Source organism: Crocodylus siamensis, chromosome 4, assembly GCF_052110815.1.
Source record: "Crocodylus siamensis isolate JL-2025a chromosome 4, ASM5211081v1, whole genome shotgun sequence".
Taxonomy (NCBI): domain Eukaryota; kingdom Metazoa; phylum Chordata; order Crocodylia; family Crocodylidae; genus Crocodylus; species Crocodylus siamensis.
Window position 1 is genome coordinate 155,843,318 of NC_143398.1, and position 112,074 is coordinate 155,955,391.

The window sequence follows — 112,074 nt, forward strand, 5'->3', positions numbered from 1 at the left end:
AAACCGTACCAACCTAGCCAGCACAACTCCATTGCTCTAAACCCCACCCCAGCATCCTCCGTCCCAACCTGCTGCCGGGGCGGGGCAGGGGCTTCAGGTATTCCCAAGCCCATGGGGAAGCGTCCTCTGTGCAGGCCCGAGCCAGGCGGTCTCGGGATCCGGCTGCCCCCAAACGCCAGGCTAGCGCTGCATCCCAGACCCACCGGCCTTTCCGCTTCCACGCTCCCTCTTAGCCCACTGGATGCTTGCCCACAACCAAAAAGTTCGTGATTTTGTAGTTGATCTAATCAAAGAGATCGCATCTACCCAAAGAGCCTTGTCTGGCCCTGCCTGTGGACCCACACCCACAGCGTGCAGTCGGGCCGCGGCCAGTTGTGTCTCTGTCCCTGCGTGTCCGCCCGCTCTTACTTCTCCCCACTTTTTTTGCCGGGGGGGGCTGAGTGCGCCCCGCCAGGAGCTGCGAGCGCGGCCGCGCAGGCCGAAGGGCAGGGGCGACGCAGGCGCGCTGGGGCCGGTGGGCGGGTCCGGGGCGGGGCGAGGCGAGGCGGGGCGGGCGGGGCCGGGCCCGGGCAGTCGGAGACCAGTGCGGCGGCGGCGGGAGAGGCAGCGGCAGCGGCAGCGGCAGCGGCAGCGGGCGGAGCTGCCGGGCGCGGCCAGAGGTAGGAGTGGGGCTGGGGGCAACGGGCGCAGGCCGGGACTGCCTGGCGCATGGGGAGCCGACCGGCCGGACAGGCAGGCTTAGGCCGGGACTGTCAGGGGGACAGAGTAGTGGGCGAGACATGCTGGGAGATGGACCGGGGGACAGGGCAATGGAGAGGCAGACTGACAGGGGTGGAGATTGCCCACCACGCCGGGAGCGGGGCAGGTAGACACTAGCTGGTCCTTCCCGGCGTACCGGTAGACGACCAGAGGGACAGACACTGTGCGAGACGGCTGGGTGGACAGAGCAATGGACGGGCCAACCCCAGTGGAGACGGCCTGGCATGCTAGGAGACGGACGGGCAAACAGACGCTGGGCAGGACTGACTGTCTGGCCCACCTGGAGATGGACCGGCCCCGGCCAGGATTGCCTGGCTCACCAGGAGACGGGTAGACACCAGGCAAGACTGTTGGGTGGGCAAAGAAATGGACAGACAGGCACCAGCTGAGACTGCCTGGCACACCGGGAGATGGACAGACAGGCAGACACAGATTGAGATTGCTGGGCAGACTGGGCAATGGATGCACAGAAATCTCCAGTTATTGGGACGATGTCTGAAACCGCCCAGCAGACAGAGCAGCGGACACAGGTAGACGCAGGCAGGGTCTCCTTGGTGGACAGTGACACGTGAACTCTGGTAGAGACTTCCCAGCATCCAAAGCCAGGGTCAGACAGATGGACACTAGCAGGGACGTCCTGGCAGCCAGAGCTACAGACAGGCAGATGGATGCTGACCTGGCATACAGAGCAACAGAGAGGGACTGACTGATAGGAACAGATACAGGCACACTGACTGGCAAAGATGAAGACGCGTTCTGGCCAGCAGGTCCCAGCAGACAAACAGCCACTGAGTGATGGACAGACAGAGCCTGACTGGCAGACGCAGACAGACGGCAGCCTCCGTCACCCCAGCAGGTCTATAGGCTATGCAGGCCTCTGTCAGGGAGTCTGGCAAGCGCTGGCCCGAGGGAAGGCAGGATCCCTGCATCCCCTTGCTCTGTGTTCTGGTTTGTTGCTGCCCACATCACCAGCTACTCGAACAGGCAGGTTGGTTTCACTTTCCCACTTTTGTGCCTCAGTTGTAAACACAGCAAGTGGAAGGAAGCATTTCTCTCCCTGCACTGAACTCCTGTGTTTGGATCATGCAACTCCACGGTGTTCCCCTCCTCCTTCTCCCCAGTTGTTCATTTTGAATGGTGAAAAATAATAGCCCAGCTGGAGCAAGGGGCGAAAGCCTGGCCTTTTTCCGCGCTCCAGTTGTCCCTGCCTTTCACTGGCACCGGCCTGTGGTTGGTCATGGCATCCTCGCTGCCTAGGGCATATCTTTTATTTTACCCTTCGAAATAGCTTCAGAAGTTGGTCCCAAGTCCTTGCTCTTGTGTGCTGCATGAAAATCCACTTGCCCTCTGGGGTAGTGGTTGATTCAGATAAAATGCAGGGCCACATGGCGCAGAGAGAGGGCCTTTCATCAGCCATGTCTAATTGGATAATTTTTGGGGAAACCTCCCTCTTGGTTTGCAGTTTTTGTTGCAGCTCTCTGGGTCGTGGTGAGGGTGCTGGAACGCACCCTTGTCTACTTGCAAAACAGTGCAGTGCAACACTGAGTGCTTTGGTGGGGGTATAGCCTATAAACCCCCTTGTGTGGACACAGTTAATACTGGGATATTGTACTGCTACCTACATAGCTTTTTCCTATTTAGGTAGGGGAATACACTTTCCTACGGCCAAATGTCCCTGTATGTGTCTGTATCAACCTCTAGCTCTATGTGGTAACCCGAATGCCAAACAAGATTTTCATGCCGCTGGGATGACCAGGAGCTGGGACCTTGTTCTGTAGCAATAGCGGAAAAAAATATACTGTTATGAGACAACCAGCAACCTGAATCCACACAAGGGATTGCACCGATACAATTATATTGGGGGGGAAAACATCCCCTTTGTTCGTGTAGCTATTTCAGTATGGTGTCTGCAAACTGGACCAAGCACAAAGATATACATGTTATCCCAGTGCAGTGCCAAGCCAGTGAAGGCCCTGACCTGGTCAAAGTCTCTAGTTCCTGCCATAATTGGCATAATTAACAATGATAATTAGGGACCTGCATAAATTGTAGTAAGACAAGGGTTTTTTTGCGGCATGCAGAGCTAATTTTGCAGAGGCTCTGCCCCTTGCTGCTGATTGGCAGAGGGGTCCTGGTGCCTCATCCTTTGCTCACGATTGGCTGAGAGGCAAGAACCACATAATTAAATAACAGATTCCATGGAAGTATACTATAAATTACCGTATTATTATAAATTGAAGTATTAAACTGAAATCTAAATCGTTGTACCCTGATAAACATTTGGGGGGGGGGGGTAGGTAAATTCTGTGGGACATGATGGCCAGCACCATTTTTTGCAGCAATTGCTGGTTTTTGTGTTTGCCACAAAAGTCATGATTTTAAATAGGCCCCCAGTGATAATTCTTGTACTGGCAGGATGCAAAATGTTGGGACAGGGTGGCAAAAATACTCCAGTTCTCTTCATACCTGCTTTGTTGCAGGCTTCACAAAGGTAGATGCACGCTTTTGGACAGTGGGGCTGGGTGAGGCCTTGGGCAGAAGAGACATGCCAGCCATGGAAGAGAACTATACAGTATGGGATGTGGGGTTTGTCGTGCCTTTTAGTATTCAAGCAGAGGTGACCCAAAGCCTCCCACCCTATAACAGGGCAGTGTGCATGTACAAGGGCCCATCTACTGTATCTAGCTTCTGGACTGAGGCCTAGCGATGCACTTCTGATATGCTCTGTCTGCACATTGTGCTGCCCAGAAGCCTAAGTGAAAGCAGCAGCACCTCAGTTTGTAGCTGTGTTTTGCATTTGCCCTTTGAAGATGGGACTTCTTCACACACCTGCTAACTATCAACCAGGACAGGGTGGGGAGGAAGTGTTAAAAACGTGCGCACGCTCAAACAAAAGATGACCCAGAGAGTTAATTTTTTGTAAATATTTTGGTTGTTGCGTAACTGCCTGTGGCTAAACTCAGCTTTAAAAAAAACAAAAAACCTTGGCACATGCCTTGGTTAGTTTTTGCAGTGTCAGTACCAGTGGCTTCATTGCCAGCAGCCTGTCTGTGTGGGAATAGCAGGGAGAGTAGCTTTGAAATTCAGTTCTCCAACAGGATGCAATAGAGAAATTGACCTCTGTGACTTGTCCCAAATCTGTTCTACAAGAGGCGGAAGACAGGGCCCATCTAGCTATTGGCACAGCAGGGTTAATTTTACCCTGTGTTTGCTCTGTAGGAAGCTGGGAGTGGAGCTGTGTTGGTGTGGACTGTCAGAATGCTCATTTCCCCTTCTCCCTGCTGACTTCAGCAGGGCTGGTTTGCATTGACAAAGGAGCCGATAGATTGGTTAGCTGAGATCATGGGGTTGGCAGGTTCCCTGTCCTGGAGGCCAGCCTGAAGATGAAGGTGTGAGTTTTCTGAATTGCTGTGGTCTGCTGTAGAGTTTGCATTTGGTATGGTATGCCAGGAGAAAGCAGGCATGGTGAAACTGCCTCCACTGAGTGGCACAGTGGAATAGTTTGGACTTACTGCCCTTTGATGTTAGCATCTTGTTAGCTCTTTTCCTATGTAGGTGTTTAAAATTCCCTCACCTTGCGTGTCATCCTATGAGTTGGCTGGAGAGATGCAGGTTTCTCTTGATTTATGCTGTACATGTGTTCCTGGAAAATGGCATATAACTCGAATTTGCATAAAGGAAACCCACTCTACAATGTAACAAATAGGGATACGTTCCAGGACTTCAACTGTACTGACCCCCAGGCCCATTTTTACCTCTTTTACAAGGCAATTTTGGTACTCACCAACAGCAGACAGTACACACAAGCACAGGGCACTATCATAATGGGGATGGCAACTACAGAAACACGTGTCACAGACAAGGATCAAGGAGCGGAGATCTGTAGAGGAGACTATATTTTGGTGCATGCCACTCCCACAATGCACCACAAAACATCTGACTGCAGGCTTCCACCACACCAGTCACACAAGAGTGAAGTTCCCTCTCACATATGACAAATTTTTGTTATAAAAAGGGTCATCGCGTAAGAGCAAATTTGTACATACAGAACCCGCATAAAGCAAAGGAAACCTGAATTGGACAATTGCAAAATTAAAGGAAGGGAAGCTTCAGTGTTTTTTAAAACAATGCAGAAGGACTTCCATTGCTTTGGCCTCTACTTGGCTATAAACAGGACCCCTTTATTTTCAAATTCAGTAATGGTTGCTAGAGGGACCGGGGGAAAAAACACAGCATACTGATGAGCAGAGTTTGTTCTGTAAATGGCTTCTGGCTCTGGAAAGGAAATTGAATGGGGTTAAAATAACAGGTGTGCTGCACCATGAATCTTCCAAGTGTTATGCAAATGCTGTGCCCGTGGATGTACATTTTGTTTAATCCCCTTGTGCAGCTGGACTAATGCATTCCTCAGATGCAGATCTGCTCTACACCAATGCAAACAGACTTGCAGTTTACCATGGGTTTAAAGCAGGGTGGATAGCCCCGGTGCAGGTTTGTCAGAGGCAAGAAGTACCAAGGTAGATAGCATCTCAGCATCACAAGGCTCCCTTGCTTCCCTTCCTCAGGAATTGGGCATGTGACTATCCCTTTATTACTGAGGGGGAAGCCGAGGCTCAGAGAGAGTTGGTGCTCTGTGCAGGATCTCACAGAATGGCTTGCTGAATGGCGGTAGGAATTTGGGACCTCTTGACTAGAGGGTTTTATGTCCAGGTCTCTTGTTGTGTATTTCAAATCCACCCTATATTAGCAGCGGGGTGGGTTGCCTGTTTCTAGTCTTTAGAAACAGTGGCTGCCTGTTCTTTGACCTATAGCTTGGTAGCTCTCAGGGTTGTGCAGGCTGTAGCCATATTCTAGCCCTTTTATAAAACTGGGGTCTCCCTTTGTCTCATGGCTGGCAGTGCATTGGGCTCTCTGGGGCAGGGTCTTTGCACTGCGCTGAGCTGGCTCCTTTCAAGACTCAGATCCCTGGCAGGGTGCCAGTGACTGCTGCTGTTTATTTACAGTGTGTGGGAATAAACAGGATCTTGTTTCATTCACAGGGGCAAACAGCAGGCTCTGCTCAAGGGCTGTCAGGTAGTGCTGCGCTGGAATGCCATCCTTTTGGGGTGTCTGTGTCTCTACCTGCTAGTAAGGACAGACCCCTGCGTGTGCTGCATGAATCCTTTCTGAGTCAAAACATTGGTCAAAACACTTTCTGAGTCGAAACACTGAAGCAGAGCTGAAGTGCACCAAATTAAGTTTATTTGCTGTAGCTTCTGCTGTACACTAGATACTTTCCAAACTTTTTAGGATGAACTGAACTTCAAGGAAGTGGTGGTTTAATGGAAGAAATCAAGCAGAAGGCATTGACAGTAGACAACTTGCATAGAGTTTATATGCAGAGCAACCAGATTCACTGTAGGCAACAGGGCAAGGGTGGAACGTAAATGTACATACCGTAGGTGTGCAGGAAAGTTAACCCCTTCTTATGGGGCTGCATAGGTAGAGACACACAAGCAACCAGGTTGAAGGGCTTGGGAACACTTGTGGATCAGATGGCTCGAGTTAAGTTTAGATTTGGGAGAATGTATTTGAAAAGGGCTTTGGTAAAAATGAATGTGTAATCATCCCTCCTCTTAGAAGAGGAAAACTCCAGCAGGACAGAGTGCTTCAGAGTTACGCCTGCAGCCCTTAACTCCAGGCTCCACAGCCTCCTATTGGTGTGTGAGAGTTACAGAATATAGAGCAGGGGTGGGTGAAGTCTGGCCTGCAGGCTGGATCAGGCCTGTGGGGGACTCTCTTTTCTAGGAGCCCCAGCCTGTATCTCTGCGGGTGCTTTCCATGGAGCGGCGAGGCTGTGACAGTGCGGGGCCAGGGTTTCCCTGGAGGCTGGCTCAAGCAGTGCTGGCAGGGTGCCATGACTGGGTGGGGAGCTGCTCTGGGGCTGGGATCTTTTGGCAGTGACAGCATGGTCCAGAGCTGGGGCAAAGCTGTAATCCACTGCCCATGTGCCCTGGGCAGGGTTGTGCGGGCAGTGGATCGCGGCTCTGCCCCAGTGGGGCGTGCGGGCAGTGGATCGCGGCTCTGCCCCACTGTCTGTCTCGGTTCTGGGCCACACTGTCACTGCTGCAAAATTGCAGCCCCAGCCCTGGCCCGGCCCAGAACAGCTTCCCATCCAGCCCTGTGCCCTGCCAGTGCTGCTTGGGCCGATCTCCATGGAAACTCTGGCCCCACGCTGTTGTGGCCCTGCCAATACTGGTGTCTCTGTGGGAACTGGCTGCAATGACGTGGGCAAGGGCTGCTGGGAAATGGAGTCTGGCCACCAGCTGGATCCACCATTTTGTCCACCCCGATAGAGAACAAGGTAAAGGGAGACAGTTTGGTCAGATGTTTCCCAGCTGAGGTGAAGGAGTTAGGGGAAGGAGTAGGCAGCTTGGCTACAGAAGAGTCAGCTTGTTTTTAAAAAATCTTCAAGGAAAGCTGAGCTGATGGGACAGAATTTGTGTTGGGACTTCTCAATTTTCTTTTTTTTTAACCTTCGAAGACTAATAAGAGCCACCAGGTTTGTCCATGCAGCACAGGGCAGTGTTAGCCATGCATACACTAGTCTGGGTACCAGAAGCCATGGTACTGCATCATCAGAGTACTTGGCTCAGGCTAGCAGATGCTGCTTCTCCCTAGCATTGTATAGTGTAGGTGCATCCCAAGCAACTTTGCAACTTCCCTCCTGACCCCAGGTCTGCTGCCAATAAAATCATCCTTTCCCAGTTGTTTTGGCTGGGGAGCACTAAAGATCAGAGTAGAGGGATATGAGTGAACCTAAGTGCCCCCCTCTAGTGCTGCTTTCAGATGTTCCTGAAACAGAGCACCTGATTGCGCCTCTTCATTGTGAACTTGGGGCCACTTGGAGCCATCTCCTCAGCCTAATTGCTGGGCTGAGGTGTACACAGTGAGGTGGGGGAGCAGGGCCTGCTGTGTGATCAGTGAACTCCAGGTTGGGAAGGAAGGCCTCCATCTTCAGCATGCCCTAAATTTCCAGGAGCACTTTATGCTGCTCAGCTGGACAGGAGCTGCTCAACTGGATTTGACCTCTCTTGGCTAGGCATGTCTTTAAAGTCATTCCTGGCAGGAGTCTCTTGCCAGGCCAGGCCTGAGGGTTGCTCTGAATAGCAGTGTCCTGTTGTGAGCGGCGTGGAGGGTGTTCATTTCTCTTTCTGGGGCTGTATGGAGTGGAAGCAGAGTCCTCCAACTTCCATATTTTCACATGCGTTGTCCAAATGGCACATGCATTTCACATTGTTTTGAATGGTGCTTAGCAACGTTACCCATGAGCGAGTGGAGCTGGTCTGAGGGCATGTGGGGATGTGTCTGCTTGAGGCTGGAGCTGTTGCAGCCTGTTTGTTACTGGGGCACTTCTCATGATTAAAGCCTGAAGTTGGGCCTGAGGACCCTGGCATGATTGCTTTCAACTTCTTTCATCAGCTAGAAGGTTAATTCCTGGCATGCTGGTGAGAGAGAGGGTGCGTAAAGTTGCCTTCTCAGAGCTATTTTATGCTTGGCACTTTAAACTCCTTTGTGTACCTCCTCTTTGGGTTTGGCTTCCTAACACTGACTGTGGCATCTGAGATCCAGGCTGCTGTGGAATTGGAGGTCTCTGCACCTTTAGCTTCCCAGCCCTTCCCTTCAGGGCCAGCATTGCCACCTGCGATCAGAGGAAGACACCAGCATTGTTATTCTGAAGGGCAGTAGCAGAGTTGTTCACCTTGCAATGCAAACAGCGATCCCAAAGACAAGCACAAATCAGCAGGAATAATGTGGCACCCAAGACCAGATACTGATAGTGTCAGGGTGCCTTGCCCAGCTGATGTGTGGATAGAGATGTTCAGAGCTTCTGGTGTCCATTTAACTAGAGTGTGTGGATGGAGCTCCCTGCTGACAGCAGGGGAAAACATAGACGCCTGAGAAGCTGTGAGGGATTTCCCAGCTTGCTTGCTCTCACAGCAAAACCTGAGCATTCTGCTTATGAAAAATCCCTGCTCCCTTCACTTGCTGCATGGGTGGGAGGGGAGCAAGTGGTGACTCTGCTGAGTACAGTAAAGAAGAATGCTTGACTCGGAAATGGCTTTTTAGTTGAGCAGGAATTACTGTAAATGTGACTTGCGCTTTAAAGGGCCTCACACGAGTTGTGGGAGGTGGAGTCCTGCAGACTTCAGCAGGCAGCCAAGTTCCTCTGAGGGTGTGTGTGGGGGGTGTCAGAGGAGCTTACACTGTGGCCTGCAGAACCATGTCATCTCACCCGTGGAGCTCTTCAGGGATCTGGAACTTTGGCAGTGGGGAAGCAGTGGTAGCGTTAATTGACCCTCCCCTACTGCCAAATTTCCAGATCCAAGGGGAGTTTCATGGGCCAGAGAGCGAGCGTGGCTCTGCATGCCAGCTTGTGTCAGTGTGGAGTCAGGCCCCCAGACTGATCTACTCATCTATTCTGCGGGGCCAGAAGGCTGGGTACCACTGCTGTAGGATGTTCCCTTGCATTCTTTCTATGCTATGTAACTATGTAGCCCTAGTAAGACAGACCCCTAGAAATGGTGTAGTTCTCTGCTAAATGCTTTAAGCATTTAGAATAACTCTTTCAGGGTCCAGTTGATTTCATTCCCTTTATGTTTGTGGGTGCATGGCCAGAAGGGTCATTTTTGCACTGATGGTGGTCCAGAGAAAATGCAAGAGGCAAGAATTTTTGTGGATGATATCTTTTATTGGACCCACTGTGTAATTGGAAGGGACACACAAGCTTTCAGGTACCACTGTACCCTTCCTTAGGGAGAGAAGCAGACATAGGAGAGCTAAATAGCAGATGGAACAAGGGCTTGTGTAAAACTCCGTAAAAACTCCCTTTCTTATTTACATACAGAGTTCTACATAAGCCCTGTCCCATCTGCTCTTGCCTCTTGCATCTTTGCTTGGTTTGATTTTAATGCCTCCTGCTAGTTATGTCTGGGACCCTGAGAGCCATAGGCTTTGCTGTACCTGAGGGCAAAACCATGGGCTGTGGGATTCAAGCGTGCAGTGTGATGTCCAGATCAAAAGGTGCTGGGGGAAGCGCCATGTGTCACCTGTACATGGCTCGGATGGCAGATGCCAGCTTGCCCTTGCATTCAGCGCTGAGACATGGGAAATGTGAGTCAGACACCCAGGGGAACTTGCTGAGCTGTTCTGAGAGCTGGTTTCTCAGTGGGCTCTTTGAGAAGCTACGGGGAGGCACCTGCTCAAAGAGAGAGCCTGGGATGGAATTTCCCACCTCTTGAGAGCTTGGTTTCTCCTGCATCAACTACAGAGGGGACTCAAGCCTGCCCAGTCTCAGGCTCTTAGTTTGTTTCTTTTGCTATCTGCCTGTACAGCCCCCAGAAGGAGCCTGCCCCTTCCCAACCCTCTGGTGGGGCAGAGTCAGCAGAAGTTGCCAGGCTGGGTTCCTGTCTCCTTGATCCTGTCTGTGCAAGGCTGAGAAACATCAGAGCCACTTAGTCTTGACCCCTTGCCTCCATATACCCTGCTTGTCCCAGCTGTCTTGGGAGCATTTTCACCCAGCTGAAGCAGTGCTTCCTAGCATACTTCTTACCAGCAGTGCTATGAAGCCATGAGCACTGAAGCTGTGTGTGGAAGAAGCTACAACCCTCGGGAGTTGTTGCCTTTTGTGGTATCCCTGCTCAGGGCAGCAGTGATTTGGGAAGCTGGCTGAACCTGTGGTCAGCTCTTTGGACAGAGGGAAGTCACTGAATAGACCCCAGGGAGCAACCTGGGCTTTCTACCCTGTTTGTGGAATGCTTCGGCTGGAAAGTATTTCTGGGTATGCCGAGAGGCACAGCCCATGGGAGCCAGGACCTGATGTCGTTCAGTTTATTATTCCTATAGAGATGCACAGTAGTGGCAGCAATGGAATAGACTGCCTAGGGAAATTGTGGACTCTTTATCACTGGAGGTGTTCAAGAAGAGTTTGGACAGCCACTCATTGAGGATGAGTTAGCAATAGCTATGCCTGTCTTTTAATTGTGCATATTTTCCATGCATCCGGGCTTTGCTGGTTGCTCCCCCTGCTTTCTGCTACATGCGTCAAGGTGTTTTTAAGCCTTCCAAGAGGCATTGAGTGTTGGCTGTAACCAAAGACAGGGGATTTTGCCTGGGGTGTGCCTGTGTTCCCTCTGAGTCTAAAACCCAGAGGTTCCTGCCTAGAGGGTCTTGCCTCTTCATTCAGGATCAGACTGATAGTCATACAGAGTCAGGAAGAAATTTTACTCCATGGTGAAACTGGTATAGATTGTGGGGATTTTTGCCTTCCTCTGTAGTGGAGAAGCATGACATGGGATCACTTGAATGTATATTAACAACTTTTTATAAAAGGAGGACATTGGCTGCCATGGTACCCCTGTGCTACCTGTGGCAGGTTAGGGTGTTATGTCTTGCAATGTGTCATGGTTGCTGATAGTTTTACTAAGAGATTATTGAGTTGTATAGAATGGTTTGGATAAGGATGCTCTTGCCTCAGGCAGGGGGTTAGACTAAGATGATCTCTGGTGGTCCTGTCCAGCCCTGCTTCTCTATGATCCTGTGAAAAACAGCTTGGGAAGAGGAAGAGAGGGCCTTTGCCAGAAGGGGATAGATCTAGGACTGCTCTGTGTACTTAGCTTGACACAAACAGCTGATGTTGGCTTGATGTGAACCAGGGTCTCTCCTCCCTAGTTTCATAGTTTCTAGGGTCAGAAGGGACCTGAGCAGAGCATCTAGTCCAACCGCCTGCCGTGGCAGGAAAGAGTACTGGAGTCAAACGACCCCAGCAAGGTGTTCATCCAGGCTCCTCTTAAAGACCCCCAGGGTAGGAGCCAGCACCACTTCTCTTGGAAGTTGGTTCCAGGTCCTAGCCGCCCTGACAGGGAAGTAGCGCTTCCTGATATCAAGCCTAAATCTACCCTCTGCCAGCTTGTGACCTTTATTCCTGGTTACTCCTGGTAGTGCTCAGGGGAACAGGGATTCCCCCAAGGCCTGCTGATCCCCCCTGACTAGTTTGTAACAGGCCACCAGATCCCCCCTCAGCCTTCTCTTGTGGAGGCTGAACAGGTTCATGTCCCGTAGCCTCTCCTCATAGGGCCTGCTCTGCTGCCCCCTGATCATGCGAGTGGCCCTCCTCTGGACCCTCTCCATGTTGTCCACATCCCTCCTGAATTGCGGCGCCCAGAACTGGATGCAGTACTCCAGCTGCGGCCTGACCAGTGCTGCATAGAGGGGGAGGATCACCTCCTTGGACCTGCTCGAGATGCATCTGTGGTTGCATGACAAGGTGCGGTTGGCCTTCCTGACTGCATCCTCACACTGCCGGCCCATGTTCATCTTGGCATCAGTGATGACTCTAAGATCCTTTTCTGCTTCTGTACTGACAAGAAGGGAGTTCCCCAGCCTGTAGGTATGGTGCCGGTTGTTCCTCCCCAGGTGTAGCCCCTTGCACTTGTCGGTGTTCCCTGTTTGCTAGCAATGGAATTATCTATGTCAGTTGCCTTGGACCAGGGGGGCTCCCTGTGACCAGGCTCCTGTTCACCTTAGCCCCTTTATGCAGGGAGCCAGTTGCCTTATGGACCCCAAAGGACCAGTGCAGTCCTGGCCCTCCCTGCTTGTTGCTTACCAAGCAGAACCAGGCTCTTGGGCTCCTCAGGGGCAAGAGAAGGAAAAGCAGCTCCACAGTTAGAAGATTTCTGTAACTTACCTGTCCCCTCCTATGGCGGTAGATTTATGCCCCCCCTTCCCCCCCCTCCACATTTTTGGCCCTGTAGTACAGTGGAGGGGTTTACCCTGGAACAGCTCTTTGGTATAGGGATCCCGTCTTTGCTCCCCGGCCTGAAATTCCTGTGCCAGGTGTAGCCATAGTTCTAGCCCTGTAACATCTGCTGGTTGATAGAAGACGCGTTGCCTTTAACTGCTCACTGGTCCGTGCAGTGTTGGGAAACGTCAAGGGGGTGGGGGGAGGCACATATGTGAACACCGCTTCCTGGATGATAGGGGTGAGCTGAGTTGCTGATAAAGCAGAATCCACCCATCTAGCTGCACCAGAGAGGGGACGGGAACCTTGGCTGCTGCAAAACAACGTGCTCCCTGGTGAGCAGTTTCCCCCTTGCAAACTCTCCTGTTCTGCAAAGTCCCCCATTGATCTTCTTCCTTTTAAAAGTAGTTAGATTTTCCATCGCGGTGCTAGCGGCCTCTTGCACTGGAATGTTATAGCTGAGCCATAACATGGTCACGACTTGTTCTGTCTTTCAGCAGTCATTGGTAAGTTTTGCAATCCCTCCTTTCGTTATACCTTCACTCCTTCCTGTTGTGATGGGCATGTACTCCTTCGTAGCACTCATTTCTCTGGGGACGGAGTTAGGAAAGTAGCTGACGTTTTGTCTGAAGCAGAATGAAAGGTTTCTGGGCTCCATTATCGCTATGGAAGGCTGCACGGCAGATTCACTTTCTTGTCTGGCTTTCTGTTTCCCTTGCATAAAGGCTCTCTGAAAAGTTTAAGTTGGGGGGGGGAGGGGAGAGAGATATTTATGGCCAATCATCTATTATAGTCCCTTGCACAAGGCAAAAATGTAATGTGAAATGTTCCCGAGTCTCCTTCCTGTTTGTTGATGCTGTTCAATGCCAGCTGTGACTTTTTTTCAGGCAGCGAGGGCTGGGCAGCCATGGGCTGCCATTGTCTGGCATGCCCCCTTATCTCTCTTTATAAACCTGTCAGTCACTTAGGCCTTGTATAAATGTTTCAGACCAGGGTGAGAACACCACAGTGCAGCATGCTCTCCCATGGCAAATGGCACTGCTGACTTCAGGGGCTGTTGTGCGGTGAGGTTCCCAGGTTTTTCATGTGTTAAATTCACAGCCCCAGTTTCTGTTTTACATGAATCCCAGAGTACCAGGGAGCAGCATCTGGGAGGTTAAATGGTAGGAGGGCTTGGGATTGTCAGAAAGGACTGTGCTCAAGTGTCCCCTGCTCCTTTAAAGTGTCATGTGCATGGATCAGACACCCTTTTTGCAAGTCTTGGACTCCCATAGTGTTCCCTGCCAGATCTCTCTATCTGTGGTGTCTAGAACGTGAAGCGAGCAAGTGAGAGCGTGCCCTCTTCCCCCCACCCCCCCAGCTCCTCTCCATGTGCCATGTGCTGGTCTGCCCGGTATGCCTATTCGTCACTCTCGCCTTTTCTGCTTCATGCATGTGCTGCATTAGTTCTGAAACATGTTTCTGATTTTCTTTTCTGACTTCTTTTCTTTTCTTTTTAATCTCTAGTTCGTTGTGTCTCTTGCCCAGCTGTCCTTTCCTGTGAGTTGTAGGAGGTTCCTGACATGCCTCTGCCTTTCCGCTTACCATCACTTCAGCCTCTGTGTGTGGTGCCTGGCTCAGCTTGGCCGCTCTGTCAATTGCCCGCCAGTCCAAGGCTCCTTTAATTCTCCTTTGCTTCCCCAATCAGTTTGAGTCAGGCTTCCTTCCTTCTCATCCCCTGGTTCAAGATTCACCTGCTTTTCTCCCCCACCCGTCCTCAAGCTCTTCTGACTCCATTTGGGCTGGGGTAGGGTCAGGACCTTGGCTTAGCCCTCAGCTGTCAGCATGTTGCCGTTACCTTTGTCTGGGTGCTGGAAGGTGGGTCCTGGGAGATCTTCATCTTCCTGCTGTGCAGGGAGCTCTGCCAGTTTAGCACCCGTTCTTGTTTCCCAGTGACTTTCTCCAGCCCAGTGGGTAGCTATAGGAACATGACCCACAGGAGAGATGTCTGTGCAGACTTGGCCTTTGGCTTTCAGGTTGTTGCTCTCTTTTTTGCCCAGCCACCTCATTTATGTGGCTGCAGATGAGTCTCTGTGGCAGGTCCCGGGGCAGGGGTTTCCCTGGTGGGGTTCCTCAGCAATTTCTGCTTGGAAATCTTTTATTTGTAGAGAGCTATTTCCTTAACCCCTTTACATTTACTATACAAGCGTGTGTCAGTAATAGCATTTCTGAGCTGATGCAGACCGCTTGAACCTGAAGAAGAGTGTGTAAGGAGATGTGATGTGAGATTATCTTTGCTGTAGATCACAGTAAAATTTCCCGGACCCCCAGCCTGTCCTTCATGACCCATTTGGATCTGATTAAGTGAGGAATGGGCATACTTACTTAAAAGAGACAAAGTTGATTACAGCAGTGGTCTCCAAACTTTTTTGATCGTGCACCCCTATCAGTAAAAAATTTTTGAGCACGCACCCCCAATATATGTATTTTTATTTAAATATAAATAAAAGTTCTAATATTTTCTTCCCATACCCCAGTGGATCGTCTTGCACACCCCACTTTGGGAGACCACTGGTTTAGAGAGTGGAGATCACCTAATACAGCCCAGTGGGCCTAGTGTGGTTGTTCTGCTCTGGTGGCATGAAGCTTTGTTTAGGAGGGTTTTTGCACTGCCACTGTTTTGAGTATGAAAAGCTGGGAGTGGGCAAGATGGTCTAAAACAAACGAGAGAGAGAGACAGAGAGAGGCATCGTGCTCTCTGAGAGTGATTCTGCAGAGTCCCTGACCTTACATTGAAGGAGGAGGGTGATTTCAGAGCTCCCATGTTACCACGCTTGCCAGCAGCCCATGGAGTAAAAAGCACCTGCCAGAACCTTTGAAGAACTGCTGTAGTGCAGGGGCAGCACTGAGAGCTGCTTATGAATTGTTCCATTGCAATGAAGGGATTAATTAGCCTCTCGAGAGCTTAACCTGTGCCAGACTAAAGTATGTGTAGGTACATGCACGCGTAGGTAGAGCACATGGTGGTCTGGGGCTTTCACTGGCAGAGTAGGGTTAGTGGCCTGCAACGTGGAGAGCAGCTCTGACTGGGGGTTGACTCATCGCTCATCTGTCTGGAGCCGTCAGCCTGGTGCTCACTGCCTGGAGGCTGCTGCTGCCTTTCATACAAAGGGTTAGTCTATATTGGCACTGGCCTCCCGCAAAAGATAGTTTCTGACCTCACCTGGGTAAAGGGTTTAATTGAGCATGACGCTAGACTCTGTGCAAGAAGATGAGGTTGGATTGATGTGCAGGATAGCTCGCCCTGTGCTTGATGCAGCTTTGAAATGCTGCTTGCATGAAAACAGATGTAGTTTCTGCTCACATTAGACAATCCCCCACCCCCACAGCCTCCAACTCCTCTTGGTCTAACTGCATTAGGCTGTGCATTTGCACTGTGAGTGTCCTCTGACACATGCAGAGCCTCCCTGGTCCTGGATGAAAGGCCCTGTTCCTGGCACTGACTGCAGGCTGCAGTAAGATTATTTCCTTATAGAAAGCCTCTTCTACCTTGAGGACCCTTCTCACCTCCCTAATCGCACCTGCTCTGGAGATCAGAAAGGATAGGATGCTCTGGGGCTAGGGCATTGGGCACTTTGCTTGCTATTACAGCCCCTCACCCATGATGGCAGGGCAGCTCCAAGGGTTTGAGCCTGCTCTGAACTCATGACAAGGCTGCTGTCAGTTCACCCAGCTGTAAGGAAGTCCCTAGTTACTTGGTCTAGGGAATCAAAAAGCATCTTGTCATGCCGTTCTCTTATGCTTTGCTTGGCTATAGAGACTGGACAGCTGGCCGGGCTATCAGGCTTGGGCAGTGCTTACAGTTCTGGATCAGAAGCTCTCAGCATGTTCTGTGCAGTGGCTTGGCTGAACCTAATGACAGACTTTTTCTATGTCAGTATTTCAAGGCAGGGAAGGCCAGTGCCATATAATATAAAATCTAGACCTGCCTGAAGTGCTTTTGGTAGAACTGTGCTGTGTGCAAAAACACAAGTCATGGGATTTGGAACATTTCATGGGAATGTGTCAATTCTGATTAAATTTTTCTGGACAAATAATTGAAATAAAACATTTCCCCTTTTTGCTGTCCAGCGACTTTAATATCTTTGTATCACTTCTCGATCTCTAGAATTGGTATTTCCTAGTGAGGTACAAGTTTAAGTGGTGCTTCTGAGAAGTTTTTTGCATTTTCGTTTTATGGAGAATTCTGTGCCAGTTCTCTGGCCTTCCCTGCTTTCCCCCCAGACACTGGAATTTCCCTCAGAATGGGTCTGGAAGATGTAGAGCCCAAAACCTCACCGTTCAGGAGCTACAAGTGTTCAGAGCAGCATGTTCATTGGCCCTCTCCCCTCACCCACCAAACAAGAGTTGGAGTGAGCCATAGGTCTCAGTGCAGGATGTTTTTGCTTCAGCCTTTTGTCGGGGGGTGAGGACAGAAGATGACCTGACCTGACCAGTGAGTGGCTGCCTATAGTCTATTCATATGGCCAGCCTCTGAGCTGAGCCCAGGACCTCTGTGCTGGTTCAGGTGATTTCAGTGTTGAGGGCAGCACTCTCATGTCCAGGATCTTGAGATGCATGCTTGTTGTGATCTAGGGTCAGGCTGTATGTATGCTGTGTCAGCCCAGCTGAGATAGAAGGCTCTGAGATAAGACTCCTGCTGTAGGGGCATGCTGAGGCCTGTTTGCTATACATTGGCAGTGGGCCTAGGGCCAGCAGGAACCAGAAGCCCCCTTCAGGGGCTAGAGGAAAGCCACTAAATGTACAACAAATTCCATGGGACAGATCATGAGAAGACAGGAACTGGAGTGCGGGTTATAGCTTAATAACTAAGGTGGTGGGAGGGTAGGGGACAGCAGCTAGAGTGCATCCACTGCCTCTCAGCTGTATTTAAGGTGCCCGTGGAACCCACCCAGTGAAACTGTACTCAGAGATGTGTGCAGACAAGGGAGAGGAAGACAGTCGCATGGTTGCTCAAGTTCTGTCAAGCCAGCACCTTCCTGGTCTGGTAGATGGAAAGTTTGGCCAGGAGCAAGAGGAGCTTGATTAGAAAGTCCCAGGACTTTGTGGGGCTACGGACGGGGTGTGTGTAAAATGAAAGGCATGGGGAACCACAAGAATAGAGAGAGTGGAGGGATTGAAGCCTGGCACACCTAGGCTAGGCATGCACCAAGGTCTTCCTTTCATTGCAGAAGGGATGGGTATGGGGGAACTGGTGAAGCGTGCCAGGTACGTGTACTGACAGCTCCATACAGATGCTGCCAGCTTAGATCCCCAGTAGGTCATATCCTCAGGAACTGCCACTCCTAGCTGTCTCTGTAACCCTCCTGCTGGAATTTCTATTGAAAGGCTTGGTAGAGAGGAACTGCTTCTCAGAGTGGTACTTAGAGAGTGGAGCACTGGAAGGGGAATCTTCCTAATTTTGCCTTGGCCTGCCAGGTGACCTCAGGTGAGTCAGCTTCCTTCTCTGCACCTCTGTTCCCCAGCCTGTACATTGGCTTTCCTCTTCTGTGTAGCTCTTTGTGTGACAAGGGCATGTCGGAGCTTGGTGGCAGCAGCACTTTGGAAGGACTCCTAGCTGGAGTTCTGATGTGAAGGGGCTTGCTTTCAATTCTGCCAGGAAAATAAGTGTGGCATGTCTGACTTCACTTCTCAGCTCTTCCGTGGAAACAGCGTAAACATGGCTTTGGATTCTGGTGGGTCATGATATCACAGAGAAGGTACAAGCTCTGGCTTCCAAGAGCAGATCCCTCAGCCCTTGTCTGCACATGCAGCTTGTACTGGTTTATTGGAATTGGATTAGTGAAAGGTGTGCAGCCACCATTTCCTGCTTTGTGGAGCACTCCAGAATCAGTTTACGAGCATTGGCTAAAATTAAGGCAGTGCGAGACATTCCAACATTAAGGAGAGAGCATCTCCCCAGAGGCCGTGTGGTACCAGTTTCAATCAGTCCATTTCCAGACTGAGTCAGTTACTTACATGCAGATATGCGTGCGTAGAGAAGCTTTTTCTAGCAGCAGCCTTGCTGGATGATGATCTTTAAGAAGTGTGTAGACCTCAGTGGGAGTCAGAAGTGCTCAAGGGCTGCTGTCAGGATCCATGCCTCAGTGGCTCAGTCTCTCATGTTCATTACAAGACTGAGATTTTGGGAAGCCCTGCTATATGCCTTCCTTTCCAGAAAAGGTTGTGCCACCTGCCTCTCTGGATGTGCAGGTAACTGCCTGGCCCAGCCAGTCTGAATGTGAGGACCATATGCATTCTTGCTGTGGGGCAGGTTGGCCTAGAAATTAGTCTGCGTCATGAACAAGTGGCCTGTGAGACTGCTGTGAAAGCCTGGGTGCTGTGAGGAGAAGATGAGCCATCCAGGGTGTGCCTGCAGAGAGACAGAGGAGAAGCCATTGGATTTGTGGTGTCAGCCAAAAGAAGAAGTTGGCAAATATAAAAAAAGAAAATATAATCCTATACCCTGCAGGGTCTGGTGTGCAATCGTATCCCTTCAGAGTGCAGCTGTGGAGCAGGCCCCTTAGCCCCCTACACTAGAGTGGACTGGGCACTGGCTAGCTAACTGTTGCAGCAATGGGTGTTGGAGAATGAGTCCCATCCAAGTGGGGATGTTAAAGCTCGCTCTTTCACCTGGTGAGGGACTGAGGCCAGGCTGTGGTGCTGTGGGCTCCTCAGAGATGGATGTCAGGAGTTTGCAGGAGTGACTCATCAAATGAACCTCCTCCTTTCCTAATTTAGGTTGTAATTTAGGCTTCCCATCTCACCCAGTGGGGTCAGCTGGTTTGTGGCTCAATTGTGTAATCTATCCTGTGGCTGAGAGAATGGTGTCAGTCACTAAGGGCCATACTTCCAAAGCGTTGTCCACCCATGACTGTAACACATGTGTGGGACATGCAGGGTGGCCTGTGATGTAGAAGGCCGGGGCCTAGGGCTGCTGGTGCTGCTTGTCTGTGTGTGCATGAGCAAGCATGGAGCTGTGGCCCCTCTGATCCCAATTTGACACAGAAATGAGCCTACTTCCAGGGTCCTTTCATGTGGGTCAGCTTGTGTGTCAGCACCAGGTGCTCAGGCCTGCTTGCATGCTCAACTGGAGGTGAGTCTGAATGCTGCCTGGGCTGATGCACAATTGAGGCAAGCCCTTGTACAGCTTCATTTTTTTTTTTCAGTGTGTGGATGGCCTTCCCATTCACATGGGCTTGCTCCCTGGCTTGGGAGTTTCTGGATTAGAAGACAAAGCTGCATGCAAGTGCAGGAAAGGTAGAGTCTTCTCTGAAAATGAGGAAAGGCTGTGTTTTTCCATTAGTCTCTTCTCGAGAAGGGGGACATTGCTGGAGGGAAGCAGAGCTCAGGTTGGGAGCTTTGGGGGCACCCCTGTTTAGAACATACACTGCCACTCTTATTCTTGGGGCTGGGTATAATCATTGCAACATAGGGGCCCAGAGGAATTTGTGCCATGCTCGGCCTCTTGGAAGCTGGCAGTGGAAAGAGCATGGGATACCGAACTTGGGTCTTTGCAGAGGGAAGGATCCAGCTTCTGTTGTGCAGGTAGCAGGCAGTCCGTCCTGGTTGGCCTGGGAGTGCATTGGAATGGCCCATCTCAGAGCACATGGTTTACAGCCCTGACGGCCCCTCTGAGCCTTGGTCTGTATTTGTGAGGTTAATGTTCCATGTTCAGACAGATGCTTTATTCCAAGCAATTGCATTATGGAGATTTAGGGCAGGTCTGCCTGGGGAATATCTCCCTCAGATTAAGTACTCATTGACATTGCTTATCACATAACAAAAATACCTTGTTTGATCAGGCTTCTCTGGGTAGGGGCTTAGGAGAGTGTCCATGCTGGCAGCACATAGCAGCTGCAGTATCCCCCTCCCCTTTGCGCTTCTCTGCAATCCTCCAGCATGCTCCTGCCAAACAGCCCTTTTTTTGCCTTCCTTGATGGGAAGGCATGGGTCTGTGGCCACATGGCGGTTGCCACCAGTTCCATCCGTGGCATGTGGGTTAGGTAGCTGCAAAGGGCTCTAACCCTCATTTATGCCCTACTCTAAAGAGGTCCAGGATGGCTGTTGAAAAGGCTGGGAAGAATCTTGTTTCTAAATATGTAATATTATCTCCAGTCCTGGGATGTTCCAAATCTATGGTGGGCAGAGGTCTCCGCAGCCTGGATCTACCTCTGTGTAGGAAGAGCTGTCCTCAACTGTACTTGCCATGTAAAGTTCCAGGCTCCAACTCACTAAGTCCTCTGTATTTCTGCAGGGTGGCACAGTATATGGCAAGGGGCCAGCCCAAGGTATCTGGCGGTACTATTTTAAAGAGGCTGCACTTTAGAGAGTGGGCAGGTGCCTGCCTGTTAACTCAGTGACCCTCTTGTAAAGTTTCCATGTGGTCTACGTGGCTGAATCCTCTGTGAAGCAGAAATGCATTGTCCGTGCTGCTCTGGCTGTCCAAAATGGGCCAGAAGAGGTGGAGTTGCTTTGGGATCTGAGGACCCCTCCCACCTGGGTCTATCCCCTGCTCGCCCAGTCACCACTTTGTGGGAGCCCAGCTGAGCTGGGAAAGGCCATGGACAGCTCGAGCCCTTCTGGGTCCTGCTTTGTGCCCGCTCCCAGCTGGGTCACACCTCCTGTCACCCTCCAGAGGCAGGTTGATTTGGCTGGTTGGCCCCAGGAGGCCTGGGGTTGTAATTAAAGCATCCACAAAGGCCTCTCTAATCTGTGTCTGCGGGTTTATCCCCACTGGGGTGGCCTGGCATTAATAGCACAGATTGCGTTTCCCTGGGGCTGCTCAAGAGGATTGGCTGCATCTTCCCAAGAAGATTATTGCCTCCAGAGTCACTCCTGTGTGGGGCCCTCAGCACAGCTGTGCTCACCCAGCCCTGGCTGTTCCGCTTGGTGTAGTGGGCGTGTTGCCACTACCATCGTCCTGGTAGTCAGGGGGTGGGGGCTTGCTGAGCTCTCTCTGGATGTTTCTTTCCCCTGGGCTGGGCTGGCAACAGGGTCCTCTTTGTTTTCCTCTAACAGCCCAGCCTTGCTTATGCTTCCGGCTCAGTGGAGCTTTCAGGGCTCGGACAGTTGGTTTATTGTGCTATAGAGCAGGATAAACCTGCAGTGCATCCCACTGCCATGCAGCTGCCATGCCTGGTCCCACTCCAGAGCTGAGCTGCGCTGTGTGCCACCCCTTCCACTGTGTAGCTGCCAGGGTGGGGTCTAGCAGGGCCTGTGCAGCAGCTGGGTGACATGCAACCTCTGCAGAGAACATGGCCAACAGCAGAGCCTCCCTGCTGACTGCTGCCCCCAGACGCTGGCATGGGGGGCTGGGTGGTTGTGGCAGACCATGAAGGAACCACTTGGTGCCAAATGAAATGCCCAGCTTGTGGGTTGTTGGCTGTAGCTGTCTTGGTCTAAGGATATAGGCAGGCAAGGTTATTTGGGTAGATGTGATATCTTTTATTGGACCAACTACATAATTGGAAAAAAGTTCTTTGCAAGCTTTAAGGCACTAACATCCTTCCTCAGGCATTGGGAGACTGCTGCTGTTCACACTTTTAGCTTCTTTTCTACCTTGGAGATCTCAGAACCAACTCATTGCCCTCACATGCAGGCAGCCACCATGATGCCTTGGCACAGGAGACCTGGGTCATTCAAGGAGATGGTGCTGAAATCACTGTGCAGCTGTGGGTGGGAGCAAACAGGGCCAGCACTCCTATCATAGATTTCTTCTTCTCTCCCTGCGGCACTTCTCAAAGGCTGGGGAAAGCTACTTTTGCAGAGTGGCTCTATGGCCCAGAAGTGAGGATCCTGCTTCCCTGTGCCTGCCCTAGCTGTTTAGATAGGCACCAGGCCAAGGGCTTGGGGCTGATCTGCCTCCCCTGCATATATCTAGGAGGGAGTATTAAGGTGAACGGAGCAGCACCAGGGAGACAAGGGCCCTGTGTGCCTGTCAGAGTTCTGTCACCTGTGGATAGGTTGCTTTTGTCTGGGTCAGCCCTGTCCTCCTGACCCACACAGAGCCCTGCCCTACCCATCTGAAGCAAGCCCTGACTATGCCATCCTGTGGTGCAGGTGCATATTGCTCTTTTAGGATTGCTTTTCTCACCCTAGGCCCTAGCTCATCTCCATTCTAGTTCACTTGCTGACCTTCTGTCTGGCACAGGCTCCATTTGATCACTGCCCTTTCAGCAAGAGCATCTCATTCGGCAGCTGGCAGTGGTTGGGAAGGAAAATAGCCCTGCCCTTGTGCTATCCCTTGAATAGGAATGATCCTGCCCAGGGCAGGGGGTGGGACTAGATGACCTGTGGAGGTCTCTTTCAGTTCTGTTTCTCTATGATTCTGTGATTCATCACGGGGAAGAAGGGGCAACCAGCTCAAACGGAAAGTGCTGCTCAGCTAGGGGAGCAATATTGGGTCCAAGCACCCTGCTCGCATTCTGCCAAGCTAGTTTGTTCAGGGTTGAGGATCTGCTGGTGTGGCAGATGTGGACATAACTGTTACACAAAGAAACTGATGCAACTGTTCATATCCACATCCCTATCTTGAGATGGGTCGGCAGAGTGAGTTGGCCCTGGGAGCTGTCAATAGAAGGTTCTGCAGGAGGTAGCAGAGGGAATGCAGCCTGGTGCTTTCGAGGTAAGCATATGCTACGGTCTCCTGACCCAGAGCATTTGTGCTCCAGGGCCTCTGGCAGACTCACTTTGCCATCAGACTCCTCCTGATTCATGACCTTAGTGGATTAGCAGAGCCCCTCTGTGTTTCTTTAAAGAGGGTAGGAGAGTCCATTGGGCTGCAGCATTTGGGGAAATGCAGCCTCATGCTCTGAGTCACAGGTTTGAATCCTGGGCAGATCCAGCCTTTGTGTTGCCTGGGTGCAAACATCACATTTGATTTAAGGCCTGAGTGAGATTGGGTGGTCTGGGGGCTAGGACTCTCAGCTTTACCACCAAACTCCTTGTGTACTTGGAGAGCGTGTGTCTCTTTCTTTTTACTTTCCTGTTGCATGGTAATTGAAACAGTCTGGTGGTTAAAAAATCAGTGACCCGTGACAGCTCGCTGTCCTATGTGCCTGCCACTGGCACCATTTGGGGAAGTGCAGGGATGGGGAATCAGTAGGAAAGTGCAAGTGCAAAGGAGGCTGCAGTGTGCCCAGGAGGTATGCTATGTGGGGGCTGAAGCAGAAATGCATTGTCCGTGCTGCTCTGGCTGTCTGGCTGGGTAATGTGCTTTTGCTTGTTCAACAGCCATCTGCATTTGGTGTCAGCATCCTATCATGGGATGGGCGCTTGGCTTGGCCAGCTCAGGCAGGTCCTTTGTGAGGGTCATGATACATGGCCTCTGTCTTAAAGTCCGTGCTGTTGAAATTAGGGGATTTTGTAAGACTTCCCAAACCCTGGTGGTTGCAAGTGGGAAACCTGAAAAGGTAAGCAGAGCCAGTCCTAAAGTCGACAGCACCCAAAGGCAGAGAGAAAGGTGCAAACTTCTGTTCTGAAGTTGTTGTTTTTATTTTTATAACTGATGTCGTATTTGGGGCCTGATGCATGCTTTCTGAGGGCTGGATAAGTGGGGTCGTTGCTGTGGTGGAGGTGAGATGTTTCCACTCTCCTCTGAGGCTGACATCTCCCTTCAGAGTACCTGTCTCTGGGATGAGAGTTTGGGGGATTCTTTGACGACAGGCCAGTCCCCTGCTGCGGAGTGGATGTGATTGTGCTTCATTGGTTGTGATCAGAAAGTTTTGTTCCCAGATCCTTTTGCTTCTACCTGCAGGCGGTGTGGAGTTGGCAGGCCTCATGGAGAGTTAGACAGGAATGCTCTTTAACCATTGTGGAGGGTATTTCTGGTTTATGGGCCACATGAGTTCCTCCAGTAGTTCAGATTCTCTCCACTGTTTGTTCTAGATGTCCTTTGTGTGCTGGGGGAGAACTCAAGTGTCCGTGTTGGTTCAGGTTCTCCATGCAGGAGTAGACCCTCTGAGGAGGGCAGTGGGTGGGGGTACAGGTGCATGGTTACGTGGTATGAACTGTGTAACAGGTTTTTAGTGTGCTTTGAGCTGCCAAGTGAACCACAGGACCACTTGGCAGTGCATTGGAGGTGGAGATGTATATGATTTATTTATTTTTTATTTATATAGAAATAAATATTTTTGCAAAACAAAAAAGCAGATATTTGTAAGCTTCAGACAGGGAGGCAGCTCCCACATGAGAATGTCTTTGTTTGCATGGGGGTTTGGTTTGCACACTTACTTCTCATAGTGGTGTTTGCTGTAGTGGATCCAGAATGCTGGAAAGGTGGGTGCAGCAGTAGAGCTCGCTGCATGAGCCAAAGATTGGAAGAGCTGAGACCAGAGCTGCTGGTGGTGAAAGGGGATGCTACCAGACCAGCACACCACCCTGGTGTTTGCTGGTGGTGAGGGCTGAGATCTGGCCAACCCTGTTTTCATTGGCACTGCTTATTTCCTGAGTGGCAGGAGGCAAAGCAGTGTGCTGGAGGACAGTGGAGGGATGGGGGTTGTATCCTCCTTGGAATTGCAGTAATGCCAGTATTTCACTGAGACTGTTGCTGCAGTGTGAAAAGCAGAAGCAAAGCTGCTTCCTTTCCACAGCATCTTCTGAAGGCTCCAGGAGTACTTCCGAGACCATACGTAAGAGTTGCCTGCCTCTGAAATTCATCTGTCTCTGGGGTGGAGCACGAAGTGACCAAAATATTCAAAACAACCATCCTTGACCTTCAGTATGCTGATGACTGCACCACCCTTGTGCACACTCAGAAAAACCTCCAGAATGTGCTGGATATCTTTGCAGAAGCCTACTGAACTTTTGGCCTTGCTCTCAGCCGTGAGAAAGCTGCAGTGCTGATCAGCTTGCTCCAGGCCAAGAATGTGATCCCACCCCCTCCTCAAATTACCATTGAGGGAAAGACCCTGGAGGTAGTCAAGCACTTCCCTCTGTAGCCACCTCTCTCAGAGAGCGAGCATTGATGAAGAGATCCAGCACAGGATCCAGTGTGCAAGTGCCTCCTTCGGGAAATTGCTTTGGCATGTTTTTATTGGTTCTGATCACCAAGATCCAGCTCTGCAATAGTCATCATCTCCACTCTCCTCTATGGATGTGAAATGTGAGTGACTGACTGTCATCATCTCAAGAACCTGCAGAGGTATCACTAACAATGGCTCTGGAAAATCGTCATCATCAAATGAGAAGATTGCTGCACAAATGCAGCATGCTTGATGAAACCAGTGTTGCTAGCATTGAGTCAGTGATCCTCAAGCACCAGCTTCTCTGGACCAGACTTTGTGTGGATGTCTGGCTCTTGTCTGAAAACAAGTGCTGTACTCCCCACTTAGTTGTGGCCTGAGATCTTACGGTGGCCAGAGGAAATGCTACAAGGACACATTGAAGTTATGTGTCAGGAAAACGGACACCAACATCAAGAGCTGGGAGGAGCTGGCTGCTAACCGACTCCAAATAGTGCTGCAACCTAAACCCAAGTGCCTGTCTCTGGGATGAGTCGTTGGCAGAGTAAAGCATCTCGTCTTCAAAGCAGAAGAAGGAAAAGGAGAGAAATCTCAGCCTATGGACTAGTCGTCCCTGTGGAAAGACCTGCAACAGCTGTGGACAAATTTATGACTCAAGGATTGGACTCTTAAGTCATCTCAAGACCTATCAATGCTCCATGGTAGAGCTCATCCTCAACTCAAGGTACTGCCACTGCTGATGCGTTGGGCAGCAGTTGCCAGGCAGGAAGTGAAGAATCCTAGAGCTGGCTGAAGCTGTCAGGGATTTGAGGGGAGCAGATGGTGGGAGCTGGGAGCGAACAGGGTAAACAGTGCCCTGACCTGCATGAAAAGCACTCTAGGAGCCATTAATGATGGAGTACTCATGCCATGTATTTTGTACCCCCCCATACTCATCCAGGTTACACTTTGGCTGTCAGGGGAGACCATCTCTGACAGGGTCAATTCCTGAGGCAGCCACACCGTGACCAGGCCTAGCCCCACGGAGCTGATGAAGCTACTGTGGCCTGTACCCATGCCATGTTGTAGCATGAACAGAGCCTGCTGCCCCCCCCCAGTGGTTGACAGTCAAAGATTTTGTTTTCATTCTCAAGAGGAAATATTTTATTTCCACAGCTGGTGCCGTTTCTCTCCTGTACATGCAGAGGAGGCCTTGAAGTTCCCCTTCCCTTGCTTGCTCGGTGTCGATAATTTCCAGTGTGGGCTGCAGACGCTTAGCAGGCAGGGGGAGCATCGCAGAGCAATTTTCTGCCGCCAGCTGCAATCGAATCTCGGCAGAGGCCAGGGCTGCTGCTGCCGCTCGTCTGCAAGAGAAAAACAAAACCCATCAAAGCGTCGAACCTTTAGCATAAGCCATGTCTCTTTCAGAGCTGGTGCCATCACGTCCTGAACCGAAAGCTCTGGAAACCACACACACAGACATGAAACAACCAAACTGCACAACCGTTTCCAAAGCGAATGACTTGTAGCCGACGTGGGTATGCGGCAAGGCATTCATGCCTACAGAAACCTGTCCCCTGTCCTGCAATGGCTTGGGAGATTGCAGAGTCACCACCAGGGTGATTTTTTTTTTTTTTTCTTCTTTCTGTAAGACTCAGCTCCTGAAATCACAGGGTTATGGGAGAATCTGTTGGAAAGAGAAGTATCAAAGAGCTGCGGAGAGCAGTTTGGGGATGCAGCCCCTCAAGGCACTGCCACAGGGTAACGGGGACCTGGGAGGCATTAGTTTTAAGTCAGTTTCATGGGTTTTGGAGCCTGCCTGGAAATATCTAGAACTGTACAGCTCAGTTACCCTTTCCCCTCTGCGCTATCATGATGACACTACCGCTTCTTTGGCTGGAGGAACCAGTGTGGGGCACCAAGCCTTTGAGGCCCCAGGCTGGCTGATCTGCTGCTGCCAAAGGGTTCCTGGTCTTTGGTGCCTATGGCTGCAAGAGCTCAGGGAAGTGCGGTGGGGCTAGCACCCCTGGTCGGCAGTGCAGAAGCTGTCAGAACCATGCTGCTGGTGGAAGGACGTATTGTAAAAGGTTGCAAACTGGAGATGCACAGACAGTGGAAGCTTATCAGCCAGGGAGTCGGGGACAGGTACCAGCATCAGCACAGGGCTAGGCTGAGAAGCGTGAATGTGGGGCCTCCAGGTGCCCCAGTATGGGTGATATCCGGGGGGGAGGGTATGTAGCTGAGAAGCAGGAGAAGCTGTGCATGCTGTGCTTGGATCTCAGGCCATCACAAATAAATGGCAGTTCTCTGCTGGAGCTAATGCTAGGGGAGCCCCCATTCTCATGGTGACGCCATGGCATGAGGTGTGCCATCCTTCTCTCCAGATTCCCCCTTAGGAGCCGCTTGCTGTGTAAGGTCAAGCATGATGTGCCTTTTCTTCCTTTCTTTAAAAAAATATCCCTCCACCGTGCACACCTCTGCCTCTCACTAAGGAAAGGCATCATGTCCCTCAGGGTATTCCTGTCTGCCTCTGCCTTGTTACCTCTCCAGTGGTGGGCTTGCTCCATCAGCCAGGGCCTGTCTGCTCCTGGCCATATGGCCAGGTGCCCGCCACACTCCTGAGCTCCTATCCAGCCCCAGGAGCACAAATGAGCAGTCCCACGCCTAGCAGGGTCTAATCACAGATCTCTGCTGATGGCAGGGTCACAGCCGGTCTTAACAGTGCACAAAGAGCAAGTATGAGGCCCCTGCAGGGACACTGCCTTGGGTGCTCCCCACCTGGGTGGCGAGCAGCTGTGCTTCAGTTTTCGTAGTGCTTTTGATTGAGAGGGAGCCTTGTGCCACAGCACCGAGTCCTGCCTGCCTTGTGCTGTAGCGAGGCTTGCTGCCCACTTGCTCCAGCGGCAGAAGAGGAAGCTGCCAGGAACCCAGTGCTGTTTGGTCTGCGTGAGGCAGCTGACATTTTGGAAGGAAATAGCTGCTCCTTCCTGTAACCGGGCAGCCTGTGAAACAGTAGCACGGAGCTGCTGTGCTGGGAGCTGGGCTTGCGCCTTGGAGCACACAGGCTTGTGGCTCAAGGATCGGGGTACCCAGCTGGGTGGAAAGGCATCATCAGAGCTGTGCATGGGGCTAGGGCAGGGCAGAGCCAGGAGACCACCTGTTCCTGCTGTGAGTATCGCTGGCGCTTGTGGGGAGTTTCTGGCAGCTTCTGACTTGGCACTAGGGTTTCTGCATTGTGCTAGCATGGGAGGGTAGTGAATCTGAAGAATGCTTACACCATACTCAGCCTGTTCCCCAGCAGGTACAGTGTTCCCCCACACACACACACACGTGTGCGCGCACACGCACGTGCACAGTTGCTGAAATAGGGGACTGCTTTGCCTCTCAGTAGGGCAATGAGCCCCTTGGGTTTTACCATGTACCTGGAGAGAGCGCTTCAAGGTGGGCAGGGGCTCTGCTTGATCTGAATGCTTGATCTGAGCAGGGGATTGATTGGGTTCAAATGTTAGTGGGGGCAGTGCTGCTGTACCCCAGCTCTACTCTGTCTGCATGGCGCTGTATCCCTTAGTCCCACTCTTCGGCACCTTTGGCATGAACTGGGAGATGTTTAGGTCAGTGCAGGTGTTTTTGGGCATAACTCGCACAGTTATGGGCTGGTGATCTGGGCCAGCGGGCTAGTGGGGCTTCAGCAAAGCCTCTGCAATGGGCACTGAGCCAGACAGGAGGCCCCTGGATCCAGTGGCTGCATGTGACTCCTGACTGTCGGGCTCTTGCTTTGAGCTCTGGAAGCTGAGCAGAGTCCCTGAGCTGGGATCTCGCAGCAGGTTGTGTGCCTTGACTTGGAGTCCTGCCCAGCCTGCAAATGGGAGAGCAGCTGCAGGAACTAGAAGAGGGTGGAGGTGCAATGAATCCATAGAGCTGGAGGTGCTGGCTGGCACAGGGCAGGCTGCATTTCCCTGTGGAAATCGTCTGAGGAAGGCCTGGTAGCTGCCCTGGCTGCTCAAGTCACGTTTCTTTTCAGAATCCCCCAAAAAGGTTTCTGGCAACCTGGCTCTTTTCTGTGGCTTCCGTTCCCCCCTACATCAGTTGCCGTGGTTTGGGCTGGGCAGCGTGGTGGCACTGCAGGAGACCTTTACTATGAATTCTGGAAAATGGTTTTGGGGCTGGTCTTTTTGCTTTGATCTCTCAGAGTTGTTTCAGTAGAATTGGGCCTCTCTAGTCCTGTCCCTTCCCTTCCCTTCCACGCCCTCTCAGTTGAAACAGGTGGCTCCATCCATTCCCATTTTGCAAGTGGGGCAGCTCATGCCCCCAAGCATCCCAGCTCTTTGGGCAGACCATGTGCCCTGCATCACTGGGGCACATCATGGAAATACTGGCCTCAGGGTTTTGTTCCCTCTGCACAGAGGTGATTTTGGGCCCTGAATTTCTTTACTCCTGTGAGAGAAGCAGGAGCTCAGTCTTTCCAGGCCTGATCCAGCCACCCTTGCCCTGAGCCAGCTCCCAACATAGTCCCTGGGTGCTCAATGCACAGGAGGCTTGCAAAATCAGGCCCCCAAATACAGGAGCAGGTTGCGACCTAGAAGCAACAGAAAGCACGTGTCTTCCAGGAGGTGCTGAGAAACCACGTGTCTGTGTGTTTACTGCAGGCCTGGGGGAGGGTACAAAAGCTTCAGCTCCAGGAAATCTCTCCTGCCCTAGGGACTTTTTGGTGCCCACAGGAGCATGGTGATTCAGAGGCTGAGCTCTCAGGAAGCGCCTCGGTGCTTAACCCATGGAGGAGGTCTGGAAACCCCCCCCCTTGGCAGTGCAGAGCAGGGCCTGTGTTCTTAGCTGATGAGAACTACCCAAGGGCCCGTGGCAGAGCGGCCTGGTTGATGTTTGCAGCTGAGTCCATGGCAGGGAGGGGTCAAACTAGCCATCTGGGCACATCTACACATGCACATTTACTGCATAATAACTAAAATTACTGCACAGTATGGGCACGCATCTAGATGTGCATGCCTGCCCACACCACACAGTAAGTAAGGTGACTTATGCCGACTTGAGCGTAAATTTGATACCAGCATCATGCAGGTATCAAATGTATACCCAATTAGTTACTGTGCAGTAACGCACGTGTAGATGCCTTACTGCACAGTATCAATGTGTGTGTGTGTGTGTGTATGTACTGACTTGGGACTACCTTTAGTCCTAAGTCAGTCCACATAGTGTTAATGCTCTTTAATGCCTGCACGTGTAGATGCCAGCCTATTTCCACCTACTATGCAGTAAATTTAAGCCAGTGTAAATCGCCTTCTGAGTAGATTGATCATTAAGAGGCTGGTGACAGAGCAGGCAGAGATGTGCAGAGTATGCCTGCTGGTGATGGACTGGAGCTCAGCCTGTGACTCTGTAAGGGCAGGGGCTCTGGCACATGGTAAAGGGGCCATGAATGGGTCCAACCCAGTGGGGGTGGCAGGATGAGGCTAGCTGCTTAGAGGGGGCTTCCTTAGCAGATGCTGACTCCCATCTTTGACTAGGCAGCCAGATGTTGTTACTTGACCCTCTGCAGCCCAGTTTGCCAGGGAGCTGTCTTGGTTTTAGCTGTCAGTGATGCATGTACTGAGTGCAGATGGCAGTTGGATTGGCACCCTGCACATATGGTCCCTGGTGGCAAGGGCAGCCTTGCTGGGCTGTTCCTGGGGCAGCCACCTCACTGGCTGAGATTGAGGCAAGCCCCAGCACAGACTGCAGTGCCTGCTGGGTTATGGCATGAAATTAGCATGTCCTTGGAGCATCCTGCCAGTGGCAGCTGGAAGCCTCATAATGGCAGGGTCCCCAGGGCAGAGGGGTGCGGCTGCCCAGCCTGTTCCGTGGGTCAAGTCATCTCGCCTCCTTATGGGACTCCACAGGATGCCCTTGCTCCAGTGATGTGCCATGCTTTGCAGCCCTCTGGTGCTGACCCCCTGCTCTCTGACGCATTTCCCTCTCTTTTTGTCTCCTCTTTCTAGACTCATTATGACTTACTTGTGGCTCAAGATTTCTAACTGATTGCTTTCCTGCAGTGTCATTATCTTAATGGGTCTTTGTTTTGTTTCCCGGGGGTCTAGGCTCGGTGGTGTTCCCCAGGCAGGATCCGGCCACTGCAACTTGGAGCCAGCCTTTATCCCAGGCCCTTGGTTTCCACACTGGCTGGTATCAGCGATTTCTGGAACAGTCTCTTGGCCCATGTCCTGCTTTTCACAGTTAACAGCTTCCCCCATCTGGACCCCCATTCTTCCTCCTCCTCCTTCCCTGGCTTCTGTGCGGTGTGGCTCTTGCAGTGGCTGCTCTGCTTGTGAGACGCCATTGCCCTCTCCAGGTCTGAGCCCCAGCCCTGGAGGGTCCTTCTCTCCTATGTCTGTGTTGTGTTCTTGTCTGCCCCCATCTCTGCCCTGCATCCTGTCCCCTGGCCACTCCTAGTTACCTCATAACTGCCTGTCATGCTCTTCCGCCTTCCCACTGCCCCACTTCTACGATTCCCTGAACTGCACAGAAGGTATAAGAACAAGAGTTTCTTTGAGTCCCAGGCCATATAGGGGCTTTCTGCAGTGCCACCCAGAGCCATTGGCACGCTGTTGCAGGGCACAGTTCTCTTCTGTCAGCAGCTGTCAGACTGCCCCAAGGAGGTGAGTCGGTACCCAGACGTCCAGACAAATATGACGAAGTAACTGAACACCCTCTGCAGCCTCCAGTATGAGGGAGCCAGGTTACAGCTCCTACTTTCATAGTCCCGTGTCCAGAGCTCAAGAAGAGGTAGCAGAGTCATTTTCCCATAGAGTGCAAAGGAAGAAAAAGAGTCCAGGGTGCTAAATGGCCCTGTGTTGGCCACATCCCATCCTCGGCCAGCTGCTTAAAGTAAACTTTGCCACAATCAGAGCTACTGTGTGAAGTGAGCCACATACAATTCACCTGCTGTCCTGCCAAGGAGACCTGTAGCAGGATGCAAAGGAGCCTTCCTGGTGCAGACTATTAGCCCATTTCCTGGCCTCCCAAGCACTGGCCAAAGTCAAACTAACCGGCCTGCTGCCCACCATCTAAATCACTGAGGAGAGCACCGATCACAGGTTGGGCCAAGACATTGACTCCTAAGTGCCCTGTAGGCCAGAGTCAAGTGCAGTAGGAAGTAACCACTTGGACACTGCTCAGAGAAATGTGTCACCTACTGGAAACCTCAGAATTGCTTATGACTTCCAATAAATGTCACCCAGTCCAGTGATAGGAAACAAGGCCATCTCCAAGCCATCTTCAGTGCCAAGGGGATGCAACAGAAATGGCATGCTCCTTTGTCCGTCATCTTGAAAAACACCACATAGCAGATAACTTCAGTTTTCTTTAGATTTCCTTCATTTGCAAAATGCTGCATGCTGACCCTGTCTGCTCTTGGCTTGGTGCCTGGGGATAGAAAACACTGTGAGCATGCACAAGTCTGATGGCTTCAGTGCATTCACGCCAAGAGTTTGGGGTCACTCAACAATAGAGAATGCAACCTACAATCCCACATAGTTTTACACATAAAGGTCTTTGCCCATGAGGCAGCCAAATGTCTCAGTGTCTGGTCGGGGTGGCTTTCTTGGAATTTGGGGGGTGGATGTGAAAACTTACATACATCAACCTTGTTCAAAAAATGCTTGGGTGCAGCCTGCCAGAGGGCAAACATTGTCAGTCTCCTGGCTCTAATTTGATCTTGTGGCAAAAAAGCCATTGTGTTTTGCTGCCATACTGTAATCTGTTGGCCACTATTTTGGTTATTCAGATTCCCTGTGGCTTAGGTTTAGCAGACTGTTTGAAAGGAATGTGTGGTGGTTGGAAGTCCTGGATTGAGACTCAGGAGGTCTGTGGTCAGTTCAGGTTTTGCTCCACACTCCCTTTGCTTTTGGTAAATCACCTAATCTCAGAGTGGCCAACTATTGTGAATCTGGGAGTGCTTGGGGTTCCTTCTCTTAAAGCTCCAGATGCCAGAATCAGATGATCCAAGAGAACCTCAGCTTTTGTGTATAAATAAAGGTGAATTTGTAGGGTGTGGAGACAATACAGAAGACACGAGTAGAGCATGGCCTAGGTGCTCAGGCAAAGAAAAAGATCCCCAGATGCATTACTTGGATTCTAAAACCTAGAGTTTGGAGGCTTTTTTGGACTCCTGATTCAAGATGTCTGCAGGCTTGTGGCTGGCACTCTTGTGATCAATTGATCCATGCTCCGTCACGGTAACTTTGGCTTTTCTGTTGTTACTGCTGTTAGAGGCTGCCATGCTTTAAAACCTTTGAGCCCTGCCCATAGAGAGGGAACTTGCTTTGCTCAGAGCGGTACAAATGTGGCAGGTGAGACAGCCTGGGCCCCACAGAGCTGAGAGTCAAAATATGAGGCAAGAGGCCATACATGGATGGAAACAGCAATGGGGGTGCAAGGTAGCACTGAGGCGATTTCAAAGGGTGGTGCGCTGTCGGGAGTGGGATAACAGCATTTCCTTTCTCCAGTGCTGCATTTGGCTGCAGAAGAAGTCATTCTCTTCTGCCTTTCTACTGCTGTATACAACACAGGCCAGAGAACCTCCCCCAACAGTTTCTGCATCCTCTCCTTTCCTTCTCTCTGAGCAAAGTGTATCAAACAGAAAGGGAGCTGGTCTTGATTTACAGCCTATGGTGATTAAGCATCTGCTCCCTTGCTGCATCGGCTTTTCCTCATGGTTAACACCCCTGGAAAAGCCAAGATAGCCCCTGTTTTCTAGTCTGGCTTGGCTTTGCTTCACTTCAGTTTTCAGTTTGACTGAGAACTTTTGCTTCCTAGGCAGGTTTTCCATAGTGAAAAGCATCCCTAGAGCTTACTTTTGAATCTGTTTGCCATGCTGTGGCTCCCCTTTCTGCAGTGCAGACAGCAGACCTGGTCACGGGGTCCAGCCATGTTTCAAGTGCTGTGTACAGAAAGGAACTGTCCCTACCCCTGCTTGATACTTCATGGGTTATGCCAGTGTTTCACCATTCATCCTGGCATAACTTCATTTTGGAGCATGTGACTTTGCAGCTTGGTCTCTGTTTAACACTGTTGTTTTGGCCTGCGGTGTTCCTCACCGCCCCCTTGGCTGGCGGCTCTCTGCAGGGGCCTGAGCTCCTTGTGGAGCCCGTCCCAAACACTCACCATTGCATCAGCCTGAAAAACTGTATGACTGTGGAGTTGTTTTTTCCAAGACCCATGGAGCTTCAAATAGCAATGTGACGAGTGAAGCTCTTGCTTTTTATAGGTGCTGTCCCCCTGTCTGTTCTCTCTAGATCTGTCTCCAGGGCTTGTGTCTGTTGTTGCCGTGTGTGCTTTACAATGAGCCAGTGGAAATACCTAAAAGTCCAGAAGAAAGTACCGTACTCAAGTGTCACTCCATGGGCTTGGAATAGAAGCTGGCACCTATCTGCCTGCCTGAAATAGCTTGTGGAATCCACTTGGAGAACCACTCATGCATTTTTCTTACTAAACTGTTTGTGTACAATCAGCACCTGGCTCAGGCTGCAGAGGCTCCAGCCCCTAGTGCCCCAAACATGCTGGCTGCAGGGGCCCCACTGGCAGTGCTCAGGACATGGGGCCTTGGCTTGTCACACTGTGGCCAGGCTGTCTCAGTATGAGACATCCAAACCAGAGCCCTGAGTGCTTGATCCTAAAGATCCCAGTCTAACCCTTGTGGGAGGACAGCATGAAGGGCAGAACAGGATGCTGGTGCCCCTCCAGGGATTATGCTTGCACTTGACTAGGTGGTGTCAGCTGGCAGGGAGGCAAAGGAACAGAGCCAGTAGCATGGGGTTGGTCCTTCAGGGACACTAGCTTGTGATGTGATACTTGTGGCCACTTGTTGGGGAAACTTTTCCCATTGGCCTCAATCTGGATCTCTTTCATTCCATTTTTGGGGTTATTTCCCCTGCTGCTACTGTTTCTCATTTGGCTTGGCCAGGCCAAGTCCGTGATCTTGTCATGGCCTATTCCTGTGGGACCATGGTTACCACACTGCAAAGGCATTGCAAGGAAATCATTTCCAGACCTAAATTCTTTCAGGACTCTTCCCAGAAAATGGAGGGTGACTCAGATTCTGGGTCCTTCCACCAGTTCTTGCTCTTGCCTTTGTGACTTCAGAAGCTTTTCCCAGCAGCAACTTGTGAGGTCAGAACCAGGAAGTCTCCCTTCCAAGTTAGCATGTCCTGTGAGGTAGAGCCCAGGTTGGAGCAGGATGAGGTACTGTCTCCCTTGTGTTGGCCTGTTGCGCAGCAGGTGGCTCTGTGCTAGGCTGGGGGCATGGTGACCTCTTATCTTGCTCCCTGAAGTGCATTTAACTCGCAAGTGGTCTCTTTTCTCAACAGGTACTGAGCCATGGCTGTGTGGATCCAGGCCCAGCAGCTCCAGGGGGAGGCCCTGCGGCAGATGCAGGCATTGTATGGCCAGCACTTCCCTATTGAGGTGCGGCATTACCTGTCACAGTGGATTGAAAGCCAAGCATGGTAGGTGAGCCTGGCCGATGGCTATGCTGACACTCCCTGGCTTTGCCCAGAAACACCTTTGCCTGCCCCAAAAAGTAATTGAGAGTCAAAGTAACCCCAGATGCTACCTACCTTGGGAAACCCCCATCCAGTGAACTGGACTTTCTACCATCAACCTTCCAGCCCCAAGCAGCAGGGTTTGGTTCTGGATATCAGCTGATGGTCCCTTAACCCCAACATGGTGTCACTATCCTGTAAACTGCCTCTGCAGCCAGGCAGCCTGCCTGCTCTCAACCATCTTACAGCCAGGCCTGGGCGCTGTGGGGGGGATCTGGGCTGTTATGAGGAAGGTCAGAGGGGCTGTTTCACTGGCTTTCCTGGCAACGCTGGCAGGAGGGGAAGTGCTATTTACATACAGAAAGGGAGAGGAGGATTTTAAAGCCTTATGCCCACCCCTGAGGTGTTAGACCATCACAGGATCTGAAAGTGCCATAGCTGGGTTGTGCACAGCCTGGTGGCTTGAGTGAAGCCAGCCCAGACCTGGAAAGGCCCTCTTCCAAGCTCCACTGCCTGCTGATTGCAGCCTTGGCCCAGTCACTCAAGTGCTCTGGGCCTGTCCCTTTGTTAAACACCTGTGTGCTGTAGTGGCAGCCCGTCACTGTCTAGGGATGGGGTAACAGGGGCAAAGGTGGAGCCAGACATGGGATATACACCTGTTTGTTCTGGGCTTTGTAAGCAAACCTGCAGGATCACCAGCATATGAAGGCTGAAGACCTGAGAGCAGTAGCTCTCGACATCCTCACTGGGGGGTGGAGATGGCGGGGTGGGGAGGCAAACACCATCTACTGTGTTATCATGGGTCATCTCTGTTATGAGCTGTGGCCCAGAGAGCAGGCAGGTTAACCTCTGAGCTGCCCATCTTTCTCTGTGCCAGGGACTCCATTGACATTGATAACCCCCAGGACACCATCAAAGCCACCCAGTTGCTAGATGGGCTGGTCCAGGAACTGCAGAAGAAGGCAGAGCACCAAGTGGGCGAGGATGGCTTCTTGCTGAAGATTAAGCTGGGGAACTATGCCACACAGCTGCAGGTTGGTGCCCAGAGCCTGGGATGGCAGTGTGACTGCCAGGGATGGGATGAGAGCAGAGCAGGGCAGGGTTGTGGGAGATGACAGAAGACCCCTAGCATCTCTTTCTCTCTTCTCCTCTGTTGTGAGGGGCAACATGTCCTTAGAGGTAGCTCTTCACTGCTACCCTAGACTCTTTCTCTGCTGAGCTCTTTTGCACACCAAGGGCATGTCCCCCATCCCCAAGACTCATGTTCTGCTGATAGGGCGTACTGTCCCAGCTGTGTGGGGTCCAGAAGTAACCTTCTATCAAATATGCCCTAAGAGCAGGGGGGCTGAAAAGAGGGTAGGGGAGGGCTGGGTGCTGCTCCCTGGTAAGAGCCTCATCTTCCCATGCCTGGCACAGGTGGTGCCACCCCTGTGCCCCAGCGCAGGTGGGTGGCAGTGACAGGGCAGTAGGGGCCCCCAGCTGGGCTTGCTCTGTGCCTGACTCAGGCCTGGGTTCTCTGTCCCTGCAGAACACATATGACCGATGCCCCATGGACCTGGTGCGCTGCATCCGGCACATCCTGTACCATGAGCAGAGGCTGGTGCGAGAGGCCACTAATGTGAGTATATAGACAGGTGCGGGTGGGTTGCAGCTCTCCTCATCACTCTGGGGGTGCCAGGATAGGGAACAGCCCCCAGCCTGGAGGGGGCACTGACTCCACAGAGACAAAACTGATCCCCGTCACACCCTGCCATCCCAGTGACCCCCGTTGCTGCCCCTTGTAGGGGTCTCTGCTTCCTGGGACTAGTTCCTGTCCCCAAGCCCTGCAGCCCCTGCCCTGGGGTATGGGGATGTGCTTATTCCTGCCCTGACCTGAGGACCCCCCATCTCAGCAGAGCCCATCCCCAGCCGGCAGCCTGGTGGACACAATGTCCCAGAAGCACCTGCAGATAAACCAGATCTTTGAGGAGCTGAGACTCTTCACCCAGGACACAGAGAATGAGCTGAAGAAGCTGCAGCAGACACAGGAGTATTTCATCATCCAGTACCAGGAGAACATGCGCCTTCAAGGTGGGGCAGGGGGATCCGCTGTGGCCCAGACAGGTCTGCAGCGGCCAATGCAGAGGAGTGCAGGGGAAGCCTCAGGGGTAGGACCCCCAGGGTAGAGGCAGTTTCACTCCAGGTTCACAGCCTTAAGGAGGCCCCACCTGAGCAAACAAATGTCCCAGTGACTTCCACCATCTTTGAGCCAGGGAGTGCCAGATGCTGCCTTGGGAGGTGGCAGAAAGGGAAAGGGGCTGGAGCCTTTTTAGCTAAACCCCAGGGCCTGCTGTCACAGCACAGCTCTGGGGTCGCCAGTGCCTAAAGCTGCCAGCCCATGGTGTCATCTCACCAGGGCAAGGGCCTGGGGAGCACGTTTCCCCTCTGGATAAGCAGGACAGCACTGGGCCCCTGGAGAATCAATGAGGGGCCAAGGATCCCCCAGTACCAGTGAGGCTTGGGCTGGTCCTAACACTCTGCTTCCTCCCCAGCCCAATTCTCCCAGCTCTCACAGCTGGGTCCGCAGGAGCGCATGTCCCGGGAGACGACACTGCAGCAGAAGAAGGCATCGCTGGAGGCCTGGCTGCACCGGGAGGCCCAAACACTACAGCAGTATCGTGTGGTGAGCACTGGCCCAGCCTCCACAGGGCCTGGGGTGACCCCAGCCCTCCCCAGCCCTGCCCTAGGTCTGCTACCACCCAGCAGTGACATTCTTGTCCCACCCCCTGCAGGAACTGGCTGAGAAGCACCAGAAAACCCTGCAGCTGCTGCGAAAACAGCAGACGACCATCCTGGACGATGAGCTGATCCAGTGGAAGCGGCGGCAGCAGCTGGCGGGGAATGGTGGCCCCCCTGAGGGCACCCTGGACATGCTGCAGTCCTGGTGCGTCCCACCTTGCGCCATCTGCCCTGCTGGCAATGGGGCTCTGGGCCCTGCAGGGCAAGGCAGCTCGGGGCTCAGGTCTCAGGGTACTGCTGGTCAGTCTGAGCGTGGCTATACTGAGCGCTGGCCAGGAAGGAGCCATACAAAACTAGGACAGCCCTGGATTCAGGGAGTCACTGGCTGTGCCCCACGTCTGAGCAGTGGCCCTGAGGTGAGCCAGCCTGAGAGAGACATGATGCTTGCTGGGTGTGTGCCAGCCATGGGAGGCATCTCTCTTTGCTGGGGATCAGGCTGTGCTGCTGGTTCTCTTGTGCAGCTGAGCCCCAGGTGTTGGCTGGAGCCCTCCAGAATGGGGTCCTCTGTGTCTGGGACAGTGGGGACTGGCCAGATAGGGAGCTCCATCCTAAAGAAGGCCTGGCCAGGGGCAGGGGGGCTGCACACAGGACTGAAGGGCATTGAGCGTCTCCCCTGGGTCCTGGCTGAGCACTGATTGGGCCTGGCCCTCAGGTGTGAGAAGCTGGCCGAGATCATCTGGCAGAACCGGCAGCAGATCCGTCGGGCTGAGCATGTGTGCCAGCAGCTGCCGATCCCGGGCCCGGTGGAGGAGATGCTGGGTGACCTCAACAGCACCATCACTGACATCATTTCTGCCCTGGTGACCAGGTAATGTGGTGAGGTGGGGAGAGGCAGAGCCAGGTTGGTCCCTGACAGGCTCCTGGCCAGTCTCTCCCCACAGGGGCTGGGCAGGGAAGGCAGGAGGCACAGGCCAGGCCAGGTCAGGACACAGTTGGGAATCATCATTCGGGCTCTGGGAACCCCCATCAGGCATGATGTGGACAGTGAGGGGCACCAGGCTGAGGAGTAGGGTGGGATTTGAGGGGAATCTCTGTGGGTAGTGGTATTGGGGGCTTAGAGGGGCTGGGCAGCAGGTTTCTAGGGGGCTAGGAAAGGGGATTAGGGGCTGCAGACCCCACAGTGGGGGCTAGGTGAAGGCCTCCCCCTGCCATGGATGAGCCTTGCCCTGGCACCATGGCAGTGACACCAGTGTCTTCCCCCAGCACCTTCATCATCGAGAAGCAGCCCCCCCAGGTGCTGAAGACACAGACGAAGTTTGCGGCCACGGTGCGGCTTCTGGTTGGGGGGAAGCTGAATGTGCACATGAACCCACCCCAGGTTAAAGCCACCATCATCAGTGAGCAGCAAGCCAAAGCCCTGCTGAAGAACGAGAGCACCCGCAAGTAATGGCACTCCCACCCACCCGGGGGGGGGCACTCTGCCTGCTGGCAAAGCCCCCTGGAGGTTGGGGATAGGAGAGCTCTGGGGTGGGGAGCAGCTGGGAAGGGCCTTTGTGGGGGCATTCCTTGCTCACAAGGCAGGCTGCCCCTCTTGAGAGCCCAGCACAGAGCATAGATGGCCTCACCCCTCTGGCCCCAGCACTGGGGATGCGTAGGGCATTGCTGAGCAGAGGGTGGGGCCATGTGAGTGTGCTCCTTCCTATACCATTGGGGATGGAGCCTGCCCCTTCCTCACTGCCCTGACTAGGGGCCCATCTACAGGAGACCACATCTGGCCCAGCTGACATTCAGGGCCTGGCCCTGCCAGCAGGTAACACTGCACAGGACTGAGCCATTGCCCATTCTCTGTTCCTGTAGCTGGACTCCAGCCCCACAAGCTGGTTCTCTATTCTTAGGGAGAGCTGAGCCACCCTCTTCCCTGCAGATTGGCCATGGGAGCCGTGCTGGCTCTCTGCTTGTGGGTGGGCCTTGGTAGTTTGAGTAGCCAGCACCACCCCTGAGCTGGTGCTTTTCCCATTGCAGTGAGAGTAGCGGGGAGATCCTGAACAACTGTTGCGTGATGGAGTACCACCAGGCCACGGGCACACTGAGTGCACACTTCAGGAACATGGTGAGAGCCGAGCCCAGGGCACTGCCCCTGCCTCTGCCCCCCTTTTTATCCATCCGCCTTTCACGCTCTTCCCTGCCTCCTCCAGTCCCTGAAGCGCATTAAGCGCTCAGACCGGCGTGGTGCTGAGTCAGTGACCGAGGAGAAGTTCACCATCCTCTTCGAGTCTCAGTTCAGTGTTGGTGGCAATGAGCTGGTGTTCCAGGTCAAGGTAAAGCTGGCCCTGCACTGGTGGTGCCCCTGCTGCAGGGTGCTGGGGGACTGGGAGCCCTTTAGGGATCTGCACTGGGGTGGAGAACACTGGCTCTATAGCTGCTCACTATGCTCTGGCTGAAACGTGTCACTCACAGGGAGGAGGGCATTCAAAAGGCAGAGGGGGTGGTGTGGCCTGAGCTGGTTTCTGGAGGTGGTGCTGGGGAGGGAGGTGACAACTTCCAGTCACCAACCAGCATGGCCACACTGGGGCCAGAAGCCTGTAGCTTCCCCATGGGGGGTGGGTGTCCACTTCAGAACACCCCAGCACAGCATGGGGAAAAGAGCTGCTGGCAGAGTGCAGTTCAGTCCCACCCTGGCATCAGCTGAGTAGTCAGAGGGGTGGTGGTCCCTGGGGCTCCTGTGTTCCTGAGTTCTGGGAGGAGCCAGGGGCCCTGGTTCCTCCTGCAGCCGCAGGAGATGCCTCTGCAGTGCCCAGCGCCCCCTTCCCATCTCCCCCCTGATGTGCATCCATGCTGCTCCCACAGACGCTGTCCCTGCCTGTGGTGGTGATCGTGCATGGGAGCCAGGACAACAATGCCACAGCCACTGTGCTCTGGGATAACGCCTTCGCAGAGCCTGTGAGTAGGCAGTGCCTGCAGCATCAGAGGAGGGGTCAGATTTCCAAACCCTGCATAGGAGGGGGAGCTATCCTGTGTCCCTCCCCCCATATGACATGTGGGCCCTGGGTGTTCTGGACTGACCGTGGCTTCCCAAGCTAGCAGGGCTGATGGTCTGCTCCAGCCCGGTACTTCTCTCCTCAAGCACTGGTCTGACCCATCCTGATTCTCACCCTTTCTGTACTGCATTGCTGCATCCTGCATCCCAGTCATGGACGTGGCCCTGCCCTGGCCAGTAGCAGCGGGAGGGTAGGAGTATTGGGCGTAGGTCAGGATGATGGCTACAGGGCCCGTGGTGCCTGATCCCCACCCGGGAGGTGCCTGATGCAGCCTGACTCCCAGTGGCACCTTCTCTTTGCAGGGCCGGGTGCCATTCGCCGTGCCTGACAAAGTGCTGTGGCCCCAGTTGTGTGAGGCACTCAACATGAAGTTCAAGGCTGAAGTTCAGAGCAACCGGGGGCTGACGAAGGAGAACCTGGTGTTCCTGGCCCAGAAGCTCTTCAACAGCCCCAGCAACCACCTGGAGGACTACAATAGTATGACTGTGTCCTGGTCCCAGTTCAACAGGGTAAGCTCTGCTGGCTAGGACCTTGATATACCAGAAGGCGCCCAGTACTGGGCATGCAGGGTCTCGCTTTGCTCTGAGCAAGGAATGCTAATAGCCACACACGTGCTGGATGGGGCACTGCAGTAATCAAGTGGCATCTCTTTTTGGCAAAGGTGAAATGTCCCTTTCCTTTTAAGGGAGCTGGAGCAGGGGACACCTGGCATGAAATGCTCCAGGATTCCTGCTCATTGCCCTTTCAGTGGGCATTGCAGTCAGAAATCCCCATGGCAGCAGAGGCAGTTACTTCTTACTGCAATCCAGTGTGCAGCTGTTTGTAAAGATGCACAAAGTGAATGGTTGTGTGAGCTTCCCTTTCAGCTGTAATCAAGGCTCACCTGCCCCTAGCAGATCCAGGCTGATGAGGATGTGAGCTGGCTGTCTATATCTAGAGTGCCCTGCTGGTTCAGGAGTTTCCTGGTGGGCTGTGTCTCGCTGTGGCTGAAGCTGGAATGGTGCGGAATGCAGCTGCCACTAAACAGGGAATTGGCTGGAGAGAGAAATGGCTCATCTGTCTTGCTGGGGGGTTTTTTATGAGATTTTTTTTCTTTCAATTAAAACAGGAAAACCTGCCTGGACGGAATTACACCTTCTGGCAGTGGTTTGATGGGGTTATGGAGGTGCTGAAGAAGCATTTGAAGCCCCATTGGAACGATGGGTGAGAATCCTGCTTTCCAAGGTGGCTGGTACAGCCTGGCAGAGCCCATTTCCGAGGCACACTGCAGGCCCCAGCCCCTTACTGGTTCCCTTCTCTGCCTCCTCGTAGGGCCATTCTGGGCTTCGTCAATAAGCAGCAAGCGCACGACCTGCTCATCAACAAGCCGGATGGGACCTTCCTGCTGCGATTCAGTGACTCAGAGATCGGCGGCATCACCATTGCTTGGAAGTTTGACTCCCGTGAGTTTGCTCTCTGGAGGTCATGGAGGCAGACACGTCCCTGATGTAACTCCCGCCTCCAAGGTTGGAGAGGGGAGAGCTCCTGCCTGGATACAGAGCAAACCCTCTCACTGGGCTGGCTGAGCCTCCCCTGCTCTGTTCCTGCACATCAGCACTGACTCTCCCTGGTGTGATCAGCGCAGAGCAAGCCCCCTTGTGGACATCAGGGCTTTGTACTGCCTACAGCTCTTCCTGTCTCTGTAAGGAGATGCGTTGCTTAGGCCAGCATCACGCCCGACGTGAAGCGGGTAGGGCTGTTCTAACCGAACCAGGCTCCCTTTCTGGCATGCCCCGTACCCAGGATGCCTGTATATGAGCTCAAAATGAGCAGCATGTCTGCTTTTCTTTGTAGTCTAATTTGGGTTGCTTGAATAGCTGCATTCTTCACCTTTACAAGTGATTCTTCCCTCATGTCTTAACCCCAGGGTGGTTCATTGGGTATGCATTGGGCAGTGTGATTTCTATGCCAGTAAGTCTCTTATGTGGTATTTTGTTCATGAGAAGCGGGCTGCAAGGAGGTTTAAGTTAAAAGACAAATGTACTTCTCTATGATTTTGGGTAGGGCTGATGCTGGCTCAGGCAGGGGTTGGACTAGATGACCTCGGAGGTGTCCCCCCCAGCCCTACTTCTCCATGATTCAAAGCAGTCTCTTTTTAGCATCACTAGTGCCGCTCCGCAGTGAACCTGAAAGAACTTCAAGACTCCTTCTCGTTCAGGAAGGACAAGGGCAGACTGATCTCAGTTTCCTTTTTCATTGGGGCTGATGGTGCTGGCCTGTGACGGGGTGCATGTTGCAAAGAGAGAAAAGCTCTTTTCATTAAGCTGATACTTTTGACGACATCCTTGAGACAGATATTCACAGCGGTTACAAACTTGCCTCAGCACCGCAGAGCGGCCAGTTCTTGTGATCTTTGTCCTGAGAGCCTGCCTTGTTTGGTGCTGTTTTTAAAGGCCCAGCTCCTGGAGTCAGTTGATGGCATAGGGGCCTCAGCATATGGTTACACAAGCCAGGAAGTTGGTGGCTCTTGGGGAGTGGGGGAAAGCCTGATGATGGGACTCGGGTGCCACACAGAAGCTGAGAGAGCTGGGTGTGAAGGAGAACTGCCTCTTAATTGCCCTGTAGGAATCTCTGTATTGTGAAGCCAGTCTCTTGAACCTGCCTCCCGTGGTTTGGGCACAGGAGACGAGCGAGAGCGTCCTGACCCCTTCAGATGCGCCGTGGCACAGAGGAAACTTGGGAGTTCTGGTTTTCACTGTCCTGTTTCCCTCCCGTTGCATTTCCAGCTGAACGGATGTTTTGGAACCTGATGCCCTTCACAACCAGAGACTTCTCCATCCGCTCACTGGCTGACCGCCTGGGAGACCTCAGTTACCTCATCTACGTGTTCCCTGACCGGCCCAAGGACGAGGTCTTCTCCAAGTACTACACGCCGGTTCCCTGTGAGTCCACGCCAGGTAGCTCTGTCCCCCGTGGTTCAGTTTGCTTCCCTCACATTCTTTGGGTATGCTGGCTTGTGTGCGAGACTCGAGGAAGCTTATGTTGCTTTGTGCCCGCTGGGGGTTGGGTTCATTCTCGCTCCCCTGTTCTTCTCAGTGGCTTCCTGCTGCGTGGCATGGGAATGCCCCAGACTAACAGCCCTGGTAGGCGTAAGGTGAAGGCCCAATTTGCTGCTGCTGCTGGCCTGGGGATGCCGCCACTCCCAGCCTGTGTTTGCAATGTGCTCTGGTATCTCCATGCCTCAGTCTTGCCTCCTCTCTCTCTCCCTTCACCTGTAGCTAAAGCTGTGGATGGATACGTGAAGCCACAGATCAAACAAGTAGTGCCAGAGTGAGTACATCTGTCGGTGTCCCACAAGGCCCTTAGCAGATTTTCTTCTCCTGTCCCTTCCCTGATTCTGCATGCTAAGTAAGTGCACTGATGTGCAGGCCTCAAGTCTGGTTCCCAGCCTCTAGCGTAGTTGGGGGTTGAATGTTGCAGCCCCAGCAGGGCTGCCCAAGAAGTGGGGTGCCCTGGGGGCTTAAGCTGGGGAGAGCAGACAGCGAGGCAGCCAGCACTCGAGGTCTGCAGAGGCAGTGCGCAGCCCTGCCTGGTCGACCGCACTATAGGAAGAGGTGGTTCATGAAACACCCGCTGTGTCTGGGTGGAGTCCAGCTTGGGCAGCAGAAATGAGAGGGCCCTACCGGGATGCTTAAAAACAGCCCCAGTAACTGTCTGGCCCGGTCGGGTGCGGTGAGCGGGCGAACTGAATACTGGGTGGGCAGTTGTGAACAAAATAAGCTCAAGGACAATACAGGTGCTGCTTGTGCCCCCTCCTGCTGCGATTTCTGTCAGTCCATGGTTGGAGGGGATAAAGCCTTGTGACTGTGGCTACATGCTCGAACCTTGTTCCCAGGACAAACAGCACAGTTGTGACCAGGAAAGGGACTCCAGTGGATGTCCTTCCTAGGTAGAGCCTGCCTGATAAACAACCCTGGCAGTAGCACTGAGGTGGCAAAAAGGGAGCCAGACCCGAAGCTGGCAAGACGGGAGCTTCTAGTCCAGCCAGAGCAGAGCTGCGGGGTATGGGGCAGCTCCTGGTCAGGCCTTCCAGGAGAGTCCCCACATCACCTCTCATCTGCTCCAGGTTTGCCACCGCATCTGGAGACTCAACCCCTGGGTCAGCCACTTACATGGATCAAGCACCGTCTCCTGCTGTGGGCTCCCAGACCCATTACAACATGTACACGCAGAAGTAAGTGCCACCACAGGCCAGCAGGAGGTGTGGGGTCAGGGCCTACCTATGCTAGTGGGGGCTGGGGTACGTAGGACTGGAAGGGGACTCCTGGGCTATCGAGTCCAGTCCCCTATGTTCCCATGCCATAGGTAACCCAAGGTATCCGTACGATCACTACTTCAGGCTCAGCTACCAGGCACAGTGCCCCAAACACCCTATGTATTAAATGCCACAACTAAAAGTAGGGGAGAGAAGGGCACTGCCGGTGCTGTGACAGAAGATTTTAGGAAAAAGACCGTCTCACAGGTACAGAGGAAGGCCAATAAACCATCTGTGGTCTGTGCCAGTCTGACCCAGGGGAGAAATTCCTCCCCGATGCCCAATTTGGCGATCAAGAGGGTGTTTAGCAGGAGAACGTGACTGCCTGTCTGACCCTGACTCTCATGGCGTCCTTCCTTGCCAGCCCCGAGGCCGTGCTGGACCCTGAAGGGGACTTTGACCTGGACGACACGATGGACGTAGCAAGGCACGTCGAGGAGCTTCTACGGCGGCCAATGGACCATCAGTGGATCCCTCACGCCCAGTCGTGACCTGGGGGTACCTCCCCCCACACCCTGTGACAGCCCCACCTGGCAGCCACGGCCTTGGGGATGACACGGGGATGCAGCCCTCCTGAGAGCAGCCTTGTGTTCATGTCTCTGTGCCAGAGCCAGCGGTCTGTGAGGGCTGGGGTGTCCTTTCCCAAGGGTTTGCTCTGAACTGTCTGCAGTGCCCCAGGGCTGCACGAGGCTCTCTGGTGTTTTATCCCCTTGTACAAAAGGCAGTGGATTTGTCGCATGGTTTTCCTGTACGTTCCTTTGAGGCCCAGCTTTGGCTTTCTGCTTCTGCAAGCTCCTGCTCTCATGGCTGTTCCCTAGTGCACCACGCGTGTCCTTGGCATCCCACTGGCTCCCTCTGGAGTCTGGATCGTTGCCTGTGCCCCAACAAGCCCCTTCAGATTTGGCGAGAGGTCTGAGGGAGGTGAGGAGGGTGGTGCTCCTTATATCCCATTTTCTGTCACTGTTAGGTAGATCCAGATTCACCCTGGATCCCTAGCTGCTCTGTTCCGTGGGGGGGGTGGGGGTCCTGGATGGGGACGGGGAGTGTGGCAGTGGGCGAGTGCCTCAGAAGGCCACATGTGACCTCTCTTGGGCATCCCACCCTGCCAAGGCAAGTCTGTGTCCAGAAGCTGCTCCCATGTTGGGGATGATCAGGGTGGCAGTGCCCTGCCAGGGGCTTTGTTGCTTGGGGGTCCTTGTCAGGTCTCTCTTTAGCATAAAAAGTTCACAAGGAATTTGTGCGCCTCCGTGTTCCTGCCCCCGCGGCACCCTTGCAGCAACGTGTTGGGTGAACCATGCTGCCCTGCCTCCTCTCAGGTTTGCTTGCTTAACCAGGGGTGAGAGGAGCAAGGCTGTGTCGAAGAGGGGATCCTAGGCCTGAGGCCCAGGGTCAGGGAGGGAGGCTTGTCTTGGGGTGGGGATAGGATTTGGGAGTGAAGCACCCTGCCCTGGAGAAACGTCTGCCCCTCCCGGCCCCTGGGGAGACCTTCTTTCCTTTCAACGTTATTTTTATACCGACAAGTAAATAAAGCACGGACTATTTTTTTAACACAAAGCTCTGGCTTTCACGCGTGTCTGTGGGAGGGTCTGGCTCCCTGCTCAGCCAGCTAACTCCTAGCAGGAAGGAGTGATTGGGAGCTCCCCCCCTTGTGCTGCATCTACTGCCGAGCTCGGGGGACGGATGGAGCAGGGCAGCGGGGATCCTACCCCATATCCGGAGCTGTGCCGGGGGCTGGGTGAGGCTGCAGGCCATCCTCGGCTCTGAAGGAAGTGCCTTGTTGGTGAGGTGAGTTTTTACCCTTGGCCACGGTCCTGTGAGGGAGCAGGAAGGCAGTTGGGCAGGAGAATAGAGAAGCTCTGAGCTTCGTCCCCTTCCTTTGGAAAGGTCTCACAGTAACTCCCAAATGATCCCTCACCTGAACTGGGCCCTGGAGTTGGCAGCAGGCACTCAAGCTTGGTACAGAGTGCTGCCTTGCTCTTCCAGAGCATGTCTGAACTAGCACGAAGCACTCTAGTGATTGATGGGTCAGTCCTGTGCTCAGCACTGCTCTGCTCAATGCCTGCACTAACCCGGCTGCTAGCTGCAGAACCCCTGTCCTCATGTGAAGAAGCTGCGGGTCTTTCAGCTTGTGCAGAACACCCCGCAGTGCATCTCCCTGTCCTGGAGCAGTGGCATTGTGCTTTGCTCATGTGTCACAGAGCCGGCTGCTGGCAAAGCCAGACCCTTCCCTCAGTACAAACCCTGTTCACACCAGCACAGCTAATCCCAGTGCCATCCAGGTGCACAGGGTTTTGCACAAATTGCTTATATCCCAGAGCAGGTAAAACCTTAATCTGGGAAGTGTCTGCCCAGGCCCCTGATGAGGGGTAGCCCTGGCCTGGCAGCAGGCTACCCTGGTCAGTCTTTGAAACAATTCACCTGCTGTTGCCCTGATCTGGAACCCAGTTCTCTAGGGATGTGCGGTGCACTGATGGTGCGTAGCTCGGCACTGCTCCAGTCTGGCACTTGGAGAGCAATGGGCAAATGACATGATTTGGAAGGGCGTCCTGCCATTAGCTACCTGCTGGTTGTCTGGGGCATGAGCTGGCTGTGCTAGCAGAGCTGGGGTAGTCAGGTGATTTCTGCACATCTTGCTAATATTGTCTTGGTTGTTGGGGTGGGGGGAGAAAAAGCACTATATATCTATAGCTTTCTAATATAGATATCTGTATATATAGATATATATGCATAGATATCTGTATATATAGATACAGAAGTATCTATCTATCTATCTATCTATCTATCTATCTATCTATAGATAGATAGATAGCTATATTTTAAAAGAAATTATCTTGCTGAAGCTCTGGAGATTTGGGTGACGTTTGATCCTTTTAAAAATAAAAATAAATTAAAATCTAATTCTCAAGTTTAGCCATTTCAAGGAAAGGCAGGAAAGGGAAATGTGTGGGTTATTTTTTGTAGAAAGGAAAAAAATAAAAAATATATAATTTAACAGGAAAATGGAGAGACTCTTTTGATATTTTTTCTTTAAAAAAAAAAGAAAAGAAGAGAGAACCTTTTATGTGGAAATGAATTATTTTAGATGCCTATTTTTAGTGTTACAGCCTGATGCAGACTAGCATATGGCACCGATAAAGTATTGTCTATGATTTGGGGTGAGTCTTTGTGTTTTCAATAAAAGCCCTGTACAAGGACAGGAATTGTTTGTGTTGTTTCTGAGAACCAGATCACTGCCCACCTTGTAGCAGAGAGTGCCACAGCCAGAGAGCTCAGCCGCAAAGGACCGGGTGGGGGAAGTGTCCTGTGTTTAATATAATAAGATTCACTGGTTGGCAGAGCTGGTTTGTCTAGATTGGGTTCAAACTGATGGGGAGGAACTAACTGAAGAAGGAAGGACTTTGGAGTGGAAGCATAAAACCAAAGAGTTTGCTATTCTAAAGGAAGGTCAGCAGCCCAATGTGGAGTTCATGAAAACAAACTCCAGGAGTGGAGAGTTAGGGCCTTGCGGGGAAGATGATTTGAGGGATAGAGGAGTGTTGATGCTTTGGTAGGTCTTGAGAGACTGTATTAAGTATGTGAGAGCAAACAACCCCATGAAAAGGACACATCAGAAGCGGAGAAAGGGACCATTATTACTCCTCCAGGAGCCCCTCAGTGACCCAGCAATTGGAAAGCAACCATGAGGAAAGCAGGGCACCATCCTGCCAGTGAGTAGGAGAGAGCCACACAAGCAGGCAGCCTGGGCTCAGAGCATTTCAGTTAGCAAAGACTCCCACAGGCAGTAGTGGAACAATGAAGGGAAGTCTGGGCCTGTTACTCAAGGGGAGAGGACAAATGACAGAATTCAACAGAAGAGGCTGCAGTGCTTAAAGGCCTCCTCTGCTTCAACCTTCCCCAGAAAGGTGAATAGTGACCTAATGATTTAATTAAATTAACTTTAACAAGGAGATACTAGTGCAGGCTAGAAGACAGAAAGAGCAGGTTAGAGGACAGTTAGATGGATCTGTTCAGATCAGCAAGGCCCAATGAAACTCCCCCTGGAGTGGTCCAAGGAGCCAAAGCCATCTCTGAATCACTGGTGATCATCTCAGAACAGCAGAAGTCTCAAGGGGTCAAATATGGCACCTATCCTCAGAGAATGAGAAAAGGAGGACCCAGAGAATTCAGCCCCAGCTTCAATCCTTGGAAAGATTCTGGAACATATTAAGCGATAAGTTTGTAAGTACTTAAAAGAGAATGAAGTGATTAAAAAACCAGCCAGCATGGATTTGCTAAACAGACCATGACAAAGCCATCTAATACCGTTCTCTAGGGGGTAAACTTGCTAGTGGACACAGGAAGCAGTGGATGTGATGTACTTGGACTTAAGTAAGGTGTTTGATGCTGTCCAAAATGACAGTTTCACAAACCAGCTTAGGGAGTCTGGTTCAGACATAACCATTAGTGCCGCTACTGCACAAATGGCTGAAAAAATCAGTCTCATGGAGCAGCAATGGCTCAGCTGAGAGGCACCCCCAGAGGTGTTGCATAGGAGGTCTTACCAGGGCCCAGTTTGAGCCACTATTTTCATTCTGAGCTGTGTTGGCACGAGTGCCAGATGCAAGATGAAGCAGGTAATAAATCCAGTCCTTTCAGTGCTCGGGAGGCTTCAGCTGGAGTGCTGCCTCCTCCTTGGGATGCTACATTTTTTCAACTGTAGACAAGCTGGAGAGTCTGGAGGAGAACAGTGACAATGAACAGAGGGGTAGAAATGTGACTGAGGCGGCCACGGCCTGGGCGGGCTCCTTTCAGAAAGGACTGAGAGGGGTGGGGGGAACAAGTTTTCTGATACTAAACGGTCATTACAAAGGGGACCAACTGTTCTCCAAGGCGCCTACAGGAAGGGTGAAAACAAATCAATTTACTTTGCAGCCAAGGAGGTTTAGGGTGGTTAGGAAAGGAACCCACCGAGCCGCTTACCCTGGAGAAGTGCTGAACCACTCCAAGCAGAGAGTCTGGACTCTCCATCCCAAGACCCTGGCAGCCCAATACGTGGCATGGGCTGATCCTGGTACCCTTGACACTGCCTTACAGCAGAGGGATAGCCTCTTCCTACCCTTTCTTTTCCCCTTGTGTATGCCCGTCTCTAGGCAGGGTTTCACAGGGTGCATCCCTGGATACATTTAAAAGGCAGTGGGTGCTAGCCGGACTTCTCTGCTCCGTGGCCTCTCCTGGCACCCTCACCATCCGCCTCCAACCTGCGGTCCTCGTCCTGTTTGAGCCCGTGGACTTAAACCGGGCGTTTTGTGGCCTCCCCCGGGGGGCTAGGGCTTGCCCTCCTCGTGCAGCAGAGGCCCGTCCTCCTGTGAGCCCATGGCGCAGGGCTGCGGCGAGGCCAGGCAGGAGCACAGCTCCGGCCCAGGCCCAGGCCTTGCCAGGGCACAGTGCCAGCTGCCCCCTCGGCCGCTCCTGCTGGTCCCGGTGCCCTGGCGAGGTGGGGGGCGGCTCGCTGGTTTCGCTGCCCGGCCCCCACCCCGCTCAGCCCGGGGGCTGGTGCCCATCCCACGGGGGCAGGGGCTGGCCCCGCGCCCCGCCGGCCTAGGCCCCGCTGGGGGGGATGCCCACGTGGGAGAAGAAGCCCTGCTGCGATGAGCGGCACGGCCCCTTTAAGAGCAGCGACGGACGTCACCGCCTCGTCTTGTGGCGTTATTCCTACCGGAAGCGGCGCGTCCGGGAGTGGGGCGGCCCCGCGCGGGACAGCGAGCCGCGCCCCGCTCCGCTGCCTCCCTCCCGGGGCCCCCCCCGGCCGGCCGGGCTGGGGGCGGCCGCACGTGGGAGCTGGGCGGATCACGTGGGGCTGCGGGTCGTCCCGGTCCCCCGATCAGCCCTGTCTCCACAGGCCCCGTGATGCTCCTCCTGCTCCTCGCCGCCCTCCTGGGCGCTGGGCTGCTCCTGCTGCTCCGGGCCCGCGGGGGGCCTGGCAGGGCAGCAGGACGGAGCCAGTGCTGGAGGCTCCTGCTGGGGCACAGCCTGGTGCTCGGGGGCCTGGGCTGGGCCATGAGCAGGCAGCGCCGGCGCCTGGAGAACCAGACCAAGGACGTGTGGCAGAGCCAGGAGCGGTGCCTGCTGCGGCTGCTGAAGGAAGCCGGGGACGTGGAGCCAGGTGCCTGGCTAGAGGGACACCCGTGGGATGCCCCGCTGCAGCCTTGCCCAGCTGTGGTTAGGCCAGGATCCGGGGGGCCAAGCCCCGGGGCCGTGAGCAAGCTTGCAGCTTCCGCTGCCTCCCCCTGCAGGCCCCTGGCCACTACCCGCAGGCCCGGTGCCATGCCCCAGTTCAGCTTGTGGCAGGGAGCAGCACCTGCAAGGCTGTTCAGGCCTTGCCTGCCATCTGCCAGGCTGCAGGGCTGGAATACAGGGCCCTTTGCTACTTCCAGTATCCACTTCCAGGTGCTGCTCAGCACTGGTTGGCAGCCCTGCCAGGGTAGCTTAGGCCTGCTTTACTCTGGGGAGGACCGTTGGGTCACAAGGGAGCAACCTGGAAGGGTGGAGCCTGGCTCTGATCCTGTGTCCTTCTCTCCTACAGACTCTAACACCTTCCGGGAGCATCACCCCTTGAAACCAGGCAGGCTTGATAAGGATGGGAGCCGCCAGCCCACCCTGCGCCCTGCCAGCCTGCCTGGCCCATGGACTCTGCTCCAGAGCTGCTGGGCCTTGGATGCCCCACTGCAGGTAGTATAGGGCTGGGTATGGTGGATTGAGGCTCGCCCCTCCCTTCCTCTGGAGAGAGCTCTCCAGGGCCCTGCTGGGAACCAAGGGAGTGATGGATAAACATGTCGTGGTGGGAGCCCTGGGCTGCTGGGCTTGCCCCTTCCCCTCTCCTTGATGGAGCCAGAGGGGCACAGAGGCTGGTCCCTCCCCAGCATTAGAGCCTGGGGACACTGGGGAGCCCCATAGCCCAAGCAGCTGTTGGGGAGATCTGGGGCCTGAGCTGCTACCCTGGAAATGGGTTGTCTTGTGGTATCTAGCTGTTACCCTAGGAGGAACACAGGCTGTTACCCAGGGGGTTGGGATTGGCTGATGTCTCCCTGCCTGGGTCTTTATCTCATCCATTTCTCTCTCTCTCTCTGTGCAGGGGACCATGTTGTACCTAGACATCCTCAGCAAAGCGTACCCAGGCGCACTGACCCTGCAGGCCACTGCCGTCTTCTCCTGGGCCCCAGGCTGCCCATGCCCTGCCACAGCCTGCCCCCTGCCCACGCTGTACTGTACCCCAGCAGGGCTGGGTGGGGATGCTGTGCCCTCACGCAGCTCAGCCCTGTACGTGCAGCTGCTGTTTGCCCTGCAGGAGCGGGCACTGCGAGTACTAAAGGCTGGGTTGGCCTCGGAGCTTCATGATGCCTTGGCCATCCTGCACACCAACTGGGAGGGTCTGGCACAGGACCTAGCCTCAGGATGGCTGAGCCCACAGCTGAAACTACCTGAGGGGACTCGGTACCAGCTGGATGGCCTCCTGTCTCCCAACCCGGTGCGGGCGGCAGAGCTGAGGGCTGAGTGCTCTAGGGGTTTTGACGGCATTGCCCAGCGCCTGTGGCCACAGCTGCAGGCAGTGGTGGTGGGAGAGTCTGGCAGTGAGCAGCTCTATGGAGACACCCTGCGGGAGCAGGACTGCAAGGGCATCCCCTTCTACTCCCCCTTCTATGTGGCAGCAGGAGGTAAGGGCACTAAGCAGGCTTGGGCCATATCCCGGGTGGATAGGTGACCCTGGTGAGCCTTTGGCCTCTCTCTGATTGGCATGTGGGCTGGGGAGGGGGCCCTAAAATGCATCCATCCCACTGCATTGCCCTGTAGGCTTGCCCCCTTTTGCCCTAAAATGCTGTGGTGTGGTTGTTAGCAGTTCCTGTGCCCTTCCCCAGAGATGGCTGCATTGTAGTGCTGGGTGAGGGGTCTTTGTAGCAACAGCCCAGATACCTGACTCCAAAGGTAGCTGCCTCACTATAAACAGCACTCGTGCTGCAGCCCAGTGATCAGAGTGACCCTGGGGTGTGTCTGCAGCTCTGGGGAAGACATGAAGCCCCTCCTCTGACGTGTTGTGTCTCCTGTCCAGCTCTGCTTGGAGTGAACCTGTGGCCAGAGGAATCTGATTGCCGCTACCTGCTGTGCCCAGGCTGGGCATTCTGTGAGTTCCTCCCAGCAGGGGCTCACAGGGAGGAACCACTGGAGACAGTGCTGCTGGGGGACGTATGGGAAGGCCAGGAGTATGAGCTGGTGCTCAGCGCCCACCCTGGGCAGTACAGGTGCCCCTCCCCCTACCAAGCTACTTGACAATCCCAAGGGAGAAGGACCTTGACTACAATCTTCCCAACCCCAGGGACCCCCAGCATCTATTGCAACCCCTCATAACCCCAAAGCATTCCCAGCATCTGGCCTACTGGTCCCAGGCCCTGTGCCTTGTGGCTGTGAGTCTCTGGCATGGGGTCTGGCACAGAGGATTCTGGCCCAGGCTCACGTCTGTCTGTCCTGTTTTTGTCCCTATAGGTGCTGTGTTGGGGAGGTGCTGAAGGTGACTGGATTCTATCACCAGTGTCCTGTGGTGGAACCTGTGCGCAGGTAAGTAACATCTCGAAACTCCCCACCTCTGGCTTGGATTTGCTGCCCCTCCCCAACTGGGGAAGCCTGGGCTGCCTCCTGGTGAATGTAGGGTATTGAACGGGAACCACAGGAGAGGGGGCTCCTGCAGCGGTGGAGCAGTGCACAGGAGAAAGGGGCAAGCTGGGTGGAAAGTCCGGGGACTGCCCTTTGCTGTGCTCTGAGGACAGGTAGGTTGGTGTATGTCAGGGTTATTCTTCCCTCACAGGCTGGGTTGCTGTGCAAGGGTGGTTGTGCCCCTCTTGGGGCTGTGCTATTCCCCCAGCCCTTGCACCCAACCCACTGCCTTCTCCTCCCCAGACTGAGCCAGACCCTGAGCGTGCGGGGAGAGAGCATCCCTGAGGAGCACTTCTGCCACACCCTGCGCCGTGCTGTGGGGATGTGGCCAGGAGCTAAACTGGTCGACTACATCTGTGCAGAGAGCAGCCTGCTGGGTAAGCATTGCCCATGGTAACCCAAGAGAGGCTGGGCTCTTCTGTGTCAGTCCCACAAAGCCTGCTAAATGTCCTGGGTCTCTCCTTTCCACCTTGCTGGACTCAGCCCCTGTAAATGCCCTTGGATTTTCCTGTCCCTGTCTGTGGCCTTTTTTCTGTTGGCCATGTTATCCATCCTGTGTCAGTCCTCACCTGCGCTTCTTGATGCTGCCTTGCTGGCCCCTTTTTGGGTGGGAGAGGCAATGCCTGTGGGCAAAAAGACTGTCATCCTGGTGATGTGCCCAGACCTATGTCTGGCACTAGCTCTGGCCTGCCAGAGTGGCCTGGCTAGGGTATAAGAGACTCACTGGATTCCCTGGGCATGGGGTCAGCCCCTTTAATCCAGATCCCAAGTCCTTCCCCAAGCCATGGGGGTTACTGAGCCATGTTGAGGCAGACCCAGGGAGCGGCTCCTGAATATGTACTTGAGCAAGGTGCTAACAGTAGGAGCCAGCTGTGTGGCCCAGGGGGTCACTTGTGGGCCCCCCAAGTGGGACTTTGTGGGGCAGGTGGATCTTAGCTCCCTGAAGACCTTGCTTTCTCTGAGTTCCCAGTGTAGAGAAAACTCCTCAAGGGCTGGGCTGGTCTAGAGCCCCCAGCCATTTCCCCTGCCCCTGTCCAGAGTGCTTTTAACATCTCTGTGCTTTCCCCCCATCCCAGGTGCCACCTCTGGGACCTCTGCCCCCCATTACCAGGTGTTCATGGAGCTCTGTGGCCTGCGGGATCTGACAGAGGGACAGCGCTATAAGGTGTGGGGGCAGGGCAGGAATAAACTGGGCAGAGACCTGTGCCGAGGGCTGTAGCCAGTGGTGGGCACAGTTCTGTTGGATGGAGGTGTCTGTCTGCTTGGTGTCTGGCACTGAGGCAGCTCCTGCTTGGCCCCAGGTGCCTTGGGGAAGCCTATGATCTCCCAGTGAAATGGGTTGTTGTGGCCACAGGATGGCAGCACTAGTCTGACTGGTCATCCCTGTGCCTAGCTTGGCCCATGCTGCAGCTCTGACTAGCACAGAGCATCTTGGCCTCCTTCTGCCTATGCCCCTGTGGGAGTTCTTTCTGGGCCGTGGGGGCTGAGCTTGGGAAGGGGACCCTACTCCTTCCTCTGCTCCCTGGGGCTGTCTGCAGGGCACAGCCTGTTGGCATTTCCACTAAATGCTGGGGGAGCATTTGCTCACTTGAGGGGAGATGAGGCCTGTGAAGGCAGGTGTGCTGTGAGGTGGAGGTGGGAGGAGAGGAAGGGGCACTCTCTCCTCCTTTGGTAGGGCTTGGAGCATTTGGGGCAATGGAAGAGCCAGGCAGCATGCTTGGCCAGTGGGAGTTCCCCTTAGTAGATCTGGCTGAGGCTGGGCACTCAGCAGGATCCCAGAGCTTTGCTAGGGAAGTGAAACCCTCCACAGTGGAAGTGGATGATAGCTGGTCCCTTCTAGTGTAATGCGTGAGCCATCCAGAGACTCAGAGCAGCCTTTTGGGGGCCAAGTTCTCCCAGGGCTGCAGGGTACCCACTCTGTAGCAGCTTGATCTAGCTTCTGTGGGAGAGGGAAGCAGGCTGGCTGAGCCCCAGGCTGTGCTGGCTATCCCTGCATGAAGGAGATTGAGTTTTGGCACATGAATGACAAGGATGCCCTAAATGGACCCCTTAGCACCTGTTCCCAGCTGCTGAACTCTCTATGTGTGCACTTGTGGATAGAAAACTGGCTGGAGCATTGGACTCAGAGGGTAGTAATCAATGGCTTGAAGACTAGTTGGCAGTTGGTATCAAGTCTCTCACCCCGTTCTCATTAAAAAACTGGGGGACTGTGGTGTTGACACCTACACAGTCAAATGGGTCGCTAACTGGCTGGAGGGCCACACCCAGAGTGGTGATGGATGGGTCATTCTTGACCTGGAGGGATGTGGGCAGTGGGGCCCCCCAGGGCTCGGTCCTCGGGCCTGCGCTGTTCAACATCTTCATCAGCGACTTGGACAAGGGGGTAAAAAAAACACCCTGTTCAAATTTGCTGATGACACGAACATGTGGGGGGATGTGGGCATGCTAGAAGGGAGGAATAGGCTACAATTGGACCTAGATGGGTTACAGGGGTGGGCAGATGGGAATAGGATGAGATTCAGCACTAACAAGTGTAAGGTGCTGCACCTGGGGAGGAAGAACCAGCACCATACCTACAGGCTGGGGAACTCCCTTCTCGTCAGTGCAGAGGCAGAAAAGGATTTTGGAGTTGTCCTTGATGCTAAGATGAACATGGGCTGGCAGTGTGGGGATCCAGTCAGGAAGCCCAACCGCACCTTGTCATGCCTCCACAGATGCATCTCAAGCAGATCCAAGGAGGTGATCCTCCCCCTCTATGCAGCACTGGTCAGGCCGCAGCCGGAGTACTGCATCCAGTTTTGGGCGCCGCAGTTCAGGAGGGATGTGGACAACATGGAGAGGGTCCAGAGGAGGGCCACTTGCATGATCGGGGGCAGCAGGGCAGGCCCTACGAGGAGAGGCTACGGGACCTGAACCTGCTCAGCCTCCACAAGAGAAGGCTGAGGGGGGATCTAGTGGCCTGTTACAAACTAGTCAGAGGGGACCAGCAGGCATTGAGGGAGTCGCTGTTCCCCCGAGCACTACCAGGAGTGACTAGAAATAATGGTCACAAGCTGGCAGAGGGTAAATTCAGACTAGACATCAGGAGGCGCTACTTCCCTGTCAGGGCGGCTAGGATCTGGAACCAACTTCCAAGAGAAGTGGTGCTGGCTCCTACCCTTGGGGGTCTTTAAAAGGAGGCTGGATAATCACCTTGCTGGGGTCATTTGACTCTAGTACTCTTTTCCATGGCAGGGGGTCGGACTTGATGATCTGCTCAGGTCCCTTCCAACCCTACTAACTATGAAACTAAGTGCAGTACCCCAGGGGTCAGTCTTGGGGCCGGTTTTGTTCAATGTCTTCATCAGCTACTTGGAAGTCATTGGGAGTACACCTTCAGCAAGCTTGCAGATGACACCAAGGTGGAGAGGGAGTAGATACACTGCAGGGTAGGGCTAGGATTCAGAGTGACTTAGACAAATTGGAGGATTGGGCCAAAAGAGATCTCGTGAGGTTCAACGAGAACAAGTGCAGAGTCCCTGCACTTAGGACAGAACAATCCCCTGCACTGGTATAGGCTGGGGATTGACTGGATGGGCAGCAGCTCTGCAGAAAAGGACTTTAGGATTACAGTGGACAATAAGCTGAATACTAGCCAGTAGTGTGCCCTTGTTGCCAAGAAGGCTAATGGCATACTGGGCTGCATTGGTAGGTGTGTTGTCTGTAGGTCCAGGGAGGTGATTATTTCCCTCTCTTCAGCACTGGTGAGGCCACATCTGGAGTACTGAATTCAGTTTTGCACCCCCTCCCCTACAGAAAGGATGTGGACAAATTGGAGAGAGTCCAGTAGAGGGCAGCAAAAATGTTTTGGAGGCTGGAGGACATTACTTATGAGGAGAGACTATGGGAACTGGGCTTATTTAGTCTAAAGCAGAAGAGAAAGAGGTGATTTAATAGCAGCCTTCAACTGCCTGAAGGGGTGTTCAGAAGAGGAGGGAGCTAGACTGTTCTCAGTGGTGGCAGATGACAGACAAAGAGCAGTGGTCTCAAGTTACAGCAAGAGAAGTTTTAGGTTAGATATTAGGAAGAATTTTCTCACTGGGAGGGTAGTAAAACACTGGAACAGGCTACCCAGAGAGGTGGTGGAATCTCTATCCTTGGAGGTTTTTAAGACTCTGCTTGACATAGTTTTGGCTGGGATTATCTAGTTGGGGCTGGTTCTGCTTTGAGCAGGGGGTTGGACTAGATGGCCTCCCTCTTTCCACCTGCTAAGAGCCACATGTGACCCCTGGCATCCTAGAGCTTCACATCCATGCTGAGTACCCACCTTTCTCTTCTCTCTGCAGCTGGACCAGTGTCTCCAGGAGGATTTCCCCATCTACAAATCCTTCCGCTTCAAGGGCAGCATTGGGCCACTGCGCCTGCATCTGGTGGCTGCCGGGGCCTTTGCAGAGCTGCGGGGAGTCATGGGTGCCCCAGCCCCCATGGCCAGAGTCCTGCGGGAGAGGCATCTGCTTGACTTCATCCAGAGCAGAATCATCTCCTGAGGCAGCTCCTGAGGAGCCCAGCCATTCTTGGGCACCTTGCCATAGCTTTCCTAGCACCCATGCTCGCTTGCCACTGCAATGGTGCAGAGGAAGGAACGCTGGTGTGGGGCACAGGCAAGGGCTGTGTTCCAGAGTGAGGAGGGCAGGAGGCTGCAGTGTCTAGAATAGGAGAGGTGGGCGCTGTTTCTCCCCATGCTGCTGCTGAGAGGGGTGTATGGGGCCAGGGAACTGGTGTCTCCAGCAGGTTAGCCTTTGCACCACAGAGCCTGGGTGGGTGAACAGGCAGCTCCTGCCTGCAGCACAAGTGTGTTAGGGGCAGTGGAGGTGTGGCCCGATCTGGCCCCTTGGGTGAGCTCTGCCCAGAAGCACCAGCCTGCCCAGCTTGGGCACTGCCAAGTACAAGTGTCTCAAGGTCCAGCTTGGACACAAGCTTGGTGAGGCAGCTCTGCCAGCTATGGATGGCATCTGTCCAGCTCACCCACTGGGGGGCACCAGCAGCCAGTTCAGCTCCCTGGTGCTTAGCACTGAGCTGGGCCCCCATGCAGAAGGTTATCTCAGGAGAGGCTGCTCCTTCCTGGAGTCAGTCCCTCTCCAGACATTTCACATTTGGGGGAACTGAGGCATGTGGCTAAGGGCTTTGCCTGTGGTTGGTCAGGAAGCCTGAGGCAGAGTCAGGATCTGACCTCAGCTTTCCATCTGCCCAGCCTAGAACCTGACCCCTCCCTCTCTGGCTGGCTGGGCTGGGCTGGCTGTGGGGGAGCTGCTTTCTGGAAAGGGATTAAGGCTGAGGAAGAGAGAACTGCTCTGGTCCTGCTGGGCTCTGCTTTCACTCTCTGGTTTTGTACTTTAATACCTCCAAACTCTTCCCCCTCCCCCCATGTTTTGCTTGTGCCTTTTGCTCAGTCCTGCTCTTGTAGCCCTTGAGTGCAGCACCCCAGGGGCAAGGTACAGTCGCTGCAGAAGAGTGACCAGCAGGGAGGTGAGATAGTGGTAAAGCCTTTGGACTAGTCCTCATTTAGGAGAAAAGTACCCATTGGCTTCATTGTCCTCACAGTCCAGACAGGCCCTTGGCTTTGTATACATAGGCCCAACAGCTCTCTGCCCAGAGAATGCACTTGATCTACCTGGCTTGGAGAAGCTGATACCATGGTGTGTGCAGGGCAGCAATGGGTGGCACCTCTACTTCCAGCATATCTTCTCTGCTATGGGGGGGCCCTATGCTCTGCTGGGAACCTTGCTCCACAGGGCCAGCTCTGCATAGGGGCAGCTGGCCCAACTTCCTTTGGGATCTGAACTGGTCTTTGAAGCATGGGGGCTGGAGGTTGCAGGGCTGTGGGTACCAGCTGCTGTGTGCCTTGCCCATAAGCCCTGCTCCAGCAGGGGCTGCTTTTAACGTTGAAAAAATAGAAGCACAATAAAGACGGATTATGTCTGACAACATCACTGCGTGCAGGGCTATGCTCCCCGATTTGAGGGGTTTTTTTTTAATTCCCATTAAGAGATTTCTTGATTGAAGCTTGGATTAAAAAGCCCACAGGGCTGTTCCACCCATTGCTGTTGCCGCAGAGGAAGACCACGCCATGAATATTTAACCAGCTCCCCTCTGCCTGGGGGGCTCTGGGACTGTATTGCTGCTGAGAGGCAAAGGAACTGGGCCTTTCCAGTAGCTTGTGATGCTTCAGGCCAGCGGGCTTCTGAGCTGTGGCACAGAGGGAACCTGCTGGGTACGCAGCTGTTTGCAGGGTTGGGAAGAGGGAGACGGGGGCTTGAGGTTTTGTCTCCAAAAGAAGCATGCACAAAAGGCCTCCCCTGCCATGCTGCCTAAGCCACTCCATCAGGCATAGCAAGCACATGGGGAAAACAACCCATTTTCCAGCTCCTGCCCACCCCTGAGCCCTGGTTGGAAGGAAAGTATGAAGCAAGATTCGGAGGGGTGGGGGTGGAGGGAGGAAGAGAATGTCTTTCATGTGTGTGCCCCCCAGAGCGCTCGGGCTGGGAGGGAGCGGGGCTTGGGTTTCTGCTCCAAGCTGGAAGGTCTGTGCACATTCCAGCTTCTATTGAGCTTTCTCTGTCCCCAGCTGTGCATGATACATGTGGCTTAGTTTAAAGGCCTTTGAATGGTTGCTGGGTAAATATTTGGATTCTGAAGGTGGGCTCTGGAAGAAGACTGTGCACACTAACCCCTTAGGAGCTGCTGGGCCTGAAGGATGGGACTAGCTGGAGTGAGCTGCATGTGAGAGCTTGGGTCTTGTTGGACTGCTCAGGGAATTATTTAATGGGTCCTGCAGGTCCCAGCAAATGCAGTGTCTGCAGGATGCTTTCCTAGTGCTGCAGGCATAGATTTCTGTAACTCCCCCTGGCAGATTTGCAGTGGATGGGGTGCACCCAGCCCCGATCCCAAGCCTCCTCTGACTTAGTCCAAACCCGCTGCCAGTAAGGTTTAGCACTAGGAGACTGAGGGCCAAGGCCAGGCCCTTGCTGCCCTGGAATGTGAGCATCAGAGCAATCCCATGCTGGCTCATGGGGTTGGGGCCCTGCAGGCTTCAGCCCTGAGACAGAGCCTGGGCCTAGGCACATTTCCTGTGGTCAGCAGTATGGGAGGCAGCTGGTGGGCCAGAGCTGGAAGGCCTGTCTGCACTGGGCTTTATCTTAAATCCACAGGGGCAGTTAGCGAGGAGAGATTTAAGGGAAAGCGTGCAAGGAGAGCTCTGGCAAGGTTCCTGAACATGCACAGACAATATGTGCACAGGCCTTACACAAGCACCAGCCTTGTTGGGGTCTTTCTGCTGTGCCCGGCTGTGCTGTTCAGTGTCCTCCAAGCTAAAGTCCTAGTTTGTTGCGGATGGTCATAGAACGTCCCACACAACCCTGTAGTGTCCCTTGCGGCCTGGATCCTCCATTCTCTCAGCTGGAGTGTGCTGGCAGCTTCCTGCTGCCAAAGTCTATGCAAGTCAGAGCTGCCAGGCCTCTGACTCCTGGGTCATTCGCTTGTCCATGAGTGGGGATGTTTGTGTGTCTGAGCTGGCATGGACTCTCTGTCCCCTACCGTTCCACATGCATGCAGAACTGGGAGGTGCTCGACTTTACCTCCAATCTGGTGCTTTCCTCCATGTGTGCTCTGCAGCCGCTGTGCCTGTTGGATGCTGGGGCTCATGCTCATTTGATTCCTGGGTGCACCTGTGTGCTGTATGGCCTGGTAGGTTATCCCAGCACTGACTGCCGTGTGTCCCCCACCTTCTTTTCCTGTGAGGCTCTCCTGGCTGTGCTGCCAATTATAAAGTGGTGGGGCTCTGCTCAGATTTTATGATCTCATTAGTCCTCCCTCCACAGAACTGCCTGTCATGCAATCAATGGAGAATCACAGATTGCAGCATTTTAGGCCTAATGCTGGGGCTGCCATAACTGCTCACATGGGGCAATTAGCTGATGCTGCCAGGACAGAGAGTGCTGCTTTTAAGTGCCTGGTCCTTCCACGTTGATTTGCAAAGCCCTTACAAGCCTTCCTTATTAAGGGTATGTGCTTAAAGTGCTGCCCAGAGATGCCAGCTGAGGTCCGGCTCCTGCATTTGCTTATGTCCTGCCCAAGATGGAGGCCCCACCGGGCTGAGCACTGCCCAGAAGACATACTCTGGGGGTTAGCTCCAATGCAAAGACCTCACAGCCTGAATCAATAGTTCTCAACCTTGTGGGACTTGAGGCACCCCTCCCTGCCTTCTGGGAATTGAGTGGCACCTGGGTCCCAAAGCTAATTTTTTATTACCACGTTTACCTCCTTGTGGGGCAGGTATCCAAGCAGGGACAAACCTGAGCCTGCACCTGGGATCTCTTGAGTATATATTGACAACCTTTCATAGAGGCAGGACGGTGGCTGCTGTGGTTCCCCTGCTTTAGGGTGTTAGGTTTGGGACTGCCTGGCTGCTGTGCTGCTGAGGCAAGATCCCCGGGCCTCTCCAGCACCTTGTGAAGTTTCAGGCCGTGGGCTCCTGAGCTGTGGCACGGAGGGAGCCTGCTGGGCACGCTGCTGTTTGCAAGGTTGAGGAGAAGGAGGCCCGAAGTGCAAGGCTTTGTCTCCAAAAGAAACGTGCGCACGTGTGTCAGGGCTGACAGCAGTCTTACTTAGGGCTTAGATTATGGGTCCTACGGGCTGGTTTGGACAGGGCAGTTCCGGCCTCAGGCTGGGCGTCGGACCGGACCTCTGGAGATCCCTTCCAGCCCTACGTCTCGGTGGGGCCTGCTACCTCTTCCAACACAAGGGGGAGAGGAACCAGCTCCGGAGCTGTTACCCGTTGCCTTTGGAGCCGGGTGACTCCTCACAGAGCCGGGCTAGTGGTTTTTTGCCACGAGACGACGCCTCGGTGGGGCCGGGCTCCGTTTCTTGTGGAGGGGGCCATCCTGTCCCCCAGGCCTGCGCTTCTCCCCCTCACGCCTGGCCCCCGTGTCGTGGGGGCGCCCTTCCCAGCGCCTCAGGCCTGGCGCCGGCGGGGGAAGGCGCGGGGCTGCGGGGCCGGGCCGAGCCGAGCCGAGCCGCCGAGGCAGGGCAGGGCAGGGCGGGAGCTGGCCGGGGTGCTGGGGCCGGGCTGGCGGCGGGGGCCCGCCCCTGTCCCCTCCCCCGGCCCGGCCCCGCCGGCACAGCCCAGCCCAGGCCAGGCCCCGCAGGAGCGGCGGCGCGGGGCTGCGGCATGGCGCGGCGGTGAGCGCCGCCGGAGCGGGGGGGATGGCGGACGGGCCCCGGGGCGTCCCCCCGCCCGCCGCGCCCCGCGCCCCGGAGCCGGGCGGCAGCAGCCCGCGCTCGGGCTCCGGCAGCAGCAGCCGCGAGGGCTCGGCGGAGCGCAGCCCCGCGCCCCCCGCCGCCGCCGCGCCCCGCGCCAGCATCATGAAGGTGAGCTCCCGCCGCCGCCCCAGGGCATGGGCGCCGGGGGCAGGGGACAGGCTGTGCCAGCCCCAGGGCCTGGGCATGAGTTCCGGGGGGCGGGGGGCACCGTGGGGCAGGCTGGGGGAGGCTGTGCCAGCCGCTGGACATGGGCTTGGGCACCCGGGGGTAGGGGGCACGCTGGGGGGCAGGCTGTGCCAGCCCCAGGGCGTGGGCATGGGCTCCTGGGGGCAGCCCCAGGGCATGCACTTAGGCTTCTGGGGACAGGCTGTGCGAGCGCCAGGCTATGGGTTTCAAGATCGTGGGGTCCTTTCACCCTGGGGTGGGCTGTTCCAGTCCCCGTGTGGCTTCCTGCTCCCAGAGATCGTGGGGTCCCTTTGCCCCCAGGCAGGCTGTAGGGGGAGGCTGCGTGAGCTGCAGTGGATGGCCTCCTGCTCCGGGAGATCACCGCATTCCTTCCCCTGGGAGCAGGCTGGGGGCGGGGGACTCTTGCAACCGCCAGGGAACAAGCTCCTGCTTGTGGGGATCCTGGTGTCCCCTCACACGCGGGCTCACCTCACCCCGGGGTCCCCTCATGTCAGCCCTCAGCTGAATGTGCTCATGCTCCCAGAAGTTGTGGGGTTCTCCACCTGAGAGCAGGCTGTCGGGGGTGGTTGTCCCAGTCCCCAGCGCATGGCTCCATGCTTGGTGTTGGGTTGGCAGGGGTGGGTGCGGGGGAGAAAGTAAAGCAAGGGGCAGTCTTTGCCCACTCCAGTGCCTCTGGCAAGGGCTTGGGGGGTGGGACCCAGCAGTGGGTTGCCCCAGGGCGGGAGGCTTGGGGTGTGAGGGAAGCAGCTGGCTGACTGCGAGAGGAAGTTAGCCGAGGGGGTTAGTGCATGCAAGGGCACGCAGCTGGGGTCCCCAGGGGCAGGCTGAGTGGTGGGAAGCTTCCATCTCAGCTGGGCTTCCCTGGAGTGGATAGAAAGCTGGGGGGGAAGAGGGACAGAAAGCTTTACTCAGAGGGGCAAAGGCTGGCTTCACTGCCCTCAGCATTGTTAGTGTGCAGGGATGGCCTCCTAGTGACTCAGGATGGACCCCCTGCAGCACAGGTTCTGGCTACAAGCACATGAGGGGGGCAAGCCTTTCCATCTGCCCTGCTGGCTACTCCTGTGGGACTGGCTCAGCACAGTCCCTGCCTGCTGCATCCCCAGCGGGGCTCTCTGGTGCCAGCAGCTTATTTATATCCTGTTTCCCAGTGCCAGGTGGCACTCACTTGCACCTTTGGGAAGAGATTCAGGGAGCCATGAGGCTCAGTTGTAGCATCTGTTGTAGCTTGGGCTGTTGGCTGTAGCCTGGACTCTGGTTGACAAAGGAGTTTCTGAGGTCTCTCATTTTCAGTGCTGAAGATCCTAGCTTGCTGCTGGGGGTGTCTTGCAGCTTTGATCTGCCCCAGCGGCTAGATTTATGGACCCCTTTGGACTAAAGGTCTGTCACGTGTCTGCCTGAAGTGGCAGGGGACTGGACTTGGTGACCCAGACATTCCCTCCCAGGCCTGCGTTCTCAGCTGTTGCAGGGGGTCTGGCATGTGGTGGAGGCCACGGGGATGGGGTGCCGGAGTGACAAAGCAGGACTGGGGACTGGTGGCTCTCTGTGTTCCTCAGAGTTGCGGTTGGTTGCAGTTGTACTCATGCAGCAAGGTTTAGGTTGCCTGAGTGTCACCATACCAGTGTTATAAGCTCTGTGGGGCAGGGCCTGGCTCCATAGGATACCTGCAGATCACTGATGTTATTAATACACAGAAAGGCATGCAGCTTCTGCGTTTGGTGTCATGTCTGTTCAGAAGGACCTTGGTGTGCTTACATGCATTGTGAGGGCATCATCCTAACATGTGAGTGTCTTTGTCCTTTCTTCTTGCTTTTGGGTGCAAGGAGGAACTGTTTGCTTGGATCCCTGCATGACCAGCACTCTTGAACTTTCCAGTAAGAGTCTTCTTGCCCAGAGATATGGGTGGTGGAGGGAGGATGTGAAGGGGCTGCTAGTGAGAGATGGACTCTGGGTTGTTCCCACTCTGGAGAGGCAATGGGGAAACCAGAAGCATTGTGCGTTCAAGTCTAAATCTGTCCCCCTAATTGTGCTTGCGTCACCATCACTTGCCTATACAGTAGGTCGCCTTTGCCCAAGACCCGCCTCCCCACTTCTAGCAGCCTATTTTAAGACAAAATAGCTCCTGTACTATTAATACCTGGTGTGTGTGGGCTGCTTCCCAGGCTGCAGCCCCCTTCCGCAGGCTTCTTTCTCAGGCACCTTGTTGTCTTTGGAAAGAGAGAATTAGCCATCTTCCTAACGTGTGTCACAGGATAATTATAAGTGCTGTTATTCCCGTGCCGTTTCCCTGCTTTCCAGGCAACTCATCAAGCCTCGTTGTGTAACTCAGATCGCCTCTGAGAAGCTGGTGCGAGCTCTCAGTGTGCGCGTGCCTGTGTATGCCCTGAAAACGCCAAGTGTGTGAGCTGTCATGCGTGCCTGGGGTCTCCCTGCCTCCCTGGGCAGCCTGCATCAGAAGAGATTTCCCAGTGCTGCTCACAGCCCGACGCAGCCACTAGCATTCAAACGCTGTCCTCACTTGCTGCACTAGCTGAGCTGAATGGCTCATTCCATGGGGACGTAGCAGGGTTCTCCTGTTCCTAGAACAATCCCTGCTCACTTGACTCCTTTCTCCAGCAACCAGCACTGTCTGGGACAAATACTTCAAAAAGCAATAATGCCACGTGATGTTTCTAGGACTGCTCCATGGAAAGGCCATCAGTCACTCTGTGCTCTGAGCATGGGAAAGCTGCCTTAAAGCAGGGATGTTTCATCTCCAGCTAGGAACTGCATCCAGGCCTGGGTGCAGAGAGATGGGACATGCTGCTTCATCCCTGCAGAACTTGGTGGTAGGAGCTGTTCTTGTCTATGGTCAGGCTGTATGGTCAGGAGACTGGGCTCACTGGGGGAGGTACCGTACCTCCCTGGAAATCCAGTTAAGATGATCCTACTGCTCCCCTTCTGGCCTTAACCTTTCAGCTTTGAACCCATCTTCTAAATCCTGCAGGGTTTGGCTTTCTCTCAGGTGCTAGGTCCCCACAAGAAATCAGGTCCTTGAGCAGTCTGCCTTGGTTGGCTGCACCCTGCAGCTGTGAGATTCAGGAGTTACTTATGCGCTGAGTTTGTTTCACTTCTACTGCTCTTCAGTGCCCTCCCATTTGTATTCTAGGGCAGGACACACAGGAACTCAGATGCCTGCTGGCAGGCTCTGCCATATCTTACATACCCCTTGTTTTTGCTTCCTCCTCCTCTTCTAGGGCTGGGAGCAGGCATCAGATCCTGTGTGAATGCAGCAGGCACCAGCCAACAAACCCCACCTTGTTTGAGCCTATCCACTGTGGACAGCTTTCCTACAGTTCCTTTCCTGCTTGTCCCTGAGGCAAGGGGGCACATGCCAGCTGCAGAAGGGGCACATGGGTAGGGGACAGACATAGGTGAATGCTGCCTCCCTGCTCTTCTGTGAGGGAGACTTGTCCTGGCAGACATCTGTGCTCTGAGGCATCTCTTAGGCAGCTTATCTCTTTTGAAAGATCCTCTCTTGCTGTGTCCCTAGTGTCTCAGGGCTGGCAGAGGACATGTGTTTGGGACAGGGCAGCTCTGAGCAGATTGCAGCCCCTCACTTCCACTCTACCCAAGTCCCATGAAGGGATGCTCCCTCTATTTCACCCTCACCCGCTGGCCAGCAGAGACTTACTGGGTGAGAAAGGAACTGGGTCTGGCTCCTGCATTCCAGCCTTTTCTGCAGGAGCATGTGCTCAGCAGGATGGAGCAGCCTCTGGCTTAGACCCACCTGTAATGGGAAACATATCATGCCAGTGCCTGAGCTGGCTGTCAAATGGAATGGATGCTTCCAAGTAGCCCCTGCCTCTGCTCCATATGCTGTGCAAATCAGGACCCTCTCTGGGCTGGGAGCAGGGTCACTTTGCAGGCCCTGTGCTGGCTAGATGTCATCTCCGTGCCGAGCTGACATGAGACTGGCCATGCTGGAACTGGCTTGGTTTCAGAGGCTGGTGGCAGGGTGGGAGCTGGTGGAAAGTCCAGAGTGCAGCTCAGTGAGCCTGTTTCTGGGAGGTGGGGCTAGCCTGGGGGGCTGTAATTGAGCCCAGGCTCATGTTATTGCCAAGCCACCAGGCTCCTTTCTACGCAGGAGGCTGGGGTGGGTGTGGGGCAGGCAAGGCAGTGGGCAGCTCCTCCATCTACACAGGACTGAGTGCTGCCGGCTCAGTGAGCAGACGAGGTGCATTAGCTGATGCTGAGAAGATTCTGAGAGCCAAGACATTTTGCTCCTAAGTAGATCCAGCATCCATTTTCACTGGGTTCCCTTGGTCTAGCCTGGCACTGTCACCTCTGCTGGTCCTGGTAGGACTGGATCAGAGGCAGATAGGGATTCATCCTGGCCCTTGTCTGTGTCTGAGGCCAGACAAGCTGGCTGCACTGGGGAATGGGGCTGCAGGGCCCCTGCCATGTGGGGGACTGTGCTTGTCACGTCACCTTTGCTTAGGGGTGATTTGTCCTCTGTCCTCTGTCCCTGAATGGTGATGGGCCTTAGGCCCCACAGGGGTCCCTGAGGTGGGGAATAGGTCCCTGAGGTGGGGCCTTAGGCCCCACAGGGAAGGCTCAGGTGTTCCTGTCCCTTTGCTAGTAGTGGACTGCTTTGGCTTACAATCAGCAGGGCCTGTTCAGAGGCCTGGGCTGTTAGACTCAAACCTGTGACCTATTCGGCACTCTGGCGGTTATGTGGCTCCATTTAAAACCTCTGGATTCAACTGTGCCCTGCTTGGGGAAGGGACGTTGCCATTAACAGGTCCCTTCATTAGGGGAAGGATATTAGATAGACATCATTAATACACAGGCATCCTCACTCCCACCCGATCCCCTCCCCCCTCTCCCCTCCGCAGAGACCTGATGCAGTTCAGACACGAGGCCTCAGCCACTAGTGCTGTGTGCTCTGACGTGCCACCATAAATAATTAAGCAGCACTTTTAGAGATGGGGAGGTGGACATGCATCCCTTGTGGGACCCCCTCACCCGCATGTGGTGCCTCTGCTGCTAAGTCTCCACATGACTGGATTGTCAGCAGTTACTGCTGTGCTTCTGGGGTCCTGGGTCTAGGGAGGCTGGTGAAATGGGGCATAAGCAAGGTTAGGATTAACCTTGGTCTGTCAGAGGCCCCTGGGCAGAGTGGGGCCAGCAGATGGTTGGGGGTTAAGCGGAAGCATGAACTGGAGCTGAGTTATTCTGCAAAGGGAGCGGGGTTTCCAGCAGGGCCAGGGGGGAATTAATTTGTACAGGCAGATGGGCCAGCTATGAGGGGAAGAGCAGAGGCTGGCTGCCCAGCTGGGCAATTGGGTCTCCCAAGCACTGGAATCCTGAGACCCCGGTGAAGTGCGCCCCATGCAGCAGGACAGAGCATGGCACCGGTCTCGTCTGGGGCTAGTGGAAGGAGCAGTGGAAAAGATTTACACCTTGCTGGTGGCTGAAATGAAGCCTTGACTTTATGCAGGGCTCTGCCTCAAGGAAACGGTGTTCCAAGATGGAGAAATATGGCTCCACTCTATGCCTGACCTGCAGGTGCTTCTTCAGTACCTAGATTGGAAATGGGAAGGTTTAGGGTCTTGAGAGCAGGGTGGGGCTGGGATTCAGGATTCCTGGGTTCTGTTCCCAGCATGGAGCAGGGAACAAGCAGGGCAGGGTGCTGGGATGCAGGTCTGCCAGTTTCTGCAGCATGACACATCCTCTTCCCAGAGCCTTGCTTTCCTCCTCTCTAACCTGGGATGACAGCCCTGTCCCCACCCCCGATTTCCCGCGTGAGCTTCAGGAGCAGTGCCAGGGGCATGACGCTGATGCAGCACCTGCGGGAGGGCTTGCAGTCGCCAGCCCCATGCTGCGAGGCAGCAGCTGGTGCTGCTGGGGAGCATGTGTGTCACTTTCTATCTTCTTGGCAGGGAATAAACTGATCTAGAAAAGCCCTGGCTGTGCCCGGCTGCCCACTCCCATCCCCCTGGGGCAGTGATTCTCAGCCTGGCCTGTGTCTCCCATGGCCTTTTCACTTTGGGATGGAGGAGGATTCTTGTACTCTTGGAGTTGGCTGCTCCTGTTCCAGCTCCCTGCTTCCTGGGTGCTGCGTGCTTGTTACCTCTTTTTGGCTCTGCAGGCCTAAGCAGAGGGGGACACAGAGGCAGTATGACCCAATGGACAGGGCACTGGGTTGGTAGCTGGAAAACTGGGGCCCTGTCCCCCCGCTCTGACCCATTGCGAGTCACATTGCCTCTTGGAATGTGGCACTTCAGTTAGGCCAGGTTGGCAACTATGAGCTGCTGCGCTGCCTGGCAAGGCCCCCTGCCCCAGCCCATCTGGTGCCATGAGCTGACGTATCTCTGAGATGAGGGGGGAAGGGATTGTTGCTGCTCTCTGTTGCAGGAAGGCTCAGAGCTGGGGCCTGTGGTGGTGCAGGGGGCTGCACACACATGTAACAAATGGCCACTCCTGGCTCCAAACAGCTTTTGATTGATGCAGAAGATGAGAAGAGGAGGCGGTGGGCTAGAGGGGCCAAGGGATGTAGAGAGCCTGGGGGTGGGGGGTGGCAAGCTGATGCCAAGCACTCTATCAGCATCACAGCAGGGGAGAAAGGGATAGAGGGCTTTTCAGCGGCAGTGCAGGGGTTGCCTACTCCTGGGGGTACTGCTGGTAGGGTACAGATAGGCAAAGCACTTGGTGTTGTGGGTCCCTTCCCTTCCTACCCCACTCACTGTCCATCGGGAGTGGCAGGGGAAGCTGGAGCTTCCCCCACAGGCATCGTGCAAGAGGGGAACCTTTCCATTGTTGCTGCCGACAGGTTCCCCCACCTTTCACTTGGGAGCAATTCAGTACCCAAAACGGCCTCTCCTGCTTCATGAAGTGAGTTTGGGGCAGGGTGGGCAATGGGCCTCACAATGTGGGGTCATCTCTTGCCATGATCCAGGTGTCTGCATGATGATGAGTGACTCGTTATTCCCTCCCTCCCTCCCTCCCTCCCTCCATCCGTCAGCTCTGTGCAGTGTGTCAAATCTGCTACATTTGACATGCATATGCCTCAAATGCTTTCAGTTTCTTTCTCTCTCACACGTTCACAAGCATAAAATACCCCTCAGACCAGGGTGTTGGTGTGATGGGAAGGGAGGGGGCTGCCCAGCTTGATGGCCAGCTGAACATGACCTTCCCTGATGCTCATGAGTGACTTGTTTCACTTGGCAATTCACGAGCTCTGGTAGGACCTAAGATGAAGCTAGCTAGCACATGGGCTGTGGAAGGGAGCTGGCTACAGAGTCAGGTAACATGTGCTGTCAAAGCACTGTGGAAAAGACAGCCTGGCCCCTGGAGTGGTGTGAGGGGTACAGTAACTTTGAGGCAGGGTTTGCTGTAGGCACAGACCCTTGTGCCCTTGAGAGATGCAGCAGGGAGATACTGAACTGTGTGGTTGGGTGGCTGTGCCAAACTCAGCCCCCCTGCTGGGAAGAGTTCAGTTTCAGCCTTCCCCCATGAGAAGCTGGGTCTGTTTTTTCCCCTGCCAGTGCTCACATCGGCAGGTGTGAAGTGTGCAGTGCTTGGGCAACATCCGTCTGTGCTGCTGCACAGAGGCCATAGTCCCAGACCTGCAGGGCTCTCTTCCCCTCTCCTCTTCTTCACAGGGCAGGGGTGCAGGCAGTAGTGGCTGCATGCCCCCTTGGGACAGCCAGTGGTGTCCTGGCACTTCCAGATCTGACCTACTTATCACCTTAGCGGGAGCTGCTGCTCAGCAGAGCCCTGGGCTGTCTAAGCCACTCCAGGCTCACGCCTCACAGAGCACTTAGATTAGCAGAGCTTCCCCAGGGCCCTGGACCAGGCTGGAAAACGCCCCTGTAATGGGCTGCCTGGAAGCACTAGCTTCGTCTCTTCCTTCCTCCGAGTGGGGCTGATGAAGCCAGCTGGCGGTTGCAGTCTCGCATCACAGGAGACTGGTGGCATGCGGTTAGCTCCATCCGGTACCTGGATGCAAATGCCTGCAATGTCTGCAGAGCGCTCTGACATCCTCAAGCAGCACACACAGCTCCAGGGGCTGGGGATTGCCCCTTGGCAGAGGGAGTAGACAGTGTGCCAGGTGGAGTGGGAGCCTGGTGGCCTGCTTCCTCCTGCAAGTCTGGACAGCGCCAGCCATGCACCGGCAGCTGCCACCCAGGGTGCAGGTCCAGGATTGAACAAACCCTCCCAGCATGCATTGCTGCAACTGGGGAGGTTGTTCCTGTAGCAGTGGGAAACCACTATGCCCTAAAACTGAAATAAGCTGAGCAATTGCAATCTAACAGCCCAAACCCGCCTTCACATAGCCTCCTATGCTGAGAGGGGTGCCCCACCTGCAAAATGGAGCAGAGCTAGCACTGCAGGAAGTACTCTTTTGGGAATTTGCTATTGATTTTCAGTGGCAGGTGCCCAGACCCACCCCCCAGGGGGCTTTGGCAAAGGGGAGAGATGCATGCACTGTTGCCCCAGCAGGAACAGACCAAGTTCACTTTTATCTCACTGTCAGCTTTCATGGGGTTTGGGGCGGGGGGGCACGGGTTACAGATTCAGTTTCTGTGTGGCGGCGTTGGGGGCAGCTCCTGCACTCAGCAAGCTTGCATCTGGATGGGAGGTCACGCCAGCCGTTTGATCAAGGCAGGCTCCCCACCCAGCATTTCCTTTCCGGATAGATTTCCTGTTTTCTGCTTTCAGGCCCCATACAGGGCAGCCCAGGGTGTGGTGTGGTATGGGGCGGTGCCCCTGGGATAAGAAGGAAGCTAGGCAGTGACCCTGCATGTGCAGCTGTGGTGGGCATGAGCATGGCTGCATGGTCCCGTGCCTGCGGCCAGCCCAGGAGCGTGGGTGAACACCGGCTGGCTGCAGGCAGGTGTGTGGGTGGAACCATCCTGTGCAAGGGAGGAGTGATGTGCTTAGATTTCACCACCCAGGCACTGGGCTCTGCTCTTTTTATGAACAGGCTGCCCAGGGCCAAGGGTCTCCAGGCAGGGCAGGGGTCATGGCCAATGCATGGTGGGTTGCCATGCAGCCAGCTGCTGAACAGTCTGGGGAATTGGGCATGCCCAGCCAGAAGGGGGTAGGATTCATCCCCTTAGAGAGGTACCAGGATCCCTCCATGGCCCAGAGCCTGGATAAGAGTGAGGTAAAGGGGTTCAGGCCATTTACCCCCTGGGCCCTCATCCCAAATGCAGTCCAAGCCTGCCTTGAGCTTTGAAGGGAACTGAGATCTCCCCGCAAGGCCAGGCAGCCAGCATCTGCACCCATGTGGGAGCAAGGACTATGGAGGCTGCCCCAAGGGGTCATAGATGCAAGGTTCAGGTTGGTTCTGTAAGACCAGGCCCTGGATTTTCTGGGGAGGGTGTTTTGGTGATGACGGAGGAAGTCTGATCCTGCTCCAAATATAGAGACAATAAAGATGCCATGTTATATGACTCCTGGGTTTGTCATGCCTGCCTATACCCCCCCAGCCCCGGGAGTCACCCTCTGTCCCCACTGATATGTCTCTCCCAGCTGTGCTGGATTTTCCAGGTCTGCACCAATCTTTAAGGCTTTGGCTTTCAGCCATAAGAAAATTGAGTTACCCCTGGATCTCCCCTGCCAACTTGAGCCCTGCTCCTGCTGCTGGTCTTCAGGTGAATGGGGAGGCCAGACAAGGAGGTGTCCTGTGATGCCAGCAGATACCTCCACATCCTTACAGGCTCCCTTCCACCGTCTCCTTCCTTGGTGGGTGCCTGGGCACCCTGCAGACATGACAGCTTTGCTCAATTTTTTCTTTTCCCTGAAATTCCGCTGGGTCCCTCTTGCTCCCATATAAGATATTCACAGTACCCCATTTTCCCTTGCGCCTTGTCTGTCCCTGGGGTCTGGGCTGGCGGGGACTAGCACCACTGTTCTGAAATGCTGTACTAGGAAAAAGAGGCTTCCTGGATGAGCCCTGTGGAGCTGAGGGGAGCTAGCATGGCCTCCAAGCCTGGCACTAATGACTAGAGGTTGAGGACCCAAGGGAGTCAGTTGGTCAGGACAACATCTTTACCTCTGGGGCTTCTCTAACACTGTCTGAGCTGGGCTGGTTACAGACAAGCTTTGCTGAGACAACCCACCAGCTGCAACCTTGCAGTTGCAGTGGCCTGATCCTGATATAGCCCTCCATTGGACACTTGCCATTTGTTTTGAAGTCCTTGGGCACTTTGTTGGCAGGTCAGTCTTGCTTTGAGCTTTTAAACACTGCAGCCACGGTCCCCCCCCCCCCGACCCACACAGGAAGCCCTGAGGCCTGTATTCTCATGGCTTGACAGAGGCAGCTGGCCTCAGTTGGAGTCCCCTCACCCCGCTGTTACCCCGGCAAACACTCAGCCACCCGAGGGACCAGTGACTGGCCTGACTTGTGCCTCCTGGGCACTTGCCAAACTGCTGCCAAATGGGCAACCGGGTGTTAATCAAACTAGCAGGGCAGCTCTTGAGAGACCATTTGTTCTGGAGTGGGGTCACCTCTGCCCTGTTAAGTGATCCAGTGGGGGAATATGGTGCCAGCCAGCAAGTCCCAGCATCTTAAAAACCAGGATTCGGCAGCCAGGGTTGTGTGAAATGGTGCCACTCACCTCAGCTCTGTGGCTGGCTCCAGAGCTGGGTGGCAGTAACTAAAAGCTGGGGCTCTCCTGGTGGCTGTTCAGGGCCCCACAGTGTTTGGGTAATGTCATTGCCCATGTTGCCCAGTGGGCACCAACCTCCCTCACAGCCGGTGCCACCAGAGACTGCTTGTGCATTGGCCCTGTTTTTGAGCCCCAAGCACTGTGGCAACAGCCCTGGAGCCTCTTGCTTTCTGTCAGCTGTAGGGCTGACTTCCAGCTTCTGCTCCTTCCTCTTCCAGCCCTGGGGAAGCCCCCAGGCTGGGGGAGGCAGTGGTTGCGACTGCCAGAGGCCAAGAAGACGGTTAAGTGGGCCTCACCTAATGGGGAGCCAGGGCCTGTTGGTGTGGAGGCTGCCATCCCTGGCAAGGAGCTGGCTTTCTAGAGCAATCTGGCAGTGAGGGGAGAATGGAAAGCGTGGGATGCAATAAGATCCTGTACCTGAGCCAGGAGAAGTGACCCATGCAGTGAGCCCCAGGCCAGGCTCGATCTCCATCAGCTGGGAAGTGAGCCGGCAGAGAGAAAGAGTCCTGCTCAGGTTTGCTGGGGACCTCCAAGAGTGTACAGAGCCAGACCCTGCCTGCTGCGTGTCACTCTTTCCCTCAACATCTCTGCCACTGGTCACTGGTGTCCACATGACCTGTCCGTCAGGCTTGCAGCTGGCTCACGTATCATGTCCAGCATTCTTACAGCACAGTGCCCTCCCCCGTGCTGTGAGGGTGACAAGAGTGTCCCTATCTCCTGCCAGAGCTGGGGACACAGACTGGGGTTGACAATCTGGAGTGACGGTCCCGTTAAAACAGGGGTGGGAAAAATGCAGCCCGGGGGCCGGATGCGGCCCACCAGGCCATTCTATCCGGCCCGCGAGGCCCCTAAACATTTAGAAAATTAATATTTATCTGCCCTGGGCTACCTGTCATGTGGCCCTCGATGGCTTGCCAAAACTCAGTAAGCGACCCTCTGCCCAAAATAATTGCCCGCCCCTGCTTTAAAAGATGCCCTTTGATCCCAAACTTCAGCCCCATGTTGTACCAGTTCCTAGCCCCGGCAACTTGGCCAGTGATCCTCAGTCCCAACCACCCACTGTCCTGTCCCTGGGGTTTCCTCTGAGGCTGCCCGGCCTGCTGGCCTGTATACAATGTAATCATAACAGTTCCAGCTTCCACAGGCTCCTGGATGAGATCATCCATCCAGTTCCTTTGTGCCCAAGAATGCATATTGGGAAGGCAACTCCCTCCTTGCTGCTGGGAGCCAGGCAACAGCTGTAGCTTTACTGAGGGAGCAGAGGCCTGGGACTGGTGTTGTTGGATTTGCAGGGCCACTTGAGCCCCTGACCCTCCCCTGAATTCAAACCCACAGCCTGGACAGCTTTTCCTTCCAAGTGATGTTCTGCCCCAGCTGCAAGTGCTGTGTGCAGGCATCCCTGCCTGGCGTTGGTAGAGGCGGCAATGTAGAGGGTAGAGTCTGCCTACCTGGCCAGTTGGATTCACTCTCCGTTCTGTATACAGTACTCTGTGATTTCCAATGCGCACCATCTTAATTCTACACCACCCCGACACCAGAGACCCAGGTCCAATCTTTAGGGCAGTTTTGTACCTCATGAGACCTAGAAACAGCCTCCCAGGCTATCTCCCATGGGCTGGGGACATTACATGTTGTGAAGCCATTATTTTGGAAGCTCAACACTGCTTGTCCTGAGGTGCCCCCTCACCCCCCCGCTTCCCCAGTGCCCAGCCAGGCAACTGACAGGGAGCCCAGAGAGGCTTTGTGCTGGGGCTGGGGCGGCAGCGAGATTAGATGCGACTCACTGCCATCTCGAAGTGCTGGATTAAACCTTCTCCCTGCTGCACTGCTTAATTAAATCCATCCCATAACCACACTCCCAGCCCTGCTGTACAACGCCCCCCTGCTAAAGGCTCCAAGCCACAGCACAGCCCCCTTTGTTCTAATTAATTTCCCCTGTTGTGAGTCACTTTCACTGGGTTGGGACTTGGGCACAAGGGACATGGCTCGTTTCCTCTGGAAAAGAGCGGTGGAAAAGACCCAAAGAGGAGCCATCCTTGCCATGGGTGTGCCCTGATCTTGGCTTCCTTGGAGCCTTGGGGGGAGGCTGGGACCTTGGCTGATACCACCAGGGCATGTGCAGGGATTGTGGGGCAGGATGTCTTGTTATGGCTGTATGGAAACTTGATGGCTACCATGGTCCAGGTTAAAGGTGCCATCATCTCAGCTGGGTCTGAGGAGCCCCGGGAGTCTCCCTGCACTCCCCCATGCCAGTAGGTGAAAGCATTGCTGTAACCATCATTCTTTGTGATCACGGCTGACCTTGGGGATTTGCCTTGGGGGGCAGCTCTGAGGGATACTCAAGGACTGGCCCCTTACAAGGCAGGTGGAACTGGACACTGGTGTTTGTGCCAGACTGTGCCTCCTCTTTGGCCTGACTGGGCAAAGGGGTGTAGGTCTGGGAGCAGCCTGGGCTGGGTTCTCCCTTCTCTCTAGGGTTTCCCACTCACTGGAGCCCAGTGGGATGTGGGTCCCGATTGTTAGTTCTCTCCATCCTTATCTGTGGACCCTGTTCGCACATTTCCAGGGAGAGCTCCACTTCAGAGGGCACATCTTGCTGCCCGGGGTTCTGGTTCTTTTTCCCACAGCTCTTAGCAGCAAAACGGACCCCAAGAGCAGGCTGCCTCTGGCATTCATAGCATGGCATGTTGTATGGGGAGGTGTATAGGACACTGTTCCTGTTCAGGTCATGCTTTCTGGAGTAAAATGACAGATGAGTGCCAGGCAGTCACAGTGGCTTCCTTCCTCAGTGCTCCATGGGGCAGACTGGGTTGTGATTAGAGTGAGAAAAGGCTCTATAGCCAGTGGAAGGGAGTTTGGGGGGCATCTCAGCTTTCTCCCTGCTATGGGAAGGTCAGGCCTCCACGCTGCACTTTGGAGAGCCCCTCCATGTTTCTCATGCACCTCCCTTTGCCTGGCACGCTCCCTGCGGCCCCCGCCTCCATCTGTCAGGCAGGCGCGGTGGCTGGAAGCCAGAAAAACAGTATGCCTCACATCCTGCTGCTTCATTGCATTGGGTGCAGGGCACCCTAGCTGGGCAGGGGTTGGGGTGCATGTGTGGGGGGTTGTACATTGGGGCACCCTGCCTGGGTCCAGGCAGGGGGGGCAAGGTGTCTTAGCTGGTGGGTTCATGGGTTGTCCTTGTCCCAGCTCAGGGGAATTGGGCCTGTCTATGCAGTTCTTCTTTCATCTTGCCAGCGAGGTGGCACTGCCCCAGTATGTGCCTGTCAGGCTGTGGGCATTGGGGGTCTGGTGTTGCTTTGGAGGATGCTTGCTATGCCTCCATACACGACTGAACTGTGGTGATGGTGGTACTGCCAATGAGCTTAGGTTGAGGGGAAGAAGGGGGTCTCAGTCGAGGAGAGCTGTGGTTTTTTCTATGTCGGAGGAAAGAAGGGAAACAGCCCATAATCAGGGGGGTTGGCTGAAAGACAGGGCTGTTGCTGGGTGTCTGTGTGTCTGTTTGTCCAGTGGAGCTGAGGGACAGCAGGTGTGGGGCTGAGTGTGGTGCCTGGCATGGAGATGGGGGTAGGGGAGGGATGTGATGCCTAGGTGATCCAGCAGTGCCCAGCTCCAGAGACTCCATGTCAAAGCAGGCACCATGGGTGCTGGGGCCTCTGAGCCTGAATCTGCTCTAAACAGGCCAAAACAGGGTTGGATGTGGGGTGGTAGAAGGATGGGGTTGGGAAGGGGCTTGCTGTGCTTGAGCAGGGAGCAGGCCTTGAGGGGCCTGACCACCAAGGGTGACTGAGCAGCCAGCAGGATACCGCTCAGAGCCAGGGGGAGGAAGGAAGGAAGGAAAAAAAGAGCTAAAATAAACTGGGCTGTCAGGCCAAGGACCTCACCATGCTGGGGGAGGGGGCTCACTTGGGTAAGGGCTGCCAGAGCCTGAAGCTTCTCTCTTGCTGAGGTGTTGACCCTGGGGAGGTCTGGGGTGTGCTGAGGGGCCAAGCTAGGGATTAGCACCAGAGTGTGCCCTTTGCTGCTCTGCCCCAGGGGGCAAGAGCCAGGGGCAGGGGAGGAGCCCCCTCCCACTGACAAGGCTCTTTGCCATGCGACCAGGGAGTCTTTGGACTCCCGTATCTCCTCAAGCTCCCTCCAGTGGCAGCGGTGAGGCTGCGGTGCCTTGTAGGAACCCGAGGGAATGTACTCAGCCTGAGGAGTGACCCCAGGTCCCTCCTCCTTCCCCCTCTCCCCCACTCCCGGCTGATCCAGTCCAGCTGCTCTTGATTGGAAAAATCATCTGGATTAAAAGGGCAGCACCCCATGCCTGCGTTGGGGTGGGGGAGGAGGAGGAGGAGGGGGTTAGCTCAGTACCATGGAGGCGGCAGAGAACAGCACAGAGCGATGCCAGTGTGCCTGGGGACTGAGAGCACACTGGAGGCATGGAGTGTGGGGTGGGAGTGAGGGGCAGCAGCAGAGTTGGAGGGAGCCCTGCTCTAGGCTATCAGGGGGCTATGGGGCAGGAGCGAGGGGCACCAGGGATTCCAGCATGCTCCTGTTTTCCTCCCATCCTCTCCAAACTCCCATCAAGCCTTGTTACCCCATGCTAAATCCAGCCACTTGCCCTTGAAGCTGGAAGCTGCCCTTGAGGCTGGTATTGCCCCCTGCCCATCTCATGATGGATAGCGCAGGGCTGTCTGAGGCAGTGTCACACTAGTGGCTGGCGCCTCCCAGCAAATCGGAACCGAGGCTGCGGTGTCCCTGGCTTCTGCCTGGCTTCCTCTTGCACTGTAAATGGGGCAGCAGATGCCTGAACTATGGGCCTTGATGTTGGTCTCAGAAGTCCCCCTCAGTGAGAATTCAGCCTCTTCCTGTGGTTAGCTATGCCGGATCATTTCTGCTCCCTGACCATCCTCATCTCCTTCAGTCAGCCCTCAGGCTTCCCTTTGAAGAACGTCCGATCTGTGTGGCCTTGTGCTGGCCCCATCACCAGGCCTCACCTCACAGGCACTTACCTACACCCTACAGCCCAGGGCTCTTCCCAGCCACTGATGCTGAACTGGCCCCAGACCTCTCTAGTGGAGGGGCTGGATCCGCCTGCTCCTTGCCTGCAGCCTCCCCCCTCTACTGTCTGGCCTTCAAGTCACTGTTTTTTCCCCAGCACTTGCCAGTCCATGGTGCTGGTGGGGTTGATGCTGGGGGTTTGCTGAGGGGTGCCTGGATGTCTTCCAGTAAGTTAAATCCCAGAGCTGCTCCAAAAACACCCCTTGATTTTCCTGAAAATTTCCAAGCCTGTGTGCGCCATCCCCTGTCCCTCCCCTCTTCCAGCTGCATTTGCTCGGCTCTGGTCCTGGCAGCTTGAGACAAGTTGGAGTCTGCCATCTGCCCAGGAATGTGTTTGTGTCCAGGGCCCAGAACCAAGTGATGCAGCAGGGACTGGCCGGCCCCACTGGTCTCTCACCAGGTCTCTCCCCCAGGATCTACCATCCCTCCAGTGCTGCCATCCATGCAGTTTCCTCCTTGTCTGTGGCATGTTGTGGTGGGTACCCCAGCCAGCTCCCTCTTCTGTGTCTCTGGGTGCCAGCAATGGGCACCCTGCCTTGTGACTTGGCTACACTGTGGTCTGCATCCTGTTCCCTGGCTATCCTCTCAGGCTCCAGTCTGCCCCCGGAAGGTGACTACCGAGGTTATCTCCTCATCCCCTGGTATACATAGGGGCTGTGCTATATATATCATTATCTGGGTGCCTGATCAGTGCTGCCTAGGCCCTAGAGTGGGGTCTGTGTGTGGCAGAGGTGTGGGGTACTGTGACTGCCCATGTAGCCCTCCCTGCTCCCCTGCAGCAGCCATGCTGCTGCTGTTATGCATTGGCATGCAGTAAGGCCACTTCCTGCTGGGTCCAGGGCTCTGTGGGGAGAAGAAATGGAAGCTTTTGGCCTAGCGAGGAAATGGCACCTTGAGGACTTCTCATGCCAGTGCTGGCTGGGACAGAGTCTCTATTAAGCCCCTGTGTGACATCCAGCAAGAACAGCATCTGCTGGTTGGTCTCTGTGGGGCACAGGTACCTGTGGGCTTCTTTGCTCCTGGGTCTGGCCATTCCCCTTCAATTGTGTAGTTGAACTCTCCTCCTTGCCCATGGCAGGCTGGTACCCAGAGCGCCCCAGGGCCTGGTCTTGCTCTGTGCCCTCTGTCCTGTTGGCATACCTGGCTGGGCTCCAAGGTGTGGGATCAGTGACCAGCAAGAGCCCCTATGTCTTGCTCTCATGCCTGAGGACAAGGCACAGGGCAGTGTGTGCAAAGACTCTTTGTGGGGAACCTGCTCCCATCCCCTCTCAGGGGCACAGTCCCAATGTTAGAGTCACAGCAGCTCTCTCCAGAGCCTCCTACTGCTCCTCCTTGGGACTGGTGCCCCATACTGGGGTAAAGCAACCACACCAGCCTCCCACTGGCTCCCATGGACTGCAGCATGGAGCTGGGCAACTGGAGGATGCTTCCCACTTTGGGGGGTGGATTGTGTGTGTGTGGGGGACTGGAGAGCCGCCTGAGAACCCAGTGCTGGGATGGGCAGATGGAGGGGCTCCCCCAGCTGAGATGAGGGGAACTTCAGGGCTGTGCTGCTGTTTTATCTCCTCCAAGGCCTCAGCCTAGGGAATAACCTTGAGACAGAGCTGTGTGGGGGAGGGGAGCTGGAACCAGCCTTCCCCTCCACTCCTCCCCCGCCACCGCCTGGCGTGGACTGCCAATCGATCAATCTCAAGTTGTTCACTCCCTTTTGGGGTTGAAAATGCCTCCCCCACCCAAATCAAAGTCTCGGTACTGGAGTCAGCTGAAGGACATTCCTGTCTGAGGACTGGCTGGAGTGGGGCTGGGAGCACAGGATGTTATTGGAGCTGGGGTGGAGAGGTTCCCCAGGCTGGATAGTGGGGGCTGCAGGCCAGGGCTGATGGCCATCAGCAGAGCCAGAAGATGAGGGGCCTAGCTGGAGCTCCATAGAGAAGATAGGCTGGATGGGGGTGGGCAATGGGGATGCCTTTCCCCCAGGAGATGCAGCAGGGTGCCTGCTCTGGTGCTAAACTGGCTGCAGTGCTTGGGCAGAGGCCTAGTTTCCCTTAACTGCAGGATCCCTGGGCTGCCATGAGGCTGCACTGCCTGGGAAAGCAGCTCCTGCCCCAGTGATGTTCCTGGTAGTGAGTGTGTGCCAGTGGGAAGAAGCCCCAAGACAGTGGGTCCCTGCATGGTGGGAGGATGTGCCTATGTTTAGCTTAGCTCCTGGGGGCTGGGCTGTGGCAGAGGAGCTGTGCCTGTCTTGCTTATCGGGACACCACACCTTGCAGGGCGGAAGGAGAAGGGAGCCTCACACTCTGGGCTGCTGCTGGCAAGCTACTACCCAGAGCCCTGTCTGATGTGTCCTGGGCTTGCCCACTCTGGAGCTCCTGGGTGGGGTAGTAGTGTGTGGACCAGGAGATAGTGCTGGGATCAGGGCTGGCCTGACCCACCTTGGGGTGCCACTGCAGAACAGGAAAAGTACTCAAGGTACAGCGTGGCACTCCCCCACTTCCCCAGGCTTTGCCCCTCATAAGGGGCTGAGTCATAAAGTCTAGGAAGAGAGCCCAGCCAGGCCTTTTCTCTCCTGCCCACTGGGATCCACTCCACTGGGTGAGTGGGTGAGATATTGGGGAAAAGGGCTTCAGGGGGATGATGGAAGAGGCAGGGGCATGGTGGGGGTGGGTGGCATGGATACGGGGTTTGCGCAGCTGACCTGGTAAGGCAGGGCAGGGAGCTTCATTCCCTCTGTTGGGATGAAAACTTACTTCATGCCATCATGCTTAGTGCTCAGGAGTCAGGTGGGGCAGGGCTAGCCTGCTTAGGTAGTGCTGGGCAGTAGAGGCCAGTATTGGTTGTCCTGTGCTGCCCAGCTGGCTGCCTTACCCCTCAGCCAGCAGGGCCCCTAGGGCTGCTCCTCCCAGCTCCTGGGTCTGTTGAGGTTCCTGCCCCCCTTCACTGCACAGGCTCTTCCATGTCCAGGCAAAGGCCAGGGGCAGAGACGCCCCTGTGGGAAAAGCACCAGTGAAATGGTGAGGCAGGTGAGCTCTCTGGATCCCTGGGCTCAGAGGAGCTATGGCAGAGTGTCTGGGACTCAGGACTCCCTGGGTTCCTTTACCACGCTGGGTGGGGGAGAGGTGCGAAATGATTATAGACTAGAGGGAGCTGGGCCCCTGAGTTCTATTCCTGCCTCTGCCCCTCACCCTTCTTGCTGTCCCTTGCTCTGTGCCTCAGTTTCCCCATCTGCAAAGAGGAAATGGTGCTGGAACTTTCCCCACGCGGGGACATGAGTATATGGAACCCCTCCTGCCTCAAGGAGCCATGACCCGTCCTGGCAGCAGATGGATCCATTGCTCTGCCACAGCTTTCCCCCTAGCACATAGCCAACTGTGGCAGTAAATCAGGGAGGTACCGAGAGCCTGGTGCCTGCAAGGAACCTTGCCCTCCACAAATCTGGGAGAGCTGTGCTGGAGATGGGGGGGATGGGGGGTGCTTGGAGTGAAGGATGCCACCCATCTAACACCTCTGAATGGCCCTGGGCAGCGGGGCAGTACAGCTTTCCATGTTGTATAGGGAAGCTGAGCCAGAGAGAGAAATGAGCTACACACAGCAAGCTGATGGTAGTATGGGGAACTGAATCCTTGTCTCCTATGTCTTGGGCTAGTGTTCATCCCTCTTTTCCTTTGGCTCCTAGAGACATCTTCCCTTAACCCTGGGTTCACCCACCTCAGCTCCACTCTGCCCTGCACAGCTGCACCTGCTAAATCAGGGGTCGGCAGCCCCCAGCATGCATGCCAGAACATAGCACATGGAGGCATTTTGCTTGGCATGCATGCCTTGGGGCAGAAGGCAGGGAAGGAGGTAGGGCTGCGCTGCCACAACAAGGATCAGGTCCCCCACCATCCACCCCTGGCATGCCAACGTCTTACATGTTGAATTTGGGGTGTTTTTGGCACTCTGCCCAAAAACGTTACCAACCCCTGTGCTAAATGGGTCTCTGAGCTACCCCTGACTGCCCTGTTCCCCTCCCCTCTGCAGGATGGCTCTCGCCAGCGGCCGGTGCAGAAAAAGAAGACTGTGTCCTTCAGCACTATGCCCAATGACCGGAAGATCAACAGTACAGCAGCCTGCATCTCCTTCATGCTGGAAGGCTGTGAGATGAAAAAAGTACGCTCCAACTCCCGCATGTACAGCCGCTTCTTCGTGCTGGACCCTGACATGCGTTTCTTGCGCTGGGAGCCTTCCAAGAAAGACTCAGAGAAGGCCAAGATTGAGATCAAGTCGGTCAAGGAGGTGCGGGTGGGGAAGAAGACTCCTGTCTTGCGAAGCAATGGACTCTCCGACCAGTTCCCTGATGAGTGTGCCTTCTCCATCCTCTATGGGGACAATTATGAATCCCTGGACCTGGTGGCTACCTCAGCTGATGTAGTGAATGCCTGGGTAATGGGGCTGAGGTACTTGGTGTCCTATGGGAAGCACACACTGGAGGCACCCGAGGCTGGCCATCCCAGCCTCCGGACCTCCTGGATCTCCTCTGTCTTTGACCTTGCTGACCTAGAGAAGGCAGGCCGCATCCCTGTCTCCCGGGCCGTGCAGCTCATCAAGGCCTTGAACCCAGGCATGAAAGCCTCCACCATTGAGCTGAAGTTCAAGGAGCTGCAAAAGGCCAGTGAGCGGCCAGGGGGAGAGGTGGCATGCGACCTCTTTGTGGAGGCCTACTGTGAACTGTGCACCAGACCTGAGATCTTCTTCCTCATGGTCCAGTTCTCCAGCAACAAGGAGTACCTGGGCCTGAAGGACCTGATGATATTTCTGGAGGTAGAGCAGGGCATGGAGGGCGTGACAGAGGAGATGTGCCTGGAGATAATTGGCAAATATGAGCCCTCCAAAGAAGGCCGGGAGAAGGGGTACATGGCCATTGATGGCTTCACCCGCTACCTTCTCTCCTCTGACTGCTCCATCTTTGACCCACAGCACCGTAAGGTATGTCAGGACATGGCACAACCCCTCTCGCACTACTACATCAGCTCAGCCCACAGTGCCTGCCTCCTGGAGGACAACTTCTGGGGCAGCTCGGACATCAGTGGCTATGTCAGCGCCCTGCGCACAGGCTGCCGCAGCCTCGAGCTGGTGGTGTGGGACGGGCCGGATGGTGAGCCTGTGGTCTATGCTGGCCGCTCGACTACCTCCCGTGTGCCCTTCCGCACGGTGGTGGGCGTTATTGACCAGTACGCCTTTGAGGCCTCGGACTACCCCCTCATCCTCTGCCTGGCTGTGCGCTGCTCACCCCCCCAGCAGAGGCTGATGGCCCAGTACATGAAGAAGAGCCTAGGGGCGAAGCTGTATCTGGACCCCCCAGACCCTGAGGAGGCTTATCTGCCATCCCCAGAGAGACTCAAGAGTAAGATCCTCATCAAGGGCAAGAAGCTGCCGCCCAACTGCCATGACAGTGAGGGGGATGTGACGGATGAGGATGAGAGCCTGGAGCTATCACGTCGCCTGGGAGAGGATGACAAAGAGCAGCCTGAGGGGGGTGGGCTTCGCCGGCTGCGGCTGAGCCGGGAGCTGTCCGAGTTGGTCAGCTTGTGCCAGTCTGTGACTTTCCGGGATTTTGAGGCCTCACGGCGGGGGCAGTGCTACTGGGAGGTTTGCTCCTTCAGTGAGGTTGAGGCTGGGCGCTTCGCCAATGAGTGCCCTGAGGAGCTGGTGGGTTACAACAAGAGGTTCCTGTCACGGATCTATCCCAGCGCCATACGTATTGATGCCAGCAACATGAACCCCCAGGACTTCTGGAAGTGTGGCTGCCAGATGGTGGCCATGAACTACCAGACACCGGGACTGATGATGGACCTCAACGCTGCCTGGTTCCGCCAAAACGGGGGCTGTGGCTACGTCCTGCGCCCCTCCATTATGCGGGAGGAGGTGTCCTACTTCAGCGCCAATGCCAAGGACTCGCTGCCCGGTGTCCCTGCCCAGCTCCTGCACCTCAAGATCATCAGTGGGCAGAATCTGCCCAAGCCCAAGGGCTCAGGCGCCAAGGGTGAGGTAGTGGAGCCCTACGTGTGTGCAGAGATCCATGGCATCCCAGCTGACTGCGCTGAGCACCGCACCAAGACAGCTTTGCAGAGCGGGGACAATCCTGTCTTTGACGAGAGCCTGGAGTTCCAGATCAACCTGCCTGAGCTGGCTGTGCTGCGCTTCGTGGTGCTGGATGATGACTACATTGGGGATGAGTTCATTGCCCAGTACACCATCCCCTTTGAGTGCCTGCAGACTGGCTACCGCCACGTGCCCCTGCAGGCACTGACTGGCGAGCCCCTCCCCAATGCCACCCTCTTTGTGCATGTGGCCATCACTGACCGCCGTGGTGGGGGCAGGGGGCACAAGCGGGGGCTCTCAGTGCGTAAGGGCCGTCGGGTACGGGAGTACACCTCCACCAAGGCCACCGGCATCAAGGCCATTGACGAGGTCTTCCGCACGGCCACCCAGCCCCTGCGGGAAGCCACTGACCTCCGGGAGAACGTGCAGGTACCAGACTGGCCCTGCAGAGGGGCTGGGCCTGGCAGTTGGTGTGGGTGGGGTGGGAGATAGGATTCAGGATTCCTGGGCTCTATCCCCAGCTCAGGGAGGGACGTGGGGTCTGATGGGTTGGTGCACGAGGGCTAGAGGTTGGACCCTTCTCTCTCTTCTCATCTTGCCTCTGCCACTGAGTTGTTGTACAGCCTTGGGTGGGCCACTGAACCACTGCCTCAGTTTCCCCCCTGTAACGTGGGGATTGAGCAAAGGAGTCACCAGGGCAAAGCTGAGCTTTGAGCGGCACCTTAGCAGCCCCTTCCACAGCTACCCGCTGTGGGGTGCATGCACCCCTGAGCAGCCTCATGACTGAACTTTTCAGCTAGCAATGTAGCAACAGGACAGTGTTGCCCTTTTTTCTATCCCAAGTGGCCTCAGTGCCAGCCGGGGGCTCTGGGTCCAGCTACCCAACAGGCAAGGCCCTCGTGCCCCTGCTTTTCTTGCTCTGCAGTTCAATATTCAAGCAGAACAGAGTGGGATTAAGGGCAGGTCTGGGGGTGAGGATATGGTGCCAGCAGCTCCTGGGCTTGAGCACTATGCATCTGGAGCAGTTCCAGTGCAGCATCCCCACCCCACAGCTGGCTCCTAGCACTGGCTCTGGGCCTGGAGTCAGTCTCTGTCCTTGGGAACATGCTCAAGCCATTGCTGCACTGGGACCTTGGCGCTGTCATCCACTTTGGCTCCAGGGCCCAGGGCTGAGATTTGTGCTGTCTCTGCTGGCATGTCTCTCTTTAGGCCCCGTTCCCTGTTGCCTTGTGCCTTGTAGAACGGCTGCCCTCTGGCCTTCCACTGGTCGGGTTTTCACAGCCACTGAACACTGGAGTGAACCACTGGGCAGGCAGCAGTACAGTGGAAGAGACAGGCCAGGGGCAAGGGCTGTGTCCCCCAACCCTCCCCCTCCCTCCTCACCGCTTGCTGTCTGTGCCCCTAGCAAAGTCATCTCCTGGATACCTCCCTCTCCCAGAGCAAGAAAGGGAGTTGGGTCAGGGGTGCAGCTGGGCAAAGAAGGAGCTGTCTGGTGCTCTGATTGGGATGGAGACAGTGGGCACAAGAGTGATGCCCAGCCCTGTGGCCCCCTGCACACTTGCCCTTCAGGAGCACCCAGTGCATTGGGTCTGGCAGAGCAATTCTGGGGGTGGGGAGCAGCTGCCCAACAGAGAGAGACCAGGGAAGGTCTCATGGCGGGGAGGTCCAATGATGGGAGCCATAGGGAAAGTGAGCAACTTGGAGGAGGGAGAGAAGGGCTGGCATGGTTGCGCATCTCCCAGTGCCTCCTGTCTATGGAGGGCATGGGAGCTGGTACAGAGGTCTGAGGCTGTTGGGCAGGCCTGGGGTTTCTGAATGGTGCTTAAGGGAGGGACAGGGGAGGGAAGGGAAGGAAAGGCGGTTGGGGAGAGGGGAATCAGTACAGGGTAGCTCTGACTCAGTGCCCTGGGGCAGGGGACACAGCTCACTCCATCCACAAGCAGATGGCTGCCCGGGGTCCCAGCTGGGGACACTGGGCAGGAGCTGCCCACCCTCCTCTCCCTCGCTAGTAAGGCACCTGCTGCCAGTCCCACTGCCCTTCTCCTGCCTACAGAATGCTCTGGTGTCCTTCAAGGAGCTGTGTGGGCTCACGCCAGCGGCCAACATGAAGCAGTGCATCTTGACAGTGGCCACGTGGCTTCTGCACAGCGAGGGTGCCCCCACCGTCACACTCAACCTGGGTGAGCAGTACCCGGCCATGGAGGCCCAGGGACCCATCCCCGAGCTGCTGCGCAAAGTGCTCACCGCCTACGAGACTGTAAGCACCTTCCCCTGCAGCCAGGCCTCCCGTCCCTTCTTCCCCCCACAATAGTGGTATTGGGCCAGGCGGGGGCCATGCTGAGCTGGCTGCAGCTGGGGCTGCCTGCTTTGGGCTGAACTGGAGGGCACTTAGTCTGACCCCCAGCAGCAGTAGGAGGGTCCCAGCCCTTTGGGTGGTTAATGGGTGCTTCCTTGCCTGTCCCTTTTCCCCCAGTGCCTAGGCTAGTTTGCAGGGAACAAGCCAGCACCACCCTCTGCCCTGGCCTCTTCCCAGGAGAGAGGACGAAGCCCCAGCTGGGCAGGGAAAGGACCGTGATTTATTTTGCCACGTGCTGCACTGCATGGCTTCCCAAATGACTCACTCTGGAGCTGTGACCCAGCAGCTCCAAGAAGCAGCCCTGGCCCTACCTGCAGCCCCCTCAGGATCCCTTACATCAGCACAGCCCTGGAGACTGGGTTCCCCAGTGCTGGAGCTGCAGCATGACCACCCCTTCCCTGCGCACACATGACCCCTGCCTTGGCATAGGTTTGGGGGGGGTCTGTCGCTGGATCCTCCCTTCTAAGTCTGCCAGGGGGTGGGAAGTGCACCCCTCTCCTCCCCTACCCCAAGACATTGTTCCATAGTAGCAGTGTCTGTGCTGGCGCCACAGCCCTCCCCCACTCCAGTGCTCCTTGGGGTTACTTGCTGGGTCACCAGGCGTCCTGCGGAGACGTGATCCCGCCTGGCAGGAGAAATCCCATTAATAGCAGAAGCCGGAGCCGCTTCCTTCCTTTGTGTTCTGAGGAGGCCTGGCGTCTGGCCAGACGTGAGCTGTGCAGCACCTGGTCTGAGCCATTGTTGGGACCAGCGGAGCTGGGCCTGGCAGGGGATATGGTTCACTGACCATCCTGGCAGAGGGTAGAATCCCTCCCACCTCTGCCAGGAGCGTCCCCTTCCCCTGGATGCAAAGGGAACGTGCTGGGCTGAAGGGCCAGAGCTGAGGGGAGGTTGGACTGCACGGGGGGGTTGGTGCTCGAACGCATGCACACCTGTAGCATGTGTACAGGAGGTCCAGCACGGCTTCTGAATATTGGCACCAAGTTTCTCCCGCAGGTGCTAGCTCCTGGAGTCGAGGTAGGGATGGGGGAGGGAGGGAGGGGAAGAGAGGGGGCTGAACAGTCTGCAGCCCAGCCCCCTCACTGCCATTTCTCCTCCCTCCAGATGATCCAGACCAGCCGGACCCTGATTGAATCCGCCGACGCAGTATACAGCAAACTCATCCAAGCCCAGCAAGCAGGTGTGTCCAGGCAGGGGCAACATGGCAGAGGCCCAGGAGGAGCATAGGGAGAATATGCCAGCCCTGTTGCACCAAGGGAGCTGGGCATATTGGCCCTGAAGTACCTTAGCAGGTCTCTGGTGTCTGGGAATGGGGGAAAGGTGTCTGGGGATTGACACCCCCCAGGAGTCAGAGGGGCTGGCCTTTGTGCTGCTATGGAGTGACACGTGCCAGCAAGTTTAGGCTGGAGCCTGCCTCCTCTCTCTACCCCAGGGGAAAGGCCCTATGACCCATCCCAGACCCCAGCACCAGGTCATCTTGGCCTTCCCTTGCTAGTGCAGTATGGGCAGAAGTGATGGTGCCTGCCAAATGGAGCTGCTGCTTTGACCTTGCTTAGAGGGGATGCAGTCATCCTGAGGCTCATGGCCTGTTGCTTTACTGTGTGGAGGGCAAGAGCCATCACTACTCTGTGGCATGCCTGCATGTGGGTCCTAGCAAAAACACTGTGGGGTGCTGTAGCAGCTGGGCTCCACAGGTAGTCATGTATGGGTGAGGGGGGATGGAGGGGAGTGCACGTGCCCAGGGAGGGAGTGTGGGGCATCTCTTTGGCTGCCCTAGAGGGCATGTGACTGTGGTTTGGCTCTGGTTAGCCCACTGTGAGGGGCAGTGGCTGTGTGATGATGGGGGCATTTCTGTCTTCTGAGCCTACTGCTGGGGCAGCCCAGTGTGCAGAGCTAGTGGCGGATGGGATGTGGTGGAGATGGTCATATGGCCCCAGCTAGCTCTGGGAGAGCCATTTCCTGCTGCCATGCTGGGGCCGCTCTGAGTGGCTCACACTCTGCAGGCCCTATGCCCAGCCTGCTGTGGTTTTCACATGTGCCTGGGCTGGGGGGAGGAAGCAGAGAAACAGCAGGAGCCTGCCCCATCTCCCAGATGTCAGCTCCCAGACTGGGCCACTTTCTACTGAGACACCCAATCCATGGAGCGGGTGTGCAGCTCCCAGAAATAGCTTGTGTGAAGCCGAAATCCCTTGGGGCACCAGGGGTGTGAGAGGGGATGTGACCTGCAATTGCAGGATGCCTTTGCCAGGAGCAGCCTCCCCATGAGCTTTGTCTCCCAGCAGAGCCGGGCACTAGCAGGTGGGCAGTAATGGGCCCTGTGTGGGGAGGGGGAGAAGTTCGGAGCAGCACAAAGGAGGCTGATGAGGAAGCGGAGAGGAGTCATTAGCTGCCAAACGCCAGAATATAATTAGCATCAGCAATAACAGACTGGGGCTGACGGGAGAAGTGGCAACTGCATATGATGACATAAAAGACACATGGTTGAACCCACACAGGCAGGTGCTGCTGTCAGACTGCCTTGCCCCCACCTCTGAGCTCTGCCAGGGGCCCTGTGTATTGACCCTAGCCTGGCTTCCCTGACACTGCTCTGCTGGTGCCCTTCATGCCTGAGCCACAGACACTGCTAACCCAATTCTGGGCTGTCTCTTGCCCCTGGCTCTGCCATGCCTCCCCAAAGCTACCTTCTGTCCTAGCCCTGGGGTCGCTCTCAGGCTCAGCCTTACCAGTGCCCCTCAGTTCCAATCCATAACCCCGGCTGTGTCTATCCTGGGGTCTATGCTCTTCCCAGCCTTGCCAGCGCCACTCCGTCCAGACCTGCATCCCCCTGCTATCCTTGCCATGTCTCCAGCCTGCAGGTGCCCCGCAGCTCCAGCTTCGCAGTGCTCTGCATGTACAGTGACACACCACTGAGCCAAGTGCCAATGGAAGCAGCACTGCAGCCCCTCCCACAAGTGCCCCATGGCTATAGATAGCAGGCCTAAGCTGGAGTCTGCGGCAGCTTGGCTATCAATATCTCTGGGAGAGCCACATCCCTGGAATGCTATAAGCAACCTGGGTGGTATGGGTCAGCCAGGCTAGGATGGGGCTCCCAGCTAGGCCAGTGCCCATGCTCCCCAGTTTGCTCTGCCCAGGAAGGGCTGGGGTCAGGCTGCTCTTTCCTGTCCTCCACTCTAGCTCCCTCTGCCCTAGTTTAGGCTACTGCCTTCTCCCCCTGCCCCATCCCTATGTTCTCTCTCCTTCCTGCCTCTGTCTCTTTGCCCTACCTAGGGGTTTCTGGCTATGGTTTAGTTCAGGCAGAATCCAAAGAGTGCACCCCCCAGCAGTGCTGCAGTGTCCCCTAGGGCACACAGCAGGTACATCTAGGATTTACTGCTGGGGAAGGTGCAGGATCAACAAGGAGGGCATCCCCAGCCAGCATCTCCCTACCATTTGCCTCATCCTACTCCAGGAAGACTCCAGGCGCAGAGGGGATGGTTCCCTGGTCCATTCCAGCCCTTGCTTCCTTGCCAAAGAGGTAGCTAGCACAAATCTAATGTGGCCTGGCTCCCACAGCCTAACCATGCTGGGCCCCATAGCCAAGCTCCCATATGCCCGCCCCAGGGAGCTTGCAGCTGGCTCTGTGCACCAGAAACAGGCAGCGTGGCCTAGCCTCTGCAGGAGGCACAGCACCTGCCAGGAACACCCAGCCCCTGGGCAGAGCCTTCCCAATCCATCACCCAGCAGGAGCAAGCTGCCTTCCCAGGTCCTCCCTGGTGGCAGCTGTCAGGCAGGAAGAGCAGGGCAGGGCCGATGCCTCCAGCCCCTGGGGGTGTGGCAGGCGAGCCCCCTAGCTTAGCTGCTTGCACCTCTTAGCCTGAGTCAGATGTCATTGCTGTCCCTTGGGCCTGGGGTGATCAGCACAGAGCTGGAAGATACTCTTTCTCATGGCCCAGGCTCTGGGCCCTGCCTTGCTCACTGGGCCCCATGGGTCCCAGCAAGCCCCCTGCTAGGAAGTTGGTATGGCTCTGAGGGGGCTGATTGATGGCGAGTGGGCGATCTGCAGTTGTGTGGGTGACCTTGCGTGGGCCTGACATGTGCACTGCGTCAGAGAGAGGTAAATATAGAACGTGCTGATGAGGGCTCCGCATGGGGCGTGTTCAGCTCCTCGTGTACGCAACCACTGGGTCCCAGCGAGCAACACGATTTCCTCCCTGAATGGGAGAGATTTGGACAAGGTGAGCTCAGGGAAGGTCCCACTGGGATTCTGGAGTGCAGTGGGGATGTGTGTGCTGTGTGATGGGTCACTCCTGAGGTATGGGGCAGCATGTACTGAGTTGGCAGAGACACTCCTTAGCACACTGTTACTCCTGGGTTTTTGGCCAGTGGCGTGTAGTGCCAGGGCACCCTTCATGTTCAAGCTTGATGCTGGTTGCTCCTGGCTTTGTCTCCATTCATTTCCCTGGAGCCTGTTCCCAGTGTCACAGCCACTGGGTCTTCCAGCCCTGCCCTTCTTGGGATGGTCTGAGGCTTCCCAGACTCCTCACTTCCTAGCCGGCTCTCCTGCCAGCTCCTGTTACCATCAGGAGAGTTAGCAAGCCCAGAGCCTGTCCTGTGCCTGCCCAGAGAGCCTGCCTACTGGTGCCAGGGGAAGGGTTAATAAATGGGGGTCAGAAGGGGACCAGGCACTCTGCGTGGGAAGGAGGAGCACAGTGTGCAGGACCCTTTGTGGGCTGGAGGTGCGCCATAGCACCAGGATGTGCTGGGATGCCCCGTGGGCTGCTGTGGACAGGGCATCTAGGACTGGTACAGTGGGGATGGGTCCCTGCTCTTGTTCTAGGGATGGTGACACATTCCGTGGTTTCTTCCTTTCTCCCACAAAACATGAATCCTCCCTCCTGAACTCCCCTCCCAACCCCAAACCTCTGCAGGCCCATCTCTGCCCCCAAGCACAGCGCTGTCCCCCAAGCCATGCAGCCCTCACATGCAATGCCTCCCACTGGTAGCAGTGGGAGAAAATATTATTTGGAGGGGCTGAGGGCTGTTGCAGGGCTGACATGCACTGGCGGTGGAGGAGCATGTGGCAGGGGTGCTGGGTGTAGCGCTGCAGCAAGAGGGGTATAGCAGTGGTGCCAAGCAGGACAGTGGCATCATGGTGCTGCAGCCGTTGCCAGCTGCTGCAAATTAGTTTGGGAGGGGGCTAAGCCCTGTTAGCTCTGGCCTTCTGCTGCCTGTGCCCCCCACACCTCAGTGTCTGCATCCTAATATGTCTCCAAGCCCCACAGGCAGCCCTGCAACACTGTACCCTGCTCCTGCTGCCCCTGGCCCTCAGCTGCCCTCTGCCCCAGAGCTCCCCCCACAGGCTGCTTTGTAGCCATGGCACATGGCACATGGCTGGATTTGCTGCAAGGTGAAGGCTGGGAGCAACTGGTTCCTGCAGGGGAGGCTGGCAAGGAGTGCTCCTCCCCCTGGCAGGCTTTCACCCTCCTCTAGCTGTGGGATTTGGTAGCTGTGCTCGAGAATGGACTATGGGGGTACAAGGCACTTGTCCTGCTCCAAAGATCAGTCCCTTGTTGCTCAGCATGAAGAGCAAGAGGACATGGCTCTAAGTTGCTAACTCAGCTGTGGGCTGCTGGCGAGTCAGCAGGAAACAGCCCCACGTCCCTTGGCGTGCTCTGGAAGGGCATCTCCTCCCAGCTGGAGATGTGATATGCCCCACACCCAACGTGGCACAGACACAGACCTGCCTCCCGCACTTCTCCACCTCAGGGTGCCCCTGGCTAGCAGCACCATGGCAGGGCATCTCTTTTGGCTTGAGGGGGGAGGGGAGCAAAAAAGGGGCCCTTTTAACTGGCAGAGCAGCATGAAGGGGCAGGATGCAGAGGACAATTTGTCTGTGCCCTGGCCTCAGACTCTGGTACATGTGGAGCTCAGGGCAACAGAAGCTACTGCTGCTGCTGAGTGGGAGTGTGTTTGTGGGGAGCTCTCTGGCACTGTGCGGGTGCAGCCAGCTTGGGCAGCTCTGTGCTGATCCCAGCTGTTCCCCTCTGCCCCTTCCCCTCCCCCTTGGCCAAATGAGTGCTGTCCCAGGGCTGGTGCCCTTCTGGCCTTCGCAATGCACAGTGCGGTGCAGGACAGTCACAGTACAAACCTAGTCCTGGGCACTTTGCCTCTGGCTTTGCTGTAACCCCTGGGGCTGTCTCCTTGCCAGCTTATTGGTGCTGGCGGCCCATGCCCTGCCCAGCAGCATCTTCTGGATCTCCACCTGTGATGATGCCGTGGCCCTGGCTCGATGGGCATGTGTGTGACACTATCCCCTGTGCTCTGCCTCTCAGGGATGGATTTCCACAAAGAGCTACACCGGCTGGAGGCCAAGGAGGGGCTAAAGGGCAGGAAGCTGCAGAAGGCACTGGAGAGTTTTGCGTGGAACATCACTGTGCTGAAGGTAACATTGGGCCCTGGCTGCTGTAGGGCACAGAGAAGTGCCCAGTTGCCCAGGGGTGGCTGAGCCTGGAACCCAAAGACCAGCACAAGTGAGAGCCAGGAGTGCTGCTCCCAGCTCTGCTGCAGTGAGGGTCTCCCTGCCTCTCCCATGCCTAAGTTTCCCTAGCTACAGAGCGGGGCAAGAGTGAGAGCTGAGGCCTGCCTGTGAGGTGCTTTGTCAAGGCAAAGCACCAGACCCTGCTTCCTCTCCCCAGGGTGCTGTGACATCTGACAAAGCCAGGGCATGGTGAAACAATTGTTCTCCCCGCAGCTGCTGCAGAGCAAGGCATCAGCCCGTGACACCAGGGCCTGTGAAGAGCGATTGCAGGGCCTGTCCTGTGCCTTTGCACAGCACCTGGCAAACAGAGATTCTCTCCCTTCGCCCCAAGCCCTTCTACCAGGGGAACAAGCCAAAGGAGGCAAAGGGGAGCCCTTTAGCAGGAGAGTTAGTAGCAGAGACTGATCCAGAACCTGGGAGTCCTGGCTCTCAGTCCAGCGCTCTACCTTTTAGGCCCCACTCCCCACTTGCTGGGCTAGTGCTGGGCTAGTGCTGGGAGCGGCACATCAGACCATGTAGTAGGCCTCTGGGGTAGTCACAGCTGTCTGTAGCTCTGCAGAACCAGCCCAATGCTCAGCCCTATAGGCCACCTGCTACAGGCCCAGACTCCCCTGGGAACAGACTCCCCTGGGAACTGGCTGAGTTGAGGCTGGTGGTGCTGATGTGGTGTGGGCTGTGGGGGTGGTGCACTGGCAGTGAGCGTAGCCTCTCAGCTGCAGCGAAGGGGCAGGGAAGTAAGTCAATGATCTAGTAGGGGTGGAGGGCTGTGCCACTGACCCCTCCTCTGCCCCTCCTTAACTGACACAGGGCCCTGGCTCTGCTATCTCTGCCTCCCCCCAGCATCTTCATTACCCCCATCCTTGGACCAGGCACGCTGCTCTCCCAGTCTGCGCTGGGGCTAGAGCCAGAAGTCACCTCCCTAAGGGAAAAGAGCTTTTCTGCTGACTGCAGCTGTGCAGCAGGGACTTGGAGCTGGGCCAGAAGCCAGGAGCAGAATGGCCCCTGGATGTGCCTCCAGGCTCTGGGTTTCAGTGAGCAGCCCACTGTTGCAGTGGCTCTTCTCTAGCATGGTGCTGGGTACCCCTGGGCCTACTCTCTGCCTACCTTTGCATGAGCTGTCTGCAGGGGGTAGCTGGGGCAGTCTGGTTTTCAAGGCAGACTGCAGAGTGGGATGCTGCCCTTGAGTGCAGGGTGACCACCCATCCCTAATTGGGCGGGACAGTCTTGAAATATAATGTTCAAATCCGGGTCCAAGACTGAATGACTGTAGGACTGTATTTGTCCCAGATTCCCCTCCACACAATCAAACCGTAGCAGTATCACGTGTAGGGATCTGGCTTTTTCTGCTTGCTGCTTGGGGCTGGGGGTAGCAGGTTTCAGGGGGCACTACATGCTTGTGTGTGCGCACACACGTACATGGCCAGCAATACAGTCAGGCAGCAGTGGAGAACAGCTCCCCCAGCTGCCTTCAGGTAAGTCTATGGGAGGAGGGGGGAATAGGCAACATGGAGGAGGGGGCGGCGGAGCATATTGAGGCCCCCAAGGTGAGGGAGGGAGTGGGGCAGGGTTGGGGGCCGGGGGTGCTGCCTGGCCAGGGCATTGCATGGGGCCCGGGCTGAAATGCACAGCTGCAGGGATCAGCCGGGGAGCAGAACAGAGCTACGGAGCCATGGGCAGCTTGTCCAGGGGGTGTTGGGGGGGGGGCAGCTCCCTGCCACTGTGTGCACACCTGGATAGGATGACCACCTTTTCAAAATGGAAGGGTGGGACACATGCCCACCTGTCCTCCCCCTCCCTCCCCCGCTTCTGCCATGGCAGGGCTAGTGGGAGGACAGCAAGGCAAGAAGCCCTGAGTCCGCAGTGGGCAGCCCACATCCAGCCCCACCCCTCACCCAAATCTGGAGGGCATATCTCCCCCATGGCCTTCCCCCAGGAGTGTATACAGTGGTGGGGAGCTGCACCCTCTGCCCCCTGGATGAGCCACCAGTGCCCTTGCCATAGGCCCTATTCACTGCCCCAGCTAGGCAGCACCCCCAGCCCTTGCCCCACTCTGTGCCTCACTTTGGGAGCCTCAGTCTGCCCCCCCTGCTCCTCCTATGTCCCCTCTCCCCCACAGAGTTACCTGTAGGAAACTGCTCTCCATGCTGCCTGGGTGTATTCCTGGCCACGTGCATGTGTGCGGTCATGCTCATGGCACTCTGTGTCCCATTCTCCGCAGTCCAAGTACTCTCTTTCATAGGGAGATGCTGTCAGCCTGCAAGGGGAAACCTGCCATTTTCCCATGTTTTTTCATGGTGAATGGAAAACCCAGATCCATGCACAGCACTGCAAATGGGGGACAAATATTATCCCAGAGTCATACAGCCTGGGACCAGGACTTGATGTTCCCATTACAGGACTGTCTGGGCTAATTAGGGATGGGTGTTCACCCTACTCCCAGGGATGGAGGCATGTGGGGCATGTGCCTCCCTTACATATTTTTGCTTGGGGCAAGAGTGGATGCAGGCTGCCTGCTGTAGATTTAGGGCTCCCCACCCTTCCCCGGGGCCTTCTGCGACCCAGTGGGCAGGACCCAGCATTGGAGGACAGAGCTGGGCAAGGAGGCCTGGCGTGCTGCTTTTGTGTTTTGAAAAGGTGGTCACCCTACTTGAGTGCAATATTGAGCTGCCATCCTTCCCTGCTCAAGGAGCCGTCCAAGCAAGGATCCCATGGGCTGTTCTTGGAAGGGTAGGGTGAACCCCAGTGTCCTGCACCCTCCATCTCTCCCAGGCCTGGCTGCTATATGCTGGTTTCTAGAGTGAGGATGCCCCAGGGTGTGTGGGTAAAAGCAGTTGTGTGGGATCTGGGGCTTCTCAATGCAGGAGTCTGGAGCACATGGTAGGTGGGAGCTCTCCGGTTCTGGCTGGGATGGCCTGGGAGCCATGCGGCAGTGCAGTGCTGCCATCTTGTGGGCATTGCAGGCTGTGCCCAGAGCATGCTCCAGCTGGGGCAGAGGAACCTTGAGTCAGTGTCCAGGCCAGTGGAGGCTGTGAGAGTAAATCCATTTGCAGAGTGAATACCATGCAGCTGGGTGGGGGATGGGGTGGAGCAGGGAGCTGAGCATCATCCAGTGCCTCAGCTGCATCATGCATCTCTAAGGAGGCTGCCCACACACAGGATAACAGCCTACTCTGTGGCCAGCTGATGGAGCCACTCCTTTAGCTAGTGCCCCTTGTCCGTGCTCTGAATGCTAGAGGTCCTGGGTTTGACCCCAGCTCACAGCCATGGAGTGGGTGGGCCTTCAAGTCCCAGTGCCAGCTCAAAGCCTCTGGTGTCTTTCCCCTTCTCAGTGCTGAGCTAGGGCAGCTACTGCCTCTGAATCCCACCTGGTGTCATTGCTCTCCCTGCATAACTGATTTGTGGGGCCCCCTTGGTAAGGTGCCCCCGGGCTGTTTTGGCAATACATAAACATTGGAGCTACATGAAAAGCTCTCCCCAACTTCACCTCTCTTTCCCATGACCTGGGGCAGTATAGGGGGCAGCTGGTTCCCTGCCCCATGTGTAGATCCTGCTTGCTGCTGGACTGTACCTTGCCATGTGACCTGCATGGTTCTGAGCAGGAAGGCATGGAGCTCCAGTACTACTCTGGGATTTCAGGTGGCACCAGAGGCAACAGTCCAGCCAGTCTCCCCAGAATTGGGTGAGGGAGTCAACACTGCTCAGTGACAAGAGACAGTGCCGCCACCACCCTAGGCTCTGCCATCCTCCAGCTGTCAAAGGCTCTGGCCAGTGCTGGTGCTATCTGGTACAGAAGATGCGTGAGGGTAGGCACCCCCAGGGCCAGGTTCTTTTGGATCTGGGCAGCTCCAGAGCAATGGCCAGGGGAGGGGCACAGTCCTATCATGCTGTGGCCTTCACGTGCAGTGAGTGGGGGGGGATAGCTGGCCATCCCCTAGCCCCTGTTGCAGCCTGAGCCCTGGCTAACAGAAGGGACCCTTGCTTTCTGTGCTCCAGCCTCTGCTGCAGGATGAGTTTTGCCCCAAAGGTGAGGAGACCACAGCAAAACCCAGCCTCCATTCCTACCTCCAGCCCTGAGATGGGGAGGGGACTGCCTTGGGGGCTGTGCTGATGGGCCGTAACACCCCCTGCCCCCACCTGACCCTTGGCTTTTCCCCTGCTGCAGGGCCAAGCTGACTTGCTCAAACAGGCCAAGGCAGAGGCACTGGACAACCTGTGGCAGATCCACAATGCCGGACAGTCCTGTGGCATCGGCAGGAATGGCTCAGCCTCCCCAGAACCCAGCCGGGTCCGGACCCCACTGGAGCCCATTCCTGAGACAGAAGGAGGCAGTGACGTGGCATCTTGCTGACCGCGGTGTGGGGCACTGGGGCCTGGACTGAGAGAGTGGTCCAGCCAGCAGGCGGAGGCCCCATGGCTGCCCCAGTGCCTCAGACCCGGGACTGTGGGGGCACCCTTGGCCCCTTGTGTCCAGAGACTCCAGCCAGCTTGACGGCTTTTTATCATGAATTTTAAAGACTTGGCAGTGGCATTCTTGGCAGCGCTACAGCTGGCCATTCATGGGGTGTCCTTCAAGGAGTGTTAGCAAGGGGCTGATAGGACTCTGCTGGGCCCCTTGAGCAGCCCAGGCACAAGGGAGGTGATATCTCACTGAGACCTGGCAGATGAATTTGTGGCTCCTACAGAGTCGAGGCAGAATACATGTGGGTGCAGTCCACACAGGCACCAGCAGAGTCCCTGTATGGACAGAGGTTCTTTGGAGCTGGAAGGAGGTTCAGAGCCGAAAAGAGGTGAGAAGTGAGGAGCAGCTAGTGCCAGGCTGTCTGGAAGTCAGTCTGATCCTTATCCCCACAGCTCTGAGCTTTCTTCTGTGCTTCCCCTGGCCTCACCTCCTCTCCTGCCTTGCTGCTGCTTTCTAATGAAAGGCTCCATCCTGCTGCAGGTAGCTAGATTCAGAAGGGGCCCTGAGAGCATGTGTGTGCGTGCGCATGTGCGTGCATGCATATGTGCATGTGTGTGCATGTGTGCACACACATGCATGCGTGTATGTACGTGCATATGTGTGCATGTATGTACATGTGTATGTGTGTGCATGCATGTGCATCACTAGCACTTGTCCACGCACTGGCCCAGAGGTCATAGCTGCCCTTTCTGACTCGCCTCATTTGCTGAGGACCCTGGCCTGGCTCTCAGGTCTGCTGGGTGTTCATCAGATCTGGGACAAACCAGATGAGCTGCCTCAGGCAGTGGGGAGCAGCCAACATAGCTGGGATGGTCCCAGCTTTCCTACCTGCCGTCCAGACCAGCATTCCCAGTGGCTGTCCTGCCAGGACCCCTGGGGTGTGGATTCCACCTAAGGCGTTCATTCTTAGGAGTCAGTGCTTAGGGGCTGCCCCATCCACAGATGTCGCTCAGAGGCTGCAGGTGGGAGGCTTGTAGACATGGCTTAGCCATGGGGTAGAGATCCAGACCTGCCCTGGACCAACCAGCTGGAGGCAAAGAGAAACATGGGCTGACCAGCAGGGAAACCATATTGACTTTCCCTCTGGGATGAGGTCCATGTTTAGAGGCATCTACGCTAAGACAGGTTGAGCTGGGTGGGGGTAGGGGTGGGGGTGGGCAGTGAAATGGGGCTGCATGGCTTTGGCCCACCTCTGCTTCCTGGGAGTGCTCCGATCAGTGGGTCTGGCCCAGCTGGAGTCCCCAGTGCTCAGGCTGGATCCACAGGCAGGGGAAAGCTGGGCATGACATCTCCCCACCTCCACTATCCCTGGGTGTGTGGTGTGTAGGCTCCAAGCAGCAGAGTGTTATAAAGAGTGTTAGACCCCAAGCTGATGCCACGGCTGTTCCTGTTTCCATGCTCCCGGCTGGTATTTCTGGTGGGGAGGGGAAGGAGATCTGGCCAGGGGGAGGCTATGCCAACAGCAGAAATCTTCCTGTTGTGTGGGGATAGGGGCCTGCTTATCCCCAGTGGGGGTCCCTGGGTCAGGGCAGCCATGAGGCAGGGAAGACGAAGCTGGAGGTCAGGGGGACTGAGCACAAAATTGGAAGCAGCATGTAAGTCTATTCTCTGCATGGTTCCCCCTCACTGTCACTTCTGTGGTGACAGGCTGCAGTGCAAAGGGGGTCCAGGAAGGAGGAGGAGGAAGAGGATAGCAGGGGCCTCTAATCCCTGTTACTTAGGGACTAGGAGGGTAGCATTAGAAGACTGTCTCTCGGGGGCCAGCTGCAGAGAAGTAAGCAGCACTGGAACAGATATAGAGGAAGGCTACAGACAGCTACCTGAGGCAAGAAGTACTGCAACAAGCCACTGGGCAGGCCTGCAAGCAGACAGGTAGCTCAGGAGCAGATGGGAGACAGCTGGGCAGACGGCAGTAGAGCAGAGCAGGATAAGTCATAGGCTGAGCAGAACCACCTGAGCTAGTCAGAGGTTAGGTGACCAGAGAGGAATGGCACCCAGAGTACTTAAAACCTGACTCTAGAGCTGGAGGGGTACTCTGGCCCTGATTTGTGGAGGACAGAGCTCCTGAAAGCCCAGGCTGCTAACGCAGGGAGTCCAGTCATTCCAGGGAAGCTTGAGGGACTTGGTGGTAGAGGACTGGAAGCTGTGGGGACCTGGAGACTCAGGAGATGGGAGGTTTTGGTGGGCTGATAGGGGTGGTATGTAGGCCATGGGTGGGGTGCCTGGAGGGGCACTCCATGATATAGAGGGCTGAAACCCAAATAAGTGCCTTGCCACAGTCTGGAACCCTGGGGGCTGTGAGGGCTAGAGCTGAGATGGCCCAGGGGGGTCAGAGTGTGATTAGGGAAGGAGCTGAGACCAAGACTGAGCCCTGCAAGCGTTTGGGATTCAGCTGGTTGTGTGGGCCAAGGCTAAGGAACTCCTAGGCTAAGGGTAACAGCCCAGGAAGAGCAAGGGGCTCAGAGGGATGAGATCTGGATAGGGTCAGTGTTCCAGTGAAAACTGAGAGACATGTATATGTCTAAGGTGGCAGGAGGTCATGATTAAAGCCCTTAAGCCAGTCAGTGCCTAGAGGGCCCCAGCTCAGGCTGGCAGAGCCCAGTGCAAGGGAGGAGAGTCTCAAAGGGGACTGGAGTCCCACAGTGAGTGAAACTGTGTGTCCAGAAAACTCACATTGGGAGAGAGTGCCCTCAGAGACCAATCTCAGCATCCAGGCATGGCACAGGATAACAGGGTGATACCCTGAGAGGGCAGAGGGGAGCAAGCAGGACATGCAGGGCCACTGGGGGTGCCATGGCCATCTGTGGAGGCTGGGTCCAGACCTAGGGCAGGTGATGCAGAGAAGAGGCACCTTGGGATACACTTCTGTTGACTGCGATATGCAGCTGCCCCATGGAGTCCTGGCATCCCTCTATCTTGGTAGTGACCCCGCACTGCAAACCCCCCTGGATCGGGATGTTGGCACTGCCATATATGTTCCCCCAGCACAGCATGGGGCTTGTCTCTGCAGGCTTTACTGTTGCTGGTCTGACAGCAGCTCACCCTGAAGCTTCTGCTCTGTGTCCCCTGGGGAGTACCAAGGCTGTGTTTCTTCCCCCCGCCCCCCTTGGCTCCTGCCACATGGAGAGCCTGCCCCAACCACAAGCCCCCTGCCAGCTCTACCCAGTAATGCTTCCCCCAGTATAAAAGCAATTAGGTGATATCTCTGCTGGCAGAGCCCCCACCCCTTGCCAGTGTGAAGTCTCCCAACACCTGGAGGCTCAGAACCCAGCCCTGATTTCTCCCTGTTGAGCCTGGTCCTGCATAGGCAGCAAGACCAAGCTTCATCCAGTGCCTGTGGGAGGGCTGGGCCTTCAAGCCCCCCAGCTCATCCTCAGAGCAGATGCACTCTGGCAGCTCCTTTCTGCTGCCCCCTGTTAGGGGCCCTGTGCCCTTAGCTGAGGTTGGCACAGGGGGGAAAGTCAGTACCAGTCTTGGTTTGGGCCCTGCTCCCATTGCACTGAACACCTGCCCCCCACCCATCCCTGCTCTCACAGAACAGGACCTGACCTAGGAGATGGGGTGCCTGGACCACTGGTGATGTGCAGGGGGCACCTCTGCTTCCTAGCCCTTCCATTGCAGCTTATCTCCCTAGATGCCAACCTCAAGCTAGACCTGTTGTGCATGCAGCTCTACCTCATGTTGCACAGACAGTTGCACCACCCTGTCCCCTCCAGCCTGCAGATGCTCCCTCTCACAGTCAAGCTCCTGGGCAGCTGGAAACCCTCGCTTGGGAGCCCTAGTCCAAGCTGATGGCAGCAGGGACATCCATGTAAACTTTTCCCCTGCCTACCATGCTCATTAGATAGATTGTCATTGTGGCAACAAGAGGCCTTGCCCTCTTAGGAAGGACCAGAGGCAGTGCCTTCTCTTTCCCTTGAGTGCTGGTGTGGTTGACACAGTCCTGCACAGCCTGGGATGCTCCTTGGGTTCCCACCAGAATGGGCTGGATAAAGCCTCCAGCCTCCTTCCCTTCAGGAGCTCTGATTGCCTGGGAACAGCCAGGCAGATGCATCACCTCACTGCTGATGGTGGCTGACAGGTGAGTGGAGATAGTGTGTTTAACTCCCAAGCTGCCAGCCCTATGTTCATTCTGGTGGTCATGGTTGTGTAGTGGGTGTCTCTTTCATCCTGATGCCTGGACTGTGCCCTTTCTCTGGGCAGGGCTGGATGGGCAGCCAAGGGGTGCAATGGGGGCACAAACCACCCCTTGTGACTGCAAAGAACCCTGTACAATGGGTCTTGGCTTTTGTGGACTTGTCACAAGCTTCTGAAGAGGGGGATATAGGGCTTGCCCTGGGATGACTGGCTTTGCCTATGGGGCATCCCCATCAGCAGATGCCTCCTTAAGCTCTGCCTGGTTTGCCCGGATCATGCTCTGCAGGATGCTGAGGTGGCTGGATGCTGAGGTGGCTGGGTGCAGAGGTCCCTTCTGCAGGGTGAAGGTCTGATGCCCTCTTGGCTCTGTGCATGACGCAGCTGGATGCAGCTTCTACCACCTTGAGCTCTGTGTCAGATCCAGGTGGAGCCAAAGGGGGGATAAATGCTTCCTCACAAGTCATGAAGCCAGAGTGCTGCCTGAGTGCTTGAAGCCTCAGCAGAGGTAAGGGCTGCTCCAGCCATGAGGGCTGGTGGGTGGGGGTGGTCTTTTGGGGATGGAGATGAGGGTAAAGGGGGAGCTTCCAGCAGAGCCAGGCCATGGATGCCATGCCAGTCCCTCCAACACAGCAGGAAGTGACAAGGTCTGGGTTTGGCTGGCCATTCCCCTTTGTGTAGAGGTAATTAGTTTAATAGGGCCCAGACAAATAAGCCCCCCATGCCTGCCTCAAGAGCCATCATTGTCTACAGCCAGCCAGGACCATCCTGCCCACCCTCTGCTCCCTCCTCAGCACTGACCTTCCGCCCTTTTGTGCTGCTTAGACGGCAGATTCCTTAGGAAATTACAGACTCATTAGCACCGGGCTACGCAGGGAGTCGGACACCCTGCATAATGAGGCACCACAAATGAGGGGAAAGGCCAGACCGGTCTCCAGGCTACCAGGAACAATGGGAGCGGGTCTCCCGGAGACCAGCCCTTTCTGCAGCCCTGGCCCCTCCATATCCAAGAGGTATTTTTGGCAGTGCCATTGTCCCTGGGCTGGAAAGGGCTGTGAATGGGCCTCCAGGGAGTGCAGCCCTATAAAAGGCTGGGCTGCTGGGAGAGCAACTCAGGGTGTCTCTACACCTTGTCTCCCACGGCTGGTCATGCCACATCTCTGCTCAACCACCTGAAGACACCTTGGAACAATGGAAGCGCCAAATGCCAAGGTACGTCTCCCAGGGCCCTGAGGTCACGCATTGGGCAGAGCCAGGCCGGGAGGCTCATGGAGGCTGCAGGGAGCTGCAGAGGAGAAGATGCTCGCGGAAGGGTGGCATGGGGGTGGGAGGGACAGGAGTGGACAGACGGGTGGGGAACAGAGCGCAGGACCTCTGACCAGGATAGGGTGTGTTGCCTGAAATCCAGTGACAGCCAGAGGCTGGGGATCCCTGCCCTGCTGAATTCACTGGGCAAGTCCTGCCAGCCCAGCTCCAGTATGGGGTGTAGGGACCCCCTGACCCCAGCCATGTGCTCCCCTAGGCAAACTGGCATGAGCAGCCTAGCCCAGCTCTGACCCTTGGGTCTCTGAGAGGGGACCAAGGTTTCATGGGGCTGGGGGGAAGCTCAAAGCCTCAACCTGTCTCTGGGAGGGGGACCGATGTCATTGCTAATAGAGTGAGGGGGCTAGAAGCCAAGACTCCTGGTTCTGTTCCAATCCATGGGGGCAGGTGACCCATGGAGGAGCCTTGTGATGTTGGACTAGCCAAAGGTGGAGCCATTAGGAGAGAGTGCCCCCTGGGCTGAGTGCAAAGGTGGCGACATTAGGAATGGCATCCAAGTGGGACAGGGCAGTGAGTGACAACGGGAGCTCTGTGCCTGCAGCTGGCAGGGAGAGGCGGGAACCTTCTGTGACCAGGCAGGAGGAGGAGGAGGATCTCCCCTCGGGCTGGGGTGGACAATTATTTGGGCGAGAGGGCCACTTAGGGAGTTCTGGTGAGCTGCTGCAGGGCAGGTCAGCAGCTGCCCCCCAATTTCTTGGCCATCAAAAGCCCACCAAAACTCCCTATGAGGCTCTTGCTTGGGCCCCAGCCCTGTGCTGTCACTGCCTGGTGATCCCAGCCTGGCCCCAGGGTCTCCATGGAGACCAGTCTGGGACCCCTGCAGGTTGGGCATGCTCAGCTGGATGGATGGGATAGGGCTGCAGGTGGGTGAGGAGTGGCATCTGGGTGCAGTATGGATGGACAGGCAGGGCTGGGGCTGGGGCCAGCACAGGACCAGGGCCCAGGACAGAGCCACGATCCACTCCCTGCACATCCCTGCCTGCAGAACTGGTGCCCATTGCAGGGACATGCAGGCGGTGGATCATGGCTCTGCCCTGAGCCTGAGCCCTGGCCCTACACTGTCACTAACCCACAGTCCCAGCCCTGCCTGCCTGTCCCACTCCTAGATGCTGCTTTCCATGCACCTGCAGCTCTGTCCCATCTGCCAGGCTGAGTGTGCCCTGCCTGCACGGGTCCTGGGCTGGTCTCCATGGAGACCCCGCCCTGTTGCCCAGTGCCCCTGGAGGTGGGTGCAGGGCAGACAGGCCAGGGTGCCCAGGCAGCGGGTCTGGGTCTGGCAGCAACAGAGACACTAGTAGCAGCAGCTGGAAGGTGCTGCCATGGGACTGCCTGGAAGCAGAGCCTGACTGCCGCGCCACCCCCAACTTAAGGCAGTGGGACCTGCAACACACACCACAGCCTGGGCACCTGGGTCAGGAGGGGCTGAGACCCCCACCGCTGGCTGAATAAAATCTCTTGGTGGGCTGAATCTGGCCCATGGACCATATTTTGCCCAACCCTGCCCTAGGACTTGTCAAGGGGACAGACAGTCACAGAAGCTTCAGGCCAAGAAGTACTGGTCCCAGGGATCCCAGCCAGCCCTTCTTGGGGGTGGGTTATATTCTGTCTCTGCACTTCCCTGTGCAGCAGCTGGGGGGCTGGCACTGGGCTGGATAGACCCCCTGAGTCCCCCAGCTTGGATTTTGAAGTGTGGGGGTACATGTCAGGATTAACCCTGTGACTGCCAGCCCTGCTTCTCAGCCACCCTGCTCCTACACTAATCTGCCCTGCCCCTTCACAGCTCCAGAAAGCTGCCTGCCTCCTGCTCCTCTTCTTGCTCTGTTCCCTGGCTGTGGCTCGGCAGGGTGTTCCTGATTGCTGTCGCCAGAAGACCTGCTCGTGCCGCATCTATGACCTACTGCATGGCATGGGCAACCATGCTGCCGGCATCCTCACCCTGGGCAAGAGAAAGAGTGGCTCGCAGCCCTTCCAGAGCCGGCTCTACCGCCTGCTTCAGGGCTCGGGCAACCATGCGGCCGGCATCCTCACGATGGGCAGGCGGGCTGAGCTGGCACCAGAGCACCCAGTCTTGGCCTGCCGCAATGCATCAGGCTGTCCCTCGGGCACAGATACCCAGCCGACTCCAGCGCGGGGAGCTTCTGACGCTGACCCCAGTGGCATCAGGGAGTGCATGGGAAAGATGGGGAAGGACTCTACCAAGAGCCAAGACCTGGTGGCAGCAAAGAGCTTCTACTGAGGTGGCTGGGGGAGCTGGCTCCCTGCAGGGGTGGGAGGGGGACAGGATCCCTGAGTGGGGGGCAAACCCCCAGGACTCAACCTCTGGAGCCATGTATAAATAAACACTTTTAAACACCCTCTGCATGGCCCCAAGCTGCACCCTGCCTGGGGACACCATGGGCACTGCCAGCCTTTTGCAAATAAACTAGCGTGACATTTCACTGCTGTCTTGTCCTCATGTCATCTGCTGGTAGCATGTTGGGTGGGCATCAGTGGCTCAGGGCCCTTCTGTGCAGCTTAAGAGAGCTGCAGACAGGGTCTTTGAGTGTGATGCTGAGGATTATTATGGGTTTGGTCCCCTCTGCCAGTACCTCTGAGCGTGTTCCTTTCTGCTCAGGTCGGAGCATGAGGGAGAAGAGGTCTGTCAGGGAAAGCCAGTGCCTGGGAAAGACGGAGCTGGGAGGGCTGACAGGATCCCAGACTCAAGGGAAACTGCCACACAAGATGTACCCTTCCGAGGGCATCTTCTGAGACAGCAAGAAGTAAGTGAGAGCATAGGATGAATCACCACTGGGTGCTAGCCTCATCAGGGCTCCAGGTGCCATCTTGCTGCCTCTCCCTGGCACATGAGATAAGCAGTCCCTTTCAGCCAAAGTGATGCTGCTCGAATGTTATCTGTGTGGGTGGTGAGTGGCCCCAGGCTGGCGAGCTGTAAGGTTTCACAGCCATCATGACTGGGACACAAGGAGTTTGCAGAGCAGCTCAGCTCCATGTACCCCTAGATCCCTGCCCCTTCCCACTGTGGAAGCCACAGGCCAGTTGGCTGTCCGGGGATAACCCATCACTGTCTGGCCCCTGCACACAGAAAGTGAATACACTACCTTTGTAAGCAAGGGTCTGAGCTGGGCTGGCTTACACCCACCTTGGACAGCTATGAAGGGCATGTGGGGTACTGGGTGGGCAGAGGGGGGGATGCAGCTTCCTCCTCTAGAGACATAAACACTGGTGCTGCCCCTTCCCACACAGTTCTGCCCCACCCACAGCCTGCTCTTGAATGCAAGCATGTCCATGCTAGAAGAGAGGAGATCCTGGGTGGCAGTGAGTGCTAACTGGGGCATGGATCCTCTGCTCAGTGAAGGGGGAGCCACCTGGCTTGGGTGAGGATCCTGCATCCCTACAGGGGTTGGACAAGCCAGGCCCTGAGCCCCTTCCCAATCCTTTGCTTTGTAGCAGGGTCCCCTAACGACTGCTGCTTGGAGGGTAGGAAGCCAACATTGGAGGGCTGCAATTAGGTAGGCAGCTCAGCAAGAACCAGCTGCAGAGTAGCAAGCAGCCAGGGGAAGCTACAAAGAGCTGAAGTGCAGATGGGGGCTGCCAGAGTGCTAGCTGCATGGGCACAGGCAGAGAAAGCTCCAGGCAGGTGGAAGGGCAGTGGCTGCAGCTCAGTGGTTTCAGTTGCAGCAGCACCTGAAAGCAGACTGACTACTGGACTAATTAGGAACCCCTGGGCAAGGTGAAGGCCATGTGACCAAAAGAGGTAAAGCCCAGCCTACTAGAAGCCTGATATCTGAGCCAGGGGTAGTCTGGGTTGACTGTGATTGAGGGTAGAGTTTCTGTTACTCTGAGCTGCAGAAGAAAGCTCAGAGTTAGTGGAAAACTGGCTTATGGGATGCACTCAAAGAGTGGTGGTCAATGGGTTGGTTTCTACCTGGGGAAATGTAGGCAGTGGTGTCCTCCAAGACTCTGTCCTTGGATCAGTACTGTTCAATATCTTCATCAATGATTTAGATGAAGGTGTAGAAAGCACTCTGTCTGAATTTGCAGATGACACCAAACTATGGGGTATAGTAAATGCACTAGAGGATAGGGAGGAATTCAGGTGGATTTAGATAGACTGGGGAAGTGGGTGGATCAGCATAGGATGCAACTTAATAAAGATAAGTGGAAAGTACAGCACCAATATACCTATAGACTGGGAAGTAACATTTTAAGTAGCACAGCAGTGGAAAGGGATCTTGGAGTCATAGTCCATGCAAAAATGAACGTGAGTAGCCAATGTAATGAGGTAACAAGTAAGGCTAACCGCACTCTTTCCTGCATTCATAGGTGCATCACAAGCTGGTCTAGAGAGGTGATATTTCCTTTCTATGTGGCATTGGTCAGGCCACAGCTGGAGTACTGCATCTAGTTTTGAGTGCTGTGCTTCAAGAGGAATGTGGATAACCTGGAAAGGGTTCAGAGGAGGGCTACTCATGGTTGAGGGTCTGCAGGTAAGATCCTGTGAAGACAGACTGAGGGACCTGAATCTCTTCAGTCTCTGTGAGAGAAGGCTGAGAAGCGATCTTGTGGATGTCTACAAACTCATTAGGGGGTCAGCAGGGAATAGGGGATACTCTATTTACCAGGGCACCCCTTGGGTTTACTAGAAATAATGGCCATAAACTGAAGGAGAATAGATTTAGATTGGACATCAGGAAGAAATTCTTTATGGTGAGGGTTGCCAAAATATGGAATGGGCTTCCAAGGGAGGTGGTGCTTTCCCTTACCTTGGAGGTGTTCACAAGGAGATTAGACAAGCACCTGGCTGGGGTTACTTGACCCCAGCTCTCTTTCCTGCCCACAGCAGGGGGTCGGACTCAATGATCTAATAGGTCCCTTCCAACCCTAGAAACCTGTGAGAAGGAAGCCCAGGCAACACAGAATTTGCTGGGATCCAAGAGGGGTTTATGTCTGATGATTGCTTGCTGGCAGAGTATGGGAGGCTTGGGCGTGGTTAATAAGGGAGGTGTGGGAGCCACAGCAGTAGAAGAAGCTAAGACCCAGAGAGGGGAAGAGTGTGAGACTCCTGCAAGGATCCAGGGCCCAGTTGGTTATGTAGAGCTAGAACCAAGCGATTTAGAGGCTGGAGATAGCAGCCCTACATGTTCTACATCAGTGTGGCATGTGGCAAACCAAACCTTCACTTTGAGGCCAGTTTACTGCCTGGGTCCTGTGCTCTGCATGCCCATGGCCTTCTCCCTCCCAGCAGGCCTGCGGCTTGGGGAGTAGGGCTGGCAGGATGGGCAGGACAGCAGGTCTTCTCCTAGGGCTAGACCTATCCAGGTGGCAGGCGGCCAGGTCTGAGGACAGGTGCACTTTGCAGCACCTCAGCTCTTTAGCAGAAGTTCAGCTGTCCATCTTCTTGGGCCTTTGGGCTGAGCTGCTGTGTGGCAGTCACTCTTGCAGCCAGAGGGCAGTGTTTGAAAATAAATAAGCCAGGCTGCCTCCATAGAGCTGCAGTGTACTCTGCTACAAAAAGCCTCAGTGCCAGGGTTCCCACTTCAGCCTGCTGCAGCTGCTGAGTCTAACCCCCCCAGTCCTGGAAGAAACAGCCCCTCTTCTAATCAAAAGGGCCCTCTGTTCTCTGTTCCTGCCTCTTCTCCATGCTCCTTACAACTCCCTCTTGCCCAGGGTGTGAGCACCTCAAGATGACACATCACTATTCTCTTTACTCCCCCAATCCCCCTGGGGAAGCCAACATGGGGCAAAGGATCCTTGCTCCCCCTGGAGTGCTGAGACCCACAGAGACCCGGTGATTCAGGTCCCAGAGGGAGCTGGTGCTAGGGCAAGGTACTGAACGCCCTAAAGCCATAGCTTTGAGCCCTTTCTTCAGGGCTTAAAATGGCACCTGGTTTCTTATACATGATCCTTATCCCAGAGACCTTCTGCCTCAACAGTGCCTTTCCTGCTGCATCGGTGTGTGAGCAGAACCCCCATTTCCACCCCACCCCCCTTTTAGTCTGAACCCAGTTCATTCCTCTCCCCCAGGCTCTGGGGCTGCCCTAGGCCCTGGGTGCCTAGGGTCTGCCTCCTGCAGGGGGTTAGGCTCATGGTGGGGGAATTAACTGGAGGGGAGGGCAGGCTGGGGGCAAGGGCAGGGGCTGCTTTGTTGCTCCCACAGTGCAGCTTCCCCACTTCCTGCTGTTTGCCTCAACCTCCTGTATCTCCCCTGCCCCTGACTCTGCATTTATCCAGGGAACAATTGTTCCCCTCTTTGCCCTTCCTGTCCCTGCCCCCCCCCCCATACAGAGATGCAGCCATGGCAGAAGCACCAGCTCAGGTGCTTTTAGGCAAGAGGCTCCTTCAGCCCTGCCTTTCTGCTCACCCCAGCCCAGGAGAGACCTGGAGGACCCTGCACAGCACTCTGCTGGGTCTGCAGGCCTCCCTCAGCCCCTGTGGTGTAATTTTCCCTTCCCTGAAGTGCAATGGAGAGCTCCAGCTCATTACAGCTCAGGCCTGCAGTCCCTTGTGCAGCAAGCCACACCGGTGCATTCCTAAGGGGAATCATCTCTATTGCTCAGACCCCTGAAACTGGGCTTGGTACTGGAGGGAGGAAAGGCATTTATATTGTCACCTGGGCCTGATTTGGAAGTGTCCTCCCCTTTCCACTCCTCTCTCTCTGCTCCCACTGAAGTTGGGGTGGGGGGAATGTGGTTATTCTCAGGTCTGGTCATCTCAGCTTGGCTGGGGGACTCCCCAGGTAGCATCCTGCTACCCTTGCTGGCCTTCCCCAGGGTCCGTGTTAACTCCTCATGCCAAGGATGCAACTGACCAGCAGCTGCTGGGTGGACCACCTCCACAGTCCGAGGCTGCCCCCACAACCCTTGTGAGCCCCCCACCCCATCTTGCCTATCTCCAGCAGAGCTGCCCCTTGAGGCTCTTATCTGGCTTGACTGTAAGGGGCTGCAGGACTGCGGGGGAAAACATACCCCTGAGCTCCAGGGGCTCACTCTTCCTGAGGGAGGAACCAGTACCCTGGCTTTACCCGTGGCAGTTTTGGGTGTTAGGTCTGTGTTGAGTCAGGACTGAGGGTAGCTTTATGCAGAGTGTAAATTATGGCTGTATGGGGTGGTTAGGACAGGGAGGTCCTAGATGACCTCTGGGAGGTCCCTTCCAGCCCTGCTTCTCTGTGACCAGCCGGGTCTGAGCGGAGGCAAAGCATCTAAGCAGGCTCTGCCCGATTCCCCCCAGTACGGGGGGGGGGGGGTGTCTCCCGGGCTGGC

The 112,074-nt window shown here is 55.5% G+C and overlaps 4 protein-coding genes across 14 annotated transcripts; all 4 read left to right on the forward strand.

Moving 5' to 3' along the window:
* The first annotated feature begins 547 nt into the window (after positions 1-547).
* On the forward strand, positions 548-47,094 carry LOC149866862 (signal transducer and activator of transcription 5B). 8 transcript variants are annotated; one of them, XM_090044360.1, is made up of 19 exons: positions 548-659; positions 35,856-35,993; positions 36,907-37,063; positions 37,558-37,647; positions 37,922-38,099; positions 38,561-38,691; positions 38,801-38,952; positions 39,460-39,615; positions 40,011-40,190; positions 40,770-40,857; positions 40,943-41,065; positions 41,595-41,687; positions 42,088-42,294; positions 42,894-42,988; positions 43,097-43,227; positions 44,551-44,721; positions 45,043-45,094; positions 45,891-45,998; positions 46,444-47,094. In XM_090044360.1, exons 2-19 carry the CDS (start codon positions 35,866-35,868, stop codon positions 46,568-46,570), a joined length of 2,367 nt encoding a protein of 788 aa, XP_089900486.1. In that variant the 5' UTR covers positions 548-659; positions 35,856-35,865; the 3' UTR covers positions 46,571-47,094. The 8 variants fall into 8 exon arrangements, with proteins under 8 accessions (XP_089900486.1, XP_089900490.1, XP_089900489.1 ...); XM_090044364.1 differs by having other exon boundaries at positions 44,551-44,706; XM_090044363.1 differs by having other exon boundaries at positions 37,925-38,099.
* A 4,632-nt stretch (positions 47,095-51,726) lies between these two features.
* On the forward strand, positions 51,727-60,730 carry GHDC (GH3 domain containing). Its single transcript, XM_090044371.1, has 8 exons — positions 51,727-52,221; positions 52,642-52,787; positions 53,191-53,770; positions 54,163-54,352; positions 54,594-54,665; positions 55,005-55,138; positions 55,838-55,926; positions 59,087-60,730. Exons 1-8 carry the CDS (start codon positions 51,966-51,968, stop codon positions 59,285-59,287), a joined length of 1,668 nt encoding a protein of 555 aa, XP_089900497.1. The 5' UTR covers positions 51,727-51,965; the 3' UTR covers positions 59,288-60,730.
* Positions 60,731-63,944: 3,214 nt separating this feature from the next.
* On the forward strand, positions 63,945-99,256 carry LOC149866864 (inactive phospholipase C-like protein 2). Of its 3 annotated transcripts, none has more exons than XM_090044368.1 (6): positions 63,945-64,166; positions 83,966-86,455; positions 88,080-88,283; positions 89,487-89,562; positions 94,694-94,803; positions 99,062-99,256. In XM_090044368.1, the coding sequence occupies exons 1-6, from the start codon at positions 64,002-64,004 to the stop codon at positions 99,245-99,247; spliced, it is 3,231 nt and encodes a 1,076-aa protein (XP_089900494.1). In that variant the 5' UTR covers positions 63,945-64,001; the 3' UTR covers positions 99,248-99,256. The 3 variants fall into 3 exon arrangements, with proteins under 3 accessions (XP_089900494.1, XP_089900495.1, XP_089900496.1); XM_090044369.1 differs by having other exon boundaries at positions 88,101-88,283; XM_090044370.1 differs by lacking the exon at positions 88,080-88,283.
* A 297-nt stretch (positions 99,257-99,553) lies between these two features.
* Positions 99,554-107,239, forward strand: HCRT (hypocretin neuropeptide precursor). Of its 2 annotated transcripts, none has more exons than XM_090044372.1 (2): positions 99,554-99,686; positions 106,596-107,239. In XM_090044372.1, the coding sequence occupies exons 1-2, from the start codon at positions 99,561-99,563 to the stop codon at positions 107,049-107,051; spliced, it is 582 nt and encodes a 193-aa protein (XP_089900498.1). In that variant the 5' UTR covers positions 99,554-99,560; the 3' UTR covers positions 107,052-107,239. The 2 variants fall into 2 exon arrangements, with proteins under 2 accessions (XP_089900498.1, XP_089900499.1); XM_090044373.1 differs by lacking the exon at positions 99,554-99,686 and adding an exon at positions 104,569-104,704.
* The last annotated feature ends 4,835 nt before the right edge of the window (positions 107,240-112,074 follow it).

What these genes read in the sequence shown, in the direction of transcription:
- HCRT (XM_090044372.1), top strand. Translation starts at nt 99,561, where the DNA reads ATGAATTTGTGGCTCCTACAGAGTCGAGGCAGAATACATGTGGGTGCA. An exon ending in AGGTTCAGAGCCGAAAAGAG is followed by an intron (nt 99,687 to 106,595) that starts GTGAGAAGTGAG and finishes GCCCCTTCACAG; the next exon opens with CTCCAGAAAGCTGCCTGCCT.
- GHDC (XM_090044371.1), top strand. Translation starts at nt 51,966, where the DNA reads ATGCTCCTCCTGCTCCTCGCCGCCCTCCTGGGCGCTGGGCTGCTCCTG. An exon ending in AGCCGGGGACGTGGAGCCAG is followed by an intron (nt 52,222 to 52,641) that starts GTGCCTGGCTAG and finishes TCTCTCCTACAG; the next exon opens with ACTCTAACACCTTCCGGGAG. An exon ending in CTTCTATGTGGCAGCAGGAG is followed by an intron (nt 53,771 to 54,162) that starts GTAAGGGCACTA and finishes TCTCCTGTCCAG; the next exon opens with CTCTGCTTGGAGTGAACCTG.
- LOC149866862 (XM_090044360.1), top strand. Translation starts at nt 35,866, where the DNA reads ATGGCTGTGTGGATCCAGGCCCAGCAGCTCCAGGGGGAGGCCCTGCGG. An exon ending in AGCTGGTGTTCCAGGTCAAG is followed by an intron (nt 41,066 to 41,594) that starts GTAAAGCTGGCC and finishes CTGCTCCCACAG; the next exon opens with ACGCTGTCCCTGCCTGTGGT. An exon ending in CCTGGTCCCAGTTCAACAGG is followed by an intron (nt 42,295 to 42,893) that starts GTAAGCTCTGCT and finishes CAATTAAAACAG; the next exon opens with GAAAACCTGCCTGGACGGAA.
- LOC149866864 (XM_090044368.1), top strand. Translation starts at nt 64,002, where the DNA reads ATGGCGGACGGGCCCCGGGGCGTCCCCCCGCCCGCCGCGCCCCGCGCC. An exon ending in ACCTCCGGGAGAACGTGCAG is followed by an intron (nt 86,456 to 88,079) that starts GTACCAGACTGG and finishes TCCTGCCTACAG; the next exon opens with AATGCTCTGGTGTCCTTCAA. An exon ending in GGAACATCACTGTGCTGAAG is followed by an intron (nt 94,804 to 99,061) that starts GTAACATTGGGC and finishes CCCCTGCTGCAG; the next exon opens with GGCCAAGCTGACTTGCTCAA.